The 139618-nt window shown below is 50.7% G+C and overlaps 4 protein-coding genes, 2 long non-coding RNA genes and 1 pseudogene across 10 annotated transcripts; 3 read left to right on the top strand and 4 right to left on the bottom strand.

Moving 5' to 3' along the window:
* Window positions 1-1251: 1251 nt before the first annotated feature.
* On the bottom strand, window positions 1252-7768 carry ARSI (arylsulfatase family member I). The gene is made up of 2 exons (XM_006204445.4): window positions 6898-7768; window positions 1252-3495 (listed from the first exon to the last, which is right to left on the bottom strand). The coding sequence occupies exons 1-2, from the start codon at window positions 7212-7214 to the stop codon at window positions 2094-2096; spliced, it is 1719 nt and encodes a 572-aa protein (XP_006204507.2). The 5' UTR covers window positions 7215-7768; the 3' UTR covers window positions 1252-2093.
* Window positions 7769-44834: 37066 nt separating this feature from the next.
* On the top strand, window positions 44835-47278 carry LOC140689365 (uncharacterized). The gene is made up of 3 exons (XR_012064306.1): window positions 44835-44930; window positions 45259-45543; window positions 45656-47278. It is a non-coding gene; the product is annotated as an uncharacterized lncRNA (long non-coding RNA).
* An 8168-nt stretch (window positions 47279-55446) lies between these two features.
* TCOF1 (treacle ribosome biogenesis factor 1) lies at window positions 55447-90743 on the top strand. 2 transcript variants are annotated; one of them, XM_072954786.1, is made up of 27 exons: window positions 55447-55641; window positions 58019-58074; window positions 60885-61027; window positions 63133-63206; window positions 63984-64170; window positions 64772-64845; window positions 66557-66787; window positions 68677-68889; window positions 69106-69327; window positions 69485-69691; window positions 69839-70018; window positions 70185-70439; window positions 70528-70722; window positions 72894-73031; window positions 73224-73409; window positions 73534-73737; window positions 76312-76422; window positions 80690-80873; window positions 82146-82267; window positions 83738-83851; window positions 84134-84380; window positions 84884-84966; window positions 85478-85667; window positions 87535-88074; window positions 88677-88774; window positions 89518-89561; window positions 90383-90743. In XM_072954786.1, exons 1-26 carry the CDS (start codon window positions 55534-55536, stop codon window positions 89542-89544), a joined length of 4389 nt encoding a protein of 1462 aa, XP_072810887.1. In that variant the 5' UTR covers window positions 55447-55533; the 3' UTR covers window positions 89545-89561; window positions 90383-90743. The 2 variants fall into 2 exon arrangements, with proteins under 2 accessions (XP_072810887.1, XP_072810895.1); XM_072954794.1 differs by lacking the exon at window positions 72894-73031.
* Window positions 90744-92064: 1321 nt separating this feature from the next.
* CD74 (CD74 molecule) lies at window positions 92065-100702 on the bottom strand. Of its 2 annotated transcripts, XM_006220537.4 has the most exons (9): window positions 100370-100620; window positions 96846-97018; window positions 96561-96634; window positions 95960-96022; window positions 95137-95232; window positions 94771-94858; window positions 93545-93736; window positions 92974-93036; window positions 92065-92700 (listed from the first exon to the last, which is right to left on the bottom strand). In XM_006220537.4, the coding sequence occupies exons 1-9, from the start codon at window positions 100444-100446 to the stop codon at window positions 92690-92692; spliced, it is 837 nt and encodes a 278-aa protein (XP_006220599.3). In that variant the 5' UTR covers window positions 100447-100620; the 3' UTR covers window positions 92065-92689. The 2 variants fall into 2 exon arrangements, with proteins under 2 accessions (XP_006220599.3, XP_072810915.1); XM_072954814.1 differs by lacking the exon at window positions 93545-93736 and having other exon boundaries at window positions 100370-100702.
* Window positions 92713-109069, top strand: LOC140691361 (uncharacterized). 2 transcript variants are annotated; one of them, XR_012066996.1, is made up of 5 exons: window positions 92713-93334; window positions 97845-97927; window positions 98467-98581; window positions 103725-103800; window positions 108769-109069. It is a non-coding gene; the product is annotated as an uncharacterized lncRNA (long non-coding RNA). The 2 variants fall into 2 exon arrangements; XR_012066995.1 differs by having other exon boundaries at window positions 103725-103828.
* A 5066-nt stretch (window positions 109070-114135) lies between these two features.
* On the bottom strand, window positions 114136-118235 carry RPS14 (ribosomal protein S14). Of its 2 annotated transcripts, none has more exons than XM_006204444.4 (5): window positions 118087-118235; window positions 117059-117209; window positions 116423-116584; window positions 115170-115246; window positions 114136-114253 (listed from the first exon to the last, which is right to left on the bottom strand). In XM_006204444.4, exons 2-5 carry the CDS (start codon window positions 117205-117207, stop codon window positions 114186-114188), a joined length of 456 nt encoding a protein of 151 aa, XP_006204506.1. In that variant the 5' UTR covers window positions 117208-117209; window positions 118087-118235; the 3' UTR covers window positions 114136-114185. The 2 variants fall into 2 exon arrangements, with proteins under 2 accessions (XP_006204506.1, XP_031527163.1); XM_031671303.2 differs by lacking the exon at window positions 118087-118235 and adding an exon at window positions 117884-118072.
* Window positions 118236-121206: 2971 nt separating this feature from the next.
* Window positions 121207-126940, bottom strand: LOC140690461 (sesquipedalian-1-like; annotated as a pseudogene).
* Window positions 126941-139618: the final 12678 nt, after the last annotated feature.

Below are 139618 nucleotides of genomic sequence, written 5' to 3'. Positions count from 1 at the left end.
ATGAAGCCTCCTTCTCAGGGCACCAGGAGCAGGCACCAGCCCCCAACCCTCAACCCCAGCTGCACTCTCCATGCTTGGGGCCAGGGTGGCCACAGGGGGTAGTTCTTGGTGCCCAGAGAAGAGCAGAAATAGGCCTCTATGGTCCTGCACTTGTGGCCTCAAAGGGTAGGGACCCAGGAAGAGAAGCAGGGCTGGAGCCGGAGGCTGGGCCACCTTGGGCAGGGTCAACTCCACTCAGCTGAGTGGAGGGAGAGACCTCCACTCAGCTGGGTAAACCTGGGGTGTCAGGGGCGCCCTGGCTCCACACCACTCTCTCTGGAAGGGCCCAGCCCGCGCAGCTAGGTCAAGCATCCAGCAGAGCTGGAATAGCCTGAACAATGGGCAGACCATGGATAACCCATCCCTGGGGTACTCCGGGCCTAGAACTTCTGCAGTTTCCCTCCAGAGCAGGCAGAAGTGCTGGGGGTGGCTGGATCTCGGAGGCCTCAGCTAGTCCTGGCCCCCGCCCCACCATGACCAAGGCATCGCCGTCTTGGAGACAGAGAAGGGTTCCAGTCGGGGGAGGCCATAAGAGGTCAAGAGATCAGGGCTGGGAGGAAGGGGCCCAGGACACTGATGGTCACCTCCACTGAGCAGCCCCAAGCCAGACCCTCACAACTGCACTCGGCACCTCTGCGGTGGGGATGCAGCTCTGTATCCGACTCTTGAGCCCCCCTCACAGTACGGCACCCACCCCGCCCGTCCTGCTCATCCACAAGCTGACGAGTCCTAACAGGCCTCCTTTGCCAGCGACAAAAATAACTATTTTCAAAATTCACAGCAGGGCTTTCGCCTACACACGCCGCACCGACTGGAAGCTGAAGGGAGCCATGCAGAACGCAGCGTGCGGAAGAAGGTCCTCGGTGCAGCCAGCGAGCCCGGAAACCCCGCACCCCTCCCCGCCATGGCCCAGCCCGTGTCCCCCAACACACACACCGAGGGCACCCGGAACACCTGGGAGAGCGCTCTGAGCTCATCCACTCTACACAGGAGGGCAGTGAGGCCCACAGAGGGCCGGAGACTTGCCGGAGGCCACACTGGATCTGCAGCAGGACTGGACCAGAACCCGTATCTTCTGCCTCCTGGCCAGGCCGCCCACCTCCTCGTCCATTCCCTGGGCCAGCGGTGCACTCACACCTGCCCCCAGGATGCACGTGCACACACCCACATGCTCACAGACAGCACTGCAGTCCTGGCTTCCGTGTTACTGCATTTTAATCACGTCCAGGGCCTCCTCCACAACCATTACCTTGGCCTCTACAGCCCTGTGAGGTAGGCAGAGCCAGGGCTAGCATCCCCATTTGCAGGTGGGGAAATCAAGGCCCAGAGAAAAAGGATTGGGCCCAAGGTCAGAGCAGAGCCCAGATGTACTGATTGGTGTAGCGCTCTTTTCACACCTGTTTCCACTACCCTCGATCCTGCAGCAGCTTTAACAGCCAGGCCCAGTCCTCTGGGGACTGGGGGCAGGAAGGAGAGCTCGCCACCACTGCCCCCACCACCACTCGGGCCCCAGGACTGGCCTAGGCCACGTGAAGATGCAGGAAGGTCGCCCCCAGGTCCCTGCACCTCCACCTTCATCACTCAGGGGATCCTTTTAGAGAGCAGCCAGATCACCATTCCTTGGCTGGGGTCCAGGCCTAGAGTTGCCTCTTTGTGGCTCCTCACCCAAGAGGTACCACAGAGGTCCAGGGCAAGGCCTTAAATGAGCTAGGGGGTGAACAAGGATGGTGGGAACTCCATCACGGCCCCAGGCACCAGGTCCACACCACAGAGCCATAAAATCATTAGAGCTTATTTTCCAGATGAGGAAATTGAGGCCTAGGGAGGTTGTGCAGGTCACCCAAGATCACAGAACAAGTCAATAGAGGCAGGACTGGGACCCAGCCATCCTGTCTGGTTTATTCTCCCCTACCCCCAAGCCAAACTCGCTACCCTTCAACTGAGGCGCTCTACGCCCTCCATTTCCTTGCAGACGCAGAAATGACCTAGGGCCCCCCCATGAAAAGGAGCAGGGCCAGGCTTGAGTGGGGAAGTATCTCACCTCCCCCACCCCATCAGATCCGGTGGGACATCAGTCTGGTGTTGAGTTTACGGAAAAAGGACCGCAGCTTGCAAATCTTGCATTTTTTCTTGCGGCGCCCCCGGGAGAAGCTTCGAGCCCTGCCTTCCTCCTCCTCTTCCTCTTCTTCCTCACTGGCCCAGGGCCCCCAAGCACCCCCATTAAAGTCAGGATGGGCCCGGGGATTCTCAGCCGGGTAGCGCACGGGGATGGCTGTGCGGTTATAGTCCACCAGGCGGGCCAGCAGGGCTCGGACCACATCTGGCCGCTGGCCAGCGAGGTCCTCCCGTTCGTAGGGGTCAGCACTGATGTTGAAGAGCCACACAGCCTGGCGAGCACTGGCCATCCGCTCCAGGTTCCACCAGCTGCCAGGGAAGGCAGCTAGCGTCTGCGGTGGGATCCAATCACCATAGCCGGGGTCTCCTGTCAACAGCTTCCACTCACCTACACGGATGGCGGCCTGCACAGCGGTGTTCCAGATGCCAAAGCCACCCTCCAGGGAGCCATGCCGGGCGTGGTTGTAGAGCGGGTCAATGTTGTGCAGGATCTCTGTGCGCGGCGAGGCCCGGCCCTCGCTGATGGCTGGCCACACGTCATAGCCATCCAGCCCATCGGCCGCCGAGGCGGTGCCACCTGCCAGACCCACCAGGGTTGGGTACCAGTCAGTGATGTGCACCAGCGCCCGGCTTGTCCGTCGCTTTCTCTTGAGAAGGGGGCTGTGGACGAAGCCCAAGCCCCGCACACCCCCTTCCCAGTACGTGCCCTTGCGTCCTCGCAGTGGCCAGTTGCTGCCCCCTGAGAAGGTCTGGCCACCATTGTCACTGGAGAAGATGATGACACTGTTGTTATAGAAACCGTAGCGCTTGAGGGCCCAGGTGATATTGCGCACGGCCTCGTCCATGCAGGTCACCATGGCCGCGTACTTGCGCCGGGCCACGTTGCCCATGGTGCGGTAGCGGTACAGGTACTCACGAGGGGACTGCAGGGGTGTGTGTACCGCCTGGAAGGCCACATAGAGGAAGAGGGGCCGCCGGGGACTTTGGCTGGCTAGGATGTGGCTGACGCGCTGGGCATAGAGCAGAGTGGAATACTGGCCGCTGAGCCCCCAGGCCACACTCTCGCCCTCGTGCAGGTCAAAGCCACACACCCCTGGGCCGTCGCAGTTGTCATAGGTGTAGTAGTCCACGTTGCCCGTGAGCGAGCCCAGGAAGGTGTCAAAGCCCCGGCGGGTGGGCAGGCACTCCTTCCGGTAGAAGCCCAGGTGCCACTTGCCCACCATGTGGGTCGAGTAACCCAGCTCCTGCAGCTTCTGGGGCAGTGTCACCTGGTCCAGGGGCAGGCAGTTGGGCTGCCGAGGGCGGATGATGGAGTGCTGAAGTCCTGTATGGATCTGGTATCTGGTGGGAAGAGGGAAGGACACAGAAGGCACCAGTGAGCTACAAACCACTGCTCTGGCCACCCAGCCCCCAACACTCACCCTGAGGTGGGCTCTCGCCCCAGGGCGCCCAGCAAGCAAAGCAACAGTATGTATTACCAAATGTGTTAAGCACTTCGAATGCATTATCTCACTGAATCCTCAAAATCTACTGAAGTAGGTATTATCCTCATCTTACAGATGTGGAGGCTGAAGCTCAGAATGGTTAAGTCACTCATACAAGATCACACTGCTAAGAAGTTGGGGAGGTAAGAGCTGAACCCAGGCTAATGATGACAACAAGAATAATAATAGCTGACACCACACACTCACTGTTCGCTCACCTGAGCCCCTTAAATGAATCATCTCACTAAATCCTCACCACAACCTAAAGGGTGCATTTCATTATTATTATTCTCATCTCTCAAATAAGGAAACTAAGGCTCAAAAAACTAAATCATTTGCCCAGTGATTCACACAATTAGTAACTGGAGTTGAGATTTGTATCCCCAGTAATCTGGCTCCAGATTTCAGAGTCCCTACACTCTAAGCCACTAACTTGCCATGGGGCCGAGAGCCAGTCCCACTCTCTCAGGAAAACTCCTATTCACTCTTCAAAGCCCAGCCCAAATGTTATCCTCACTATAAACTTTCTCATAACTCTCTCAAAGCATGAGTCACTTTTGCTTTTGGGTTCCCACAGCATTCAGTGCAAACCTTCATTGTCTAACTTGGCCGTAAGATTCTACTCAGTTGTATGTACATGCTCTTGGGCCCAATGATATGTACTCATCCTTGTATTCCCAGCACTCAGGTGATGTTTCAAGGACACTCAATTACTTATGAAATGGAAAAATGAAGAATGACATTCAAAGGATTTTAGAGCCAGAAGGGGCCCAAGTCATTTTCAAGTTTATGTACCTTGACTTAAAAAGAAACTAAGGTCCAGGGGAGGGGAAAGACCTTGCCCAAGCTCACTCAGTAGTCAGGAGCAGAGCCCAGACTCGAACATAAATCCAATCAGAGTCCAAGCACAGATCCTTTGCTGGCAAACTAGGCAGCCACTTCTCTTTCCACACAGAGGCCTCAGTTTGCTCATCTGTAGGAGTGAGTTGGTTGGAATGAGACACCTCTAAAAACCTTCCAGTTCTCAAGTTTTATGAGACCAGTTCCCATGTGCCTGCCCACAAAGTTTATGTGGCCCCTGGATCCCGGTCACTCACACAGGCTAACGCCCCGAGGCAGGAGCAAGTGGTTAGCAGAACCCTGCATTCCTCATTTATTCATTCATATCCCATTCCTTCTTCTGTGGTCAAGGCACTCATGTGATCTGCTTATGGTGCCCTGCCTTTACTCAAGTCTTACAAGTCCCAGACTAAATAAGAAGGCTGGAACCTCACACATGTCTTAGAATCCTACTCCTTTTTCTCATGCCCAGGCATCCAAGTTAAGTGGAGACGTAAATTCTTGACACCTCCAAGCCAGGACCTGGGGTGGGTTTTTCTGTTTTGCTTTTCTTATCTTCAAGCTGTTTGTTGTTAGTTATCACTAGCTACTACTGCCATTTTTAAATACTATATGTCACATATAGTATTTCATTTAATCTGCATTAAAAACCTACAGAGCCTATTAAACCCATTCTACAGATGATGAAACTGAGGCTCCCAAAAGTGCAGCAACGGGCCCAAGTTCAGACAGCTGGCAAGCAGTGGAGCTGATTTTTGAACCCAGGTCTGTGCAACTCATGCTCGGAATGTCTCAGTCACGCGGCCTCTGCAGACCACAGTCAAGCTAATGAACAATTAGATTTGATATAAGATGTACCCTAGGGCCCCAAGTTGTAATGAGCCTCTCTTCACAGGGGCTGGGCACCTTGGAATGCTGGTTTGTAAAGTGGGTGGGCCAGGTAAGAGTCACCGAAGCCTGTCTGCAAGTGAGTAACATGGGAAACTGGCTCTCTCCAGCTTCACCAAACACGACTGGATGCACTAACAAACACTAATGAGAGTAGTCAGCATCAGTCAGATGGAGCCAGCTGTAGGGCGCAGAGGGCAGACGCTGCCCAGCCACACTCAGCTAACTTTGCAGATTGGGGCGGGAGCTGGAATGCTGCCCTGCATGCTGCTCATTCCCCTGCCCAAACCAAAAGTCATCTCTGGGGAGAGAAATGCTAACTTGTGCATCGCTCTGGGGAATGCAGATTCCTCTTCCCTCTTCTGGAGATAGGTCAACGTTTCGTCTTTTCCACCTGCCCCCACCCCCAACACATACATTGATTCCTCTTCCTCTTTCCTGTTCTCTCTCTCTGTTCCTAGATCTAAATGCTGAGCGCCAGATTGAAGGAAGAAAAGGCACCTACTTGACTCCCAGCTACAGGGCTCCTCTAAGCACTGGCCTCTCAGCCTTCTCTCGTACAGACCTGAAGTTGGGCACAGGCCCAGAATTTGGCCCTCCCTGACTCCGTGCCTCAGTTTCTCCCATCCAGGAAACAGGGAAACTACACAGCCCTGGTTCCTGAGATCACACCAGTGGCTTTTGAGTGGAACTTGGTAGAAAGCATGCCTTGGACTCCATCCAAGAAGGATTAGCTTCAGCCTTGCCAAAGGATTTTCTCCTAAGTGGCCAGAGTTTGCCTTCCACACCCCCACCTCCTGTTTCCCTGCTCTTTTAATCCTGTAATCCTACCACCTTGCCTGGGACAACTCCTTACCAAGAAAGTAGCACGTCTCCTTGGGGCTCCCAGCCAACTTGGGAGGGTTTCACAGATGAAAAAACAGGCTTGGAGAAATGATGTAACTAGTCTAAGGCTACACAGGTCAAGACACCCTGTGTGTGTGTTTTTCTCGGCCACCTATCAATTCCTTGGTTTCTTCCCAATGTTGTCATCAAACAGTTGGGGGACCCTAATTCCTCCAGCGACATAGAAGCTTCCATTATTGACAGCCAAGTAGGTTATATGCAACTCGTTCAACCCTCATCACTCCTTTTCAAGATTAAAAACTGTTCTTCACTCCATTTTATGGATAAGAAAACTGAGGTTTAGAGAAGTGAAGTGATTTGCTCAGGGCCTCAGGGTATGTTAATAAAAGCAGCATTCAAGCTTCAGCGTCTCTTTCACATGTGTGGAGTGTGAATGTCCTAGAACATCAGAGGGAAAAGACCTCAAGCATGATCCAACCCATTCAGTGTACAGGTAGAGAAATCAAGGCCCAGAAGGGCAAAGGACTTACTAATGATCACACAGCCAACTGGAGACATAAGACAGAATTAGCCCTGAGCTCTGGTTTCCCAGGTCCCAACGGGGGACTGTCAGTACAGGGGAAACCTACAGCTGGGTTTATTTGGGGCTTGGACCACCAGCATCAGCAGCCCGGCCTGTGCCTACCTGCCGGTGAGAAGTTGGCTCCGCGAAGGCGTGCAGATGGGCTGAATATAATAGTTTTCCAATTTGACACCCTCGGCCGCCAGCCGGTCCAGCGTAGGGGTTTCGATATCTGAGCCATGGTAGCCCACGTCGTGGTAGCCCTGGTCGTCGGTGAGGATGAAAATGATGTGGGGAGGCTGGGATGGGGCGGCCGAGGGCTGCTCGCTGGCCTCCGCGGGTGCGTCGGCCACCAGGCTGGGCTTGGCCCAGTTCCAGGACAGGTAACCGAAGCTGAGCAGGCTGACCAGAGAGAAGCCGGTGAGGGCGTGCATCGCCATGCCGGCCCGTGCGTCCCGGCGCGCAGGGCTCCCAGGGCCTCCCCGCCTCGCGCGCCCTGGGCGCACGGCCCGCACGCCCGCCAGCCGGCCGGTCCCGACGCTTGGAGAGCGCTCAGCGTTCCCCGGGGGCGGCCCAGCGGCGGGTCCGGGGCTGGCTGGACGGCGAGGTCGGACCTGTGTGGCCGCAGAGGGGCGCTCCGGGGAGGTCAGGCCCGCGCCGAGCTTCCTCCCGCCGCCTGAGCGCCCGCCCGGAGCCGCCCTCGCTCCCTCTCCCCCAGTTCAGCCGGGCCAGCCTGAGACTCGGTGTGGAGGCTTCCAAAAAGTGCTCTCCACCATCCTCTGACTCCCCTCTTCCTTCTAGCCCTCGATTTCTCCCGCCTCCTAATTTCTCTCCCCTCTGCTTTCCCTTTCTCCTCCTCCCGACCCTCCAGACCCCGGGCCGGCCTCTCGCCCCGCCCGGAGTCCCGAGAACAGTCGGCTCCCCGTAGGGAGGTGGGCAGGACCCCAGCGGGGAAGGGGAGGGAGGCAAGGATTGGGCGGGTCTGTGGGGGACACCGCTGGAGAGAATGCGAAAAAGTTGTAACATCTGCCGGACCGAGCCCCAGGTGGAGGGGAGGGGCGTCCAGCGGCGGCTCCGCCCCCGGGCGGGAAGCCCAGGCCGGCTGGGCCCTCTGGCTCCAGCCTCCGCCCTGGCCAGACTCAGGAAAGGAGGGAGGGGGGCTCCCTGGAATTCGATGGAATAGCTCTGGAATGGCCCGGTCAGACATTCCTCGATCATGGAGTCTCAGCTTCTCTGAGTGCCAGTCCTGGAAGGAACATGCAAAAATTTCTATTCCAACCGGGTCATTCTACAGCTGGAGAAACTGAGGCCCTGAGATGGCAGGGAACACGTCTATATCACAGAGCAAGATAGTTCTTCCCTGGGCTGCACAATGGTTGTTTGAGTGGCAGCAGAGACAGCAATGGAGAATAGAGACAACTTTGGCAAGCACCAGGGGCTGGAAATCAGGAAACTAGGTTCTGGTCTTGCCAGCTTCCCTCTCTCCCCAACTCCTCCCCCTCCTCATTCTACAATTCACAGCTAGACTCTTAGACTGCCAGTGCTAGAATCCAGAGGGCAGGAGCTGTTGTATACATCTTGTTATGCACAGGGTCCAGAAGCTCAATCAGTGTATACTGCAGGTATGAATGGATGAATGGGCCTTGAGTGTCACCCAGGCCAACACCCACCCAAGGAAATCTCTGCAACAGGGAAGGCAAGCTTGGGGCACTCCTGGGCCAGGCAAGTATCATAAATGAGTAAAGAAGGGGACTGCTGTATTGCCAGAGGAAGGCATGGGCTGCATGGAGCAAAAGGCTGCAGCCTTGTGTCCAGCTAACCATTGTCATGCAAGAATCTGGACTGGTGTTTTCAGATCTTCTGATTTTCCAAGAACGCCCAAATCCAGATTATAATGAGAAACATTCCAATTGTTAAGAGCTAATAACTAATTTAAAGCAAATGTAAGCACTATACAGGCCAAATCAAATCTATCTGAGGACTATTTTAGGCCATTAGGTACCTGTTTGCAACTTCCACCCTGCATCGTTTTCCAGATTTTAACTAGGCTGTATTTTTTAATGGGAAAACTGAATTAAACAAAACCAATTAGGCTTTTTTTTTTTAACTACTGGGAGTTCAGTCTTTAATATACTGATCTCCAAAAGCAGGCGTTGCTAAAACAGTATTTCCCAATTTTATGTGACCAAGGACCCTCTTTTTCACAGAGCTTCTCCGAAAGCCGGTGTTTGGGGAACTTTGAAAAACAAAAACTGCCCAGGTGGGTCTTCTCTCTCAGCATCTTTCCCCTGCCAATATTCTGCCGTGATCCCTTCCCTTTTCTTTAAAACCACTGCGTGTGGGGAAAGAAACCAGACTTCCAAAATAGCAGCCCAAGTGAATCTGCATTTTGAAATGAGGGCTGCGTGGGGCTGACCACTCTTGTTTGCTCAGAGCCCCATATTTAGGATGACCAGATTTATCAGAAGGGAAAACTGAGCCTGTTGTTCTGGCAGAAGAAATGTTGAGGACAGACAGGAAAAATACAGCTTCCTGAGGGAACGCTGCTAAAATGGTGCTTCCGGAGGCTTCAGCCTGAGGCTGTCCAGGGGGTCAAAGTGAGACAGGTCACAGGAGGTCAGGTGGATTTGGGCTTTGTGTTCTTTGCATTGTCCCAGACTTGAGGCAGGAGGAACTGGAGATATAGAATGAGGAGGAAACGGCAAGGGGGAAAGGGTGGGGATTCAGCCTAGAAGAACTAGGTCCAAGGAGGCCAGCTCACAGGCTGCCGGCTGCCACAGGGACAACACCAGCAGAATTTCTGAACGCTCAAGGCTGTGGGTTCTGACATCAGACTACTTGAGTTTAAATCCTGCCACTTATTTGGGGTCAAGCCTTGGGCAAAGTATTTTGCCTCTCTCAGCCTCAATTTCTTCATCTGAAAATTGGGATGATAATATAAATGAGATATAATACAGTGCTCAGTAAATGCCCAGCCCATGGTAAGCACTCAGTGAATGTGAATGGTTACGATGATTGTTCTCTGGGCTTCTGAGAGAAAAGGCTTAGTCCTGTAGGTGAAAGTTACTGGGAAACAGATTTCAGGCCAATTTAAGGGATTGCTTTTGTAGGAGATCTGGCAGCTTGCTTAATAAAAGGATGGCAGTGATGGGTGAATCACCATGTGGAGAGGAGTGGGTGGACTCTTGTTCCCCAATATTCACATTTCTTTTAAGAGTCTTCAGTAATCACTGAAACCCACAGTGGCTTCAGAGGGCTCCATCTCCCCTCTAATGTTCTAGGGAAATAAACACTGACCCTCAGCTCTTCCTTCAATGCCATTACACAACTGGGCCAGGCTGCAACACTGAAGCCAGACATTTCCAAAGGCTCAGGGATGACAAGGGGGGAAATAAAACACAAAGAGTACTGTGAATCCAGGTCATGTCACTTTCAAGATGTGGCTCACTCATCTTCCCTTTGTGTTCTCTACTGTATGCCAGCTGCCCTCTTCCCTGGGACAATGTCCATCAGCTCTACCCCCATCCAGGTAGACACTCAAGAACTCCAAGACGTCTCAAGTTCAGGCCCAAGAAGTAAGGCTCAGAGAAACAGAAGTTCCCTCTCCAGCTAAACCAGCCTTTGCAGTTTGCATGTCAGGACCATCTGTTTACAAGATGACTGACAACCGGGAAGCCCCGTGCCCCTCATTCACGTAGGTGCACACTTACCTCGTAACCCCCAAAGGATAGCTGCATCGAAACCCTACAAGAAGCCTAACACCTGCACGCGAAATGCAGATCAGATGTGGCAGATCTCCATTGATGAAATCAGACTTCAAAAAGCACTGAGCTCCTCATTACTGGAACTGTGCAAGGAGGGGATAAAGTGCCCATCTGTCCAGGAGGTAATAGGAGAGATTCTTGAACTAGAGATTCTTTTAGCAAAACTCAAAGACTTTTTGAAAGTTCTTTCCAGCCTGAAAATATTATGAACCTAATTATTTAGCCCCAGAAAATTTTTTAGTACACGGAGCTATAAAAGTGAAAAATGGGTGAGTCTTTTTTTGTCACTTTGTCTTTCATTGCTATGCGTGGTATGTGTGTGTGTAGGTGTGTGTGTATTTGTGTAGAGGTGTGTGTGTGTGTGTAGGTGTGTATGTATGTTTAGCCATCTTTGAACTAAAATTATCTTCGTACAGATATTATTTCCTTCTGACTTAATTGACCTTGGCAAAAATCTTATGCACAGATTATGCATGCTGCCGTCCTCTGGAAGTCAGTTTGCCTAGGCTGGACCAAATCAAGGACCTGAAAGAAAACATAGACAGTCTCTGGACAGACAAAAATGTTACAGAGTTCAATCTTCTAACTTAGAGGAGAGCTCCTCAGGCCTTCCTCACTCCAAGTCTATTGACTCTTCCTCCATACACAATTCTTGCAAGGCTAATGACTTTACTTCCCAGCCCAAGAATGCTGGAAGCAGCTCGGAGGGAATACATAAGAAGGTGGCTTGAGGGACTTGCCTGTTTATAATAATACAGTTTCATAGTGAAAACATTAGGAAGAAACAAAAGAATAAGCATAAAAATCAGGCTGGTAAATTCCAAAAGCCCAGGAGTTTGGGGCCATTTGGTGCAGGAGCAAAGAGCCATATCCACCAGAATAGAACCAAGGACATCACCGTATTGCAGCCCAGCATAGAACTGACTGACGGAATGCCCTCCAGAGTTTAAATCCTGTTCAGTATCCTCTTTTTAAGAAAGCTGGGGAAGACGTCAATGATTTTTCCCATCCAAAATGATTACTATGACAAGTTCATGGTCTAAGCTCAGCTTCAGTTGTAGAACAGCCTAAAGTTGCAGACTCAGGAGGCGGTACCGTCTGCAGTGGTGCCGTGGTGATGAGGATGCTGCACTGCTATGATGCTGGAGCTCAGGCTCAGCACCCGTGGGGCACGCTCCCCGGTGGAAGGCCTGGCTCATCCACCTTCTGCCTCCTCTTTGCAGCCCAGCATTATGTTCCCTGCACTTCAAGCCCCATAGGTCTCTGTAGCTTGAAAGGGCGAGTGGTGCTCAGGAAAGCAGCACCCTGAGTGGGAGCATGGGAATACAGACCTCAGCAGGAGGGAGTTCCACAGGTGCCTTTGTTCACCTCGTCTAGCGATCACTGGTTCTCACTTTAAACCCCACGCTCTCAACCAAATTAAGACTAATTAAGTGCATCATTCATTACAGTCAATTAATGATCTATGGTAAGGCCAGGGGTGTTTAATAAAGCCACGGAGAATGTATAGCCTTATGGAGAATGTATCGCCAGGGCCCTAGCTAATGGTACATGAAAGAAGTCCAGGGAGAGACCAGCCTGCCCAGATGAGCTGGTCTCCCCAGTGGGCAGGCTGAGGGGCATCTGAGGCCTGGTTCCTGCTGGATTGTGTTGTATTTGGGCAAAATTGTTCTGGGAGGAAAAGTGCTTTCCTCCTTGATGCCGGGGCACCCCCTTTAGCATTTCCAGGGGAGACACACATCCCCCTGACCCTTGCTTCCGGGCCCTCTTGGTGGTCTCGCTGAGTGCCCCTTGTCTGTCAGGATCCTGTTATCACACATCTGAGCCTGGAGTGGCAAGAGCCTGGGCACCCGAAGCCCCTTGCCTTTAACCCTTCCCGGGGCCCCGGCCCTGGGCATTTCAATGGCTCCTTTCTCTGGCGCTCAATGAAACATTCTTTCGAGCAGATTATTGAAAGCAGAGCTCTGGGTACACAATGGGCGCTCTGTGCTCACAGCCGCTGCCCAATCTGTTTGCCCAGCCCGACTGCGGCCTCGCCTCTCCGCACACTCCCCACCCTCCACCTACCCGACCCCGGCCCCACCTCAAGGCCAGCTCAAAGGGAGGCCGTATGAAAGGACTTGTTCTCCGCCTTCTCAGAAGTTCCCGCCGTGGCCTCTGCCAGCCATGGGAGGCATTAGCTGTCCCAGGCCTGCCTCCGGCTCATTCATCCATCCATCTGGGGCTTTGCCCACTTTGATGTCCTGAGGCTTCTGTCCTCACCGGGCAGCTGAAATCTCTCTCTTTCTTACACACACACACACACACACACGTAGATACGGGTGCACACAAACATACACACACACATACACACACATATACACACACAGATGGGACTTTCAAAGAAAGAGGTGAAGTCTCAGAGAATCAGATGGAGAGTGGGGGCCACTGAGTCCCAGATAAATGGAAGGGCTCCTAAAAGTAAGGATGGCAGGCTGCCCACAAGCGCCGCTGTCCCCTGCCCCCTGCCCCCAACCCCGAGGCTCCAAGTTCCTTGCAGGTTCAGGGAAGGCAGGAGTGTCCCAGTTAAATGTGAGGCCCCCGGGCCAGATTCCCTGTGTTCCAGCCCAGCTCTGCCATTGGCTTAGTTATCTGTGCTAACCTCACAGTTCCCTAGTTTTCTTATCTGTAAAGTGCAAATAATAACAGCACCCACCTCATAGGACTGTTGTCAAGATTGTAATAGACAAGGCAAGTGAAACTCAGCACAGAGCCCGGTGCATAATAAGCTCTCGTGAACGGACAGCTTTTGTTACTGCTGTTACTATACTTAGAGTCTATTCCTACAAGTGTATGGCCTCAGGGGCAAATATCTACATTCCCCTAATCAAGTCATTCCTCTCCTCCAAAATTTTCAATGGCTACCACCTGCTTGCAGTAAAAAAGAAATCCAGTTCCTTGGTCTGGCACTTAGGGGTAGAACTTTGAATTCTTCCTTCATCATAGTCACTGGATACATAGAAGATAAATGGCTCCCACCACTGTATTACAGTTGTCATTGTCATAATTTGCTGTACTACTTGGAAAAACTGGCTTTTCACATAAATATATAAGGAGACCCTGCCTGGGGGGAAAAAGACTCTGAATCAATATCAAATTGAAATTTGAAAATAATAATATAATAGCTTACATGCATTGGACATCTACTATGTGCCTGGTACCATTCATAACTCTAGATCTGTTATCTCAAAATTCTCAGGTAGGCCTACGATGTAGGTCAAATTACTACCATCATCCACATCTTACAGATGGAGAAACTGAGAATCAAAGAAAGAGTAAGTAAGTGCCCAGGGTCACACATTGGGAAATGCTAGGATTTGAACCTAGGTCTAAAATCTAATGACTGCTGTGTTGAATACCACACCATTCTCCCTTCCATTAGAGACATCTGGCCTGCCAAGAGGATCTTTACTTCCACTTTCCCTTCTGCACTTGAGTGGTTAAATGTCAAGTCTCTCACTGTCCTGAAATGCCCTGGCAGACCCAGGGGCCCCGGGGGGCTCTGAATGGGCTGGAAATGTCACAGATACAGACTCTGGGAGGCTCCCTTGCACCAGCACCCTGGGTGGGGCTGCCTTTCGCACTGCTTTGCCCCTCAGGCCCCGAGTGAGAATGTAGCACCTTGAAAGCCTGCTCTTGGGCCTGTTCCCTGGCCTCAAATCCCTCTCTCTGAGGCCCCACTGCCGACTCCAGTAGCTTTGAGACGTCCCAAAGCCCTTCGAGGCAGAGGCTTCCCCTGGCTGTCTATCTTCTCAGACCCAGATGTCACCTGTCAGCTCTGCTTCCCTGTGAAACAAGAGTCAGCCTCTCAGGGCAGCAATCATGCTGGGCTTTTTCTTCTCAGGGACAGCCCAGCCCAGCCCCCGCTGCCTCCTGGCCTTGGCTAGACAGTTCCAAGGCAGGGATGCACACTAATGACAGGGATGAGGCCTGCCTCTGTTCCCATGGCAACTGCTGCGCTCTACTTAGTCAATCACTTTTTGAAGCTCCTGCTGGTGTGAAAGTTATTTTGCAAAGAAATGCTTAACTCTTATCCAGGAACTCTGCTCCGGGTCTTCAGGTCCTTCCAGGTCCCTTACAAAGTTGATTTTCTCTTTCCTCCCTTTACTGCAGTTCTTTCCTCTTTAAAGCTCCGCTCAAATCCCACCTCTTCGAAGAGACCTTTCCAGATCCCCTCACCCCTCCCCTCCCCATGTGGAGTCGCTCTCTTGCTCCCCACACTCCCCTGGGGCATGTTTATGGCTTTATTAGATCACAGTCTGCCTGTTTCACAGTTATTATGTGTCTCCTTCTGAGCCCCTGGTGAGTGATCAGCCCATAGTAGGTGCTAAACAAACATTTGTTTGAATTTATTTGAATTTCCCTTTCAGGGTTTTTAAAAATTACTATTATTAACAGTACAGACCATTACTAATAATCCCTTATGCTTGTAAAATTATTTACAGTTTATATATAGCTTCATGCTTGAGGGCATGGCTTTAAACCTCAGCTCCACCCTTGCTAGCTGTGTGACAGCATGCAAGCCTTGTAACTGCTCTCAACCTGCTTCTCATCAGTAAAATGGATTGTTGTAAATATTAAAATAAATGTGTAAATAGTTTACTTAGCACAGGGCCAGATATCTAGTGATGCCTCAATAAATGTTAGCTGTTATTAGAACTCGTGGTCTCATTTGAATCCCACAAAAGCTCTGGGATGTGGAGAGGGGCAGAGCTTTCATTAGTGTCACCATCAATAACACACGAAGAGACAGAGGCTCAGAGAGGGGAAGAGTTGCCCAGATGTTCAGACATCAGTCTAGTGCTGTGGGGCACATGCTGTCTGCTTTGGAGCCATTTCCCCGTTCCTGGGGACAGAACCCAGATTTTCCTTTGCAGAACTCCTCCTCCCCACTGGTGGGTCAACTCCAGGGACAGGCTGGGACAGTCAGAGCATCAGATATCTCCCGGCCACAGTGATTAGTTCAGGGAAGGACAAATGACCCAAGTCTGTCTAGTGAGACTCGATTCTGAGATTTTTGTTTGCATTTTTGAGAACAAGATTGTCTCTTTTCTGCTGGACTATCAGCCTGGGCCTGCCTGGGGCTAACCCTAACAGAGAGGAAAGCAGACAGCAGAGGCAGAGGCAGCTAGATCTGTGATAACATCATCTGAGCATGTGAATCCTGAACCTGGAACCCCCTGGACATCAGCGATGTAACCAACACAGTCTTTCTTGTGCTAGTTTGCGTTGGTGTCTATCACTTGCGACTGAATAAGTACCAACTACTGCTCCCCGACACAGAAGCCAAGTATCTATCCGGCTCATTCACTCGACAAATACTGAGCACCGTGTGCCGTCCACTCACCTGGACTGAGACAACAGGGGTAGACCAGACAAAGCACCAGGCCCCCTTGGAACTGGTAAGTCTATTGTCATCCCACTTCACATACGAAGACACTGAGGCTCAGAGAGAGGAATGCCCCAAAGTACCAGTCCTTCAGATAATACAGAATGCCAAGGTCCTGAGCAAGGCAGGAGCTGAGGCAGGCAGCTGGGACGGGTCAGCCACTGGCAGGAAGCGCTGAGTTAGGGATTCGTGAGTTTTTGCTCAGCCCAGGTCAAAGCAGGAAGGTTCTGGCCCAAGGGCTAAAGTTGGATGCAGAGGCTGAGGCTCTAATCCCCTGGGCTCAGAGCTCCAGGGAGGGGACAGTTTCCTGGGAGTAGCATGGCTCTGAGGTCTGATTTGGGGGATTTGACTCCCATGCTCTTGGCTTAATGGACAACCTCTTCTTTTGAGCTGGAACTCTGGTTTTTAAAAGCTGTCCAGCATCAAGATAATCCTGGGGGGATAAATCTAGGAGGAGGCTGCTTCTCCCAGGGGCTTTCACTATATTTCTCAAAGGGAAAGGCCCCATTTTCTAGCCTAAACTGAGGCTAGTTTTTCTGTTTCATCTGATGACTCACCCTTGGGAAAGCCCAGTCTCTCCAGGGCCGGGCCCCTCTGGGAGGCTGTGATGTCTAGAAGTTGGATTTGCACTCAGCTTGCTTTATCTGTCTCAGACTCATCCGTGTCTAGCACAGGGTCTGGCATATAGTAGATGAAAAAATTTTTCTCAAACGAATGTTTGTGGGGTTTTTTAAGATGGAGAGAGGCGCCCATCCTGAGGCAGACTGATGCTGAAACGAGTACATCTTAAGCCTCAGGATCCCTCGCTGGCACGGGCCCCTCCCTAACCCCTGGGAGGGGCCCTAGCAATGTGTTCGCATGGTCATGTGCTTCTGTGAAATTTGCACAAGTCATTTTAACTGCAGTGGGTTGAGATCACTGACTCTTCTCTGACCTCCTTCCTCGCTGTCATGTTTTCCTCATGTCGGATGGCTTTAGAATGGCTGTGGCATTTTGGGGTCTGGCTAAGGGGAAGATGAACTGGGGAAACATTTAGTTTGCGTATGGTGACTGTGTAAGTTCCATGTCTAGTTAAGTCAGCTGTCTTGTATAGAAATGGCTTACAGGACCCTCTTTCTGTCCACTGAGCCCACTCACTTGTACAACGGCCCGGGCTCTGAGCTTTCACACTGATGTGAGTGTGTCCCCCAGCATCTCGCAACAGAACTCCTTGTCTTGGAGAGGACAGACAGTTTGAAATCTGGGGAGCCAGAAACTAGGCTGTGGAAAATTTTTCCAGTTATCAGGCCTGTCCAATTGTAAGCAGAGGACTTGGTGCTCAGAGGTACTTAGACACAATGGAAGTTATTTCCTGCCAGGAATATTCCCTGTAACACAACTGATACAATTATATGCACACCACAACTTTTTTTTCCCCTTTTGATAAGTATCATTTTGGCAATGGATTGAACTGTGTCCCTCGGAAAAGATATGCTGAAGCCCTAACCTCCACTACCTCAGATTGCGATCTTTCTTTTTTTCTTTTTCTTTTTGAGGGGGGAGGTAGTTAAGTTTATCCTTTTTTTTTTTTTTTAGAGGAGGGACTGGGGATTGAACCCAGGACCTCGTGCATGCTAAGCATGTGTTCTACCACTTCAGCTATAGCCTCCCCCTCCTCAGAATGTGATCTTATTTGGGGAAAGCGTCTTTACAGAAGTTCTCAAGTTAAAATTACATCAATAGGGTAGGCCCAACCCCTGTGTGACGGATGTCCTTCTGAAAAAGGGAAGTTGGACACAGAGACACAAACACAGGGAAGACCCCATGTAAAGATGGAGGCAGCGATCAGGGTGATGCATCTACAAGCCAAGGGAAGCTGAAGATTACCAGCAAAGGACCAGAAGCCAGGAGAGAGGCCGGGACAGAGTCCCCCTCACAGCCCTCAGAAGGAACAGCCCTGCCAACACCTTGACCTTAGACTTCTAGCCTCCCGAAACAGGAGACGGGTAATACATTTCTGGTGTTTAAGCCACCCAGTTTGTGTCCTTTGTTATGGCAGCTCTGGTGAACAAATACACCTGTGAAATAGAATTTGCTAGAAGACCGGGGTCTGTAGGCCACAGACCTGGAACAGTACCATGGACAGTGAGCACACCCTTGTGTGAAGTCCCATGTGCTATGCATTCCAACTATCAGAATTTTTGTAAAAAGGCAACTAACCATGTAAGAGGAAAGAATGGATTACCTTTCTGTTTTCTCTGTAGGAAATGATTACAAAATCTGTTTCCTACCAAGAGTAAAGCTAAGATGGCACGGGTGGCCTCCCCTCATCCTCCAAATACTACACTACTCCGGCCATCCAGAACTTTCTCCCATTGTCCACAACTAGGACTCCTCTATTTCCACTCCTGGGACCTTCATCCTGGGCCCGGTGTGTGCTCCCCAGGTCCGGCTGAGAAAAACCACCAGCTGGGCTCTGTTCCCATGGGCCCAGACAGCAGATTTGAGGTTCTGGAGAATAAAGGGGTCAGAGCAGCCTGGACTCTATCTCCAAAGCCACTGTTCCTGTCCCTCTCCCCACCTAGAAAACAAAATCAGAGCTATTTCCTCTTAGAACCTGAAGGAACGGTGCCCTCATGTTTGGCCACAGACGTGCTGTCTCTGTTACCCTGTGAAAGGCCATCTAAACATTGGCGATTCTGCTAGGTTTTTCTTTCCACCTTTTCCTCCTCCTCCCCCCGCCCCCTGCCCCCCGCCTGGCCTCCAGCCTCCCTTCCGTTTTCTCTGCTCCACGGTGTCCTCAGGGGAACCCCTGCCCTCTTCTCCCTTGTAACCCACCTCCTGCCCGTACTTACCACCAGCCTCCTTGGCCGACTCTGTCATCAGAGGACCAGCCAGGGTCAAGATTTCCTTAGGGTCTGTCTGAGCTCTTGGCTAAGGACCCAGAGAGCAGTAGAGGGAACTTTTGGTTGAGTGGTTTGGCTTCAGGGTCCAGGTGGGACACAGTGGTTCCCCAGGTGGAGGGTCGTGTCCGGAGCACCCTCAAACACAACTTGAGACGTCAAGATTCTGAAGCCATCTCTGAGAAGAGGGTATCCATCAGGATGCTTGGGGGCACAGAAACCCAACCTGCGAGCTTAGGCAAGGAGGGGGAAGTTTTCCAACTTGTGTAACTATGAGGAAGGAGGTGGGATGGAGGGAAGCTTTGGGAATGACTTGCATTCTCTCCATCTTTTGCCTTTTCCCTTCCAAGAGTGTCATTTTCATTCTTCCAGACAAGTAGCCCCCAGGCTCACCAGGAAGAAACTCAGGAGTGCTCTTTGTTGGTCCAAGTTAAAAGGTCCTGGAGAACGTATACACTGAGGATGGAAGTGTAAAATGGGACAATCACTGTGAAAAACAGAAAGTTAAACCTAGAATTACCATATGACCCAGCAATTCCACTCCTAGCCATGTACCAAAAAAGATTGAAAACAGGGACCCAAATATATATACTTGTACGTGAATGTTCAGAGCAGCACTATTTACAACAGCCTAAAGGTGGAAGCAGCCCAAATGTCTTTCAAGGGATGAATGAATAAACAAATTGTAGAAAATGCATACAATGAAATAGTACTCAGCCATGGAAAGCATGGAAGGTACTGACAGATGCTACAATGTGGATGAACCTCGGAACTAATATACTAAGTGAAAGAAGCTGAACACAAAAGTTCACATATTATATAACTCCATCAAAGTGAAATAACTAGAATAGGTAAATCCACAGAGACAATGTAGACTGGTAGGTTGTCAGGGGAATTGGAAAGGGGTAACTGGAAGCAACTGCTTAACTGATATGAGGTTTCCTTTGGAGGTGATGAAAAGGTTTTAGAACTCAAGAGAAGTGATGGTTGCGACATTGAATTGAATTGTTCACTTCCTTTTAAAAGGTTAATTGTAGGTTAGGTGAATTTCACCACAATAAAATGTCAAAGTCCCAAAGAAGAGCTCTGACTGGCCTAGCTTGGGTCAGGTGCCAACCCTAGGCAATCAACAGGGACTCAGGGGTAGATCTGCAAAGAGATGGCAGCTCCCACTGGAGACACATAGTTATAGTCGGAGGAAGTTACATATCCTGGAGAGATGGGAGACAGGGTGCTCATCTGAGAAGATGAAACTTTAGTTTAATAAATAACAGAACCATTAAACATCAGAGCTCAAAGAGAACTGGAAAGAAGTTCTAATGTCCTTCTGTTTATAAAAGCAACATGCTTATTGCATACAACTTAGAAAACCTTGAAAATACTTAGAAAAATAATATCAGCATAACTTTCGTGACTCACATTATCATGAGACCTTTCTTCTGCGCATTTCTAATTACAGACACACGTATGGATAAAAATGCCTTTAATACATTTTATTCTGTCTCTTGCTTTTTTCACTTAATCTATTTTGGACTTTTTTTAATGTCATCAAATGTAGATTCATGCCATCATTTTAATATCTGTGAGAGAAGCAATTTTGAGTGGAAGGCTCTGAAAGACTCCTTTGATGAAGTGGCATTTGAACAGACCCTTAAAGGATCAAGAGGCAGAGACGGCAGCCAGGGCTTTCTTAGCAGAGGAAACACTGTGGACGAAAGTCAAGTCAGTGACCATTCACTCTGCCTGCTAGAAGCCAGCCTTTGATGGATGAGGGAGCCAGAGGGGGAGGTAATTTGACCAAGGTCATACAATGAGTTAGTGTTAAGTGGGGCAACTTGAACCTGAGATTCCCAATTCCCAGTTTGGGACTTTGGTTTCTTCACACGGCGCTCGAGGCCCTGCATCACCTGGTTCTCATCCTGTTTCCTTATCTTAATCAAAAATGACAGCTGGTCATGGGTCACACTCTGTCTCTTCTTCATGCCCAGACAGGGAAATCGAGGCCCATTGAGGGAAGGGCTGTCTGAGGCCCCTGAGCAGGAGGGTAACAGTGGCTCACGTAGAGACAGCCCTCATGGCATGTTAGGTCCCGAGCTGGGGCTTAGCCTGCATTCCACTTAGAGCCCCCTCCCCCTCTCCCCAGGGCTGTGCCTGTGCCACGCCTGAGTCACAGCGGGCCGGCCAGCCTGCTGTGAGTCAGCAGCATTCTTCAGGGCTGAGAGCACCGCAGTACAGCCACAAGGCCCTCGCCTGCACCTCTATGAGCCTGGCGCATCCTCCAGCTAGGCTGGACGTCCGAGAGTCAGCCAGATGAGTGGCCTCAGGTCATGGCCTAACAGCCTGGGAGCTGAACTGTGGGGGCCTTGGGGATTCGGATGACTCAGAGAAACCTCAGCTACCTCTGGGCTGCCCGGAACCTGGATGCTGACCCCATGTGCTCTTCGTGAAGGAGCCTGGGGTGGCAGGCCCTGGCGACTGTCTAGGATAGGGGAGGAGGTGGGGGGCAGTGAGAAGGTTCTCCGACAACCCCTCCACCCTTCTTTGGGCAAGTCATGCCCCATATCTGGGTGCAGGGCGGGAATATTAAGAGCACAGAATTTACCATGAGACAAACCTGGTTTGCAGCTGGAGCCTGCTGCTTATGCATGTGGGAACTTGGCAAGTTACTTAACTTTTCTCTGAAAATGGGAAAATAGTACCCACCTCAGAGGGCTACGGCAGGACTAAATGAGATAATGTATACACTGCACTCAGCACAGTGAGTGCAGGGCAGAGAGAAAGCACTTAACAACTGAGTGCTTCTTATTAAGAGAACAGTAAATATTGTCCAGTCTCTCTTCTGGCATTCTTCTTTTATTCATTCACCCATTCACTCATTCATTTGCTCACCCAGTATTTATTGAGTACTTACCAGGTGGGGACAGAGCTGAGAACAGGCTTTCTAGAGACTAGAGTTCATCTAGTTGCTGATGTTCATTGGCTGAGCAGAGAAAGCACAGATATTGATAGCTGCAACCTCCACGATAGTGGAACTTATATCCTGGTGGGGGAAAGTGACATCGTATTAGGTAAACGAATAATAAGCAAGAAAATGACAGATATGGTTGAGGGTGTTCAGGGGAGGCCACTTAGATGGTGTGGCCAGAGGCGGCCTCTCTAATGGGGTGATGCTTACAATGAGATGCGAGGGTTGAACCGTCAGAGGCCAACCGGGAGGAGCGCTTCAGTCAGGGCAAGGGCAAGCTCCAGCGTCCAGGGAAGGTCTGCTGCAGAAGGAAGGACAAGGAGGCTCCCAGAGTGGCAGGACTCTTCAGGCTGTGTTAAAACATGTTCATGTCTTTCTCAGTGCAATTCCATGCCTCTGTGGGCTGGGGTTCCAGGACAAGACCCCTGAACATCTGAATCAGAACTCAGCTGGGAAGAGCTTGACCATTTTCCCAAGGGGGCAGCCTGTGTCCTGTCCAGGCTGCTGTGACCCTCAGCCCTCCCAGCATTAGCAGGGCCCTTGGAGGCGAGCCGCTCCCTGGAGCAGGGAGACCACAGCAAAGCCACCCAGCGCCGGCTGCTTCTGGCGGGGGGCCTGCGCCCTCCGGCTGCATTCCTGGAGCAAATCTGCCCAACTAGCCAGACCTGAGGAATGCAGGATCACCCCCTACCCCAGACACAAGGAGCCTTTTCTCACCTAGGCCCCTGGAGTGAGGCTTTCTGGGGGCTGAATTTCACTGACTTCTGCTGTTTACGGTTAAGGCCTTTGCTGAGCAGAGAAAACACAGCTGTCAGCCAGAGACCCAGTACAACACCTGCAGGGAGGGACCAGGACCGGGGATGGTCGGGGGACTGCCAGGCTCACTGGGGTCCTCTCCCTGCCTACAGAGTTCATTCACACTGGCATTCAAGGACCTGCATCTACAGTGACTCTCCTAAGCAAATATGACAGCCTGCTGTAGTAACCTGAACCCACTTCAGAGACAGGGAAACTGAGGCCACCAGCTAGATCATAATAATTGCTGATGTTGCAGACTTATTCTGGGTCAGCATTGCGGTAAGAGATTGACCAGCTTTTCACAAGAATCCTGTAATGTGGTTGCTCATGTTACTGCCATTTTACAGATGGGGAAACTGAGGCTTAGAGAGATTCAATTACATGCCCGATGTCCAGGAACTATTAAATGGAAGAATCTGGATCTGAACCTAGGCCTTCTGAGTCTAAAGCTCACTCTGGCTTTTTCTTTTTTTTTTTTTCTGGTCTTGTTTTATTTACTTAAATTAATTTTGCTCTCAAAGGAAACTCCTCATTACAACTATTAATGAAAAACCCATACTGGGCAAAGGTAAAAATAAATGCAATGAAAACCAATTAACGTTAGTAAATTCTAACTAAATACTGTTGCTGTTCAAAGGCCTGAACTTGAGAGGGGCTCTCAACTGGTGAAAAAGAGAGATTAACACACCTCGAAAAACTGTCTATGACACACGAGTGCCGAATGGAGGCTTTCTCCTTGAAGGAATCCGAAACGAAAATGAGAGTGGAAAGGAAATCAGGTTTTCACCATGCGCTTCCCAGTCGTTAAAAATGTAGCGCGACTGTGTGGTCCTCATTAGTGCGGTTCACCAAACATCTCTGGTTCTCTGCACCCCGCCCCCCAACCCCAGGCACAAGGAAGGATGGCACCTCCTGGGCCTTTCGTGGTTGGGTGGGGTCACGTGACCAGCTCTGGTCCCGAACTGTACATTATTTTAGGCTGGAGCATTTAATTGCTTGTTTGAGGACCTCCAACATTCTCTTTTCTAGAAAGTGGATGCCTCATAGTCTGGCTCCCAGAGTGAGGCCAGTGCCATGGAGGATGAACCCCTCATGGAGCCACAGTGAATATATAACATGGGCAAGAAATCAGCCCTGATGTCATAAGCCATTAAAGCTTTCAGGTTGTTTATTTGACACAGCACAACCTGACTATTCTGACTAATGCAGCATGTCATCCAGAATCGCACTGAAGTTGAAGCCCTCTCTGCAGAGCCCACGGTCTTAAACGCTGTGTCACACTGAGGCCAAGTCTTTGTCTTTCTCACCGAATGCTCTTACCTTTATCAGATCCGCTTCCCTGAGTTCACTACCTTGGAGAACAAACTATTTCCCCTAAGTGCCCTTGACACTCCCTTTCCCGGAGCTTTGCTTGTGCATTTGGTTCTAGCAGGAATGAGACACACCCCCATCTCTGCACCAGCCCAGCGTGGTGGTCAAGAGGCAGAGCGCCTGTGTCTGGATGCAGGCGCTGCCTGTTGCTAGCTGTGTGATCCTAGACATGTCACTTCACCTCCCTGGGAAACAGTGTCCTCATCTATAACGTGGAGATGGCAGTACGGCTCTGCTACTCACAGAGCTGTTGTGAGGAGTCAGTGTGTTAATATGGGTAAAGCCCATGGAACCCTGTCTGCTGCTTAGTAAGACATTTGTAAGCATTAAACTAAACTGCGATCCCTGCTCATTGGAATCCTGTCTTGGCCTTGCTTCTGGCTGGGGCGTGGGAGGCCTGGGACCCTCGCCCCTTACTCCTTAGAATCCCTTGGGATACTAGGTGGAAAGATTGGATACCAAATCTATTAGTTTGCCAGAGGTGCCGAAATAAAGTGCCACAAGCTGAGGTAGCTTAAAACAACAGAAATTTGTCCTCTCACAGTTCTGGAGGCTACCATGTTCCCTTTGAGATTCTGGGTAGAATCCTTGCTCGCCTCTCCCAACTTCTGGTGGTGGCCATCAATCCTGAGTCGTCCTTCACTTGCAGAAACATCTCTCCAGTCTCTGGCCCTGTCATGTCACATGGCATTCTCTTCCTGTTTGTCTCTTCTCTTTCTATAAGGTCACCAGTCCTATTGGATTGGCCCTCCCTCCCAGTCCAGTATGACCTCATTTTAACTTGATTTCATCTGCAAGACTCTATTTCCAAATCAGGTCACAATCGGGTACTGGGGTTAGGACATCAACATATCTTTTGGAGGGACAAAATTTAACCCAAAACACCAGGAGTCGGGAGACATGGCCCCTTGACCTCTGGCTTCCCCATGGAGGCCATAGAAATTAGGACAGAGGAGGTGAGTGGGGAGCTCTGGCCTGGTCACCAGGACACCTGGACACGGCCTTCAGCTCTCAGGGTGACCCTGGGTGCTCCCCTTTCTGGCCTCATTCTTCTCCATGGTAAGAAGAGGAAAAGCATCCCCCACTGCCACCCCCAACCAGGTTCTTGTGAGACCCAAACAAGGTGGGGCTTTGCCACCTGAAACCCTGAGCACAGATCCAAAGACTTGCTCTGAGCCCTTGACCTCTCTCTCATCCTCTCACTTGAGCTGGGAAGTTACTGCAATGGCAGTTTCCCTACTGATCCTGCTGATTAAACATGCCCGAGGCTGAACGCTCAGCCCACCACCCTCTCCATCCCTTCCCTTGTGAACTCATCCTTTCTCCTGGCTTCCTTAGTTCGGTTCCTTGGCTCTCCAAGTCTTCATTTCCTTCTCTGTAAAGTAGGAAGATTGGCTGCCACCCCATATGCTTGTTGGGAGGATTAAATTTAGAGGCAGTGCAGTTAAGTCAGCACAGTGCCTGACACATGGTACATTTGAATAAATATTCATTAATATTGATTCGATCATCACCACAGGGAAATAGCACGTACAACATATGGACAGACAGTGCGTTGGAGCCATTGCATCTCCCCTTAGCTCTGGGCCTTCATTCATGCCTTCATCCAGCAGCCTTTGATTCAGCCCCCTACTCAGTGCCTTGCCAGGCTTCAAAGAGGACGGATCTGGTTGGTTTATAAATCGCACTGGCTAGGCTTGCTGTGTGGCTTGGGGAACGGTGTCCTTTCTCTGATCCTCCGTCTTCTTGTCTGCACAATGAGACCATGAGGCTGGGCAATCTCTGGGAGTTCCACCAGCTTTCCTGTTGTGTGATTCTAGCCTGGGGTGATCCTTTAGGGCACTTCTGGCCCCGACCAGGAGGAGCTGAGGGCACAGTGGCAGGAGCTCAAAGGCCAGGGCTCCTGGCTCTGCTTCCTGCTCTGCCACTGACATGCTTGGACAATTCCTTCCCCTCTTTGGGATCTTTCCTCCTTTATCACAGAAGAGGCTGGCTGGGATGAAAGGCCAGTCTCCTGTCCTCCAGTTGAACAACCAGCCACCCTTTGAAACATGTCAAGTTTACCCTCACCACCCGCCCTTAACCCCTGCTGTGCCCTCCGCCAGGAGCACCGTTCCTCCATGTGCGCGGTACACTGCTTCACTTCATTCAGGTCTTTGAAATTCAGCAAAGCCTTCCCGTCCCACCCTACCTGAAACCACATGGGTATACACAGCCCTGATACTGTTTTTCCTTAAAACATTTCTCATTGCCTGACATCACACTGTACACTTATTTGTAGCTTATTGCATCCCAGGCTCCCCAACTAGCACATAAGCCCTGTAATGATGGGGACCTTCTCCATCCTATTCAACACAGCATCTCAGGATCAGGCACATAGTAGGTGCTTGATATATTGTGGAAGGAAGCAAAGGAGGGAGAGAAGAAGGAAGGAAGGAAGGAAGGAAGGAAGGAAGGAAGGAAGGAAGGAAGGAAGGAAGGAAAGAAGGAAGGGAGTGTTCCCTACATCCATGAATTTAGCCAAGATCACCTACGAAGCCTTTTCTTTCTCACCATCGCGGTTGCTAAGCAATGTCTTTTTAGCTTGTATTTATCAATCAACCAATATTTGCTGCCCACTGGCCCTAACCCAGGCATGGAGCTGAGCCTAGGGGATATGGAAGTAAACTTGGAGCTCCAGGCTGTCTCCTCTCAGATCTTACAGCCTCTGAGGAAGAGCCAAATAATAAACCAGGCTTGTGGTCAGTGCAGTCACGGAGAACAGGGCACCATGTGACAAATAGGACTGAGAGCAGGCTGGGAGGCAGGGAGGAGTTAGAGGAAAGCTTCTCAGAGTAAGTGACAGGGGACCTGAGTGGTCACTCACAGGAAGGGGAGGGAGGTTGGGTGACCAGGTGCCTGGTGGGGACCGTGGCAGTCAGTCCAGGGACAGTGCTGAGCCATCCTGGCCTGAGCCTCCTCTACCTGTTTCCCTGGGAACCCTTTCTCCCTAGCTGCCTGGTTAGACCTTCCCACCCTCAGCCAAGCAAGGCCCTCTGTCTACTCTGCACATGAGGTGGCAGGTCCTTTCTCTCTGAGCTGTCCTTGTCTTCTGGTGGACTGGCGGCTGCCTAACCCCCCACCATGGAGCATGCCCGCCCTCCCTCCCACTGTGGCACACACACTGGGATAGGGCTCTGGACACCCCTCACCCCCAATCTCTACTGTGCTGCAGCTTCCAGACTGGGCTCCTGTCTCTCCAGCCTCACTTCCAGCGCATCGCCGCTCTGATTCCTTCTACTTTTTCTCCCTACCCATCTTTTCCCTTCCCCTGAGGCTTGGGTGCAACCCTGTGTTTCCTCCTAGAGTCAGGCCCTGGTCAGCCACGGGTGATGTTGGAAGATGGGCAGGGAGGCCCTTTGCAGGCAGACTCTACTGAGGAGGGAGAAGACGATGACGAAGATGAAGAAGAAGTAGACAGAGAGGAATGAGGAGGAGGAAGAGAAGGAGCAGGGCTCCCCTGAACCACGCCCTTTACAAGCCTCATCTCATTGCATCCACACAAGGACTCTCTTGTTAGTCCCATTTTACAGATGAAGGCCTACAACACTTGCCTTGCCTTAGTAGGTGTTCGAGCAGGGGCTCTAAGCCAGGGCGCCAGCACCAAAGCCCTCTGCGCCATCTCCCCCTCCACCCACTTTGGAAAAGCAGAGCATGCAGAGCCCACCAGCTCCACACCCCTATAGCGGTGCTTGCCTGGGCCACCGAGTGAGCCAACAGTCTGCTCCTGCTCCAGGGAATTCAGCAGTTTCCCCTGATGAGGGAGTGGGATAGGGTTGGGAAACGATCAGAATTATAGATCTTTTCAAGTTTGGGCAAAACCTTGGGGAAAAGAATTAGGTAGCCATCCTGCCCTCTAGACAACTTCATAAATAATAATTATTACAACAAATTACCACTTATCTAGTGCTTACTGTGTGCCAGGTACTGCTCTAGGCCATTACGCATGCATCAACTGGCTTGAGCTTCACAAAAACAATTGCCCCCACTTTACCGATGAGGAGACTGAGGCAAGGAAAAGTTATATCCACACAGCTGCTAAGTGACTGTGCTGTAATTGAAGCCAGTGGGCTGCAAAGTCAAGCTCTTAAGCTCAACTGATAAAGCATTTCGAAGGCACCAACATAGCTCTTGTACAGAGACCCAGGCTCACCCCGCCCCATGTTGGAACACACAAGGGCAAAGGGAACGGTCATCACAGCCCACATACACCCCCCAGCCCTTGTCCTCAACCTCCTGAACTTTTGTCCTCCAGACCAGAGGCCATTTTCTCAGTGATGGGACTGGATGCCTCTTGGAAAGAAAATACAATTTTCTTTTCCATTCAACAAGCCCGTGTTTCTCTCCCCTACCTCCAACCCCAAGTATTTACTTCGGCAAGGAAATGGCCTTTGAAGTCGTCACTTCTTGAAAGCTGAGAGAGAGAGGGAGGCACTACAAACATTTACAAGCATGTCCACATTTTGGTTGGAACATGGAATTTTTTAAAGGATTAATAACAGTTTTTGGAATCCACAGACCCTGCTGCACTTTCAAGGTGAAAAAAATAACCTCTTGGCTATCACAGCTTTCAGGGTCTGGGGGAATAGCCTGCTGGGCCAGAGAGCAGTGCCAAGGGGCTCCTTAAGGCAGAACTAGGCAGAGTCTGACGAGGAACAGCTCCAAATCTGGTCCAAACGGAAGACTTCATAGCTCTGTAGCAAAGTGAAAGTGCGAACATTGCAGTTTTTCCTAAAGCTTCATTCGCTCAGCTTAAAAAATGGTCTTTTGTTCAGGAGTTATACCCTTCCTGCTTTATTTGATATCCAAATTTCTTTCTTTAAGGTAATCATCACTATATTAAACAATAGTCTTTAAAAAAAATGTATTTAGCAAAAGAAAGTAGTTGGCAATCCAATCTCAGTCTCCCAGTTTTTGATTTAAAAAAAAGCTTTGAAATGTGTGTGGTCTATGAAATCCTAGATCTGAGTGTACAGTTGAGGAGGAAGAAGCATCTGGACACAAGATATCACAGTCCAAAGTAGAAACAGTGGTAAGACGTCGGCCAAAGTGCCGAAGAGGTTCAGGGGAGGTCTCTCCACGTAGATCCTGGGGAAGGCCTCTTAGGGAAGGGGGCACTGGTCCAGGCCAGGAAGGGCAGGGACCACTGCACACCCAGGGCCAAGGGACTGCTCCAGGGTGGGGTGTGGGAGGGAGCAAAGCGGAGGAGGAATACACAGCACAGCCTTGAGTGGATACCTGCCTGCCCACAGGCTCCCCCCAGTAGCTGGTCTCATGTGCTTCCCAAGTCAACCCTGCAAAAAAAGTCTTCTTCAATTATCCCCATCTGACCTCCCAGGAAATGAAAGCCCAACAAAGTTAAAGCCATGTGCAAGGTGGCCCAAGAGTCTAAGCTCTTTCCTTTCTATGTCGCCGCTTTCCATTTAATGGTGAAGTTAATTTCAACAGAGAAAGCAGATCTACAACATACCAAACTGTTCATCCGTAGCTATTTGGGAAGATGAGACCAGAGGTGAATTTTTTTCTACTTTTCTGTATAACTCATTGCTGGGGGTGGGGCAGCTAATTAAGTTCTTATTTATTTATTTAATGGAGATACTGGGGATTGAACCCAGAACCTTGTGCATGCTAAGCACTCACTCTACCACTGAGCTACACCCTTCCCCCCACCGTATAACATTTTAAATTTAAATGTGAAATTCTTTAAAATAGAAAAGAGGCGGGTGCATGGATTCATTGTTTTAGTGGTTTTTACCTGTAGGACAAGAAGATTTATGGAGTTTCCTGGCCATTCTCCAAGCTTCCCTTCTAGGGCCACTTGCTTTCTCTTTGTCTGTCATTCCCTCTGGCTCTAGACTCTAGCCCACCCCCTTTCAGGGCCCCAGCCTGGCCCTAACCTATGGCTAACCGTCAGGACCAGACTGTGTTGTGATAAACCAGAGCATGTGGACCAGTGGCAAGACCATGGGCCTGGGAGAGAAAGTAGGTCTACTCCCTGCTCTGCCATGAACGCACTGTGTGGCCTTGGGCAAGACCCTCTCCCTCTCTGGGCCTGATGGTACAGTAGGGCCCTTTCATACAGCATGGTCTACAGTTGAATTACTGTAATGGCCAAGGAGGCAACCCCACCCATCATATCCCTTCTTGGGCTTCCTCCTTATCCACAAAGAGCAGAGAGGGAGTGAGGCAGGGCAGCCTGGGGAGAGAGGCCTGTGGTACAGTGGAAAGAACGCTGGGCTTGACTTCTGGCATTCTAAGTTGAGTCTCTAGATAGGCAATATGTGCCCCTCTTGGGACCTCTGTCCCTTCTACTCCAAACTCTGTGGCTTCCAGCTGCCCTGAGAATAAATCCTAAATTCCTTGTCGTGATCCTACACGATCCATCTCACTGGTCTCCTGTCCTCACATCCCTGCCTCTTGCTCATGTCCTTCCTGCCACACTAGCCCCCTGCCTTCCCTCCAAGCTCCTGTACCCTCAGGGCCTTTGCACTGGCTGTTCCCTCTGCCTGGAACTCTCTTCTTTAGATCTTTACATGGCTGCCTCCTTCTTGAATCTGGAGCCCCAGCTGAAATATCACTTCTCAGAGAGGTTTCCCCAACTGCCCACGAGCTTGTGTCAGCATCTCACAGCCTCGTCACCATTTGAACATGTCCTGTTTGTTTGTTCTCTTTATTGTCTGTGTGCACGCCCACCCCGCCTTGTCTTTGCCTCCCTGAAACAATCAGCATCATGCCAGCTGGGACCTTCTGTCTTCTCCCTACTGTGACCTCAGTGCTTAGACAGTCAATAAATATTTGACGAACAGGTGGATGAATGTCTAGAATCGGTCTCAATTTGCCTATCAACACAACGAGAGGGGAGGTATAACTCGGGCGCTCAGGGCACAGATAGCTTTCCAAATGAAATACAGTTTAGGGAACCTCTCACCAAGGGCACAGACACACATTTTGCATACAGTTTGGGGAGGGGGGTCCAGCCCCTTTGTAACCTACCCTAGTCTCCCTGGTCTTGCTGAGGTTTTCTGATTTGGGAACAGAAAACACGAAGATCAAATGCATGTTCCTTTGGTTGCAAAAGGTGCTCAGGATTTGGCATTCCCCTTTTGTGGAGTTTACATTTCCTCCTTTGGAGGCAAAAGTGCCCCTTGATGCCACCTCTCACTCCTGCCTCTACCTCCCAGTGATATGGGCTCATTACTCTTGCTCGTTGGTTGGCCTCCCCGTTCCCTCTGGCCCTCTCCCCTTCTCTTCCTGCTGCTAGGATCTTAAGACAGCAGACTCAGTGCCCCCCTCCACCCGGAGAAATGGTCTCCCTAACACCAACATGGTCTCCCATCTATAAAACCTTTCAACTTCATAAACTCGTAACTGCAGAAATCTGTCCAAACATTCTGGGGCGGTTGTAACTATTGGTGTTGGCTTGCAGACCTGAGCTGAGCTGCCAGGCCTTTAATGAGGAAATACTTAACAGTCCCAGCCCAGAGTAACGGCCAGGGAGGGCGGGGATCCCGCCGATGGGTGCCAAGGAGCCTGAGCTGGCCTCCACGGCACAGTGGACAAGACAGACTGCGGAGCGTTTTCTCAGCAGAGTGAAATTGACTTAATCCTGTTACCTTTTACGGGTGTGGCTGGAAGAGGCCGAGATGGGTCAGAGACAGCGAGACAGCTGTCAAGAGCGAGAGCTTGGCCGGAGCTGAACTTTTGTGTTGAGACCCATATAGCCAGACAGATGAAAAAGGCGCTTTCTCCCTCCCAGGCTGGGGCATGCTATCTTTTCCATGATTAATGTAGGGAGAATGGCTTAGATGCTTCCGAGGGCCGGCGGCGAGGAGAAGTGGTCCTTTTTTTCCTCCTCCTCAGGCGCCTGTCTGGAGGACGGTGGGCCGGGAAGGGTCAGTCATGTCGGTGGGAGCTGCTGCTGGGCCACCTGGAACTTGCACAGGAATCCACATCACTGAACACCTAGGGCCCCTGGCACCGGGGAGGTGGGCTGCGGGCCACCTCAGGAAAAGGGGGTTGCTGCGGCCCCAGCCAGGCAGCTACAGAGAAGCAACTACCCTTGGCATTTCCCCTCCCAAAAGCCACATGAAACAGTTCTTGGGGGAGAGGGAAAGAGAACACACTTCAGAAGTGGGTGTGAAAATTTGGGCCTGGCAGAAGAGGTGCCCCTATGAGAAGGGGGCAACTCTGTGGCCCTGGATCTCCAGGATAATTAATCTGAAGGAGTTCCCTTAGGACTGGTCATCAGCAGAAAGGGCTCATTGCCTGTGCGGTTGGAGGAAACTGCTACTCCCGTGACCCCTGGCAGAGGCGTCCTCTCCCTACAGTGTAAAGAAGGCCTGGGACCTGGATGGGGCCACACTTTGTGCCTGTGGCCTGGTGGGCAGTTCTAAAAGCTGGGTACCCAGAGGCATTAAGTTGGAACAGCACACCCGACCTCCCTGCATGGTGCAGTCTGTCACCGGATCTTAGAGCCCCAACTCTCAGGGCAGTTGGCCCCAGGCCAAGGAGAGCCCAGGAATTTCAGGTACATGGAGCAAGGAAGGTCAGTCACTCTTGCAGAAGCGGGGCATAGGGGTCTCTCCCAGCACAGTGATGGATGTCTTTCCCTTCATCCCATCAATAGGTCTCAGGACTTTGCCTTGCCTACGGTCCTGGTCTCCAGTGAGACCTTCCAAGATGCCTTTGGGATGGACCCCTGCTCTCTTTACAGATGAGACCCTGGGAATTACGCCCACAGCTCTGGGGGTTAGCAAAAGTGTTGGTTGGTTTCCTGACTATCAGACAGAAGAAGAAATTGAGCCCCCAGAAAAAAGCTGAGTTAGAATCATAAAATAGGTTTTCCCTCAGAGGCCATCTGGTAGCACACTGGTCTTGCAGGCGGGAACTCAGCTCAGAGAAGGGAGAGGACTAAATGTGCCCCCCGACCCCCCACTGCACTGCATGAGTCCCTACACCCAGGACCCCTGAACACGGCCTCCCCTTTTCTTCTCCCAGCCCTGGAGGAGCTTGAGCAGGTGTCCCCCCAGCTCCCAGCAGAGACGGAGCAACCTCAAGAAATTTATCATAAGCTGAGGGGGACGAGAAGGTGCCACATGCAGGGGCAGGAGTCAAGAAACCTGATTTCAGTCTGGGTTCTCTGCAGAAAGCCCTGTGACTTTGGGGGATCCTTTTATAAATCTCCCTAATGTTTGAAGAACACATTATGTTTTACAAAGCTCTTTTACATGTGTTATTTCATTCTATCCTTAATCTCTTGGGGCCTCAGTTTCCCCACATCAACATCAGGAAATTGAACCAACAGATGGCTTCAAGACTTTTCTCCCCCGCATGCTAAGATTTTGTGACAGACTGTGTTTTATAATATCTCATATATTATATTGTTCGTCTTAGGATTTATGGTGCTAAGATTCTGTGTTCTGGGATTCTAGAATCCTGGACTTCTAAAATTCAACGGTCTTTGATTCTGAGAATGCATGACATTTTTGTTCCACGATTGCATATGTCAGTATTTCCCAAATTTCGGTGGGACCTGTACCACCTTTACCGAGTAGGTTATGTCTGCATACCACCTGTATTATTATTCATTTAGTATTTTTCTTTAAATAGACTCTTTTTAACTTAAACAAATACTTTTAAAATGGAAACTTTATATCACTACTGCAAATGGAAAACCAGTCTCACCTGCCATAAATAGGAGCTAAAAGTAAAAATAAATACCATAAAAACAATGTTATTAAATTCTAACTAGATACTGTTGCTTGCCAAAGGCTCCGAGCCCAAGGCCTGCTTTAAAAACATTTTTTTTCAGTGTATATATATACACACACACACACCGCACGCACACTAGCAAGGCTTAGAGAGGTATTAAAGACATGTTAGCATCAAATTAAAATGGTATAATGAGAAGGCCTGAAAATATAATTGAACTTTTCAGCTCTTTCTCATTAAGGGATTCCGTGGACAGCACCATCTCTAGACACCATCTACATTCATCACAAGAATGTGTCCCTTCGCTGTGTAAATCACCCTGCTCTGCTATGTGAGTGCAGGCACCTGGAGCTCTCACCTCCCAGACCACACACATGTTGTCCAGAGATAATTGCCCACACTTTTCCAGTTGATTTCTTCTCTTCCGAGCTTTGTGCCAGGTCCTTTTTGCATTATTGCAAAACCAGGCCCTCAACTTTAGGCCTGGGGTTTCCTCTGCTCATCTCCCTCTGGCTAAGAAGAGGGAAACTGGAAACCCTTGAAGCCAACAACCTGGTGACTGCCGGAGATGTCAGTGGCCCCAGAGCCGCTGCCAGAACTTGGCCAGGCAGAAGCGGACTTGCTTCAGGGCAGGTCTGATGACAGCGGGACCTGTGGGTGATGTCTTTGCCTGCGAGGCAGAGAGGGCAGCCACAGACCCCATGGGGCTGCATCCCCAGAGTCAGGGAGGGTGGGGGGCTGCGGGAACTGCATGGCATGGCCCAGCCCATACCTCGAGGTTCAAGGCTGTGCTCCCCCTCTTTGGGGCTGGCTGTAGAGCAAGGAGCATCAGGCCAGGCCCTGACCTCTGGGCAGGAGGACCCAAGTCCTAACCCCACCCACCGCTGGCCCACTGTGGGACCATGAGCAAGTCTCCTTCTCTGTGGAGCCACTTCCTTGATGTAAAATTGGATGGATACAGTGGCTCTGACTATCATGTCTGACTGCTTGCTAACTCATGACTCTCACGTTTGCATCTCAAATAAATGGATGCTGCTATTGTTGTTGTAACAATAATTATTATTTGATCCTCACGATTCTTTGGGGAATGGTGGGATGGGCAGCAAGTTTCTTCTTGACAAGGTCAATATATATAAATGTTTTGGTACAAAGAGGTACTTCATAAACTTGATAACAATTCTGTTTCCCTCCTGCCAGGTCCCCTGGCGCCTGAGGCCAGCGTTGGGCTCAGCTTCTGCAGCTGGCCGCATGACAACTTCTCCGTGATAGTGACCTTGCCCTCACATCCAAGGCAGCCTCTCTCTGTCTGACTCCAGAGCAACATGTGAAAAGCCAGGGCTGCCTTCTTCCCTGTTCCCTTCATCCCATGTGTGTTCCCACCTCTTGGCCTCTGCCCTTGCTCCCACCTTCCCCCGGAATGCCTTCCTCTCTGCCCCTGGTTTATCCAGCCCTGAGAACTACCCTCCAAGACCCAGGTGTTGATCCTGGCTGGACCCCTGGTTCTGATTACTTTAGGTAAGTCCCATGGCTGCTCTGGGCCTCAGTTTCCCCATATGAAATAAAACATTGAACTGCATGCCCTCCAAGTTCCTTCCAGTCCTGGCGTTGGGAACGGCAAGAGCAGTAGTGCCCACCCCAAGGAGGAAGTGATCCTGGCTGCTTGCACTCCCTTGGCTCAACAAAGATCTATCAGACTTGCAGTCAGGAGAGCGGAGACAATCGGTTCTTTGGTCTCTAAAGGTTTATAGCCATCACGTCGGAGGGCAACCAAAGGACAGAGGCCATGCCTGTATCTCCTGATCCTCACATCCTCAGCCCAGCACAGGGCTCAACACATTAAAGTGGCTCAATAAATAATAATCAAATGAATGCATGTATGCTTGGAAAGTGGTAATGATAAGTGTTATTATTAGAGGGGGGTGGGTCTAGCTCAGTGGTAGAGCACATGCTTAGCATGCACGAGGTCCTAGGTTCAGTCTCCAGTACCTCCATTTGAAAAAAATAATAAAATAAAATAAAAAAAGAAACCTAATTACCTCCCCAACTAAAAAATGTAAAAATAAATTTAAAAAAAGGATTATTGTTAGAAACTGAGGTTGGGATTCAAATGAAATCAAGTTAGGGCTCCTTAACCTTAAGCTCCTAAGAGAGAAGCCCCCTTGTCCTTTCGGTCTTTTCCTCCAGGCTCAAACTGCTGCATCAGCCCCGTCTAGGGGTATGTGTGTGAGAGAGAGAGACAGAGGGAGAGAACCAGACCCTATCAACCTATTTTAACTAACTAGAGAAAACTTCAGATCTACAGGCATCCTTCCCCTGCCCAATATTCATTCATTTATTTCACAAACATTTCTTGAGAACATCTACACAAGCCTCAGTGGGGGATAGGCATAGAATTCAGGGAATCAGAACACTTGTTTCCTAGCCCCAGCTCTGACAGACACTCTGTATGACCTTGGGCAAGTCACTTCTCTTCTTAGTAGCCTTAGTGTCCTCATCTGTGAAATGGGGGAATTGAACTCGCTAGTATCTAAGAATTAGTCCTTTCTTATTATCTATGACCAAAGTCTCAACTTGTGAGCTACAGATTCCTGGGGGCGAGGAGGCAGAGGTTTTTTTTAAGAGGTCCAGGAGGCTGTTGTTACATCAAGGACTGTCTGAAAACAATGAAATTGCAACTCCTTTCATGTGTGTTGGTATGAGGAGGTTAATGCACTTCAGAGAAGGGCCTCATACTTTAAAAGGAAGAACCTCTGATGTGAGTGGCACTGGTTCTAGTCCTGACTCATGTGGAGCTTACAGTTTCTCGAATAAGGTAGAATCCAAGTCACTTGAATACAAAATGAAAGACAGATGTGGGTCCTGAAAGTTAGAGGCAAGAAAGACCAGTGATCTTTTAGAGGTCACAGATCCCACTAAGAATCTGAGAAAATTACTGACTCTTCCCCATAAAAATGCTCACAGGCACCAAATTTCACATACAATGTCTTGGTGATCATAGGTTTCCTAGTTCATTTCACAGAACTCAGGTTAAGAATTCTTAATTTCGATAAACCCATAAGCAGAAGTCAGGTGAGCCTGGAGAAAATCCCTACGTTGACTTGTCGAACATGAGCAGCACAAAAGGAATTAGGAGAGACAAAAGACCCAAGGGGGTCAGTGCCCTGGGGACCTGGGAGGCCTCGTCCAGAGAGAGAAGTGGGGGAGGGGGAAACTTGGGTGAAATAAACCATGAGCCATCTTCTCTGTTCCTTTGGTTAGACGGAACAATTCTTTAAGCTGTTTCGAAAGCCTAAACTCATCATCTTCAGAACGTAAACAGGCAGAGTTTCTTAAATCATTGGGGAATTGCTCATGAGCATAACTATTGGATTAAATTGTCTGTTCATAATAAACAGAAGCCAGGCTGAGAATCTACCACCTCTGCGATCAGATGCAGAGGAGCAGGGGATCGAGAGCCGCTGTCCAGATGAGACCCCCTCCAATGGTCCTGTTCAGAGGCAAGACCACGAGCTAGAAAACTCTGCCCCCATTTTCATGGACGTGAACCTCAAGGTGCTAGAGACTTTGTACAAGATTTAAAAGGTGAAAATATGCTTTTTATCCTTCAGTGGTAATAATTTTAAAAGTCACGGCCAAAGCTGCCAGCACGACAATTACACCCAGCAGTCTCATGGCAAAGGACAAAGGACTCAATGGCCAAGTGCAGTTTGATTGAGGCTGCTTGGCAGCCAAAAGTTTAGACCCCCTGAGTGGCCGTGGGAGTGGGCAGATTGGCTGGGGAGGAGGGAAGAAGTGTGTGCCACTGAAAACGGGCTCATCATGCTTGTCACAATGCGGCTTCTGAATCAATAGATCTGGGGTGCAGCTGAGAGCCTGCATTTCCAGTCAGCTCCCAGATGATGCCCATGATGCTGGTTCTCAGGCCACGCTTTGCTAGTGAGTTCTGGGATAACAGGGGTGACTGCAGAGCAAGGCTAAGCCCGTGAACTTTGGAGTCAGACAGCCCTGTGTACAAATCCTGACTTCCCCATCCCACTAGCTGAATAACCTTAGTTATGCAGTCTGTTAGAGATTCGGCTCCTCATCTGTAAAATACAGGTTATAGGCAGGATTATTTGTTCATTCAACAAATATATATTTAGCATCGGCTCTGTGTCAGGCTTGCGCTTGGCCCTGGGACGCGGTGGTGAGCCCAAACAGGCCCAGTTCCTCCTCTTGTGGACTTGACAGAGTTGGAGATGATGGATGTGGAGTATTCAGCACCGTGCCTGGTACATGGTAAGGGCTCGGCAAATTAGATCTATTTTTATGAAGAGGAGGAGTATTGTCAATTTCACACACCCAGAGGAGAGAACTCTTCTGTTAAATGCTGACTGAATGAAAAGATTTGAGATTCATTCTGCAATCTGGGGAACACAGAAGTCAAGAGTACATGGTCTATCTCCTTGAGGACTTCCTGGTTTAGTGGGAAGATGAGTATCTAGCCTGAGTGGCCCCTCTAAGCTTCCCTGACGGCTCAAGTAGTGGTGGGTTCATCTGCTCACACACTTGTCCTGAACCACCAGCCTCCGTTCCCTCCTCCAAGCTGGCTCTGGTTCTCTCTTGATTGTCCCACCCCCAGCTTTAGTCTTCTTACTCTACCTCCATTTATCCGCTCTTTCCTCACCCCTTTGACTTAAAAATGCTATTCCTCCCTCAGTAAGAATCCTGAGCTCCCTCCTGCTACACTGGCCAAATGGCCTTAGACCTCCCACTCAGGGCTGGGCAGCCCTCCATGGGCCTCCCTATCAACTTAGACACCAATGTTGTGGGGTTCTGGGGAAAACAATTACAAAAATTCAGAATGCTCTGGAAATCTGCATACCATCCTCAGGTGAAGGCCCAGTGGGCCCAGATAGACCTAATCAAGAGGTTGGGTTCGTGGTGTTGATGAAGGAATGACAGCCTGCATCCAGGTGGGCTTGGCTTCCAGGAAGCCTGGGTCTGGGTGCCACCTCCTCCCCTCCGCAGCGCCCCGTGCTCTCTTGGCACAGGCTTCGCTGCACTAGGGTTCTGAGTCAAAGCCAGTGAGAAGGAAGGGGGGGACAACTTCAAGGAACAGCCAATGAAAAGAGACCCCGAGGAAGCCTAACCTTTAAACAAACTACAAATAAATGGCAGAGGCTTATTAAGAAACTATCATGTTTAGCACTGGGCCCTGGGGACATGGCTGAGTCCCTGTCCTCACAGAGCTTACAGCCTAGCAAAGAAAGCCACTGAGTTGGCAGGGCATTTCAACACAATGCAGAGAGCGCCATCATGAGGGACAGATGGAACTGGTGAGGGACCAGCAGAGGCTCCCTGGGAAGCAGTACTCTGGAGGGGACCTCAATGAGAAGGAAGGTGAGGCAGGGGAAGGTGAAGGCAAGATCTTCCCACGATGAGTAAACAGCATTCCTGAAGGCTGATCTCACAGGCTGGTCCTCAGGGTCCAAGTGAGGAAGAATGAGAAAGGGGTGTGGTGAGGAATGGGGCCAAGCACAGGCCATTCTAAGGAACCTGGTCCCTCTCCTGAGGGCAGTGGGGGTCACCAGATGGTTCTAGGCGATTCAGCACTACAGGCATTGGCCGCCTTCTAAGGGTGGGGAAACCGAGGCACTGAGGGGTGGAGCCGGCAACTGGCCTGAGGTCGCAACACCAGAAAGTAGGGGGTCAAGATTCAATCCCAGCCATCCAAGGCCAGAACCTACACAGTCAAACATGTTATTAAGTACATACACAGATACAAATTCACACACGTTAAAATTAAAATATATATATATATATACTGCACCCAGAGCGCAGGGCTCAGCCAGAGGCCGTGCAGGCAAACCCTATTTAAACCCATTTAACAAGGCGCCTCTTAATGATCTCATTAGCCCGGACAGGGCCCTGAGGAAACTTGAGGCGAGGCCCTGCTTTAAATGAGGCTTCTTTGAAGTGGCCACCACCTGAAGCAGCCACCTGAGAGGGCGGGAACAAAGCCAGCCTGTGAGCCCCGCGCCCACTCCCCGGCTCCGGCAGGCACCACGGGGCTGCTCAGGCGGCAGGACTGGGCCTCGCTGTGGCCCAGGGCGCCCGGCGGGTTTCCATTAGCTCGCTCCCAGCCGGCCTCTCCACAGGCCGGTTCAGAGGGGCGATCTGGCCAGCCACAGATGAGGTCGTGCGTCATGATGGCGGCAGCCAGAAGAAGCCTGTCGCCTTCCCCAGGCCTCACTCTCTCAGGTCTGGACTTCCAGGCTGCTCTGAGCCTTGGTCTGGCTCATGACCTGAGATGCCCGGTGCACAGGCCCTCCCCTTATTAACCCACCCCAGGCTTAACCTCCGCCTCCTCTATCCTCCATTTTCTTCTGTCAGTTCCCTTGTTTCTCAACTGACCCGACCCCCACCCCCAATTGCCTTCAGTCACCCAACTCTAAATCTCTCCATGACCCCCTCCAAGGTGGGTGCCTGATCCTCCCTAAGAGCAGCTGCGGAGACCCCAACCAGACATTTCCCCCGCACCAGCCACCCACATGGATGTCTGCTTCTCTGGCCAGCTCTGGGTCCTCGGGCTCCCTCTCCCTCAGGCTGGGTCTGGCAGGAAGCGGGAGGGTCAGCATCCCAGTGGAGCCTGCCACACACGTTCCAAGCAGCCCCAGCCAAGCCTTAGGGTGACTGACCTGAGAAATAAGCACCTGGCCAATTGTCCCAACACGGGGTGCAAAATCCAGACAGGCAGAAGGAGCCGATTCACCTTTCGAGAATTGCATGCCCAGGCCCTCCCAGCAGGCTGCGGCTGAGGCCCCTGCCTATTAATAGTCAAGCAGCTGTTTGCCTCCCTGAATGAGGCTTTTTATTGCAAGCTACATTGACAAAACAGATCTCGATCCTTCCTGCTCGGAATATTTAGGGGTGGAGGGGCCGCAGGGAGATGTTCCTTCCTTCCAGGGAAGTTGAGAAGGTCAGCGCTGGAAGTAACCTTAGCAGTGACCCCCCTCAACGTTGGAGAGGCCAAAGCCAAGCTCATTACCACCGCCACCCTGTCCTCTCCCTCTCTCCCCCTCCCATGTTCCCAGCTCCTGCCAAGAGCCCACTGTTGCCTCAGTGATTCCTCAAATTCTCTCCCCTCCTTTGTCCCAGTCCCAATCTAGAAGCCTCAAAGTCAAGGCATTGGGTGATACTATCCTCTGCTGACGTCCAGGCCTCTCATCTCCCATGCCCCCACCCTTCCGTCCACTGTGTATGTGAGTTTGCATGCTCTGTCTTAGCTCCCGGCCTTTGCACGTGCTATTCTCTCTGCCTGGGGTCCCTTTTCCTGCCCTCTTCCCATGTTTAGTGGTCCCTTAAGTCTTGGCTTTAAAGAGACCACTTCAGGAAGCCTTGTCTCTCCATACCCACCTCAGTGTCCTGTTGTGCGCTGCTGAATCTTCCTCCTCACCGAATGTTCAGGGGTTGAGGGTAGAGTGGGGTGATTCCCCCCACCGTGTATTTCTCTACCAGCCAGCGGGACACTCTATGACACTGAGGTGAGTCAAGCAAAGTGCATATTGATTCTTCCTTCCCCTTCCCCAGGCGCCCCAACCACCCCAGTGCTGAACAGATGAGGAATATGAGGTCAGAAGGAACAGAGGAAAGAGCCATGAACCTAAGAGTTGGGCTCTGTTGTGTGGCTGCATCTCTGTGTCTTAGCCTGAGCAGCTAAGCCCGTGGCCACCTGCCGGCCCTGCTGCCTCCCCCACAGGCCTCCCAGGAAAGGACTCGGCCCCAGGGGGCCCGCCATCTTTCTATTAGAGCAGCCTGGGCATGAGTTTGGGTTCCCAAAACCTCTCAGGGTGCCTAAGGCATGTTTGTGCCATAAGTTAAAGGAATTTGTTCCTTCTTTGCCGGATGGGGGTAGAAAGTGCTTGGGGCGGGCGCAGGAAGGAAGGAAGGAGACATTCATTCAGGCCTTGGAGCTGATGCTCTCTGCTTCCAGGAGGCTGGCTGGCTGCTCCTGCGCCCCTGGGCTTCAAAGCCTCCTTAAATTGTCTTCAAAGAGGGAAGACATATCCCTGCCTGGTGCAGGATTTTTCAGTCCCCAAAGCACATTTACTTCCATGATCTCATTTGATCTCTTAGTTGCCCAATCTGTGAGCAGAATAAGGCTCTCCTCATCTTGACTGATGCTCAAGTTGAGTCTCAGAAAAAGCAAATGCCTTGCCTACAACCACAGAGTAGGGGTGTGACTATGCTGAGGCTGGAACTCAGGTCTCCTGGCTTCCTGCCCCATGCTCTTACGTGACTGTTGATGACCTGACTGTTTATTATGGCAGGTAGCAGAAAGTTCTCTGCAGTATCAGACGCCCAGGTCCTTTATGCAAATGGCTCTAGGCCCATAAACATATGAAAAAATGTTTAACCTCATTAGGATTCAGAGACATACAAATTAAGACCTTTACATCATTTTACATCCACTAGATCGGCAAAAAACAAGGAACGTGACAATATCAAGTGTTGCCAAGGATGCTTTCTACTAGAGGAAATGTCTGTGCAGGTAAGTGATTCGGAAAACGATCTGGCATTATGTTTTATAAAGTTGATCGTTTACTTTGCCTACAACTAAGCAATTCCACTCCTGGCCATATATACTCCCAGGCACATATATGCCAGTGCTTACCGATTTGACCGATTTGTTAAAATTTTGAAATAATTCCATGTTGGTGTCAGTAACCAACTAATACCAGTTGGTCAATAGTTACTACTCCCAGTCTCCCCCTAACCCCTTCACCATGAGATGCCCTGTGCTCTAGCCACCCCAACTCCTCCTCTGGGGAACCCCCAAACTCTGCATGATCAAGCAACTATAAGGTTAACACCTGGCCACTCAGAACACCTCTAGAACCAGTTTCCAGCTCCAGAGCACTCATCCTGGTTGCTCAGCACCCCTATTTTTTCAGTTGTTTATTATTATGTACACCCTAGAGAAACTCGTTTCCACATTCACCAAGAGAAATGCACAGAGTTTATTCATAGCATCAATGTTCTTAGTAGAAATAACAACCACAACAACCACAATAACAAATCGACTATAAATAACCTGACATGCACGGACAGGAGATGCCCATCCAAGCTGCTTCCTCCTGCCGGGGTCAGTGAAGCTACTCGGGGCTGAGGGCAAATGGAGGAGGTGGGCCCATATTTAGGAAGGCCCCGGGCCCCATCAGATGGTCAAGCTGGACAGCAGATACTAAGCACCCAGTCTGGGCCTTCGGGATATATCTTATTTACCAGCTAAGAAGTCAGTTACTAGTCTTCATTTCATTTTACAGGGAAGGCAACTGACCTGTAGAGGAGTGAAAAGGCTTGCCCAGGGTCACACATGGTGGAGCTGAGGTTTGCACTCTCATCTGTCTGATTCCAAAGCCCAGACTCTTCTTCACCACTATGGGCTCATCACCACAGACTGGAGGTTCCTGGGGTGGAGGACTTTTTCCACTCAGGATCTCCAGCATCCAGCCCAGAGCCTGACATAAGGAAGATGCATGGCACAGAGATCTGATACAACCAATCATCAATCAATCAGCCCATCAACCTGCTGTGTCCAACCTCAGCCTCTGGACCGGACCTCACTCCCTGCTTCCCTCCTGCCTGGTCCCTGAAATCCAGGCGAGAAGCCATTTCTCCACCGAGCTCTCTTACTTTCTGACCTCCTAATTTTGAGTGACGATTTGTGAGGGAGACACATCTCCCCTGAGAGGCCCCTCCAAGTCTTTAAACACAAAGAACGTGATGCCACTCATTCCTTCAGTCTCAAAACATTGATTGAGCACCTACTGTATGCCAGGCCTTGAGTCTGGGAGAAACAGCACTGACCAGACACGGTCCCTGCTTTCTGGAGCTCACCTTGGGTGACCCAGACCCTGAAACCACACCCCCAGAGCAGCAGGTGCTGAACTGAAGCCCATGCGCCTGGCCCAGTGGCCCTCCACCCTGGCAAAGTAGAAAATCAAAGTGTTGGCACTGCAGTGCTTGGGTGGTGTTCTGTCTCTACTGGCCTCCTGTTGGACCTTTTGCCTGAGGAAGAATTTGGTTTTGCTCCAGGAAGAGAGCTATAGCTGTGGGGAATTCAACGTGCTCATATATTTGTCTGGTTTCCTTAATTCAATCTCTTTAACAAATAAAAATAAAGATAGTAGATTTGCCCAAATAGTGGCAGGCCCCACCTTAGAAGTTATTATGACACTTTCCAGAATTAGAATCACACCATTACTGCTAATGGCCTAGGTGCCCGGGCACTGGGGAAGGTGCCAGGCGGGTTTGGGAGCCTGAGTTCCCAGCTCAGCTCAGCAGATAACTACTGTTGGAAAAGTCATTTCACCTCCTCTGGCCTCGTCTCCCTCCTTCGTAAAATGAGAGGGCTGAACATGCTTGTAAAGACTGAACTTTCACATTCACTGTCTCATTTTGCCTTCATAATACCCTGCGAGGAAGGCATTCTGATCCCTATTTTATTGATGGGCAAATTAAAGCAGAAGAGACAGAAGAGTCCAGGTGACCCAGCCAATCAGAGGCAGAGACAGGGCCTGCATCCAGGCTCCTGACCCTTGCCTGGCATCCTCTTATCTTCACCAGGGTTTTTGGTACCAGAGTAATGTACAGATGACTTTAAAAAATTCTCTCACACACACAAAAAAATCTCACCAATCCTAAGAATATATCCAGGGATCTTAACTGCAGGGGTCCGCAGACACAAAACAGAAGAACCTGCTGGGTTTGATCTATGTGACAATCTTGGTTTATTCAGAAGCTGTGGAATCATTGATTATCCCAGTCCCTATGTGATCATAAATACAAACACCAACAAGGGTATAGTCATGTGGCCACACAATGTTATCAGGCAGACAACCTGATGAGCCAAAAATATAATTAATTGTTTTAGATATCATTGAACATGAAAAAATTAAAGTCTTAAAGAACTTGTGGGCCTCCCCCCCAACCCATCTGAGATTCTGTCGGGCTGCCTCCACATCGCTGAAAAGCCCCTCCCAGTTCTAACATTCTTTGAGTTTCCCTGGTAACCATCTGCTGGTGGAAATGACAATTAAGCTGTTCAGCTGCCTGGTTCACTTAGTTCCTCCATTATGGCTCTGTGCCAGGGTCAAGAAGGCCTGCGTTCACCCACCTGCAGCGACATGCAAAGGAAGAGTGACCCTCCCAAGGTCAGGGATGGGTCTCAAAATGCAGAGCACAGAAGGCCTAAACCTGGACGAACAGCATTCATTCATCCACCACCCCATTCACTAATCCATCACTCTTCAAACGTATACTCCTGCCTGTTAAAGTCCAGGCCCTAAACGTGGGAGAGAGAAGATCGGGAAGGAAAAAAAATAAGGTTTACCACAGTGTGTAGAATGTGCCACTATCAACGTCATGTACAGACATATATGTATATACTCTCTGGGAACATTGCTGCCTCCTGGGACGCTGGGGGAGGGGTGGGGAGCTGGGAGACTTACCTTTCTCTGCATTCTTTCTGTACCTTTACAGTTTTGCACCATGTGTTTGTATCACCTACTCCAGAAATGAGTTTTGATGTAAACAGTGCTGCTGACTGCCATCCCAGTGTGCTGGGGATTTGAGCAAGCTGACCCCTCCACGGTGGTGATGGTGTCAGTGGCGGTAACTTGGGGTCAGGAAGTGGAGTGAATAAAGAGGCATCTTCTGGCCCTGTTGACCATGGCTCTTGGCCTCATCCGAGAGGCTGCTGACCCGAGAGTGCTCTGCTCGCCCACCTCCCAACAGGGTGCTGTGTCCGGGAGGAATTACTTGGAGGTAACAGGAATGCCCTCCCTGCTGTGACCTCAAGAGACTTGTTTGTGTGGGCTGTCATGTGGTCACATGTGAGTGAAAGTGACTGGGCACATGTGCCCCTTTCTTTCCCCAGACAAATATTTCCCTTGGAGCCATCAGATGCTCTCCCAAGCTTGTTGCCACGGGTGAATGGACAGCTTTCAGCAGCTGTGGTGTGTGTCCTCCCGCCACTCGTGCGAGAACAGGATGCCACTCCACACACATCCCTGCCTCCGGAGTCATCAAACACGGCCTTAGGACCTGGGGATGGTAGACCTGGGTTCCCCCATCCCAGTTCCTCCAGAGACCCAGCTCCACTCCGAGAGATAGTAAAATGTGAAGAGGTTTGTGGATCCTTTTGGCCAGACAAGGTTGGGGCAGCCACACCGAATGGGTCTCAGGGGACAGCTTCCCCAGAGACTTTTCTCAGTGAGTCCTCCCTCGCCTTGGGGCCTCCGGACTTTCTGCCACTGCCCGCTGCCTCCCAGCCCCCCTAGAGAACGCGAGACTGTCCTTATCCCTATTTCACAAGTGAGGAGCCCAGAAGTAAACTAACTCCCTCCCAAGATCACCTCGCCTGTAAATCTGTCAGTCTGAATGCAGCCCAGGCTGGTCCAGCTGGAGGACCCACTCTCCTCTCCCTCCACAGCAAGGCCCCCCGAGGAGGGCGCTACTCCCACAAAATGGTCTCAGCTTCTGCAGCCCTCGGAAGCTCAGACCGCAGAGGAAGAGATCAGCACTGCTGGTTATATTAAAATGTCAAACCCAGGGTGAGGGGTATAGCACAGTGGTAGAGCAAGCACTTTGCATGCGTGAGGTCCTGGGTTCAATCCCCAGTGACTCCATTAAGGAGCATAGAGGGGACATCAAACCGTTGTGCATCAAAAGACTCCATGAATAAAGTGAAAAGATAAGCCACCGACTGGCATAAGATTATAGCCTCAGACCCAGGATTAGAGCTGCCACAAATCAATAAGAACGTCGCAAACAACCCAGGGAAACATGGGCCAGGATGCAAAGGCAGTTCACAGGAGAGGAAATCCAAAAGGCCCATTAAATGATAAAAAAAGTTTCAGCTCCACTAATCAGAGGCATACAAATTAAAAATACGAATGAGAGGCATTTGGCCCCTCTCAGAGTGGCATAAATTCCGAAGTCTGACAATTGTCAGCCTGAGTCTGGCTGTGAAGCAACAGAAACTGGCCAGGCCTTCAGATGCAAGGATGTCCATGGCAGCGTGGTCTGTATGGTGGGAACCTGGAAATAACTCCAGTGCCCATCAACAAGAGAATGGATTAATGATTGTGATCCATATAATGAAATGGATTGGAAGAGTGACAGTGTATTCTGCAGAGCTCTGCATGTCAACGTGGATACATTTCAGATAAAAATGTTGAACGGAAACAAGTTGCAGAAGGCGATGTACAATATTGTATCGTTTATGAAAACTTTAAAAATCTGCAAAGCAACACTTTATACGTTCTATGAATATACACATACATAGCATAAATATGAAAATCTGTGCAGGAAGGATTCACACCAACCTCAGGGAATGGGGTGGTGACTCTCTAGGTAGGAGGGAGTGAAATGGGCTGAGAAGCTCCTATTTATTTGTGATGTCTTGTTTCATAATCTGGGTCCTGGGAATAAGGGAGCTGTATGTATTTGTCCCTATATTTTTCATGTTAAATATTTTATAATAAAGCAGAGAGCTGGATAGTGGCTCTAGGGTCAATTGTCTCCCAGGTCAGTGATCACTGTTCAAAAATTTGATCTGAAATTTCCTCCTAGTCATTGCTCCTAGTTCTGTTCTTTTAGGAGCCCATGTGAAAACCCAACAATTGGTGGCATACATCCGAGTTGGCTCCTGCCCTCAGCAGGCTAATTGTGCAGGCTGCCAACTGCAGAGAGGAGCCCACATCTCTCAGCCACCCGCTCCGTTGCCATCCCTCCCCACCCTTCATCACCCTTCCCGGCCCTCTCAGCAGATGGCTGCACACACAGCATGTTCTTTTCTGTGGAAAGTCCTTGAGAAGCCTGGAGGCAAAGAAGTCTCAAAGAAACCGCACCACGTTTGTCAGCGGATTTCTCTTTGCTAACTGTGGACTAGACTCAACAAGGGATGCTCAGTGGAAAGAACTGAGTTGGGAGTGAGGACATATGTTGTTGATTTGCTGGGTGACTCTGGGTAAGTGACACAACCTCTCTGAGCCTCAATGTCTCTCCAGGTGCACGGAGGGAGATGGGTGGTCAAACGTGGTAGTTCCAAACCTAGAAGCATAAGCATTGACTAGGGAGCTTTGAAAGACACAGATGTAGGGGCCTGTAATTGGAACTGCCTGAGGTGAGCCCTGGAATTGTCTTTCTAGTGAATCACCAGTTCATTCCAATACCTGGGCTAGTCTGGCAATCATTCGATGGTCATTCCAGGTTGGACATTCATGTCTGTGAGAAAACTGTCCACACTGCCTTATTTTCTGTCTCCGCCCCCAGCGCCTTTCTGCATCCTTGTTAATCATCACCCTGAATAGTTTATGCCAAGCCGGGTGCTGGGTGAGAATGAGGGAGCAGATGAGCTTCCAGAATGCAGCCCCTCTCAGCCTCCCACTCCTTGGTAACTGCAGGGAAGCTGAGAAAGAAGGCGGGGAGAGGGGCAAGCACTCATACCCTCCACGGGTAAAGGAGGGGCTGAGGGTAGGGGGCACGGCCCATCTGCTGAATTCCTGTCCCTCCACCCCAAGAACCGTCAGCCCAGCTCCTAGAGGCAGCTCTTCCCTTTCCTTCCTACCTGACCCCCAGTGAGGGCAGGAGTCACTGCAAATCACAGAATCCTAGAACGTCAGAGGCAGACCAGTGTTTTCCCAATTGCAGCCATTCACCGCGGTCTTACCACCTGTACTATTATTTAATTGATACTTTCTTTTACATTGACTCACTGTTTTTTTACTCGAATGCCTACTTTAGCCCCACTCTAAGCAATCATATCTGTGAAATAACAGGTTTGATGTGCTAGTTATTTTTTGTCCAATACACTTCAAAATAAATACGTAATGATTTCCATTTTTAAATGTCCATCTCTTTATCTCCTGAAGTCACTTTGTACATTACCATACTTTTCAGAAACACTGAACTGGTCCATCCCTCTTGTTTTACAGGGATAGAGACTGAGGTGCAGGGAGAGGTGGGGTTTGCCAAAGGTCACACCACTGGGGGTGGTCCTCGTATTCTCACAGGCATCCACACTGGAGAGAAAGGGGTGCACACCACAGGGCCCACCGTGGGTTCCCGGCGCCCTGGTGACCTTGACCTTTAGGGATACCTTCCTTTGGTTGTGCACTGCCCCCTCCTGGCCAGTCCTTCTGCAATGTAGGGAAAGAAAGGACCTCCTTGCAGATGACAAGGTGGAGATGAGAAGCTGGGGTAGTCAGGGAAGGCATCATTGAGGAGGCGGCATTTGCACTTGGCTTTGAAGGGTGAATAGACTGGAATGGTCTTGAATGCCTATTAGGAAGCTGTGATTTGATCCCGTGGTCAGTGGTTCATCTGGGGGAGGTTTGGAAAGCAGAGGAGGGGTGCAAGGCCAAATGCAGTGTGAAGAACAGACAGGGGAGAGGAGAGTGGAGGCAGAGGCCACCTGGAGGGAAGAGCAGATGTGGCAGTGATCCAGGCGAAGAGGGACAGGGCCCACTTTGCTTCTACCCCACTGGGGACCTCAGGAAGTCAGTTCCTACATCTGTTTCCTTATGGGCAAGAGGCGAGAACTGGGCTCCATGCCCTGCAAGGACCGTTTCAGCTCTGAAAAATGAAACCAGATAAAGAAGAAATGATGCTGATGAGACTGTGGATTGCTTCAACCCCTGTGGCATTTAGTCTGGCTTTAGCTATTAACATAAACCCATGCCTCTTATCCAGCCCACTTTTGATTTCAGTCCCAAATTAAAATTCAGAATTCAAAAATTAAAGCTCTGGTCTGTATGGCTGTACTTACTAGGTTTAGAGTGGCCCTGTTGTAGTAGTGAAGCAACTAGAAGGAACAAGCCTATCTCACATCTGCCACCTCTGTCTGTCAGTCATCCCACCGGGAACTGGCTGAGAGCATCCAGCTGCTGGAGCCTGTCTGAATCCTGCCGCCCACTGGCTGTGCGGCCTCTCTGGACCTCAGTTTCCTCATCTATAAACAGGGCTGATAACCAGCTACATGTTTCCTAGGATGCGTAGTGCTGGCTCATGGTACCCACTGCACAAATGTGAGCTGTCACTATTACTCAAAAGGCCGTGGCAGATCCACCTGTCTGGAGAAATGGCTCTGCTGTGTTATTAAATGAAAAAAGCAAATTACAGATTTGTGTCTTTAGTACGATCCCCTTTTGTAAAAAAAAAAAAAAAAGAAGAAGGAAGAGAGAATGGAAAAGAGCACTGAAACCCTATGAAGCATGTCTGTGTCAGCACAGAGGAAGGACGGGCAGGGATCTGACGTCAGGCCACTAAGATTGTTTGGGGAAGGGAGGGGCTGAGTGTGGGGAAGTGTGCTGGGAATGGATGAGAGAGGGAAAGAGTAACTTGGTCTTTATATATCTATGAATTGTTTGACTTGTTACTTTAGTAACTTTTAAATCTTGTATAACCTTTAAAATCTCCAGTGAGGTTGAAAAAAAGGAAAGAGAGAAATTGTCATCCCAGGAGAGGGAAGGAGGCCATAGGAAATCTGCTGGCGCATGTGACTTGGCACAGAGAGAACCCTTTGTCACAGTGGATGAAGGGGCTGTCTTTAGATTCTGATGGCAAAAGCAGCCTTCCCAGGTGAGCTTTTCTCTTGAGAGTGTCTGTCTTGGAAGGTTCTTGTCCAACCTCTCCAACCAAAAGAAATGTTGAAGATCAGAGAGGGCAAGAGACTGGCCCAAGGTCACACAGCACAGTCAGGCCAAAAATGTAGTTTCCTGACTCCTGGCCCAATAACCTCTCCCTGTATGGTGCTGCCTCCCACCTCTGGGCAGAAGCCACTCCTGCTGGGAAGAGAAGGGTATACAGCCCTACCTGCTTAGTTTCCTTCCCCTCTACTGACAGTCTTTCCTTCACTCATTTCCTGAGAGCCCTGCTGGAGAATTCAGGACAATTAAGGCATACTGCTTACCCAAGAGGCACTCACAGTTGAGTGGTCTGGAAGCTTCTGGCTTCTACCACTAACAAAGACATCTTTTTTCTAACTGGTGGAAAAATGCTCTCAGGCCAATTTTTTTTTTTAATGCACTGTTTTGTTTGTTGCTGTCTTAATTGTTGCCATGTTATATTTGATCAGTTTAATGTTTTGATTTTGTGCTTGGGCCCCAAGGCAATTCAGTGAAGGGGATGATTTGGAAAATCAAGGAAATAAAGAAATTGTCCACAGAAGAGGCAGCCTCCCAGGAGCCAAGGATAAAACCTAAGTGCCTAAAATGAGTTTTATTAGGAACAAAACAAAAACAAACAACCTGTTGCCAGACAAAAGGTATTAAACCATCCTGGTTTGTCTTTGTTTTTCTTTTTTAAATTTAATACCAGATACCAGTTCTCTATTTCTTCCAAGGTCAGAGAGAGATGGAAGACCCAGTTCCTTCTCTACTGCCTCCTAGAAGTCTTCTACATTTCCGTGTCCAGGCCTGGATTCACGGTGTACGCCCTGCCTGTTCTGCCCTCCCCTCTTCTACAGGAGATGGGCTATAAGCTCCCATCATTGGCCAGTACTTATTGACTAGGACTGGGGATAACACAGCCAACAGGAGGACCCCTAGTCTGCCTTCAGGGAATTTACTAAGGCAGGCATTCTCAGCTGGGGCTAAGGGGATGAAAACTGGTTCTTGGAGGGATGAAAAAAACCTTCCATCTTCCCAATGATTTGCACGCTCATCGCCCTGTTCACTGCCTCAGTGAGTGGCCCATCCAGCCACCCAGTCAGTAACCAGGGCATAACCATCAATTCGAGTTACTAGTCCTCTCTGAGCTCAGGTTCTTGGTTATTGACCTTGTGGCTGCCCAGTCCACAAAGGCTTTCACTCTCCCTGAAAATTGACCCCATCTGTCTTCAATTCCCTCTCTGCCCAGCCTAGATCCAGGGCCCCAAAATTGGGCATCTCTTTTCCCAAAACTTTAGATCCCTGTGCCCTTTCCCCCTAACCATCTGGCAAAGCCCTGGGCCTGGGTAAACCCCACTAAGTACTTTCCCCTGCTTGCATGTGGGCAGGTGAGCCATGGTGGGGGAAATCACTCAGCTGACAGGACACACGGCATTTAGTGACCACAACCAGCTGGGTTGTCAACACTGTCAGGCAGTTGGGGATTTCGTGGGCAAGTTTGCTCCTCAAGTCTCTGAATGCAAACTCTCCTCCTTCCCTCAAACTCCTCACCACCTCTTCCTCGCTCTCAGCAGAAGACCTCACCTCCCACTTTGCAGAAAAAAATAGCAGCTCAAGATGAAATCTCCCTTAACATCCCACTACAAACCTACATCTACATCTGCACCCGTCCTCTCTTTGTTCCTTCTTTCGGTTCGAGAGAAGTCATCCCTCCTCCTTTACCAGACCAACCCCTCCACCTACGTGCCTGATCCCATCGCCTCGCACACGCTCGTGATCATCGCCCACTGATTATCTCCCCTATTTCCCACACCCTTCATTAATCTCTCCCTTTAACCTGCCATCAGCCTGAAAACAAACTCAGGTCTCTTCCACCTTTTAATGTGCCTCCCCCCAACACACACACTGACCACATCACAGCATCTCTCTCCTCCCCTTCACACAAATTCTCAAAAGACCCACTGCCTCCTTCACCCCTTGCTTTCAGACCACTGCTATCTGACCCTCTCCATCACTCTGCAGAAAACAGCACTCCTTTTTTTAAAGTGAGATTTCTTTCCTTTTTTAGTTTTATTAGGTAGAATTATTACAGTTTGACTGCACATATACATTATATTGCATTTAAATACATATATACAATATACTGCACATTTTTTTTTTAGTTTACATATATGTACTGATCATTGCAGAACAACGCTCCCTAAAGCCACCAACAGTCCCCATGCCTGTCATGAACCAAAGCTGGTGGTTCCATCCTCATCCTTCTCAACTCTCAGAGCATTCCCCGTTGACTCCTCTCACCCTCCTGATACTCTTGGCTTCCTTCCTTTCATTTCCTTCCCTACGCGCACTCTCCTGGGTTTTCTCCCACCTCTCGGTCCCTCCTTCTCAGCCTCTGCAGGTATATCCTCATTTTCACAGCCCTAACCTGTGGGTGTGCCTCTGAGCTCCATCCTGGGGTGCCTTCTCTTCTCTTTCCAACTTCATCTCTCTGAGCAATCCAGCCCTCATTCTCGTGATTATCTCTCTACTGACAACTTCCCATCCTCATGTGAGTCCAAACCCAGGCTTCCACGTGCCTACTCAACATCTACACGCAGTGTCCCGAAGGCCTTTCGAGCTCACCATGTCTAAAGTGGAACTTGCACTTTTCACTCCCCCCTCCTCCTCTTTGCACTCATCCGCCCCCCCACCCCATCCCAGTTGTCTCCAGTTTCCCCTGTCTCAGTGAAAACCACTGCCTGCCTGTTTGCCCAGAAACCTCAGAGTCCAACCTGACACTCCCTCTCCATTACCCTCCATTCCTACACATCTCTATGATGATTTTATTTCCTGATGATTGGAATCTTCCACCGCTGTACAGCTGCACTGCCACTGGCCCTGCCCCCATGATGTTCTCCCCAGATGCCTGCTTGCACCCCTGACCTTAAGTTGTCTTGCATCTACTCATACACACTTCACTTTTCACTAGGCATTCACACAGGTCACATTAAAATGCAAATGTCATCCTGTCCTTCTTAGGCCTACACTGTCAGTGGCTTCCCATCACTCTGAAGATGAAGAGAAAGATCCTTAATGTGGAATCTGTCTCTGCTCACCTTCTACACTCCCTTATTCTCTGCTCTCCCTCGTGGGTTCTGCTACAAAGGCCTTTTCTTGCCTCTTCTCTCAGCTATACCTTCTGCCTCAGGCCCTTTGCACAGGTTCTTTTGTCTGCCTAGGATTCCCCCCATACCCCATCCTCTCTTGCACATCATTCAGATTTCCTCACAAATATCACTTCCTCAGGGAATCCTTCCCTAACCCCTCAGAAGAGATCAATCCCTCCTTCCTGTCAAATGCTTTCACAGTAACGGCTAACATACACACGAGCGCAGCGCTATCCTTTGGAACTCTTCTATGCACTTCTGCTTAGACCTGATTTCCTCCTCGCAACAATCCTATGAGCTAGAATTTATAACTATCTCTATTTTACAGGTGAAGAAACTGAGGCACAGAGAAGTTATGTAATGCACCAAGGTCACCTGGTTAATGAGAGGCAAAGCTGGAATTTGAACCCAACTAGTATGACTCCAGCATAGTTTTAAACACTCTACTATTCCATAAGAAAACACTATCCCTTTTCCTTTCTGCACTTACTGTTTGTAACAATATATTTGTATGACCATTTGTTTAGTTTGTGTCTCCCAGATTAGACTATAAACTCTGTTGGGCTAGAGACAGTTTTATCCCCAATAGTAGGTGCTCAATAAATGTTTGCTATATAGCTGAATGTACATTAGTCCCCTCCCTCTTGCTCACTCACCACCTTCCAACAATCACCTGGTCCTGTCCCTGTTTCTTCCTGGAGCAGCAGTTCCTAAGTCTAGAAGGTTCAGGTATGTGTCCTAAAATTGGATGGAAAATGTTATGGGTCTGGACACCTTCAAAATTTTCTACAGCAAAGGCTAGGTGGTTCATGTTGTCTTCAGTTTCTCAATGGGTCCATAAAGTTAAGAACTGGTGATTCAAATATTCCCCAGCCTTGCTCACCCTCTCCCTGCCAACCTCCCCTCCACAACTACAACACCCTCACGTCTAGCTTTGTTCTCCACAAATCCATCCTCCATGCTTGGGTCATAGCAGTCTTTTAAAAACACATACCCAGGTCACCCTCCTGCATAAAACCAGTCAGAGTCTATATTGCCCTTGGAACAGAGTGCAAACTCTGCTGAGGGGAGAGGGTGCTATAGGCCCTGTTAACTTCTCCATTCTTTTGTGCCTCACTCGTTCCCTCTTCCCCTCAACTCTACAGCCCAGCAGTACAGACTCGGTTTTACGTTTGTGTTTCCCAGCCTGTACCAGTGTGGTTTCTCCTGTCTGTACTCATGCAGTGACCTCTGCCTGGGATGCCAGTCCTCTCATCTGCACCTAGAAATTCCTACTCCATCTTTAAGCATCAGCTTAGATGTCTCTTTGGGGTTAGGGGCCCCTCCTTCCTGCTTCCATAGGCTAAGCCTGTCCCGGACAACGCACAGAAGGCACTGAACCATAGTTTTTTGGTTGCCGACTGTCTCTCTCCTGCCCTGTGAGCTTTGAGAGCAGTTCCCAGGTCTTATTCAACTTTTTATCCCCCAGTTCTAGACAAGCGCTAGCCCAAAGTACGGTGCTCAATAAGGATTTGTTCAGTGAATGAATGATGACAAATAGTTCATGGGTTCTAAAAAAATCTGTGAAATGAATAAATGAGTGGGTAACTGGAAGTTCGGGCCTAGAGAGAGATGCAGATTAGGAAATTCAGAGATGAGTAAAACGCGATTGCAGCTGTCAGACATCTAAGCGGAAGACAAATCCCTTGAAGGAGTCAGTCTGAAGGATTTAAGGAGTCATTCAACTCACGGCCGGCCCAGGGAGCGGGTTCGAGTTTGGCCACGCCCTCCCTCGCCAATGGGAGGTCTCGTTGTCCTCCGTGTCTCCGCCCCTTTCACGCACCGGGGCGGGGCCGACCACGCCTGGAGGTAAGACTACACGTCCCGGCATGCCGCGCGGCCAGAGCGGAGGAGGAGCCGGAAGTGGGGCGCGCGAGGTCTAAGGGCAAGGGGTAAATGGCGGGCGGGGACTGAGGGGGGCGTGCAGGTAAACCAACCGGCCAGAGGTCGCGGGCATGGCTGAGGCCAGGAAGCGGCGGGAGCTGCTTCCCCTGATCTACCAGCATCTGCTGCAGGCGGGCTATGTGCGCGCAGCGCGGGAAGTGAAGGAGCAGAGCGGGCAGGTAAGCGTGCGCGGGCCGTGTGTAAGGGCCGCGTGCGAGATCTGAAGAGAGGCGGCCTGCGCCCCCTTCCCTGGCGGCCTGGCGGGCGCCCAGAATCGTATCCCGCAGTGCGCCGGGACGCGGCCAGGGGTGCCGAAGGAGCCTCAGCCTCTGCCCCCAACCCCTGCTGCTCCCAGTTCCTCTGGGCCTCAGTTTCCCCATCTGTTCAGTGGGCGAGTCGGACGTGAGATCCCAGGCGCAGGGCTTCATAATTCCCGCGCCCCTACCTCCACCCACTTCCTGGGAGCGGCGGTTTAAAGTTTCGAAAGTCTTGAGCCACGTGGCTCGGCGCGGCCTCTTAGGATGAGAAGGTTGCTGCGAGTCTGAAGGGTGGATTGTGACCAGCCCTGGAGGGGCGAAAGAGCGCCATTCTGAGAAGGGGCTTGTGACGCCTTAACTGAGATGGAGCTCAGGCCTTAGCAAGTCTTCAGTACTGAGTCGGACAGCTTTGAGATTCGAACTTGTGGTGCAGTCATTTACCTCATCCATTCTCTCAGCAACTGTTAGTCTGGCGTTCAGGGTCCTGGTGATGGAATGGTAAGCGAGGGTCCCCAGCCCTCTTAGAGTATACAGTCTAAATCTGGTAGGGGAGATAGACATAAATTGAAGAATCACAAAAGTGACTGTACAGTTAACACTCCATTAAGTGCCAAGAATGAGAGACACACAGATGGCAGATTACCCTTGTCAGGGATAACCAGGACTGCTTTCCTGAGGGAGTGGATGTTGCTTTGAGATCTGAGAAAAGGGAGGTGCAAATGCCCTGTGGTGGGAGGGAAATTGTTGCCTTTGTACTTTTCTCTGGAAAGTTTTTTGTGGCTTAAGTGTGGAGTACAAATGTGATAGAGGTCTCTGAGGAGAGAGGCAGGGAGCTGGCTGGACCTTACTGTGGGCACTTTGGTCTTCACCTGAAGAGCAGTGGTCAGCCACTGGAAGGTTTTTAGCTGGTATGGTGGCTATTGACCTAAGTAGGCAGTATCCCTTTAGCTGTGGTGTATGCTCTGGCTTGCTCTCAGGACCTCCTGGAGAGACTAAAGGGTGATAGGCCCTAATACATTATCTGTGCCTTTCCCAATCCTCTTTGGACCTTAGTTGCCCTTCTTACTCCAGTTATATCACTTAATAGCTACAAGGGGCGAGAGGCAGTACGCATCTTCTTTGGAGCATTTGCCTAGGCATACGAGCCTCTTATAAAGCATACATTACGGCAGAAGCAGAGAGATGGCTGAGTTTTTAAAAAGTTAATGATACAGTGTCAGGTGATAGTAGGTGCTAGCTGTAAAAATAAGGCAGGCAGGGAAAATAAGGAATGTCAGGGTTAAATTATAAATGGGGTGATCAGGAAGCCCCACTGAGAAGGTGACTTTTGGGCAGAGACCTGGAGGAAGTGAAGGAGTGAGCTGTTGGCAGGAAAGAGCATTCCAGACAGAAAGAATGGCAAGCCCTGATGGGGGTGGGGTGGCCTGATGTTTTTGAGGGGCACTGAGAAGGCCAGTATGCCTGGGGCCCAAGTAGAGTGAAACTGACACTTGAAGTCTCAGTGTTGCTGGCTCATAATCTGGGCACTGACTAGATTGTCTCATGTTAGGTGGGTACTGCTGTTGTCCTCATGTTATCAAAAAGGAACCTGAAGTTTGAAGGAGTGAAGAGATTGGCTCATCCAGTTAACAGAGGCACTCTGCCTGACTCCAAGTGCACCCTCCGCCACTCTGCCCAGATCCCTAACACTGCCCTCGCCCCACATTACTCATTCAGCCTCCTTGGGGCACTTGGCACCCCGGGTTCTTGACATTTGCAGAAAGAGTAGGCTTCTGATCTTGGCTTCAGAGGCCTCTACTTCTACTAAAGGATTGGTACCATTTGGTTCCAGTCTCTTCCCAGTAGATGCCACCTGGATTGCCTCAGGTGTCTGGACTGTGGTTCTTACTGTCCTGGGGAGATTGACCAGACTGGCCTTGGGAAGCCTTTTGAAAGGTCAGGGGTGGAAAAAGCCCTGTCGTGTGGCCCCAAAACCTGGAAAGTGCCCAGAAGCCTGGGGGCTGGATAAATGCTAGCCTGGAACATTCCTATTCTCTCTGGAACATCCAACCTCTCTAAAGATGCCTCTTACCAATGTTTTAGTGTAAAAGGTTTTAGCTGGAAATACTCGCCCTGCTTGTCTCTGGAAGGTTTGGGTGGTACTGGCAGGGCCATGCAGACATATTTCCCAGAGCATGAAGACCACCTTCTCACCCACCTGGGCTGGTCATGAGGTCATAAGAGTGGGGCCCAGGGGGAGTAAGGAGGACCCTTACTGTGCTCGGGGGCTAATTGTTGCTTTCTCTTTACTTCTCTGCAGAAAAGTTTCATGGCTCAGCCTGTAACCCTTCTGGACATCTATACACACTGGCAACAGTAAGTCTCACCTGGTTGAAATTGTGGTGTACGGACATCCCAAGCTACCAGCTTGGAATCAACTAGGACGCACTCTGGGCTAAGATCTGTCCTCACAGCCCACTGTAGGTACTGCTACCACCTCCAGGAAGCCAGATCACAGATACGGGTGTCTGGTAGTGGGAGAGGACACTGAGAGCTGTGATCAGTGTCTCTTAAGGACAGAAGCTTCTCTGCAGCTTATTATTCATTAAATCAATAAGCATTTGTTGAGTACCTACTGAGTGCCAGGCTCTGTTCTAAGCACAGAGACATTGTCATGATTGAGACGGACATGGTTCCTTCTTTCCTGGAGCTGACAGTGGAGTCAGGGAGGTAAGCATGTCTCAAAGAGTGAAACACATGAGTGTAAAATTACCACGGTTGTGAGGAGTATGAAAGAGGTGCCTGGTGCCCAAAACACATAAACAGATGAGCTTAGCTTCATCTGGGGGATTAGGGGAGGCTTTCTTGAGGTGACCTTTGATTTGAGAGCTGCAGGGAGTAGGGGAGTGAACTAGGCAATAGGTGTGGAGAGGCCGGTGGAGTGTACCTCGCAGGGGGAACTGTTGGTGCTGAGGCCTGTAGCCTCAGGCGTGGTACAGACGAGGCTGGACAGTTGGCAGAGAGCACCTGGTGCAAGACTTGATCATCTACAGGGAGAGGCTATGTCTTTGCCCCAAGAGCAGTGGAAGCCACCAAAGGGTGAAGCGGACAGTGGTGCTGCACTGTGTAGCATCACGTGAGGCAAGAGCTGACAGGGCTTGAGACAGGGATAACAGAGGAGTAGACAGTGGATTCCAGGAATGCTAGAGGATGAGACCAGGGTCTGCGGGTGGTTTGGAGAGGCAGTCTAGTGACTCCCAGTGTCTGGCTTGTACACCTGAAAGGAAGGAACCTGATTTGAAAGGAAAGATTTCAAGGACATGTTGGATATAAAATGCCTGTGAAACTCGTAAAACAAGGAAAGGGGAGTGATCCAAGGGCATATCAACAGAGGAATGGTTTGAGAATGAAGGAGGGGATAATTGTTCTCTCTATGAACTGACCTGACCACAGCCAGCTAGGGGAGTGAAGGACCTGCAGTCATGCCCCATGAGGAGGTACAGTGAATCCTGAATTGTCTGGGATAGAAAAGAAATGGCAAAGGGGCAAGTGAGGGACCACGGTCTGCACATCTTTGAGGACAAAGGGAGTGGGATGTTCTCTGAGAGACTGAAGTGGGACCCATGTGTATTCATCTTTAGGAAGGCAGGTTTCAGCTTCTGAGTATAAGCAGTTGGTCATGAGAGCACTCCAAAATGAGGAGACAACAGTGGAGTGGTGAGTTCCCTGTCATCAGAGGTGTGTAAACAAAGGCAGGCAATGGTGTGAAAGGGATCCCAGTTTCCAGTGGAGAGCTGAGGTCTGAGAGCCCTGTCAGCCGTCAGGTCTTAGCTCTCCTCTGCTGCTGAGGCGAGCACAGGGCACACCCCTACTTCCTCCGTCTCGCCCAGGTGTCTGGATGTTTGCACAGCACTTCCTTCGCGAGAGAACTGCTTCAGTGAGCCCGCACCACACACCCCTCCTTGCCCCTGGCCCCTTCTGTGGGTGAGGGGTACTGAATGGGACAAGGACCATACACCCACCAGAGCCAGCCTAGCCTCGTCATTTCTGACCTAGTAGTTCAAACCCAGCAACCAGCTGTAGGACCTTGGACAAACTTGGCCTCCCCAAGTCTGTCTTCATCTGTAAAATGAGGATAATAATAGTACCGAAAGTGCTAAACCTGACTGTTGGAGAAATTTCCCCCCCTGGTATATTGAGCACCTACTGTGAGCTAGGTCTGTTCTTGATATAACAGGGAACAAACCAGAGAAAAATCCCTGCCTTTGTGAAGCTTACATTCTGTTGGGAGGAGAGAGGCGGAAAGAACTCATATACATAATAAATGAAACCTGTGTTTGCAGAAGATTCCCAACAGGTTGCCTTCCTGGGAAGAGGGGACTGAGCAGCGCATCCCAGACTGGGGCAGGCCAGCTCCTGGCCCAGCGGGAGAACAAGGGGCAGACAGTGACTCCCTCAGGGTGGGAAGCTGGGGTCAGAGAAGATGATACATGAAAGTTCTGGTGACCCAGCCACCTGGGTGCTTATCCTGCCCAGAGCCCCAGACTTACTTTCACCCTGGGAGGTCATTTAGCCTTGAGACTCCTGCTGTGCACTTGAGGTGCTGTAGTGAGTGGAGAGGTTCCTGCCAGCCCTCCCCTCCTGGGGCCTGGCTGTGTAGTGGGGGCGTTGAGCAGGAAGTAGGTAAAATACCAGAAAGGAGAAAAACGCTCTGAAGAAAGTGAAACAGGATGGCAGGGCAGAGATGTCTTGGAGGGGTGTGGTGATCAGGGAGGGCCTCTTGGAGGAGGCAGTAATGGAGTTGAGGCCTGAAGACAAGAGGAACCTGGGCAGACTCTTCCAGAAAGGGCACTGCAGATGCCACAAGTTCTAGGAGGAGGAGGAGCCCGATGGTTGTGTCAGGTGTCTGCAGTGCCAACCTTAACTGCTCAGTGATGGTTGGCTGCTGGTGTTATGTGTTTTCCATCTTTCCTGATTATTTTGAAGACAGACAATTGTAAAGGCACGAGAAATGAGTGAAAATACAGAACACAAAATTGTATCTACACTGTCTTTCATCGCTGTTTAAACTCTTTTATGCGTGTTCCCTTTTGGGTTGGGGAGGATGTGGGAAAGTCTTTCTTTTCAACTCTCCTGGGATTGTCCTTGTCACACGGTTGGGATAGCCAGTCACCCTTGTCTTGCAGAACCTCAGAGATTGGCCAGAAACGGAAGGCAGAGGAAGATGCAGCGCTGCAGGCCAAGAAGACCCGTGTGTCAGACCCCATTAGCAGCTCGGAGAGCTCAGAAGAGGAGGAGGAGGAGGCAGAAGCCAAAACTGCCAAAGCCAGTAAGATTCCTGCATGCTGGGGGTCCCCCATCATTGGTGCTGGTGAGCTCAGCCCAGGGCCCTGCCCCTTCTGGGAACAGGCTGTCAGATCACTGGATTGTTCCAGGGGAGAATCCACCTCCAGCCTCCTTCAGCAAGCCCAGGGAGGACCAGGCCCTTTCAGAGGGAAGGTTGGAAGTACCCCACATATCTCTTTCGTCTACTTTAGTCTTGACTTGAGCTCTTCTGGGCCAATCACTGTGTCCCAGGTGCTGGGAATCCAGTGGTGAACAAAAAAGTAGATGGGCCTTTACAGTCTAATTTGGGGTACAGTGTCAGCCCCTCCAGGGGGGCTAAGGAGCTGACTTTTTACAAGCCCCTAGGTGATTCTGAGAAAGATGGGGGAAAAGCCCACATTTTCAGAAAAGCTGCTAGAGATTTCAGAGAGGGCAGCTGGCAGCATCTCTTCTGTGTGCCTGTGGGCTGCTTCCAGAGCTGCTACCCATCTCCCTGTTATTGTCACAGTGTACAGGTTAGCGCTGGGAGGCTGTCCTGCACATGCTGGCAGGAGTGACCCAGTGAGGCCCCTTCTCCCCACATATCAGGGCAGTTTGTGCCTTAACCAACAGTAATCATACCGCCACAGGGGAATTATCATTTCTTCTCTGCATTATTGGTTTTTATTTACGTGGGAGGTAATTTTTTTATTTTTAAAGATATTTTCAGATTGTAAAAGAAATATAGGCTTCATTATGGAATATTCGTTACAGAATACATAAAAATTACTTTCTAAAAAGGCAGGGAAAAATTACCCATATCTTTGGCACATACAATTTGGCAAATTATTCTTCCATTTATTTATCCTGCATGTTTTTTCAAATATTTGAGATCATACTAAATATGTATTTTAGACCTTGCTTAGTCTTTTAAAATTATAACACAGAACAAGTTCACTGTGAACAGTACAAAAGCATACAGAAGAAAGATGGGGGGGTTTCCTCTTCCTCTTGCCTGCTCCCCTCACTCCTTAAACGTACCTCCCAGTGGGTAGCCTTAAAACTTTCTCCTTTGTTGATAAAATAAAATAATTCAATTAAATTTAAAAACAGAGAAAAAAGACTTTCTCCTTTGAATCTGCAGTCATACAGATAGACATCATACGTGCATACATCTACACTTACAAACTGTTCAAAAAATTGTAAAATTTCATACTGACTGCCTACTCAATGAGTTTTTAAAGCTATGATAATGGAATTATAATTATACTTTTTAATAGTCCTCATTGAGAGAAACATTCTGAAATATTTGGGCAACACCATAAGATGTCTGATGTTTTCTTCAGAACAGTGCTCAGTGGGGAAGGGTGAATGAGAAGACAGTTGAAATAAGGCCACAAGTTGATAATGATTGGGGCTGGGTGGTTTAATACACTTTCTCTCTGCTTACGAATGGGCTTAAATTTTTCCATAATTAAAAATAGAGAGAGATGGACTTAAATGTCAGGGAAACAATTAGATCATGTCATTCATCTCAGCAACATCTTTATTTCACAGCATACCTTAGAAATCTTTTCCTAATCTGAGATCTAAGGAGATCATAACCTGGTGTAAAAAAAAGCACCGAGAATCTGGAAATCTCAACATCTAACTGGGTCCTGGTCTCGTGGTTCAGCTATCTCTCCACGGAGAAACCGTTTAAATTCTGAGCAGCTTTCTCTGTGAAGCTGGGGCTGCCTGGCCTGCCCCTGTCTTGTGGAGTGAGGTTCAGGGCTCCAGAGTGGCAGGTTGCCTATGGGGATGGCACCCCTGGAGGTGTGCAGTGCCTCCCTGGTTGTATGCGGCAGGCTTGAGCCAGGCCCTTTTCCTCTGGGGGCCTCAGCGTCTCATGCCACCAGGGACTTGGGACTCCGTGGGGGATGCAGACACGTGGCTTTCTTGACTCCACTCTTCTCTCTTGCTCCTGGGGCACGTGGCTGATGCACCACTGAGCTCTTCCCAGTCCGGGCTCAGCCTCAGGTCTTGTGCCAGCCGTGCCAATTGAATTATTAGGTGAGCTGAAGCCTGTTTGCTGCCCTTTCATGAGAAAAGGCTCATCTGGCTCAACCAGCTGGTGTTTGTGTCTTGCAGCCCCGAGACTAGCATCTACCAACTCCTCAGTCACAGGGGCGCTTTTACCTTCAAGCATGAAAGAAAAAGCCAAGGTGAGTGTGACCACCTTCCAAGTTGTCGCCCAAGGGAGTTGAAGTGCCCTGTAGGGCACAGTCCTCTGTGTCAGAGAAGGATAGGGTTGTGGGTAATTGCTCAGCCTGGGTTCGGATCTCAGTGATCACACTCAGCTGTGTGATTGTGTTAAGTCCCTTCACCTCCCTGGGCCTCTGTTGTTTTTGTTTTTTTCTGTAAGGTGGAGTTGGTGCCTACCGCTGTGGACCACTGGCCACATTACACACCTAGAATAGACAGTTTCTTTCCTCTTCCATCCCTGCCTTCACCTGTTCACTCAGCGAACTGTTACCAGTACAGTTAAGTTCCAGGCACTGTGCGAGGCATGGAGACACCAAACTGAATAAAACACCTGTGGTTCTCAAAACTTGAAAAGCACTTTCTAGACTGGAAACTACTTAGAAAGTAGAATATCATTTTCTGGTCATCCATAAAGGAGTGTTACAGACATGTAAAGTATTATGTCCTTGAAGTTGCCTAGAACATTAGCAAAGATACATAGAAACAATTATGAAGTCATGCAGATGTCCACAACAAACTTCTGCTGTGTCCCAAGAACTGTATTTCGGTTTTCTCCATACCTCTGTGAAGGGAGGTACCATTTTTAGCCCCGCTTTGAAGATGAAGAAGCAGAGACGTACGGAGGTGATGTGCCCAAACTCACATGGCTAGAAGTGGTGGAGTTGGGGTCAGATTGATCTGTGCTGGTAGTTCGCCGGGACATACCCACGTGTGTCTGTCACTCCTGTTCTCTGTAGGCAAACACCAAGAAAGCCAGCAAGCCAGTGAACTCCACGGCACACCCTGCCTCCGGGAAGGCAGTGGCCCGTCTCCTCGCTGGGAAGTCACCCAAGAAGGCAGCAGGGCCCTTGGGAAATACCATCCTGGTCTCAGAAACTGAGGAGGAGGGCGGCGTCTCAGCCCTCCGAACCACTGCCAAGCCTGGTGAGGAGCCCCCGCCTCTAGGACCAGGCCCCCCAAGTGCGGGCTGGGGAGGCAGGCCTGGGCACTGCTTTATCGGGCCCTAGGACATTCTGGAATTCAGGGGCTTATCTCTATGACAGTGAGGGCCCCCCCACTTCTGGCCATTTTCCCCTTGCCTGGGTGACAGAGTCAGCTGCCCCGACACAGCAGGCTTTGCTGAGGGTGTGTCAGCAGCCAGGGCGGTGCTGGAGCGTTTTCTGGTTTATTGCTCTCAGGTGGGTACGGGCCCACCTCAGAGGCTTAGAAGCCAAACCAAGAGGCCTGAGTTTGCCTCCGTTTCTCATGTAAAATAGGCCCAGCCTGCTTCATGTGATGATGGAAGGAGATTTTCTCAGCTGTGAGGTCCTGGCGCATGTGTGATAAGGCCTGTTATAGCCCTTACCCGGGGCTCGGGCCGAACGGGAACAGAGGGAAAGCGTGGTGCGCGCAGCTGTGGGCCTTCCGGAGAGCGCGGGGGAGGAGGAGCGTGTGCCTGGCTCTAAGTACTTGGTGTGGAGGGTGCCTCGGAGGCTCAGGCGGGTCTGGAAAGGGTGCCTCAGTCCCCTTCCTGTATATCCCTCAGGAATGGCATCAGCGAGCCAGGCCGACAGCTCCAGCGAGGAGTCCTCCAGCTCTAGTGACGAGACGGACATGGAGGTAATTGCCACCCATTCTCAAGAGCTGCCCTCTGCAGACCTCTAACCCTCCCGCGGGCCTGGCTGGGGCCTCACATTTCAGCAGCGACAGATCAATTCAGCCACTGTTTCAGGGTGCCCAGGAGCTGGAAAGGCTGAGGCCTGTGGAGGTGGGGAGCCAGGTGCTGTTCACTGCATCTGGGCAGGAGAGGATCTGGGGTTGTTGGGCCGGGGAGACACCATCCTGCCTACAAGGTTGGGGAAGGCTTCCTGGGGAAGGTAGCACAGGACCAGGGTTTTGAGGCACAGGGAGCTTCACTGGGGAAGGACGTGGAGGGGAGGGTTTTTGAGCAGGAAGAGCTGCAAGAGCAAAGGCCCCGGGGCAGGAGCACAGCTTTGGGAAGAGAAGCAGGGTGATTGGGGTGAGGCTGCTGGAGGTTACGGGCCTGCTGCTGTATGCCAAGCCTCAGCACTTGGCCAGAGATGGCCAGGTCTTTTCATCTGTGGCCTTTGTTTCTATTCTGAATTGTGACCAGGGAAAAGTCCCCAGAGGTCATTCTATACTGTGTACCTTTCAAGTGCCAGGCCTTGGGGAAACAGAGGTAGACAGGATGGGCAGGGGTCCTGCTGCCTTGGGGAAGTGGAGGGTCCCTCAGAAATGTAACTACAGTGGCGATGGTTACTGTAAAGGGAAAACTTAGCAGGAGGGGTGATAACGGGAATGTGGGATAGCACAGGCAGAGGTGGAGACAAAGCGAGTTTGGTGCTTTTAAGGAATGTTGATCTGCAATTTCGTGAATGAGGGGGAAAGTGATATGAGAGATAGGCAAGGGACCAGATCCATGCCTGACCAGAAGGACCACTGAGAGGAGTCTGGGTTTTATTCTAGGGGCTGTGAGAAGCTGTTGCAAGGTTTCAGGCACAGGAGTAAGATGGCCTGATTTATATTTCAAAAAAATCAGCAGTTGTGGCCTGGATTGGAGGGTGGTGCTAAATAAAAGTAGTGAGGTGGTTGAGGGGGCTGTTGGAATAATGGTGGCAATGATGGCTGGCACTGGGGCACCCAGCAGAAACCAGCAGGATTCAGGGAAGGATTGACTTGGCACCCAGGGCACTTCCTACCTCGCCTTCCCGCCTGAACCAGTCACCTGTGAAGGTGGAAACCTTGCTCCTCTCTCCCCTGGGCCTACCTATGGGATGCTCCCCATGTTCCATCCCTACCTTTGGGCCCTAGATACAGCCAGCAACAAAGACACTCTGGGAAACCTGCAGCCAAACATACAGCCTCAGTGGGCTGGAGTCCAGAGAGGGAAGGCACGTGCCCAGGGACTCAACACAGGACTGAAGTTCAAACCCTGGCCTCTGGGCCATCAGGAAGGCCACCATGATGAGATACTGTATTTGAAGGGGCAGACAAGTACCGGCCGTCCTTGTTGAGAGAGGCTGCCCCTCTGCTGGGCCCTATGTGCCAGGTGCCAGAGGAGCATAGTGGTTGAGACTTCTGTCCCCAGAGCCTCACAGATATGGGTTATAGTCGGTTATTGGTATTGGTTTTGAGTGATTTGACCTTTTTGAGTCTTTTATCCATTTCTGGAAAATGGGTGTAAAGATAATACCTGTCTTAGGGAGTTGAGAACCAAATGACGTTAGGAAAGGGCTTCATAGACTATGAAGCATCTTGCACCCCTCAGGGGTGAAGACTGTTGTCCCCTAATTCCATCCTCTTGTTCCAGATGAAACCTGCAGTGAAGCTGCCACAGGTCAGAGCCCCACCAGCCCCAGTCAAGGAGTCTCCAAGGAGAAGGGCGGCCCCAACCCCTGGGAAGGCAGGGGATGTGACACCCCAAGTCAGAGGAGATACCCTGACCTCAGCTGGCAAGGCTAAGAAGCCAGAAGAGGTCTCAGAGAGCAGCGAGGAAGAGTCGGAGAGTGAGGAGGGAGCTCCTGCAGGGACCCCCAGCCAGGTGAGGCCTGCCCCTCAGGGTTCCTTGGTCCCCTGGCAGCCTGGGGCTCTCCCCCACCCTGAAGCTGGTGACGTAGCTGTGTAATGAGCATGTACCCTACCAGAGGAGATTGGCCTTGGAGTTTGGGGAGAGAGAGGTGGGCTTGTGGAAGCTAAAGGGCATGGACAACTGATTTTGCTTCAGCTGCCTCTGGAAATTGCCGTTTCTGCCCCAGCAGGGGCCTGGAATGGCTGCTTCCCAAAGGGTGGGTCCTGCACCCCACTTATAACCACTCTCCTTCACCTCAGTTTCCCTGTCTAGTCAGTGGGCTGCTCTCATCCCGGCTAATCCTGCCATGGAGGGACCAGACAAGTTTTAATTACCTGGTCCTCTGGCTTCTCAAACCAAGTCATGACTTGTTAGCGAACAGGTATCCGGTTACCTTCCGTCTCCTGGGACCCCCTTTCCCCATGTAAGTGACCAGAGCTACAGGCCCCTAAAAAGGCTCTGGGCACATCCCTAGGGAAAGCCAAAGAGGCTGGGAATCAGAGAACGAGAGGGGTCAGACAGGTGGTAAAGGCCCCTGGGAACACTGATTCCGCCCAGGTGAGGTCTATGAGGAGAGGTCCCACACCCAGGCTGGGGGCAGGGTGATGAGACATGCAAGAAGCAAGCACATAAATAAGATTCACTTTGCTAAGTGTTAGTAAATGTTATAGAAGAAAGTAAGGTGGGGAAGGAGGAAGGGGTGGCCATTTGAAATAGGGCACTTAGGGAAGGCCTTCTAGAGGAGACATTTGAGTAAATAAAGTCTTAAATACTTGAAGGAAGGGGCCTTGTCCCTTGTGGACATTTGGAGAAAGACCGTTACAAGCTGGAGGTGCAGCAGGTCCCAAGGCCCTGAGGTGCGGGTGGGAATTGTGACAGATCAGAGGATACAGATCCTGTCTACAGGGGCCACTGCTCCTCAGCTCAGAGCACTTTTACAGTGTCCAAGGGTACCCAGTGCTGCGTGGCATCCATTTTTTCCAGAGGGAGCCCAAAAGTGAACTGTGTAAAATCTACTTTCTCCATGTTGGTTCAAAAATTTGAAAAAGTGCAAGCTGAACAAAGGCTTGTCTGTAGCAGCCTAAACCCTCTGCTTGAGAAAGTGTCTAGAAAGGAAGTGATCAGAGCTGCTGATTTTTTGGAGTGATCAGCCCAGGGCCAAGCAGCTGCAATTTTTCCAAGGAAGACAGGGCCTGTGGCCACCCAGCCAAAGCCCTGAGGCCAGGAGCAGGGCCTGAGACCAATAAGCATCAGTAGGTTAGTGAGAGGGAGGCTGAGGTTCTCAGGGCCTTGCCCCCTGAGGCTAGGACAGGCTCCCCAGGGGTCCTCCTACTGTCCATGTGCAGAAAGCCCAGGGAGGGCTTGCCCTGTCCCCTTTCTGTTTTTGGACTGTGTGTCCCTTTGCCACATCCAAGCTCCCCTGATTCCTCCCTCTGGGCCTTTGCATTCTCCCTCCTCTAAGTCCAGTCACATATACACTGGGGGTTGGCACTGAGGGTATAGCAGTAGGTCCATCAGACATGGTGCCTGTGCTCACAGAGCCCTCTAGCTGATGGCAAAGCCCAGCCGGGGACAGTCCACAATACCCTGTGTATCGGGGTAGCCATGCGGACAGTGCAGGGCCATCAGGGAGAACTGCTGTAAGTAACTGTGCCTGTCTGGGACCCAGAAGACAAGGTGGTGGTGGGTGAAGGCCCCAAGAGGTGTGAAGCTGGTTGGCTACACTGGCTGGAGCTCCAGTCAAGTGGGGGAGAGAAGCAGGGGGTTCTTGTGAGCTCCACTAAGGCCTCGGGCTTTATCCTGAAGGCATCCCCAGAGGGTTTTCAGAAGAGGGGAACAAACTGCCCTTTCTCTTTTACTAGGTGAAGGCCTCGGAGAAAACTGTCCAGGTCCGAGCTGCCTCAGGTCCTGCCAAGGGGACCGCTGGGAAAGGGGCCACCCCAGCACCCCCTGGGAAGGCAGGGCCTGCAGCCACCCAGGCCAAGGCAGGGAGGCCTGAGGAGGACTCGGAGAGCAGCAGCGAGGAGGACTTAGACAGCGAGGAGGAGCTGCCAGCTGCCAAGACCCCACTTCGGGTGAGGCCTGGGGAGGCGGAGCCCCGCAGCCAGCGCCCCGTCCCAGGCGGCCTTCTGAGGGCTTGTTCTCCCACTCCGCTCGCGCCCCAGGCATGCGCAGAGCCCTGCCTCTTCTCACCTTGTGGCGCCTCTGGTGTCCTTGACCCTGTCTGCTCCCTTGTGTCTCCTCATACCCACCTTCTGGGCTCCCCGCCAATTCTCTTTCTCTCACTCCAGGTAAAACCCTCAGGGAAGATCCCCCAGGTCAAAGCTGCCTCAGCAGCACCTGCCAAGGCGTCTCCTAGGAAAAGGGCACCTGTAGCACCCCCGGGCAAAGCAGGCCCTGCGGCCCCCCAGGCCAGGAAGCAGGAGGAGGACTCGGAGAGCAGCAGCAGCGAGGAATCAGACAGCGAGGGCGAGGCGCCCACAGCTGTGCCCCAGACCACACGCCTGGCTCAGGTGAGGCTGGAGAATACCCTGCGTGGCCCTGTGCCCGGTCCTCTGCCTCTGCACTCAGGGCCCTGTGCCCTCCACTTACCCGTCTCCCCTCCTGCCTTACCTCACACACTTTCCCCTGTAAGCCCCCTATCCTGACTCTATCCTTTGTCACTCCCAGGCAAAGGCCTTGGGGAAAAACTCCCAGGTCAAAGCTGCCTCAGCTCTGGGCTTGGGGCCCTCAGCAAAGGGCGCTGTCCCGGGGCCCCCTGGGAATGTGGGGTCTGCGGCCGCCCAGGCCACGAAGCGGGAGGAGGACTCGGAGAGCAGCAGTGAGGAGGAGTCGGACAGCGACGGGCAGGTACCGACAGCCGCGGCCTCGGCCCAGGTGAGGCCCCTGCCTGCGAGGCTCTTCTCTCCCCCTCAGTGCCCTTCCTGTCCCCTCGTTGTGCCTGTTGGCCCTCTCGGTCTCTAGTGTCTCTGCACACAGCCACGCTTTGGGCTCTCTCCCCTGATCACGTGTGTCTCACTGCAGGCAAAGTCTTTGGGGAAAGTTCCCCAGGTCAGACCTGCCTCGGGTCCTGCCAAGGGGCCCTCTCAGAAGGCTGGGCCTGCAACCACCCAGGTCAAGACCAAAAGGTCCAAGGAAGACTCGGAGACCAGCGAGGAGTCAGACAGTGAGGATGAGACACCCGCAGCTGTGACTTCAGCCCAGGTAGGGCCTCGGGAGGGGCAGCTCCACAGCCTGACCCTGAGCTGCTCTCGCCGGTCAGCTCCACGGGGAGCTGTGGGGAAGGGCGGCAGTGGGGCTCCACTCCAGAGCAGATGAGGGCTCTGCATCCAAGATCCTTCTCCAGCTTCTGTCTTCTGTGCCCCTTCAGGCAAAACTGGCTGGGAGAACTCCTCAGACCAAGGCCTCCCCACGAAAGGGGACTCCCGTTACACCTGCATCTGCCAAGGTCCCCCCAGTGCAAGCAGGCACACCAGCCCCCTGGAAAGCAGGAACGGCGTCTTCACTAGCCTGCACGTCATCCCCAGCCATGGCCAGGGGCGCCCAGAGGCCAGAGGAGGACTCTTCGAGCAGCGAAGAGTCAGATAGCGAGGAGGAGACAGCTCCTGCCACAGCAGTGGGACAGGTGAGGCCAAGTTTGCTTGGCTGGGTCAGGACCGGTCCCCACCCAGTCCTTTGGCTCCCGTGACACACCTCTCTTTGTGTCATTCCAGGCGAAGTCTGTAGGAAAAAGTGTCCCAGGGAAAGCTGCCTCAGCGTCCACCAAGGGGCCCTCAGGGCAAGGGACTGCCCCAGTGCTCCTAGGGAAGGCAGGGCCTGTCATGGCCCAGGTCAAAGCTGAGGTACAGGAGGACTCAGAGAGCAGTGAGGAGTCAGACAACGAGAAGGCAGCCTCAACTGCCACACAGGTGAGGCCTGGGAGGAGCCAACCCACGCCAGTGCCTGGGACAGGCTGGAGATGGGCTCACACGGGCTGCTCTTTCCCAGGGTGTGCAGAAGCCTCCGGGGCAACCTCTGCTCAGCCTCATTCCACACTTTCCGTTCTGTCTCCTCTGCCCATCAGAGCTCCAGGGTCTCCTTCATGCCCTTTTGACCTCCCACTGAGATTTCTTACACTTTCTTACGCAAGCTCTGTTGAGTATCTCATCTGCCACGTGCCATCCTGTCTGGAGCTCCTTTGGCCATGGCCCTCAGAGTTCCCACCTAGACGGGGGGGCGTGGACCTGTACACAGGTTATTTCAGTGTGGTGTGATAGGGTTGAGATAAAGGGTGTGTACCTGGGCTAGCAGAGCCTGACAGGTGATGGCATCTAGGGGTTTTTCAGGAGAGAAGACCTTTAGGAGGAAGTGGCATCCAAATTGTGGGCTGAAAGAGTTGACCAGGTGACATAGTGTTCCAAGTAGAGAAACTGGCCTATGCAAAGGCCAGGGGGTGAGAGAGTGTCTGGCCTTTTGGTTTTCCTCAAGCAGAGCATGTATCTGGCGGGATCACTAGGGGAGACCATGTGGTAAGGGTGAGTGGCTGAGAGGTTTAGAGCCAGGCTGCCTGGGTTGAAGTTCTAGCTCCATGTCCCAGCAAGTGATGTAATCCAACAGGTCGCCTATTTGCTCTTCTGTAAATTGGAAATCAAATTGCACAGGGTTGAGGATTTAATGAGATCTCGCCTACCACACCCAGCAAGGGTCCTGTGCACACACAGCAGGCTCTCATCCCTGTCCCTGAGGGAGCAGAATCAAGTTGTCTTCCAGCCTGGGAGAGCTGGGAGAAGTGAAGATAGCTCACTCCCTGTACTCACCCACCCACCGTTTATTATTTTTAATTGTCGCTCTTTTTTTCACTAACCACTCAAATTAGTCATTTCTTATTTCCCTGTATCAGAGCACACACATTTCTATGGGGGGTTTTTTGTTTGTTTTTTTGTTTCTTGTTGGTTGGTTTGTTTTGTCCTGCTCTCACTGTTACCTTGTGGGACCAAGGTCCTGTGAGTCCTTTACTGAGCTTTTAAACTATACTTGGCCTTCCCAGAGTCTTCAGCTCAGCAGGCTCCTATCCTGTTTTTCCAAGCTGCAGACATTCTAAACCAGTGCCTTAAAAGTTTCAGTGATGGATTGGGGAATAATAGCTCAGTGAGCCTAGCATGCATGAAGTCCTGGGTTCTGTCCCCAGACCTCCATTTAAAAAAAGAAGATGAAGTATTTTAGAAAGTTTCGTTGTGCCGATCACTTAAATATCTGTCTTCCCATCTGAGCCTGCCAGCTGTACTGTGAGACAGGTGTTCAATTGCTTTGGTTTCTGGAGGAGAAAATTGGAGTTTAGAGGAGTTGTTTAGTGACTTGCTCCGGCCCCACCAACTCCTGCCTCCAAAGCCTTTGCCTTTCCCACTTCCTTCCACTACATCTTGGCCAAAACTTTTCCAGCCACAGACATGGTCGTAATTTGGGGCCTTATTCTCTCAGGGTGAAAAATAGGGCAGCCAGTCCCTCTCTAGCAGCCTAACCTTATAGCCTGATGCTCTGTCAGAAGATGACGCCTTTCCTAAGTTCAAGAGGTCTGAAAGACCTCTGATAAAACAGGCGGGACTGATAGGAGGAGTCTTGTTGGCCACCTTTTTTCCCTTGCCTTTCCTTGAAGGATGAGGATCATAACTGCCTTTCATGTGGATTAAATGGCCTCACCCTCAAAATGCTGTGCACGCTCACTGGTTCCACTGTGCTCAGCATTGCTGAGGTCAGAAATGAGTCGGAATCAATCAGACTTTCGTTCTTGGGATAGATCTTGTTTGAGCATAGTGTATATGCATTTTTATTTGTTGCTGGATTTGGTTTGCAAATCATTTATGAAGGACTTTTGTGTCTATGTTCATAAAGAATGCAGGTCTGTAGTTAGTTCTTGGGATGTCTTCGCCTGGCTTTGGTATTGGGATAATACTGCCTCATAAAATGAGTTGTTGAATAGTTCACACAACTATTAATGGAGGAGCCAGAATCCAGATTCAGGCATTTGACTCCAGGATCAGTGTTCTTGGCTAATCACTTTTGCATCTCACCTCCTTTCAATAATTCCCTTTTCTCCTTCCAGGTGAAGACTTCAGTGAAAAGCCCTCAGACCAAAGCTAACTTGGCTGCCAGCCGAGTAGCTTCAGCCAAAGGGGCAGTGTCAGCTTTGGGGAAAGGGGTCACTGCAGCTGCTCAGGCCAAGCTGGGGTCCCCAGCCAAGGCAAGTGGGACCAGAGCCACAGGTGGTGCCAGGGTGGGATGGAGAGGAGGACCAAGCAGTGGCCCCAGTCTGGACAAGGGTCCTGCACAGGTGGGAGTAACCTCCCACAATCATGCCATGGGTGGGGCTTCACGTAAAGAGAAGCATGCTGTCTACTTTCTTTCCCAATGCTGTTCCCTCCTCACAATTCAGGTAAAGCCTCCATTGAGGACCCGCCAGAGCAGTGTCGTCTCGGGGAAGGGCCAGGTGTCTGTGACAGCTGTGGGGAAGGCAGTGGCCGCAGCAGCCGAGGACCAGCAGGGACCTGTCAGGGGCCCAGAGGAGGACTCAGAGAGCAGTGAGGAGGAGTCGGACAGTGAAGGGGAGGCACCCACCCAGGTGAGGCCCGGAGGATGGCAAGCATCCCTGTGCTTCCCCTCTGTGCCAGGAGCCACCCACAGCGTAGCTGTATGTGCCCCATCCATCTCCTGTCACCCTTCCCTGCTTCTTTCTTTCACTCCAGGCAAAGCCCTCAGTGAAACTCCCCCAGCTCAGAGCTGCCTCAGCCCCCACCAAAGGTTCCCCCAAAAAAGGGGCTGCCACAGCACCCCCTGGGAAGGCAGGACCCCCAGCCGCCCAGGCCAGGAAGCAGGAGGAGGACTCGGAGAGCAGCAGCGAGGAGTCAGACAGCGATGAGGAGGCGCCAGCAGCTGTGCCACCAGCCCAGGTGAGGCCTCGTGGGGAAGCAACTGCAAGGCCAGGCCTCCCAGCCACCTCCACCTACTCCTCCGTCAGAACGTGGGTTCAGGGCCAGATGAGGAAGGAAGACCAGATTAAGGTTCTGGCTCCAGGATCCTTTTCCGCGGCTGCTGTCTTCTGTGTCTCCTTAGGTGAAACCTGTTGTAAAATACCCCCAATCCAAGGCCTCCCTGATGGAGGGCGTCCTGGGCGCTCCCATATCTACCAGGGCTTCCACAGCAGGAGTGGCACACCAGCCCCTTGGAAGGCTAGGCCAGCAACTCCCGCCAAGCCTCCAAAGATGTCAGAGAGCTATGAGGAGGCTTGGACTGCGATGCAGGTACCATGAGGCCCTGGGGAGCTGGAGGAAGTCACATCCCCCACCTGGGCCTGGGGCCTCCTGTAGGCATGTGTGTCTCCCAGGAGAGTTCTAGCTTAATGTGAAGGGTGGGGAGAGGGAAGAATAAGGAAGTGACTTTTAGCTGGATGAGTCTCCCTCTGTCTGCTTGCAGAAAGCAGCAGGAGAGGCTATGTCCTTCAGAAGTTCAGGGCAGCAAACTCCAGGACTCACAGGGTTCAGACATGTGATGGACACAGCTGATGCAGGCTTAGTGCAGGTGATAAATGGCAACTGACGTGGAGGCTTGATAATCAGGAGAGACAGTAGGGAGTGGTGGCCACTAGGACAAACCGGAGAGCCCTTGCCCCATCAAGAAAGATGGTACCTGTTAGCTCTAGTTGTGACCCGGTGGAAATGTACCCGTCATGTGGCCAGATCTTGTATTTCTTAAGGGAAGTGAAAGGGAAATTCTCCAGCCCAATAATACAGTTGCCTCCTCACAATTCAAGTAAATGTAGATTTCCGTTTCCTCATGAGTGAAACAAGCACTAGAAGTCTGGTAGGTGCTCATAGTATTAACCTCTCTGCCTTCAGTGCATTAGGCCAACTACTGAACACACTGTCTTGTTGGTAGAGATAAAGGGATGAAAGATGTTGGCCCTGCCCTCAAGGAGCTTATAGTCTGTAGGGCAAGATGAGGTGCCTGGATTATTGGAGGATGTTCTGGTTGTACTCTTTCTGATGGAGCTGGGGGAACAGGTGTCTGCAAAGCCAGAAGAGGAGGTGATTGGGCTGAGCTTGGAGGAGGGCCTGGGGTTCACTAGACAGAAAGGTAGAAACAAGCCTAAATTGGGGAGGGGAATGTGTGCAAAGGGGAGGGGTTGAGAAGTCAGGTGGGTTCGGCAGAGTCCAGCTGTCCCGCAGGCAGCAGTCACTACTAGTTGCTTGTTACCAGTAACATTTCTGGGGGCCTAGATGCCAGAGTAAGACACAAGGGCCCTAACTATGTTTCAAACTGTGCAGCTTTTTGTTTGTTTAAGTTTTAAGTGGGTTATTGTCTTGGTCAGGATGTTCTAATCTACAAGTGAAAACCTAATTCATAAGAGTTTAGGGAGTAAGGAAACTGGGTATCTCCTAGAGTATGAAGTTTCAGGGTAAGGCTGCTGTAAAGGTGGTTCCTTCAGCTCAGCCTTATTAGTTACTCAGATTTCTTCCATCTCTATGCTTTACCTGCCTCATTGTCACAGCAGGGCTGCAGCGTCTCCTAAAGAGCTAGGAAATCCCCCAGTTGACTTCCCCTCTTCCTTGTCTCCTTGACCAGGTCTAAGTCACATGCTCCCTCCCTTCCCCACCTCCCAAAAAAACACTCACCGATGAGGGGCCTGTAGTTCCCATGACTGGCTAGGAGAAGGGGCCACCCTCTCCAAAGCCCGTGGTGGGGGCCACCAGAACCGAGTCAGGGTTCTGTTAGCAAGGAAGACACGGGGGCATGGCTGTTGCAGTATGTATTGTATTTGACCCATTCAAAATTGGGAAATACACACATAAATCAGGATCCTCTAGCTTCTTGAGAAATTGGAGGCTCCGGCAACATAGGTTCCTGATTTTCTGGCTGGGCTGAGTAGTGCAAGGTGGGGCCTTCACATTGTAGGGAAGCACAGAGCTGCCCTTTGCCCCTGAGCTGGTCACAACCAGTGCCTGCTAATTAGCCACTGCTTTCCGAGTCTTCCTTTGGCCCCCAACTGCCGTTCACACCCACCCAGCCCCCCTCATTTATGCCTGGCCCGATAGGGGATGACACCGTCAGCTCCTGCTTTTAGCCGGGGGTGCTTGTGACAGCCGGATGTGAGCTGTGCTGAGGCTACTAGCTCACCCCTGCAATCTTGTCCCAGGCTGCTGTCACCTCTCATTCAGATGCCTGGCCAACAGCACGCCAGCCCTCAGGTTTTGGTGGTGTCTGACTCAAACAGCCCTTTCTTGTTCAAAATCAGCTCTGGAGGGAGGATGGGCAGAGTGGAGGCCTGTGTTGCCAGTGGCTGTGGGGCATGCCGGCCAGCAAGCTGTATCCCCATGTACTTGTGGGGGTAACGTTCACACTACCTTCCCCAGAGGGCCAGCGTGTGTGAGGTTCTCTGCTCACTGATCGTGTTCTCCCCACCCCTGGCCCCTCACTTGTGCTCCCCTTCACTAATGAATGCTTCCACCATGTGCTTGTCCCCTCAGAAGGAGGGTAACTCCAAAACCGCCAGTAGCAAGACCCTGGCCCCAGCACCCCAAGAGAAGAAGGCAAAAGAGTCCTCAGCCAGCAGTGACGAGGAGCTGCCGGACAGCCAGGTAGGCTGGGCCTTCTCTCTGAGGACACCGCAGGCTCCGAGCTGGGCGGGTGGGCCTCTGGGGGCGAGGGCAGTTCTGTCCCACTTAAACAGCACTTCACAGTTTCCTGAGCTCTTTCCTCTGTTTTGACACATCATCTTCATGGTAACCCGGGAGGCAGGCGGCCGAGCGTTGTTGAATATCCAGGCTTCAGAGGCAGACAGTGTAGGGTCAGAGCTGGCTCCCCCACCCACCAGCACCACGGCCTGGATTTGTACTGGGCCGTAACCATTCAGAGGCCAGGACATTTCAGCTGAAAATGGTCCTGCCTCCTGCCTCTGTGCTGGCGCAGGTACACAGTGTGCTGCCCTGTAGGGAGCCTGGTGCTGCAGGAGGGCACGTGATGGTGCGGCAGGAATCAAGGCTAAACAACTTGAAATGATTTCCCCAAGTTGTTATGCCCTATAAGAAGCCGAGGAAGGGGTAGACACCGGGCCCCTGGCTTCCTGCATACCCTTGCTTCCTGTTTGGGACCAGGAGTCTTCTCTGCAGGGCCTGTCAGTCCCGCAGGCTTGGTCCGAGACCTGGCTCATGCACCTGCAGCCCAACTTCCCACACTGCCACACTGGCCGTCCTCCCTGACTCTGCCCCTGAGGATGTGACCAAGCCCACCTCGTCTCCTCAACTCTAGAAGTCCACATCCACTGGGCAGACGTCCAAGCTTCTGTGACCCCCAAGCCTTCCAGCAGACGGCACTGCCGTTTGTCCCCCTCTAGCCCCAAGATCCTAGAAGCATCTGCCAGGCCCCTCAGAGATGCTGGAGTCTGCAACCCTCAGACCAGTGGGGTCTCCCTAACCATCTCCCCTTAGATATCATGCCACTTGCTAATCAGTCCATCAGTGGAGTCAGAGAGTGTTGGCACACCCCTTGTGTTGGGGTGCTCACGGCCTTTCTCTCCTTAATAACATAAATTATGAAAATAATGGACAACGACATCTAACATTATTCGTTACTTCCTGAGTGCCAAGGACTGTGCTAAGCCCCATACTTACGTTATTCTGTTTAATCCCCGCAACAGCCCAATGAGGGTAGGTGCCACTTCTATTCCCATTTTTGAGGAGGAAGGAATGAGGCCCAGAGAAGTTGGGTGAACTGCCCCAGCAGTACATGGCTATAACCAGGGGACAGACCTAGCGTTTGGACCCAGGCTGTCCGCACTCTGACCTGCTCCCCGGCACTGCCCTCTCCAGGGCAGGAAGAAAGCAGGGCTTGGGCACTGCCCTCCGGCTCTCTGTGGAGCCTTTCGGAGGCTGCCTCCTCTGAGCAGGATCGAAACAGCTGGGAGGGAGGGGGCCGCTTCGCCCCTCTCTGCGGGGGTGGACTAACACAATTAAAATGAACATCATGCTTAAACTGAACCATTTAATTGGTACGTTAGTCCTGAAGATCCTGGAGTCCCTGTGAAAAACGAAGGAAAAAAAGTTGGCACTTTGTGCATTCCCCAGGAGGATTCAGGGAAGATGGCATAGCCTGGGGAAGCTGCAGCCTCCTCCCAGCTGGGGGGTTTTTAGCTCCTTATTCCCCAGCTCACTAATTATGATTATTACCATTCTTATGTGTTTATCAAGCACTTCTCTATTGATAAGTTTGCCTGTTTTTTTTTATTATTAGCCCATCAGTGGGGAAAGGGATTGATGGCCAGGGTGAGCAGAGCCCCGGGCTGGGAGGCAGAGGAGGTAAGGGGTGGTCTGTGGCTCAGTCCTGTTGTGCTGGCATTAACCCCGGGCCAGGGTCTGTGCTGGGGCCTGGGATAAGTATCAAGTTAAAAAGACATAGGCCCCGTTTCAGAGTTTCAAGTTGAGTCAGAGAGAACAAGGAGACCTGTAGGAGACTAAATCAGGGCATTAAATCAGAGGCCTAGCATGCTTGGTCCTGGAAGGAATGAACTCCTGTCTGGTGCCTGGAGGACTAACTTCCAGTCCTGACTCTCACACCAGTTTGCTTGTCACCCTGGGTGGGGCCACTTGCCCTTTCTGAGCCTCAGCCTTCTCACCCCCTGGGGTGGGACTCCCTGGGGGTTGGTGAGCCGTGGAGGCTCTGGGCCTCATTCCCAAGAGTGGGATTCCTCAGCTCCCCGGAGTGGGGCTGGCTCAGGCAGTTCTGGGAGAGGCTTAGGAGAAGTGCTGCCCTCCAGAGCTCATGTGCCTTTGTGGCTGTGTCCCTTGTCCCCAGGGTCAGCAGCCTGGGCTAGTCTGTCCCCTACTGCCAATCTGCCTCATGCTGGACAAGGACACTGTTGGGATATACTCAGCTGTGACTTCTAGAAGCCCCCATGGCTTTGCTTCTGCAGGCATCGGACCCTGCAGTAGGAAGGGTGTCCCTGTGTCCCCTCTGGGCCCTCACTGCACAGTGCCTACAGTGTGGTCCAGCCAGATGTTCGGGCTGCTTCAGCTTCAGTCTTTTCTGACCCAGCCCCAAAATAAGGCCCCTGTCACCTGTGTCTCCTGTGCTTTACGGTTTCCAAAACACACCAGAGGCCTTCCAGTGAGTGAGCCCAGGCTGGGATTGCTAATAGCCCTTTCAGCAGGTAGGAGACTGAGGCCCACGAAGCTCAGAGCTGGACCACACATTGAGGTCATGGCAGAGGAGGGATCAGAAGTGCATCCCCCACAACCCTGGGCAGGGCAGCCCACCTTTGAACTCTGCCGTCATGCACTCCTCTCCCATCCAGGGCCCAGGACTCAGCTGCAGTCCCCCCCTGCCCCGCCCCCAGAGCCAGGCCCCCTGCCCTGCCCCCAGCCCCGAGGCCGGGCAGGCAGCGTGGGCAGGTGCAACAGGGAGGAGGCTTTTGCTGCAGAGCTGCTTTTAACATTCCAGACGCTATTGTTTGCCTCAGTGGGTTCGTTGCCTCTCTTGGTCCCCGACAATCTGTTCCTCTGTCTTCTCACATATATATAGATCCCCCCTCCCTCAACTGTAAGCCTTCTCCCACTTTCCATCCTTCTCTCTTTCATCACGTGGGAAGGAAGGCTCTGGAAGTGGCAGATCAGAGCAGCTGCGGGGGAGGCTGTTTGGCAGGGGTAGGAAGGGCCCAAGCCTGGCACAGCTTCCCCTCTTCAGGCGGGCACCTTTCTGCTTTCCCTTTCACTGACCTCTCCTGCAGCACCGTGGGCGGGTGCAGAGTCCAGCTCAGGAGGTGGGCAGGGTGGCATGGAAGAGACCTGGGTTCCAGGCTGTAGCTTCAGGCAGCTGCCTTCTGAGGGCAGAACTCAGACCAGACCTGAACTTGGGGGAATGGAAAGTAGGCTCCCTGCGCTGTCCAAGTGCCCTTCTGTGCAGTGGGCAGATTTGCTGGAGCTGTGGTCCCCAACATGTGCAGAATACCAGTAGGCTATTGTACTTCTTCCCTTTCTTTTAATGCCTTACTGGAAAATGTAAAGCGTACCCAAGGGTAGAAGAGTGTACAGAGCTCCTGTGTACCGTCCGCAACCCCAGCAGTTCTCCAACAGTGCTGAACTTGTGAACAGGCTGCTTTTATCCAAGCCTCCACTCAGTTCCCCGACACCCCTGGATTCTTCTTTTTTTAAAGCACAACCGCAGTCACTAAAATGTTTGACCTGCCCAGTCATCACCCCCATTTCCCGTTTGTCTCATGAACGCTATTTTCCATATCTGGAGTGTTCAGATAAGGGCCACACACTGTGCTGAGTCTCTTCGGTCTTAAATCTGTTGGCTTTCTGCATGCAGTTACTGAGATGATGTCGTTGGGTTGCTGAATCCTGGGCTGCTCCTCAGGAGGAGGCATCAGAATCTTGGGGGTCGGGGCAACTAGATTATGAACAACTCCCCGGGCAGATGATGTATTACAAGTAGGCAGCGAGGGGTACGCTGCTCAGAGCACCCGACTCAGCAAGTGTCTGTCTCTGAGGTCAGCCAGAGAAAGGAAGCTGAGTTGGATGTTCTGGCCCTGGCTCTGTTTCAGTTAGGCTGTGTGACCTTGGGCAACTCTCCTCCTCTCTCTGGGCTTGTGGTCTTCCTATTTGTATGGAGCTAATACTGCTGACCTCAGGGGTTTATGTGAGGGTCAGATGGGCTCCTGTGAGCTGTGAGGTGCTGTGCTGGGTCTCAGCGGGTGCGTGGGCTGGGAGTGAGCTGGGAGTGACTATGACTGGCTGCCCCCAGCTCTCTGGACCCCTTGCCTTGTGAAACCCTCCCCTCCCCACCTTCCCCTTCCCCTGGCCAAGCCTTTAATCACTGGGGGGTTGTGTTTTGTTTTTGTTTTTCAAGGTGATTAAAACCCCTCTGATTTTTGTCGACCCTAATCGTAGTCCAGCTGGCCCAGCTGCTACCCCCGCCCAAGCCCAGGCTGCGAGCGCCCCGAGGAAGGCCCGGGCCTCGGAGAGCACAGCCAGGAGCTCCTCTGAGAGCGAGGATGAGGATGTGATCCCCGCCACGCAATGCTTGACTCCTGGTGAGCACGGGCCAGCTATGCAGGGCTGACTCCCCTGCTGCAGCTGCCAGGCAGGCACACAGACACACATGCGCACCCACTACCCACCACCCTCCACCCATCACCCGTCCATTAAGGCCCAGAAGGACTGAGTCACACAGTAGGTTGTTGGTTGGGAGGGGCCTAGGGCAAGGCTTGGGCCATGCATTGGTTCATCCCAGTGAGGGGCTGTTTCAGGAGAAATAGTTGCTAGGGCTTCTTTGTGCTGATTCCAAAGATTAGAACCCAGACCAGAGGCTAGAAGCTGCAGGGCCAGGTTTTTATATAGTCTGTGGAGAGGGCTGCAAGGTGGCAGCGAACCTCCCATTCCTGGTGGCAAATAAAGGGGGTTAGGGAATCCCCGAACAGAGACATTGTAGGGAAGGATTTCTGGACACGGGATCAGATCTGGAGTTTCTTTGACTTTGGACAACCTGTGATTCTACCAGTGTTAGCAAAAAAAAAAAGTAATAATAGTGATTATTAATTACTATTAGTATTATTAGAACACTTTTAAGTGAGGATATTAATACCTGAGCTAGGTGGGCTAATTAAGAAACTCAAATAAGCACAAAAGAAAAAAAATCATTTATAATCCCATTGTCCAGAGCAGTCATTGTTAACATTTACAGCTATTAACTTTACAAAAACCTAAGATATACCGTGTGTTTTTAGTGAGACCACACTGTATATATGTTCAGTAATCTCTACCTGAGAGATTCTGACATTGCGTATTTACAGCGTGGTTCCTGCTGGCTACAAAGTGGTCACTTGGGTGGGGATCCCACAGTCTGTCTAGCCAGTACCGTGTTGGAGGAAGCCGAGGGTTTTGTTTGTGGTTTGGGGCTGTTAAAAACAGTGCCACAGCGAACATGGCGTAACTGATCCTCTGCACGTGACTGCGGTGATTCTCAAGAGAGACTGTTGTGAGTGCACGGAAAGTCCAGTTTGGCACCGGTGCTCTGCCCGTTGCTCAGGAACTGCCTGGCCAGCCAAGGGGACTGAAGTGAGGAGGAGGGGCCAAGGAGGAAGCCTAGGGTGTTAGCAGCCGGGTCATCTCCCTGAGCCTTGTAATGTGGAGACAGTAGCAGCTCCTACCTGGCAGGCTCGGGGAGGGGATTAAAGTGGCTTCTACTGCTAGGCCCTGGGCACAGCACCAGGATCCCAGGAAGGGCTGATAAATTGGGTATTGCTTGCCCTGGGGAGGCCACGGGCTTCTGTCAGCTGACGTGCCCCCATCCCACTTCATCTCAGCCGTTAGAACCAACGTGGTGACGGTGCCCACAGCCCAGCCGAGGACATCCCCCAGAGCCAGCAGCAATGAGGAGTCCACTCCAGTGTCCGAAGGCAAGAAGCAGGAGGCGCCAGCCACTCAGGTACCTGGCGGGTGAGGCGGGGTTGGGGGGCGGCCTGCTCTGCCCTCGCTTCCCCATAAGGCCACTGGGTGTCACCTTGGTTTCTCTCACCCGCCCCCTTGAAGCCAGAGCCCGGGCAGAGCCAGTGCTGCTCCGTGAGTCCCACAGCAGCTTTTCTGACATCAGGCTTTTGATTCGTTTCTTCCCTCCTGGTTTTGAAATGCAACAAAAGTTGGCCTTTGCTGGCACTCATCATAGTGACCCTTAGCGTTCTTCCCAGGCTTCAGCACTTCCCGTGCACTTTTATTTGGTCCTTGCTGGGACCTGGAAACCAGGCAGGGGAGAGTTAACGGCTCATTTTCACATGATGAAACTAAGTGCCGCCCCCTCGGCAAGAGAGTCAGGATGGCTCCAGGATTAGGCAGGGTCGGAACCCAGAGCTCCTGGCTCCTATTCCATTGTTCTTGGGGCCGTCGTGGCAGTTGGTTGCCTGACCCATTGCATACCGTCCCTTTTTTCTGAGAAGGAAGGAGAGAGCTGGGGGAGGCCACAGTAGGACTTGGGCACCCCCATTCAGAGGGGTTCCTCACGACTGGGAGCATGGATGCTAAGTGGGTGGCTGGGTCGTGGTCACTGCACCCAACGTGCTGCATCGGTTTGGCTGTTCAGCCAGTAGATGGTGCTGAGTGTCTGTCCATGCCGGGCTCTGGGGATACAGCAGGAGGACAGGAGGGTCCCTGCCCTCATGGAGTTCCCAAGACAGGAGGCAGCCCTTAAACAAGGAGTCCAGAAAATAAAGTAGTCACCAGCTGGTGGGTGCTTTGAAGGAAACAGGATAAACTGGAGAGCAGTGGGATGACCTGCTTTAGGAAGGACGGGCCAGAGTGGCCTCCTCAAGGAGGCAACACTAAGGCCAGAGAAGCAGCTGGCCTGGGTGAGCTGGGGAGCACTCCAGGCAGGGAGATCCGGTGCAGGGGCCTCTGGGGAATTGCTTGGGGTGCGACAGTTAAAACAAGGTGGGGCAGAGGGGCCAGGCCTCCCAGCCCATGATGAGGGCAGTAGGGGGCCTGGGGTCTCAGCGGGGAGTCAGGCCTACTTCTTGTTCAGTTCTCTCTCCGTGGCTGCTGGTGGGTATGGGAAGCAGGAGCTGCAGGAGGGAGGCCGTCGAGGAGGCTGTTGTGGCCACGAGGCCAGAGGCTCAGATAGAGTGGTGGAGCATCCAGCAGGGCCTGAGCCACTGCCCTCCCCTGGGCTGGGAGCTGTCTTCGGATCCTCTGAGAACGATGATTAGCCCATAACCCAAAGCCTGGCCCCATTTTCTGTCCAAATGGTTGCATTGCCCCTTTGCCCCTCAGTCCTGTTCCAGTCCCAAGGCTCTTCTTGCAGATAGAGGTCCCCTCCCACCCCAGCCAAACAGGATCTTACGGGCGTGTGGCCTAGCTGGCATCCTGAGAATCCGAAAGTCTCAGGGCTGCCTTTGGCTGTCCACAGGTGACAAAGACGAACCCAGCTCACCTCCCGCTGACCCAGGCTGCCCTGAAGGTCCTTGCCCAGAAAGCCACTGAGGCCAAGTCTCCTCCTGCCAAGACCCCGTCTTCAAGTGGGGTGAGCTGGGGAACCAAGGGGTCCAGGGCCCACCCTGAAGGGGATGGTGATCAGAGACCACAGAGGGTAGAAGGCTGGGCCCAGGCAGGGGCCTGAGTCCCAGCACCAGCACTTAGCTGCCCAGTAACCTTAGCACACATACTTGCCTCCCTCAGCCTCTACTGCCCACCTTAAGAGAGTTGTGGGGGTGTTAAATGAGGCCTGTGTGCTAAGCAGCCCACAGGGTGCCCAGATCTTACTTCCCCTAATTTCTCCTTCCACTCTCTCCTTTCACCAAATTAGACTGACAGTGCTTTGGGAACACTCCCTGTGACGAGTCCCCAGAACACCCCTGCGCAGGCCAAAGTGACTGACAAGCTCAGAAAGCCTGAGGTTTCTACAGCCAAGCGGGCCACGGCCACTCCCTCGGGACGCCCCAAAGCCAAGGCCTCTGGGACCTCAGACGACAGTGACGACAGCAGCGGCAGCTCTTCAGGGAGCGAGGAAGACGCTGAGGGGCTCCAGACGGCCCCGTCAGCCCACAGGCCAGGTGAGGGTCCTGGGAGGGGAAGGCTGGAAGCCAGGGTGGAGCCCCAGCCTCAGGCCTCTGCTCTCTGCCTCCACTTATTCTGGGACTTTGGCCCAGGCATCCCACACGGGGCCTCAGTTACCCCGCCTGCCCAGCTGCATGAGGAAGTTGGTCCAAATGATGTCAGAGACCTCTGATTCTTCTATTTGGCCACTCTTGGCTTTTTGGTATCAGGCTCCCATAACTGACCACCCAAAAACCCCAGGGCCATGCCCTCCCCCACCACAGGATAGTCAGGAAGTATAAGTAGGGCCTCAGGAATGGAAGAGTCTGGCGCTCAGATGTCTTCCCTAGAATGCTGTGAATAGCAGCTGACCTTGGAAGAGCAGAGGGAGCCTTGGGCAGGAGAGTGATGCACAGACAGAGGGGCCAGGCCATCCCAGGGCCCTCATGAAGGGCTCTGTACCACCCGGCTGGCAAGGGGTACCTGGACTCCCAGCGGGACACCTGTGCTTCTCTGGTAGGTGCAGCCGCCTCCAAGAGGGAGACCTTGGTGGAAGAGACCACAGCAGAGTCCAGTGATGATGAGGTGGTGGAACCTTCCCAGGTAACTGCAAGGGAAGGGGCTGGCAACCAAGGGGTCTTGGGGCAGGAGCACCAGACTAGGCTCCTGCCCACCTAAGCAGCGTTAGGCCGAAGCCATCCCCTGGGGTGGGGGTCTGGACCCTTCCCAGGGGCCCTCCTCCCCTGAGGTCCCATTTCAGCATAAAGTCATGAGTAGTGGACTCTGGAGTCTATAGAAAGGGCTTGCCTTGATTTTGATGATTCCCAGATAAAAACATTCTTGAACAGATGGAATTTCTTTTAAGGTTATCATCTATACATGGCAAGTGCTACTGCTTTTTCATTCACATTAGTACTAAGAAATTTCCTTTTAAATGTGCCTGTATAAAATATGTATTAATTAAAATAGTGCAGGAGGTACACATGGAAGGTTTATGTGCCCATCACCCGCAGGACCGGCCATCTCAGGGGTCCCTGGGCTGCTATCCTCAGCGGGCCATGCACTGGGCTGGGTGGGGCAGGGCCCCCGCCTCTTTCACACTGGGCTTCTTCAGTCTCTCCTCTCAGGTTATGTGACCCCCAGGCTGACTCCAGCCAGTTCCCAGGCTTCAAAGGCTTCAAAGGCCACTTCCAAACCAGATCCCAACCCCTCCATTTCTTCTACTTCGATCACCAAAGATGCCTTGGACGGCAAGCAGGAAGTGGAGCAGCCCCAAGCAGCAGGCACCATGTCCCCTAAAACAGGTGAGTCAAGGGCTGCAACGAGGACACATCAGGACATGGAGTGACAAGGCAGTCCCTCCCTCAGGAGCAGTCCCACCAGCAGGATCCTGTCTGCCAGCAGGGCCTCCCCAAGTGAGGCCTGGTACCCCTATGTCAGGCCTGGAGGTGCTCATGAAACTGCGGGGGGCCCACCCCAGGTGTCTGGCTCCTGTGGAATGCTGGTGCACCTGGCAGGGTGACGGACTCCTGCCTTAGGGGACATGCACCTTGACTTAAAGCTTAGACCTTGGTTCTCTGTAGCTGTCCCTGTTGACTTTTCTTCCTAACAAGTGGGCTCATGATGAGGGGTGTAGGGACTTCAGGATAGCTCAGATGGAGGGCGGGGCCACATTTGGAGAGGTCTCCAGCACATGAGGAAGACCCTGGGCGAGGGACTGACTGGCTCCGAAGCCTCAAAGAAGCCCCTGGCCGCTCTGGGCCTCGGTGTCTTAACCGTATGGGGCGGGGGCGGGGGGTGGTGCATCCAGGCAGTTTTCTATGTGTGGTTATCATCTGTACATGGAAACAAAATAGCCACGTGGTATTTCGGGGGCAGTCTGGAGTGCTCAGGTCACCCAGCCTGGGGCATCAGTCACCTCTGACTCTGCCAGCGTTAAAGGACAGGTGTCTCACAGGGCACACCTGGGACAGCTCTAGGGGTTCCCCAGCCTTGGTATTCTAGGGTGTTTGTAGACAGGAAGCAGAGAAGTGGGCTGCAGGGAAAGAGTTTTCCCAGGTACAGTGTCCTCCTCAGCCTCTTTCTCTACCATCCTTGCCAAGCCTTGTGTAGCCTTCTCTACTCCTGTCCTTGCCAGAAGCCCCACAGGACTGAATTGGGCCTCCATCTGTCCTGGGACCCCCTCTGCCTACCTCCCCTGGCCCACCAGAGCTCTGGGGCATGCACTGCTGCAGGCCCACCGCAGGGCCAGCCCTGGCTCCTGATGTTGAACAGGACCAAGCCACCCAGCACCTCCCAGAGCCCAGTGTGTAGTTGCTTTTGTGCCCTTGAGGCCCCAGATGGAGAGGAGATCTGCCAGTCATCTGGAAGTCAGGGGCGGCGTCGGGACATATGTGGATGTCCTGCACCCTCCAGCCCATGAGCTCTCAGCCTCAGCCTGCCTGGTGCCGGGTCGGCAGAGGAGTCATTGCTCACTTTCTTCCCTTTGTGAGAGGCGGGTGCGACAGGGAGACATTTTAGAGGGGGCTGTGGAAGGGTTTTTTCACACGTGTAGTCAGCACACAATTATCAAAGGAGAGCAGAGGCGTGGAAAATTCTAAACAAAGGCTGTACCAGAAGTCACTCTGGCAGGCAGTGAACCTGCTTAGTCAGCCACCATGTGCGAATATGCCGCACCCAGCACCCCCAGGCCAAGCCGCCTGGACCCCTGACCATGAACGGCTGTAGGCTCACTGTGTGCAGACGGGCACAAGTTAAACGGCTGCATGACCTTCACCTTTATTATGAACCTATGGTTTAGAATAAGGGGAGATCACTGTTCATCCCTCCTTTTACAAACAGGGAAATGGAGTTTGGTTGTCAGACCTAAAACCCACCTTCCTCCTGTCTGACCTTAGATTTCATTGATAGATTTCAGGCCCTTTCATTAACATTCTGGAGTTATTTTCCATCCCCAACCCAAATTTGAGTTTTTGGTATGAGGAGCAAGAAAAGAGCTCTCAGTTAAAAGCTGGTGAAGAGGTGTGGGCGCGACCCAGTGGGGCCCCCCTTTCCCCGTCTGTACCGTGTCCAAGGAGGTCAGTTCTGTGCTGGACCCCCTTGGCTTTCACACCACGAGAGGTGTGTGACCTGATTCTCCCAGATCTGTGACCCCAGGTCCTCTCTCTGTAGGCAGAAGAGAGGCTAGCACCACACCTCAGAAGCCCCAGAAGGGACCTGGGAGCCCTCAGGCCTCCACTCTGGCTCTGCAGAGCGACATCACCCGGCGCCTCCTGAGCGAGCCCTGGCCCCTGAGCGACACGCAGGTGCAGGCCTCGGTGGTGAAGGTCCTGACGGAGCTGCTGGAGCAGGAGAGGAAGAAGGCTGTGGATGCTGCCAAGGAGGGCGGCCAGAAGGGCCGGCTAGGCCACAAGCGGAAGCTGTCAGAAGACCAGACGACCGCCAAGGCCTCCAAGAGCAAGAAGAAGAAGCTGCTGGCGGCCGGGGAAGGCAGGGAGCGTGCTCCCTCCCCAGAAAAGGCCCCCAGGACTCCCAAGGGGAAATCCAAGAGGGACGGAGTGAGTGGTAACATCAAGGAGAAGAAAGAGAAGGAGTCTCCCGGCTCCCAAGGGGCCAAGGAGAAGCCGAAAGGGGGGCCAGGGACGGCGAAGGGTGAGGGTGGAGACGAAGGCAACCCGAAGAGCAAGAAGGAGAAGAAGAAATCCGACAAGAGTAAGTGGCCAGCCGAGCACACTGCCCCGGCTGTGGGGGGGGCTGCGGTCACCACGCGGGCAGGCGTGCGGGCGGCCCTCAGCCAGCGCAGGGGGTGCTGCGTGTGGTCGTCAGGGTCATGGGGGCAGGACTGGCAAAGCCAGAACCCAGCCCTGGACCTCCAGGGCCACTACGGCCAGGGAGGTGATCATGCTCCAGGGCGTGTTCCGCTCTTGGAGCTCCCCCCCGCCCCGCCCCCGCACCCGCCCCCGCACACTCACAGCCGCCACAGCCACGCACACCTGCAGCTCAGGCTCCCCGGGGTCCCGGCTCCTCGCCAACAGCCGCCCCTCCCTCACCTCGCTGTGCGACAGGGCCTTGTCTAACTCTCACACCAGCCATCTACAGTAGGTGACATTTCATTCCCATTTTACAGGTAGAAAGTGTCTTTTTAAAATAAATGTGTGGAAGTTTTAAAAAGTGAGTTAAAGAAAAACGGTTGTAGTCCAGGTGGTCAATCCATGGACAGGGCCCCCGGAGACCTGCCCTGTCTGTCTCTCCACGTTGACCCCAGCACTTAAGATTAACATCTGTTGTTTAGCAAGTTTCCTTTCTTCCCTTAGGAAAAAAAGACAAGGAAAAAAAGGATAAGAAGAAGAAAGCTAAAAAGGCCTCAACCAAAGACCCTGCCTCACCATTCCAGAAGAAAAAGAAGAAAAAGGTAGAGTGAATTCCTGAGGGGTCTCCGGCCAGAAAAGGGACCCAAACCCAGTCCCCAGGGTGCGTGTGATCAGCCCCAGCCTGTGCACTGCAGGGTAGGGGATGGGCGAGCCAGATTTGGTCCCTCTGCCCTTTCCATTCTCGGGGTCCAGTTGGGGGCTTGTGTGTTGTGAGACACTGGGGAAGAGCTGAGGGTGGTGAGGCCACCCTGAGGAGGCACGAAGTCTGTGTGTGTGTAGGAGCCATGAGCCATGGAAGTGGCCCCGTCTCGTCTGTGAAGTAGAAGGATATTCTTATGGTGGGTGAAGAAAGGGGAGCCCCTCCAGGGGGCAGGGAGGCCAGGTAGGCCGTTGCAGGTTTCCAGGTGAGAGGAAACATCCCCTGGGGTGTGTGTGCCCCAGTTGGCAGGGTATCCCCACCGCAGAAACACCCATCTGCTTCTTGCATGTCAAGGCCTGATCACCTGAAGAGGGCGCCCTCAGCACCTTCCACACGAATGCAGTTCTCACTGTGGCCAGCAGGGCCCCTGCTCTGGTCATAAAAGCTGCTGCTGAGAGTTCTGCGCTCCTTCCTCCAGGGTAGATGGGGCACCATCCCTGCCCTGGGGGGTCCCTGTATCCCCGGTATCTGTTCTAGGGGAGCCACGAATCCTCAGGAGGAACTATCAGGTCCCCTGCTTGTGGGGGCGGTGAGGGTGGGGAGATGCTTCAGGTACGAGAGCCCATCACGCCTCTCTCCTCACAGAAGAAGACGGCAGAGCAGACGGTCTGAAGGACACCAGGCGGCAGGTACGCTTCCTGAGTCTGGAATCCCTGCTGATCATTCACTACCCGGGGAGGGCAGGAGGGCAACTGCAGCTTTTGCCGTGGTCCCAGGGAGCTAGACAGGGCTTCGTGGGTGGGCCCTGAAGGGAAGGGGGTGTGGAGAAAGAGGTTCCATTCCTCAAGGTCAGTGGGTCATGCCAGGAACCAGAGCTGCAGACCCAGAAGGATCCAGAACAGTCCTAGCAATGACTGACCCTGAGCATACCATGGGAGGTGGGCACTGAGGTGGTGCCTCTTGTGCGTGCGGATAAAGCTTGAGGGCAGGGACGGCTCAGTCACTCCCTCACCTCTGTCAGTTCCTTTTCCTTATGATTTTGTTATTCGAGGGCATTTCTTCATGGGAAGAAAGATGGTTTGCTCAAAACAAGCCATTCTAATGGCTCTGTGCCTCCCAGGTGATGGTAAAGGGGTTGAGTGCTCTGCCAGGCTGAGCAGGCCCCCGCAGCCACCCAGCCGCCTATAAATGCGGGTAATACAGGTCTGGGCTGGTGGTGAGGATTCACTGAAGTTAAATTCTATCTAAAGCACTCAGCCCATTGCCTGGGACATGGTCAGCACTAACAAGGATCCACTGTGGTTAGTTAATGTGCCTTCCCTGCATCGGAGATGCCAGATTTTGATTTTATTTTGTTCTCCTAGATGGAGAAAACAGTCGGGAAATCTTACATTTGAGCATGTTTCCTTTGCCCAGATTTCTTAGCCAAGTAGTGATCAGTTCCATGCCTCTGCCCTTTGCCCACCGTGGGTTGGAATTGAAATTTTTTTAACTTCCCCTCCCTCCCCAGAAGATGGCCTGCTGTGGTGTCCATGCTGGCCAAGCCAGTGAGCTGTGCAGAGCTCCCGTGACCTCCACTCAGTGACCCCAGGCTGATTTCTGTTCCGACACAGGATGCTACGTATGGACATGTACAGTATATATATATTTTTTTAAGTGACCTGCCCCTCCCTTCTCAGACCCAACATGCCCAGGGGCCTCGGGACTTCCCACCTCTGCCCTGCAGACCCGACGAGGTTCAGCCTGCAATTCCTCCCACACCCCTGGTCTCCAGCTCATGCTGAGGCTTTGTCCTCCTTTTGTTAGTCTTTTCCTCATTTTGTTTGTGGGTTTTTTGGTAAGAACTCAAAAAATAAAAGACTTGAAGGAAAGGTGCAAGTTCCCAGTGCATCCAGGGCAAATGTTTTGCATTTATTCTTGGGAGAGTCTGACACTTGGAAGTGAACAGACCATCGCTCAGGATTTATTCTTGACTGCGTATCAGGGCTCTGGGATACTGTGGTGAGTGAGACACAGGTTGCCAGAGGAGACTAGAAGTGCCCTGGTGTGCATTGGGGTGGAGGAGGCTGCCTGAAGGAGGTGGTATCTAAGCTAAGGGGGAGCTCAGGCATGGTCGTGGTTGGTTTCCAGATGCTGGGGTAGGACAGGCAGGTACCCAGAAGCAAGAGAGAGAAGGAGGGCCTTCCAAGTCACCTTTTGAAGTTAGGATGAGCTGCTAGCGGGCAGGCTCTCTCGAGGTAACTAGTGAAGAATAGCTGGCAGGCACAGTAGGAGCAGAAAGGTCAGTTAGAAATGAGTTGTCCTCATGTGTAGGCAACAAAGGTTCTGCAGCGATGAAGGCAAGTGGAGGAACTCAAAAGATGTGGCAGGGTGTTGTCCACAGGGCATAGTGACGGTGGGCGGTGCGGAGGCCCACTTCTCTGGGCCCAGAGCAGTGCGGAGCGCCTGAGGTCGTGGAGACATCTCTCCGAGACTTTTAGCCTCCCCCTAGAGATAGTGGGAGGTTATGCAGAAACAGCACTGGGCTGTGGATGTCTGGAGAGCCAGGGTGGCATCTGGCTGCATCCTTGGGGCCCTTGGGCAAAGCCCATCTCGGGTAGCCTCTCTCCCCATAAATGTGTTGGTCTAGAGCAGAGGCAGCAGAGCAGTGTCTTTAAACTTAGAGATGGAGGGGTTTCACCGAACTTCCTGATTTGGAGCTCCTCTTGAAAAGTCCAGAAGTCTGACAACAGGGGCCTCTGCTCCTCCTGGCAACAACCGGCTGGGGCTCTGCAGCCACCCCTTAAGTAGGACAGAGGCCCCCAGTTCCACAGCCCCCACTCCCTGGTGGTCCCGACATGGGGGCCCCGTGTTGTCGCCATCTGTCATCACACTTGTACCATTCTTAGTATAGAAATGAAAATGGGGACGTGAGAAAATGGAAGTTGGACCCACAGAGGCTTGTGCTTAAAGAGCTATGGGCAGGAGCCTGTTTCTTTTTGGAAGTAAAGGATGTTCCTGTGTGTTACACGTGGAAGCCAAGTGTGTCTGTGTCCAATGACTGCAGCACCCCAGCCTGGCCTGGTCCCACGGGCATGTGTTTGGGCTCCCTGGACTGCATCCTCCCACCTAGACCACAGGGTTCACGGTCTCCAATTAACCCCCTTGGGGTAACCGAACCAGACCTAACAGAACAGCCGAGAGCTGCAAGCGTTCTACTTACTACCTTTATTTTCACAGCTGTGGCCCTGAGGGCTGATGACAAGCTTGGCTGCGCAGCAGGAACTAGGGGTTGGCAGAAAGTGAGGAGGGGCTGTGGGTGGGGAGGTGGTTCTTCCTGGGGGGTGGTGGGGAGAGGGGAAGGGTGGCTCATCCTCCTCTTAAACAGGCTGGAAAGCCGAGGCCGGGGCGGGGAGGATGGCAGGAGTGTCCGTTCTGGGGCTTGGGATACTGTTGTCTCTTCTCCCTGCACCTGCCCACCTCGTCCACGGGCCTGGATCCTGGAGCTTCATGTTAGAGGCTACTGTGATGTCAGAAATGGGTGTCAGCCTAGTTCATGCTCCACCTCCCTAGGCCTTCTGTCCCTGCTAGTGTGGGGGGCTTTGGGCAGCAGGGCCCTGCCGCATCATTAGTCTAGGCTGTTCTGATATGATTTGTTGTGTCCAAGGATGATGGAGAACCAGGTGCCAGAGTCCCCTGGAATGAGGCGCAGAGTGGGAGACAGTGTGGGGAGGGGTGGGTAAGGGAAGGAGAGAGCGGCTAGGGTTGTGGAGCAGGGGAGCAGGGAAGCCGTGGCCATGCAGGGCTGGCTGGGTGCTGGCGTCTGCGTCTGCTGTTCTCACAGGATGACTACAGAGAAAGAAGCAGCAGGTTAGGGTCGGAGTCACCTGAGGTCCCTGTCCCTTCCCGCATCCTGCAGCCGCAGAGCAGTCGAGGACTCTTCACCCTCCACTGCCCCCTGCTTTGGTACAAGTATTGACCACCATAGCCCCTAAAACCCCCAACCCTGGGCCTCATCTGCAAAATGGACGTTGGAGAATGGCCTGGAGTCATCCACCATGAGAGAGGTGGTCCCTCTGGGGATAACCTGCTGGGGACCGGATTCCCTACAGGGGCCCTTACCTTGGCCCAGATCTGGCTTGGTCACGCCCAGCCCAGAGGACAGATCCTCCATTTCCAGTGGGTCTGCAAAGGAGCAGAAAGGCTACTTGTTAGCTAGAGTCCAGCCCACAGCACCCATTGGTGAGGGGCCTGGGAGGGGCTAATTCTTCCCAGCCTCGCCACAGGCCTGGCACCTGGTAGAGCCATTGCGGATGGAAGGATGCTTGTTGGATAACAGCAAGTGCCAATGAAGTATGGCCGGGCAATCGAGTAAGCCAGGCCAAGGAAGGGGTGATGAAATCAGATGGTTGGATCTGGAGGACTCCTGGATGCATGCGTGGATGGGTAAAAGTCACAAAAGGAATGACTGAAGGATCAATGAGTAAGTAGGTTAAGTGTGGACATAAGGAGAAAAATAATAGATGCACAAACAGATGAGAAATGCACAAGTGGGTGGATGCATGGCTGAGTGGCTGTTCCCCAGGAGTTGCCTGCCGCCTTGAGTATCCTGGCCCCGTGCGTGCCAGGAGGGACCTCCTGCCCCTCAGCCTTCCTGGTCCTTCCTGCTCCTGGCGCAGTGGCCACTGCTTACCACTGCAGTTATGGTGCCCGCGGCTCCTGGTGTGGGGGACCTCGGTGCCGTTGGGGAAGACGCACCAGCAGTAGCCGATGCTCCCATAGCACTGGAGCGGCATATAGTTGCCGTTCTCGTCGCACTTGGGCCTGAACGTGCCCGGGTGGATGGCGGGGATGCGGCTGACCTCTTCCTGGCACTTGGTCAGTACTGAAGCGACAGGCACGATGAACATAGTGAGTCAGTGGGCTCTGGGCCAGAGTCTCAGCCGAACCAGAGATCCACATGCCACTGCTGTTAGTCTAATGCCTCCTGCCCAAGTGGCTGTACTTCTACCCATTGCACGGATGGGGAAACGGGCCTGGACCGGTAAGGTCCTGGATCAAAGAGGCTATGTGGTTAATTCATCCCAGAACATGATTTCTTCTGACATTCAATGCCTGTTGGGGTTCAGAATTGCACCTAAGATTCTGATTTCTAGAGAAAAGCAGTGGACACCTTGGTAAGTCTGAGCTTCCATTACTGGGGGCATATCTAAGTAGAAGTGGGGGTTACCATGTGAGGGAGGTGTTGTAGAGGGGATTCAGACATTAGCTGGGAGTTGGTCAAGAGAGCATCTACGGTGCCCTCTCTGAATTTACGATGGAGACACTGAGGCCCAGAGTGGAGTGGGCCATTGATCTTCCACTTCTGAAACAGCCCAGAGAGAAGAGACTTGCTCAAAGTTGCACAGCAAATTAGCACCAGGATAAGAACACAGCCCCTTTAAGGCTTTAGGGCTGAAAGTCCTGGTGTTGCCCATGATATGGAAGAACCCCAAGGCTCTCTGGTCTGGTACCTGCTGGCTGTATGGCCTCAGAGAGGAGCCCTCTAAAAGGTGGGAATCATGGGCCCAGCCCCCTCCCGGGAACCCACAGGGGTGCAGTGCTGGATGGGGAAGGTCATTGCCATGACTCTTGGGATGTTTTGGGTGGGTTTTGCTTCAGGTCCCCTTGCACAGTACCATCCTCCACAAGGGAGGTTACCTTCTGAAGGGAGGACTCTGTACAGACAGAATGGAGGATGGGGGCTGGGGGCAGCCACGCCCAGAAAAACAGGCAGGAGAGACGAGTAAGCGCAGAGGGAGGCTGGGAGAGTCCTGTGCTTGGATTGGGGAGTGCTCAAAGCCCTACCCTTTGCAGCTCCAGGGGAGCTTGAGGGAGCGCCCAGAAACCCTGCCTCCCCAAAGCCCCCATTCCATGTACCTTTTGTTGGAACTTCAAAGGGCTGCTCCTCCTGTGAGTTCTTGCTCATTTCAAACAAGAGCCAATAATGCATCCAGTTCTCAAAGAGCTAATGGGGATAGAGGCAGAGGGTCAGGCTCAACTGCCCTTTCCAACACCACCTGACTTTGCCCCTGAGGACAGAAGCATGGAGGGCCAGCTTAATGACCCACATGGCTTGGTTGAGGTGGTTTCTAAACTCCAAGCACACTTTCATGTTTGTGGCTTTCGAGGTGCTGGTAAGCTGTCTCCAACTTGCGGAATGGCTTCCCTGGTCACCCCGCCTCTTCCCAGGCCTGCTCTAGACATCAGGAAAAAGAGGGGACCAGTACACGGAAGCCTGCTGACCTTCCAGTTCATGCCGTCCATGGTGCTCTTAAGGTGTTTCAGGTTCTCTGGGAGGCTCCCCTTCAGCTGCGGGTACACCTTCAGGGGGTCAGCCTTCTGCAGGGTAGCAAGGCAAGAAGGGAGGTTAAAAAGAATTTCCTGGTCTTCCATTCCGAGAGGTGGACCCAAGCTGTGCTAAGCTTGCAGCCTACACCTCAGCATATTGGAGCTGGTGAGGGTGGCAGGTAGTGGTACAGGTAATCTGGCTGCACGGCTCCAAGACCCCAGCGCTGGGAGTCATGAGAACCAGTTCCAGGCCCAATTCTACCAATAACCCCTGGTTGTCTACACCTAAGCTCCCTAGTCTTCAGGCATGTAGATGAGATCTTTCAGGTCTCATCTCTTCCAGGAGGACTTCCTTCCAACCCCCAGCTAGCTCAGGTCCTCGGCCTGTCTTCACAAAGGCCCCTGCACATCCCTCATCACTTGGTCACTTGTCTGTCTCCCGTGCTAGCCTAGGATCTCCACAGGATTGGGAGCTGGATCTGACTGCTCCCTGTTGTAGTCCCTGAGCCTTGCATGGTGTCTGGCACAGGGTAGATAGGCAGTAAAAATTTTGGAAGGAAAAAATGAGCTTTGCACCTTGGTTTCTCCACCACAAACACTCAAAAACGCGGGTAGTAGCGGGGCTGAACTTCATGTAACGTTTAAGGGCCACACTTGGCATTCCTTCGCTAATCTGGTGAGCCCGTATTAAATGTCTGCTGTGAGCCTGGCGTGGTGTAGACCTTGGAGTGCAGCCTCAGCAGGGGCCTGGGGCTTGGGGGTGCATCACCTCACTCACCAGGAGCAGGTGCATCACGTGGTCCTGTGTCATGTTGCCATACTTGGTGGCATTCTGCATGAGCTGTGGAGGGAAAAAATGGAGAGTGTTAGGTTACCAGCACTGGCCCATGGAGAGAGGGGTCCTGGAGCAGAGCTGGCAGCTGGGATCTGGGTGAGAGTCTCGAGTTCCAGATGTTCAACAGGCCCATCTCTGACACTTCCAAGTGTGAGAGCTCGAGCAAGTCACTACCTTCCTGCCTCAATGTCCTATTGGTCAAATCTGCATAAGCTTTCCTGCCCATGGCTTTGTGGACAGAAACATTATCCATATATTTTATCAAGGGCTTTGAGAATAGGAGGGACTGTGAGATGCTCTGGGAAAGAAGAAGCACTTCGTAAATTGTGGCAGGCTGGGCCCTCCCAGGGATGGCCCCAAGAGGCTCTTCCCCTGCCCCTGGAATTCCTCTTCCTAAGGTAGGCCCAGTCCTCCCCTAGCAGTCAGAGACCCCCCTCCCCAGCTGGGCTTTCCCTGGGCCGGCAGTCCTCCCCTATTCCTTGGTATCTGCCCGCCATCCAAGCTGGATAACTCCTCCCCTCTACCGCCCTTTGGTTATCCTTACCTGTGGGCCTTGCATGGGCAGAGCCTGCATCAGCATGGGGGTGGCCATCCGCATCTGGCTCAAAGGCTTGGCAGCTATAGGGGCAGGAGATACAGCATGAGTGTGGCCCCAGTGCCTGGGGAAGAGGGTATTCAGATCTGGGGACCAAGATCTCAGACCCAAATGAGGGCCTGGAATTCCAGACCAGAAGGAGAGGACAGTGGGCCCAGGTGGGTGCAGGAATGGGGGTCTCTGAGGTAAGGGATGTGAGGGTGGGGGATGTCAGGACAGACAGGGGACACGCACGTTTGGGAAGCTTCATGCGCAGGTTCTCCAGCTGCAGGTTCTGTGAGGTGACAGTCAACTTGTCCAGCCGGCCCTGCTGCTGGTACAGGAAGTAGGCAGTGGTGGCCTGCCCAGCCAGGAGAAGAGCCATCAGGACAGAAAAGCCTGTGTACAGGGCTCCGCGGCTGCACTTGCTGTTAGGGGATGGGAGGAGATAGGTCAGAGGAGAGTCCAGGGGGGTGGCTGCCTCAAGGACTAGGTGGGAGTCGGGGAATGCATGCCCCATTTCCAGCCCCTGCCCTCATCTACTCCTAACAAACACACAAGTGCCTATGAACATGCAGCTTGGAGACATTCTCCCAGCCCCGTACGTCCCACCATTCCTGCTCCTACAGCTCTCCCAGGTAGAAATCCTGGAGCCGCCCCTGGGCCTAGGCTGCCTAGAGAAGAGCCAGGGACAAGTGCCCTGTCCGTTTGGGGCCTCAGTCCCTCCTGTGCATTGAGGGGTTGAGATGGAAGGTCTCCCCAGGTTCCCTCTGCCAGGGTGTCTCCTGAGGATCAGGGCTGCTCTCTAGGGGAAGGGGGTTTTCACCCATGCTGCCCACCCAACCCCTGCAGTGAAATCAGGAAAAGAAAGCAACTAGGACCTGGATGGCGGAGCCTGCAGCACACCTGAAAAAGAGAAGTGAGGCCTTGCCATTTTAGGAGTGGGCTCGGGGCCTCTGACAATGCCAGGCTGGAGCAGGGCCAGGCACCATCCTCTCTGGGAGCACATCCTCTGTCCCAGACTCTCCCTGTGCCTCTGATCAAGCCTCGTGCCATTCTCTGGGCCTGTTACATGGGTACCTCTCACCTCAGCAATAATAGAATTTGGTGGTCTTTGCAGTAAGATCTGAATGTGACCACAGAAGTGTTCTGAATGGTAACGTCCACTCACGAGGAATATCCACCCAGGAGGGGTATCACCAGGAGCAGGGTGTCTGAGCCTGTATGACCTGGAGAATTTCTCTTGCTCTCTAGACTGGCTGTCTGCACAAGGAGGGGTGGCCCGACCTCAGGGAGCCTTGCAGCTGTTGGCCTCCAATACGGTTTTGAGGGCACAGGTACATGTTACAGTATGGGGGATGTAAGGATCCTGTCCCAGGGCCCTGAGAGTTCCTGACCTGTTCTTCCCACCTACCCCAGGGGTAGAACTGTTGGGACCCCACTGGAAATTGAGGAAGAGACTGTACCCTGCTTACTCCAGCAACCAGCAAAGAGTTTAGGGAACACTGGGGAGAACTTTCTGCCTAGTAACTCATGACACCACAGACATGGCTCATTCTCATTGGCTCTCTGCTTGCAAGCCCTCTGTGATTTATGGGTCAAGGCTCAGACCACGGGATAATTATTCTGAAAAAAGAAAGCAGAAGCCCCGTGTGGGGAAAAAGAGGAGACCAGACAGGGGGGAAAAACAAATCCTATTTCTTGGCCGTCCCAAGGAACAGGGGTGGCCTGGCCTCTAAAGGTGGTGAGATGTCCACCCAGGCCTGGGTCTTGCCTGGGCTCAAGCTCTACATTCTCTCCCCTTCTGCAACCTCACACCCACTCCAGTCCCAGCTCTGCCTCCCACCATCCCTTCTCTGAACCCATTTCTCATAAGGCCTGAGGATCTAAAGTCATACTAAAGATGAGACCACTGGAATCCTGATTCTGCCACTCCCTTAGCCTGGGGACCAGAAGCAAGTCACTTAACCTCTCTGAGTGAGAAACTTGAGGTAAGAACATCTACTCAAAAGGTTGTTATGTAAAATAAGATCACAGGGTAAAACTCTTGGCTCCATACCTAGCACACAGTTAGCACTATAAGTAACCCTGAGCTCTAGTCTCAAGAGAGTTAATAGTTAACTTTAGCATCTGGTTTCCTTCCTCTTTATGCATCTTGATTGCCTGTCCCTGGTTCTGGATGAGTGCCAACTCTTTGTCACCCCTCTCTTCACTTCCTCCTTTCAGCTGCCTCCTACTTGCGTAACAATTGGCCAAAATCAGGAGCCAACCAGAACTAGCAGGAATCATGACACGAATGTTGCCAGGCAGAAGTGTTCATGAAAGGGTCCGAAAACAGGCCCCGCCAGTTTTAGAAGCAGTAATTGAACTAAGAGAAAAACTAGGCAAGGATTTGACTAGGGGGCACCCTTTCTGTTCACTAAGCCCATGCTGGGTCTGCAACTCACTGGGTGGGCTGAGCTCAGAGGGGACCACCTCTCCTCCCTGCAAACAGTGCCTCTAGAAGAGTCTCAGGTGGTAGAATGAACTCAAACTTTGAAATCAGGCTGGTCCTGGGTTCAGATTCTGACTCCAGTATTTAGTTGTGATAACTTAGGTAAATCACTAATTATATGAGTCTCAATTTTCTCTTATATAAAAATGGGGATATTAAAGGGCCTGACTCTTAGGGTTACTGTGAGTATTAGGATTGAGTTTAGCATTTAGTTATGTGTCTGGCACATAACTAACCACAGTAATTACTAACAGTGACTAAGGACTGGTGACGGGTATACAGCAAATAAGAACTATTATAACTACTATCATCGTTTTTATTATTACTATTATTACTGAGAACCAGAGAGAAACAGTGATTTATACAAGTCACATGTGACAGTAGCAAAACCTAGATGAGAATCCAGACCTCACAAGAGAGCCCTCCTAGCCATGGGATTCCCAGGATTTTCACAGACCAGGCTCTAATGGTCTCTACCTAGTGACCTGTCCTCCAGAATGCGGTTCCTCATAACATCTCTGAGTGTCTCTCCCAAACCCCTTTCTGCCTGTCAACAGCTGACATCATACCTGTTAAGTCCCTGTAATTTACAAATTATTTTGGAGATTGGGGGGATCGGGGACATTGGGGTAGCTACAGTCTAACCAGCCCCCCCTTTTCCCCAGGGAACCGCATGGAGGAGGCCATACTGGGACTGGGGAAAGGTCCTCAGGATGGCTTGCTGGTCCTTTGCTTCAAGGAAGAGGGGCACAAATGTAGCCAGAGCCCCCCTTGCCCTTTCTCGACCCCGACTCCAACATCTCTCAATCGCTCCTGTGATAACAGACATTTCCATCTACTTTACAAGGCACCTGCAATTATAATCCCCTTGATACAAGCATGTATACCCATCCATGGTAGTTAGGAGGAAACTCCTGTGATGAGCTGCTTCTACCATTCTCTTTTAGAAACTCTGCTGCTCCACCTAGAATCCATAATATTTTCAAAATCTTGTCCAAAATTTCTAACCTAGGGTTCATGGCCCAGCCTCAGGGGCCCTGTGAACACCTGGATATTGTGTGAAACTCAAAGGAAAGAGTCCAGAGCGCTCTCCTGATTTTCAGAAGGGAAGCACACGATGCAAAGAAAGTTAAAATCCCTGCCCTAGAGGCGCCCCCTCATTTCACAAGAGGTAGAACCAAAGCCCAGGGTAGGCGAGAGACTTGCTCAAAATTGCCCAGTTAGTGTTGGAGTCAGAGTCCAAATCTGCACCTCCTTCCACAGCACCTCTCCTGTTCACACGTACCTCTCTGGGGCTGCAGGGCGCTGGCCCAGTATGGGCAGCTGCTCGTGGTTAGAGATGAGGTCGCGCTGGTCTTCCATGGTTCTGGCTTCTGGTCTTCCCCACGCCTCCTGCTGCTGCTGCTGCTGCTGCTGCCTGTGTGTCTGGGACCCTGAGTCGCTGGCTCACTTCTTGAAGTTGAGGCTGAGGAGGATTCTGATTTGTCCACAGGAGGCCACTCCGCCCACCTGGTAGAAGTGGAAGTGAAAGCCACAAAGCTGGAAATACCCCCAACTCGGGCAAAGCTGCCTTTATGGGGCAGGATAGGGAGGGGGAACTCCCCAGGCAGGTGGAAAGGCCAGCATGCTTCCATTGGCTGCCCAGGGCCCTCATCACTTGTTTCTGGGCAGACCTTTGGGTTCATAAGGCTCTTTGGATGTTCCAAGAAACAGGCAAACGTTCAATCCCTAGACAGGAAATCACTTTGAAGCAAAAAATGCTGAAAATGCTTTGTTTGTCTCTCCTCTCACCCATAGATGAGTGGGCACAGAAAGGGGCTGCTCCTTTTTTTTATTATTATTTTTATTGAAGTATAGTTGGTTTACAATGTTGTGTCAATTGCTGGTGTACAGCACAATTCTTCAGTTATATAGAACATACGTATCACTTCTTTGTGAACTTAGACAAATTCCTCTCCTCTCTGGCCTCAGTTATGTCATCTAAAAAATGGGGGAGGAAAATTGCATTCAGTGTTCCCTCTCCTCTCTTCTAACTCAAGCATTTTTTGAACCTAAGTCCATGCTTCTAAGGCTCTGGTACTATTATTTGCCACCACTTACCAAGCCCTCCCTTGTACCAGGCATTGTACTAATCATTTTACATGCTTTGTTTCATTTCATCTTTACAGTGACCCTTTGAGGACTGTTTTATTATCTCCATTTACAGACAGGGACACTGAGGCTTTGAGAGGTTGTGTGCTTGCCCAGGATCACATGTTGCAGGAATTGGGCTCTTGATGTTAACCTCTCTACCTTTCTGCCTCCTGATGCTCAAATTGTGTCGCTCACATTCATGAGAGTGGGGGTCTCTATGGGGAGGGAAGGAGGAGGGACTGGGAAAGGGTACCCAGGGGCGATTTAACTGTGTTGGCATGTTTCACTTCTCACTATCTGTGGCTTATAGACCATACTTGTTTTTATTAGTCTTTATGTCTTTTGTGTGTTTTAAAATTGTCATTGATAATTGTGTTTTAAGTTTAAGTACTCTGTGGCTCTAAGATTCAATGAGTCTTAGATTTCAGAAGTCAAGGGAGATAGTATATGTGTTCTGTGGGGAAGGAGAAGAGCTTTCATGCAGCTAGACCTGAATTCCAAGTCCCAAGTCAGAAACATCCCAGGTCTAAGACCTGAGCCTGTTTCTCAGCATTTCTAAACTGGTTTTTCCCTTTGTAAAGTAAGGACAGTTGTACTAAACTTGCATAGTTGTTATGTTAAATAAGCATTTGGCACAGATCCTGGTACCACAGGAGATGCTCAAGAAATGAAACTGTTATTATTCAAATATTTACTAGTAAGATATTTTCTGAATAATCAAGACAAATGAAGTCATACAGCCGCACAAACTTGGGCTGAAATGTTCATAGCACTGTTGTCTGTGATAGCCGAAAACTTGAAACAATTTAAATGTCCATCAACAGGTGAGTGGATAAACAAAAATGGAATACTACTCAGCAACAGAAAGGAGTGAACCCACAACCTGGATGAATCTCAAATAATTATGCTGTATAAAAGAAGCCAGAATTCAGGGGGAGAGTATAGTTCAGTGGTGGTGTATGCTTAGCATGCACAAAATCCTGGGTTCAATCCCTAGAACCTCCATTAAAGAATTATAAATAGATAAATAAACCTAATTACCTTCCCCCCACACACACACACACACAAAGAAGAAGCCAGAACAAAAGAGTATATATTGTACAATTTCATTTAGATAAAATTCTGGGAAATGCAAACTAACTTGCAGTGACAGAAGGCAAGTGAGAGCTGCCTGAGGATTGAGGGAGTGTGGTACAAGATGGGACAAGAGAAAGGGACGACAGAGGGGCACAAAGAAACTTTGGATGTTATAGTTATGCTCGTTATCTTGATGTGGGGCTGTTTTCATGACAGATGTGTGTGTCAAAGCTTACAAAATTGTACAATTTAAATACGTAAAGTTTATTATATGTCAGTTATACCTCAATAGGACTGTTTAAAAAATGGGACTTTTAAAAAAGATTTCTTAAAACATAAGCAACAAAGAAAAATAGGTAAGTTATGCTTCAAAGGACACTATCAAGAGAGTGAAAAGTCAGCCCACAAAATAGGAGAAAATATTTACAAATTACATATCTGATAAGGGTCTAATTCCAGAATACATAAAGAGCTATTATAACTCAACAATAAAAAGACAACCCAGTCTCGGGGGTAGGATATAGCTCAGTGGTAGAGTGTGTGTTTAGTATGCATGAGGTCCTGGGTTCAATCCCCAGTACCTCCATTAAGTGAATAAACAAACAAATAAATAAATAAAACTAATTCCTCCCTCCCCCCAAAAAAGACAACCCAGTCTCAAATGGGAAAAGGATCTGAGTAGACCTTTTTCAAAGAAGATATACAGATGGTCAATAAGCACATGAAAAGATGCTCCACATTATTAGTCATTAGGGAAATGCAAATCCAGGCCACAATGAGGTATCACTTCACACCCACTATGATGGCTATAATCAAAAAGATAATAACAAGTGGTGATAAGGATGTGGAGTAATTGGAACTCTTACATATTGCTAGTGGGAAGTAAAATGGTACAGTTACTTTGGAAAACAATTTGGTAATTTCTCAAAAAGTTAAATACAGAGTTACATATGACCTAATAACTCCACTCCTGGATATCGACTCAAGAGAAATGAAAACATATACCCATACAAGAACTTGTACACAGATGCACACAGCACCATCATCCATCATAGCCCCAAAGTGAAAGCAACTCAAATACACATCAAATAATGAGTGAGTAAACAAAATATGGTATATCCATACAATGGAATATTATTATTAAATAAGTATTATTTATTTAATTCAAAAAAGGATTAATATTACAATAAAACTAATTTTTTGAAAAAGGAATTAAGTACTGGTTCATGCCACAAAATGGATGAACTTTGAAAACATTATGCTAAGTGAAATAAGCCGGACACAAAAGGCCGCATATTCACATAAATTCCATTTACGTGAAATGTTGAGGCTAGGCAAACCATAGAAACAGAATGTAGATTAGCAGTTGCCAGGGGCTGGGGGGAATGGGGACAGGGAATGATTGTAACGGGTGTGGGGTTTCCTTTCAGGATGATGAAAATATTCTGGAATTAGACAGTGATGAAGATTGCACAACTCTGCGGATACATGGAAAACTACTGAACTGTATGATTTTAAAAGCTTGAATATTATAGTATGTGAATTTATAGCTCAACTTAAAAAAAGATTACTTGTTAATGATGGCTAGAACACATATACCTTTGCTTCCTCTTTCACTGGGCTTCTGTCACTAAAATAACAAATTGTCTTTTTCTTTTTTTTAAAGTGTAAATATAAAATTTACAAAGAAAACAGAATACAAAGCAGCAGGATTTTGGAAGCTGGAAGGCAGGTGGATTAGAGGTAGTCCCTAACAGACCCCAGAAAGCTTAATCCTAAACCTGCAGCTAGAAAAGCTGAGGAGCCACCTACTTATACTGAACAGGCTCAGGCATTGGGGTAGGAGGCCCCTGGGTGGGAGTACAGGTGGGGCTAAAGAGAGGATTGGTTGGAAATTTGTTTAAGAAGCAGTTGGATATCCATGTCCTCTCCCTTCCTAAGATTTGAAGTCTATCCCTAGGCCCAGGGCAGGGGATGGGCCCAGTTTGGAAGCTATGAGTCCCAGCCCTCTCCCCCACCCACTTCCCAGAATGCTAGAAGCCAGGCCTTCTCTCTCCAGGCAATAAATTAAAGGATCCTTCTCCAGAGAGCATGACCATCCCACAAGGAATGATGTAAAGATTCTCATCAATGAAACAACACAGCCAGATAACCCTACAGGGAAGCCCTCAGTGAATAAGCCCTACTTACTGGTCACAGGTTCCACATGATTTTTTAGACAATCAAGGCTCATGGGACATCTGAAGAAAACCTCTAATATAAAAGAGAGTAAACAAAACAAATAACCAAACTCCAAAAAAGCACCATGGGGGAAACAAACAGTCATTAATAAACAGCCTTAGGGAGATAAAGGATGATATTGTACCCATGAAACAAGAATAGAAAGCTATAAAGATAGAAGTACTATTAGAACAAAAACCCCACATCTCTTAAAGATTAAAACTACAAAGGCAGATATTAAATAATAAGTAGATAAAAGATAATTTTTTTTAATCTCCTAGAAGGTAAACCAAAAGATAAAAAGAAAAAAATAGAAAAAGTAAGAGAATTAAAGACCAGTCCAGGAGGTCCAAAAGCCAAATATCAGAGTTCTAGAAATAGGGAAGAGAGAAAATACAGGGGAAGATGTCAGTGAAATAATCCAGTTCTATTTCCAGAAATTGAAGACATAAATTTCCAAACTGAAAAGGCCCAGTGAATACCAAGGACAAGGTACGAGAATAATTTCATGCCAAGGCATATCAAATGAAGTTTCAGAAAAATAAAGACAGAGAAGATTCCACAGAAAGGAAAAAACAGGACAGATAGAAAGTCCCAGGAACCAGAATGACTTTGGACTTCTTAGCAGCAACCTTTGAAACCAGAAGATATTGGGTCAATGCCTTCAAATTTCTATGGGAAAATGATTTATACCCTAAAATGTTTACTGAGCCAAATTATCAAATAGGTATGAGGGCATCATTAAGATATTTTCAGACATTCAGTATCTCAAAAATTTTTCCTTCCTCAGAAAGCTTCAAGGAACACCAAAACAAAAGTGTTCACTAAAAATAAAGAAAGACTTGGGTCATGGGATACTAAACTTTAACTCACGAGAGAGAACGGGGATCCCTGGGATGACAGTACGGTGAAGTCCTGGGAGTTAAGTATAGCAGATCCACACTGGATCAGGCCCAAAGGCTCTGAAAGACATTTCCTCAACAAGACAAAACTGATAGATATCTGACATGTCTGAACACACTGAGAGGCAATTTAGATCATTTTTAGACAGTATGAGGTTGAATTCTGATAAATTCATAGAAAATTAAGCAAATGAGAAACCAAGACAACTATTAACTCTTGGGAAAACAAAGGAGATGACTAGTCATCATACTATATACTATGCAGCTCAGCTATGAATGGCATTTACATTGTCTTAATATGGTAAAGTGTGAATACCGATCTAACTAAAAATAGAGGCATTGGAGAGGATGCGAGGACAGGAGGAGTCACCTAGGGAGACAGAGGAAGAAAGAGGGCTAAATCTTTGTCTTCCACAGTGAAAAGCCAACCAGATGTTTAAAACTGAAGAATCAAACAGTAACAGTACCAGAAGTCATTCAGAGATACGGAGGTAAATACCAAAAGAATCAGCGAAAAGTGTTATAAAGTGGCATGAAAAGGAAGGTGAAGAACTGTTGGTTTTCACAGCCAGCCTTTTAGAAGGATTTGGTTCTCTAGATACGTGAATTTATAACTTTGATACAAATTAAAATTACATTTAAATAAAAACAAATGCATCAAAGTCAGTTGATTCTAAGCTGATTGTGATAACAAAATGGCAGTCTAAAGCCTTTTCCTTGTGAAGAAGCTTTAGGCCAAAGCTGAAGATGACCTAAAAGGTCATCCGGTCCTCACCCACAGGAGGCTGAAGATAATTCCAGCTAGGAGGATGGGTTGGAAGACAGCTCCCTCCTTCTCTTCTAATAGACTAAGAGGTCTCACTTGTCACAGAGGTCAGGACTCAGGCCTGACTAGATATGGACAGAAGGGTGAGACCAGGATGCTGCTAAGTTTTCCTGCTTGGATGACGGAGAAGATGATGTCATTCACAGAAACAAGAAGTCCTTGGCACATTTGAGGAACAGAAAGAAGTACAGTGCGTCTGAGCCTAGTGAGTGAGGGGGAGAGTGGTTTCAGATGCTGCTGCAGGGACAGGCCAGAACAGGATGGTGCAGGCTTGATGCAGCTTAGGTATTATTCCAAGGACAGTGGGAAGCTGGTGGAAGGTGTCAGGCAGGGAGGGGCTGGGGCTGGTTTATGTTTTAAAATGATGTGTGGCATAGAGATTTACAGGGGGCAGGAGTGGGAACCTGGAGATCAGTTAGAAGCAAAGTAGTTTAGGTGAGAGACGGTGGTGACTTCAGGTGGTGGTGAAGACAGGGAGAAGTGGATGGGTTCAACAGCTGTTTTGAAGGTAGAAACGTCAGGACTTGCTGTGGGAGTGAGGTGAGAGATGGTGCCAGGTTTAGAGCTATACAATGGATGGTGGCATTCACTGAGATGGGGAATTTGGGAGAACGCATTCCAGGACAGGTAGACCCCAGAGTTTTGATCCCGGCTGTATGCTGTGTGACACCTACACCTACATGTAGACATCAAGTAGATGGTTGAAGATACCAGACTGAAACTTAAAAAAAGAGTGAACATATACATTTGTAAATTGTTAACCTGCAGACAATATTTTAAACCATGGAACCAGAACTCAGCTCTGGGGACCCTCAATCTATAGAGATGCAATGCGGAGCAATGCTGAGCAGTACAGAGTAGTCAGGGAGCAGAAGGAAAATGGGGAGAGGGTGTGATCACAGATCCCAATAACGGAATGAAGGAGCGTCAGTTGTGTCAAATACTAATGAGAGGACAAGGAAGACAACCACTGAGAAATGCCCGCTGGACCTGGCCACGTGGAGGTCATGAGAGATCTTGACAAAAGCAAGACTGAGAATTGGGTTCTGAGGTGACCAGGAGGGAAGAAGTGAAGCCAGCATGGAAGGGAGAGCAGAGAGGTGGGGGCAGCCCCTGGAGGATGCAGGTCATGGTGTTCCAGTATGTTTGTCCAGGTGGGAAATACTCAGGAGGGAGGGACTGATAATGCTGAGGAGGAGGGGTTCTGGACAGCGAGTCCCTGGTGCTTCCACAGGGCTGCTCCTCTACAGCTGAGGGGCTCTGCTGCCCAGCCTCCTCTCCAGGCAGGAGTGGTTCTAGACTGCCTCTCCTCTAAGGCAGCCAAACCTGCTCCCTGCCACTTCTTTTCCTGCTCCCCAGCTCTCCGACTTCCCTACTCAGCCTGGCAGCTTATTTCCCAAATGCTGCCACCAACAGCCCTGTCTATCCAAAGTATTTGAGCAAAAAGTAAGACTTCCTGAATTATATCAAGGCCTTGGCTCCTGACTTTTTCGATTTGGTGGAGCTCTGTCTCAGCTCTTTGATTGAGTGTAAATTATTTCAAGTGTTTTCTCATTGTATTGTCACAATGGCCCCGTGAGTCTCAGGGAGATTAAAAGAGATGTACAAATACTAGCTAAGTGCCAACAAGTGGCAAACCCAGGATTTGAACCCAGGTCCTAGCTATCTGCAGAGGCCATTCTCTTAATTACCATGCCTTACTGCCCCCAACAGACCCCTCACTCACTGTGACCAGTCTTAGTGAAGGCCATGCCTCCTGTAGCCCCTATTTCCAAGGGGATGGATTCCTTCCCAATCTTTGCTTCATGTGGCAATTACTACCTCCATTACTCTCCAGACCAGCTTAGTATCAGTTCACTAGTTCTGTCCTACTCAGGAATGATCCTTTTTGAGCATTTCCTCACATCCCTGGGCATCTGCTTAGATGCCTCCAGAGACAGAGCTCACTACCTCCATGAGCAACTGTTCTAGGCAGTAGAATAGTGTGGCAATCCAGAGTGTGGACTTCAGTTGGTTGAATCTCAACTCTGCTTCCTACTAGCATCCTATGCCTCAGTTTCCTCAGCTGTAAAATGGTATTAATAGTAGTATCTACTTCCTAGTATCATTATCAGGACTAAATAAGATCCTGCCTTAAGTTGCTTGGTAAGTGCTTGATTAAGATTTAGCTACTGACACTATCATCACTGTAATTTTTCTGGAGGTAGAGCTACAACTTGCTCTCTATAACCTCCACCCTTTGGGCCTAGCCCTGCCCCAGGGAATTCCACCCTCTTTTGCACTCCTTGCAGGTCATTCCTTTTGTTCTGCATTTCTCAATTTGCATTTTTCCCTGATGCCAGATTTCCTTTTTTTTGCAAGCTCAGTTTGTTCATAACACTAACATGATTTTCCTAAGATCATGACTTCCCCCTGGTTGTTTGCCAGGCACCTCAGTGTTGCCAAACATGTAGCTCGGGGGTGGGACAACGGTAGCTTCGATGCCTCTCGCCTCCTGCCCTCACAGGCCTGCTTGTTTGTTTCCAGGCTTTTGCATTTCCTGGATTTGGATTCTCTGTCAGTGGGCCTCACTGAATGCATATCCTAAGCATCTACCATCCGGGAAGGATTATGTCAAGATGAAGAGCCCAGACTCTAGAGCCAGACAGAGCCAAGCTGAAACCCAGACTCTTCTGCTTACTTGCTATGTGATCTGGTCCAAGAAGCCTCCCTGAATCTCAGTTTCTTTATCTGTAAAATTAGACTAATAACAATCTTGCCTATTTCATAAGGTGCTACCAGGACTGACTAAGATAATGTGTATAAAACTAGTGCCTACCTCAATAAATGTTTGCCATTAATATTCTAGTGCCATGCTGTCTAACAAGGCAGCCACTGGCCACATGTGGCACCTGAAGCCTTAAAATGTGGCTAGGCTGATTTGAGATGTGCTGTAACTGTAAAATACACATTAGATTTCAAAAACTTAGTACAAAAAGAAAAATTTTCCCCCCAGTGAGGGAAAGAGAAATGGTGTATTTGGTTTGGGGGCATGTGATTTTTCAGTCACCGCACCCGTCTCCTAGAATGTACTTGAGCTGTCAGGGCTCCCGAGACATTACAGAAATCCAATCTCCTATCTGTGAAGATGGGGTAACTGAGGCCCGTAAGAAATGGGCTATATCTAGGGTCACAGAAGTTAATGGTGGCAGAACCCAGACCCCCCACCCCCAGCTTGTGGCTTCCTGTCAGTATGTTGCCACCTGATGGCCACCTATGTATGACTGCTACGAGCTCCAGAGCCAGGGGACTCCCTTCAGGAGCAGCACTCTGCTGCCATCTACTTCCTAAGCCTCAGCAGAGACGCAGACAGGGAGGGTCTTCCTCTTTCTACTCAACCCGATTGCGATGAGCCCCAGCCTGCCAGGGGGAAGGCAGCATAGTGACTGAGGAGGGCACGAAGTGTGGCTGGTTACAGACAAGTGCAGGTTTGAATCTCTGCTCTGCCCCTTTCTAGTTCTGTGCCCCTGGACAAGTCACTTAACTTCTCTGGCCCTCAGTTTCCCCATATGTAACATGTGGATAATAACAGCACTTATTTTAAAGCAACGGAACGAGGTAATGCCTGCAATTTTAGTCAACAATTATTTACAGCAACACGACTTAACACACTGTTCCTGGTGTCAGGACACAGCAGTGACCTAAACAGACAAGTCCAGTGGTTCTCCAAGTGTGGTCTCCAGGCTACCAGCACCAGCCCTACATGGGAACTGGTTAGAAATACAAATCTGCAGGCAGGCCTCCATCCCACATCTCCTGAATCTGATGCACGCTGAAGGCTGACAACTGTTGGACTTGGAGACACAGACCTATACATCAGGTGGGGTTAAGTGCTATGAATGTGGCAGGTACACAGCTTGAGAATGATGGCCAGAGGTGGGGCAGGGGGCAGAAACATTAATTGATCTGTGATCAAGGAAGGACTATCTGATAAGGTCAGACAGACCTTCCAGCAGAGATCTGAAAGCAAGTATCTAGAGAAAAGGGAATGTCCCCTTAAGATATTTACCGTATAAAATAAGTCCTAGGGCTATAGTATACAGCATGGTGTCTATACTTAGGAACTGTAATCTTTATTCTAATCAACCAAACATCCAGCTAAAAATTGAGACTGCTATTTACAACAGAAGATGAAGCACGTTGGGGAACAACTGTCTCTGTCACACTAAGCTTCTAATGTAACTAGTCTTTGGGGGTCTGGCTTACACTTGTATGCCCCCAATCATGGGGCGATCACTCTCTCAGAAGCAGTTTTATTCCCTTAGCAGCTCTCTTAGAAAACTCTTCTTTACCTAAGGCTTAGATCTCTCTCTCTACAACTCCTACCCACTGGCACCTTAGGACTACGTGCAACAAGACTGCCTGCTCCCTCTTTCAAGATAGAACTCTACCTACTTGAAGTCCCTTACACATCTTCTCTTTAGACAATCTAAGGTCAACAACGCTCCCCTGAGGCCATGTTTTGGGAAAGGTTTTCCAGATCCTGTATTAAGAGGCTGAGGATGCCCGCGGAAGTATTCTCCTGGGCGGAGAGCCATGACACCATCACCTAGGTCAATGAAGCTAACTGGAAGCAGAAACAACAGGCAAGATCTCAAATGTAGATGGTTTTCTCCCAAGGCTTGCTTTTGTTTCTACAAAGAGCCTAGGGAACATTCCTACCTGGGACATTAGGCCTGATATCTGAACAATATGAAGGTCAAGTTTAGTTCCCTAACCTTGGGGCTGAGAAGCCTAAGCTTAACCTCCTGGCACTGATTCTGTATTTGCCCTGAGGGCCACTCCGGCTTTCTCTGCCTGTAACTCTGCTCCCTAATTCCATTTCATCTTGATTTCCTTTTTCTCATTTCTTTAACGACCCCTGCGGATTTTCTTTACTTCCTTGGATCCCAGGAATACATGTTTGTTTTAATGTATCCAGGAGCTAGAAAAGCCCTTCAACTATTTAATTGACCAAACGACAGAAGATAGAAGCCCATTCATCTTTTCTCTTAATGATTCATCAAACACATCTTTATTGAGCCCCTACTTGTGCAGACTGGGCTGGGTGCTGGGCTGGCAGACACTGAACAAGACATTCTGTCTCTCCCAAAGATTAGTGAGGAAACAGGCTATTAGAATAGAGGGAGACCAGTGGTACCACGGGGAGAATAGGGGTGCTGTGGGAATTGGGTGGAGAAGCACTTTGAGGGGCATCCAGGAAGATAACTTTGAGAGAGTGCTAAAAAACAGATTCCAACAGGTGAGCGGAAAGTGGTGAGGGAATAGGGGAGAGGAGATACTGAAGGAGCCAAGCTGGGATGGGGAAGCATGGGCAAAAGACTGAAGGCACCAAGAACTGGAAAAGTGAAAGGAACTAGGTTTGGCTTGGGCAGTGAGAGGGTGAAGGTTATGGAAGAGTCAGATAAAACACTGGAGAATCAAGATTAGATTTTAGACTGAAGAGGGGTGGGGGTAAATGAGCAGAGGAGTGACATAATCCAATTAATTTTAGGTCACACAGCTGCAGTATGGCTTAGGGATAAGCAGGGGCCAGAAAAATAGGGAGACTTGTTAGGAGAGAGGCTGCTTCAGGAACTCAGGTCAGAGAAAGGAGCCAGGAGAGGCAGGGACCATCTCTAGGGCACTGGTTGAGGATGCACTTACAGCTTGGCTCGCCTGCCAAGGTTGGGCTTCCATGGTCTGCAGTCTCAGGCGGGCAACAGTTCATCTAGTTCTGCCCTGTCCACCTCAGTGGCCAATAGGTTGCTACACTCCAACCTAAACTGCACAAATTAGCTCTCCTTGCAACTTGCAAACAAAACCTTTAACTGTTTTCAAAGACCTGGCTGATTGCAAACCTGGTTACCAGGAAACAGCAGGACAAGTTGCAAAGTCCCATCACAGGAAATAAAAAGAATGCTCTAGCAAGCGCCAGGATTTTTCTACCAGGATTCCAGCCAGTTGTCATTCATGCTGCTTGGCAGAACTGTACAGGCATAATAATAGCAGCAGCTTCTTCAGTGCCAGGCACTATGCTCAACGCTTTAATCTTATTTAATTCTTGTGATATCCTATGAGGCTGCCATTATTACAGCAATTTTCACCAAATGGCTGAGGTTAACTTGCCTAAGGTTAGAGTCCAAACTCTAGTTAGGTACCACATCCTTAAAAAATAGACAGCAGGAAAGCACCCTCATTTTCACCCCAGTAAGTTTATTTTGGAATACTTTGAGATTTACCAAAAAGTTACAAAGGGAGGGCATTTCTGTATACCACCCATCCCATTTTCTCTAATATTAATATCTTACATTTGTCAAAACTAAGCAACACATGTACATTACTAATTGGATTCCAGATTCAGATGTTATGTTTTTGCACTAATGCCCTTTCTGGTCCAGGATGCATTGCACTGTTATCACATCCCTCCTTCAGCTCCTCTGGTCTTAGGTCCTTGCTTTTCATATCGTCTAAATTCAAATGCTGATATGCTGTAGAATATCCTCTAATTGGATGGGTTTTCAGAAATATCAGAGGTTCTTCTCATCTTATGTCAGAGAACTGTCAACATGACCTATCACAAGCGACAGGAACCTTATGGCTAGGGAAGCATATGACAGTTCTCTCCAGAGCCAAGTTAGCATTTTCCCTCTTCCTTATTCTTTTCATATTCTATTTCATTCTTTGGAAAAGTGAGTAAGGTTAGCCCTTACTCAAGGGGAGGGAAAATTAAGTTCCACTTTTTGGAAGGGGGAAGAGTCTACTTACACTATTTAGAACCTTTTATAAGGATGATTTGTGTCTTGTTCATTTATTAAAATCACTTAGATCAGCACAGATTCATTTTATACGTCAGATGGTAATCACATTTTTAAGATGAAGCAAGAGATTGATAAGAGGACTTGTCTATCATCACAGGGTAGTTGGTAGGAGCCATGGTTAGACTCACCTCTCCAGGACTCTTCCAAGTGGGAAGAGTTGTTAAGTATACGGTCTGTGTATCCAGGAAGTGGAATGTCATTCAGTAATAAAAAGGAATGAGGTGCTGAAACATGCTATGCGAAGAACCATGAAGCATTAAGCTTGCCTCTCAGCACAGCAGTCACCATCACAGGGCCTTGGCTAATTCTTCGCAGAACACTCAGTACCATCTGGTGCCACTGGGTCCTCGGAGCTGGATGCAAGCTTCCGGAAAGCAAAAACTTTTCTTTTCCATCACAGATGAAAATAGGGCTCGGTATGTGTTTGTGGGGTGACTGAATCTTTATGTACTTTATGTACTCATGTGGAACAACCTCCAAGATCTGCCAAGTGAGAAAAAGCAAGATGCAATAGAGTGCGCTCCCAATTTTGCACAGAAGGTATGGGGGGCGAGTATACACCCACACGTGTTTATATACGGCTCATGTCTGGAAGGCTCTTCTGCTCAGGCTACACTTGGCTCAACAGTTTCCACTCCACTCTGGCTCTTTAAGAATTGGTCCATTTTTGGAACCAACACCTCTTCTTTCAAAACAAGGTCTCCAAGGCCTTGGTCTGCTTTAGATGACTGAGGTAACTTAATGCTACCACTAGCAGTGTAGGAAAGATCCAACTGCAGCATCAGTTTCTCACCCCTCCTTAGGCTCCTCCTAGGAGATCAGTTCACAGAACATACAGCAGACACTGAATGAGGAGTACCTCTTGTGTTCCTGTTTGACAGGTTACATACATTCTCTGAAGCAACGTAATCTATTAAATGACTGCTGGTTTATCAATGCACCCATGACCTCAAGTCAGTCCCACACCCTGGCTAAATGTAGACAGGAGGAAGGAATCAAATGTCCCCAAGGGATGGCCCCTACACAAAGGAGAGAAGACTGGAGTCAAAAGAGCTTACATGAAGGCAATTTATTAACAGAAAACCATAATTTGAGAAGTCCTGTTCACAGACGGCGACCGCGGCGACCCCCCTTCCTGCGGGTGCTGTCAGAGGGAATGGGGGTGACGTCCTCTGTGGGGAGGAAGAGAAAACATCATTGCTTGGAGCTGGATGCAAAAGGGGTCCAGGCTTCCCAAGGTCTATCAGATCAGCAGTGGATCCTGCTGCTTTGCAAGGAGTCCTCGGGATATAACAGATGGATGTGGAGCTGCCCCACCTGCTGCTTCCTCAAAATTTCTGATATGGTTTGAACTCATTTTCCTGAAGGGGAAACTGAGGCTGAGAGGGTAGGCAACTTGAATAGAATGTCAGAGGCGGGTGACAAATCCAGGTTTCTGACACCTAGGCCACTAATTTTGATGGAAAAAAATTCTCCCAGCGTAACTGAAGAACCTCTCTTTTTTAATAGGTAAAGGTTAAAAATGTTCTGAAATGAAAACCTGTTGAGAGGGCTGGAGCACTGGACTGAGGAATCAGCATACAGTGCCACCAAAACAAAGCAAGGGCTGTAAGCAGCCAGATCTCAGCAAGAGGGTTTGATGCTACACAAACACAGGGAACTGCTGGGATTCTCAACCACGGGGGCTGTTGCCCCCTCCACAGATTTTTGTCTGTCACAGTGACTGGCCTCCCTACTGATACTTAGTAGTCAAGGACCACACAGGAGACAGCCCCCACAAAATGCCAACAGTATCCCCCCTTGAGAACACCAGAAAAGGACATCTCCTGTTAGTTCCACCAGCCACCACTGGGCAGAGGTTCAGAAATGAGAAGGTGCTGTCCCAATGCAGGAAGACATTCACATCAAGGTGACATGGGTGTTCAGGAAGTTTGTCATACAGCACCTCTTGCAGCCCCCACTAACAAACCTAACTGCCAACAGTCACCAGACCAGGCCTTGTATCCTCTGCGGAGACCACATGCTTTCTGGTCTGACCAGTGAGTGTTTCAAACCAAATCCAAGCATGAGCCAAAGAGGGAAACTCACCAATACGCCCAATCTTCATTCCTGAGCGGGCGAGGGCTCTAAGGGCTGACTGGGCCCCTGGTCCAGGGGTCTTGGTCCTAGGAAACAAATATCTAAATTATTAAAATCCTTTGGCCAAGTCATAGGGTATTCTAAGATTCCACAACCCTCTAGTTCAGAGGTCTGCAAATTTTCTGCAAAGGGCCAGGCAGTAAATATTCCAGGCTTAATGGGTCACTTACAGTTTTCCCTCATGGGTCAGAGCCTGTACCCTGTTGCTGACAGCCTGTTTGCCTCTTCTAGTCACCTGCTGTGATTCTTTGATGAACTGCCCATTTTCATCCTCCCAAGACCAAGACACTATCATCTCTCCACTGGACCACTTTAACAACTTCCTATGTGGTCTGTTTCCAACACAGCAGTCATCTTAAACCCTAATCTCATCAGCTCATTACTATTAAAAAGTTTTTATTCCCTTCACCACCCACCAAAGACCAAATCCTTACCAGGTTCTTCAAGACCCAGCAAGCCCTCACCCGCATCTCTCCCTGACCACACTCCAAGCCATTCTTTCCCACAGATGTGCCAAGCTCATTCCCACCCCAAGACCTTTTCCTTCCAGTTGTCTCTGCCTGGAATACTCTCCCTTGTCCTTTCTTCTCAGGACCAACTCCTGATACAACATTGAGGTCTCAGTTTAAACTTTATCACCAACCTGTCACCTCACTTTTGCTTCCCAACACTTGCCACAAACAGAAACCACCCACTCCCCTGTTCTATATTGTTTAGTCTGACTCTCCACCAGCCTAAGAGCCACACAGGAGGATGGAAACTATATCTTCCTTCCCCCATCACTCTCTTCTAGTACCTGGAGCACAGTGCCTAGTGAGTACTCAAGTAACACAGTAAGCTGAGGCGGGGGAGGGAGCAAGGAAGGGTGCAGGAACCAATCACAGGCAGACATCATTTTACTGAGCTTCACAAACTGTATTTTCTTTAACAAAATTAAGGTTTCTGGCAACACGCCATTGTCAGATGACAGAACTTTTTAAAGTATTTTTAAACTAAGGTATGTACATAGAGCTTTCCTTTTTTAAGACATAAAGTTATTGCACACTCAAAAGGCTACAGAAGAGTGTAAAACATAACATTTATATGCACTGAGAAACCAAAAAAATTCATGTAACCCACTTTACTGAGATATCTGCCAAGCCTCAAATTCAGGTACTCTGGTGCCCAAACCCAGTGATCTCACCACCCAGTCCCAGCCTTACCTATTGCCTCCTGTGGCCCGGAGTTTGATGTGGAGGGCAGTGATGCCCAGCTCTTTGCACCTCTGCGCTACATCCTGGGCGGCCAACATGGCAGCATATGGAGAGGACTCATCTCGGTCAGCCTTCACCTTCATCCCACCTGTTACACGGCAGATGGTTTCCCTGAGGACAAAAGCACAGGGTCCTTTCTTACCCAATGACAATTCAGAGTATGTACCACATCCTAATGGGTAAGGAGCACCACAGCTCAGGTATGGTAGAGGATGAAGGACAATTTGAACATGCATCTTCGTCTGACAAGACTACCATGGGCTCTGCCCTGATGGAGTTCAAAGAATTAAACTCTGTACCAACCCTTCATTTAATTCTTCCCATTACACCAGGAAACAGGCACTACTAACCCTCATTTTACGTATGAGGAAACCAAAACTTGGGCACCAAATGTATTTCCTTTCCTCTTGAAACTTCAGTGCCTAGAAACTTAACAGCATCTGTGGACTAAACCACCAAGCACATTTCCTCAACTGAATATCCTTTTAAATTCTTTCAAGAGATCCCCTTAAATTGACACTCAGTTTCAGGATCGTTTCTAACCCGAGCTTTTGCTAGTTGGTTTCTGCCCACCCAGGTACTCACTTGCCAGAAAGATCGGTGACATGGACAAAAGTGTCATTGAAGGATGCAAAGATGTGGCACACACCAAATACATTTTCTCCTTCAGCCACCTGAGGGCCGAGGCTGATGACCTGTTCTTCCTTCTTTTCTTTCCCCTTGCGAGGTGCCATTTCTTAAGGGAAGGAAAAAGAATCCCAATGTTAAGGACAAGAACCCCTTTTTCCAAGTATTACAAGAAAACCGCAAGCTTTTCTTCTCTGGGAGAACTTACTCTGGGAAAGGTGCGCGGGACACAACTGAGCATTCGCTCTCCTGCCCCCAGCCTCCCAAAGCCATGTACACTTCAGCAACCAGGATTCCTAGGTGTCTCTTAGTGGAAGTTAAGCCTCCTCAGTACCTCCCTGGCAAGACTTCTGAGTGCCCCCCATCGCTGCCTTCAGGGGGAAAAGGTTCACAGCAGGTACTGAACATTGACGTGCAGCCCCTACCCTAATTTCTAGCTTCCAGAGGCCTTCCTTGAGCGCCCAGAATTTGCAACGTGCCCGACTTAGCACTCAGATTTAAGCAGCACCCAACAAACGGCAGTTTTCCTTGCATTTCCTTCCTGAATCCACATTACATCCCTGTGGGACCCATGCGACAGTTATTCCTATTTCCCAGATTCGAGAACAAACTATAGAAATCAGGAGCCCAAACTGCAACCGCACCGGAAGAAGCTGGCGGAGTAGAGGTGGGAGCCCACATCAGACTAAGACCCCCGCTCTTTCCCAACCACGCTGTGCTGCCGCTTGAATTCGGCTGTGGTCGTAGCGAGGCCTATGCCTTTGAGGTTAGACCCGAACTCACCCCAACTTTATACGCCTTTCCCTGAAGCAAGACCGCCGGCTACCCAGACAGGGCGCGAACTAGAGTCTCGGTCGGCCGGCCGTGCTCCTCTCGCCTGGTACCTGACTTGGCTTCCGCAGAAAGACCCCAGCTCCGCGACCACTGCCCCGCTAAGCCCCCGTGCCGCAGGATGCCACTCGATTGTCCTCGCCCGGATCTCCTACCTGATGGTCTTCTCCAGACTCCACCACCGGAAAGAGAGAGTGGAAGAGGGCGGGGTCACGGGTCACGTCCTGCCCCCGGAAGTGTACGTGTAAGGTCACGGGGTGAGGCCGGCTCCCGGAAGTCACCGCCTTTAGTGTTTGGAAGGAGATTAGACACCCTGGAGAAGACGGTTTACTTAAAGGAACGCCTAAGGGGCTTGGTGTTGCGGCCAGCGGGTCTGCCTCTAAGAAGGCATTAAGGAGCCACAGCCGGTGGGTGAGGCAAGCCTGTGTTCTAAGATGGCGCGGCCGCGGCTAGAAGAACTTCCGTCCCCCTGACCCTGGGCCTGCTCAGCCTGGAGGCGACAGCGCATCTCGTGGCGCGGAGGTGAACAACAACAACAAAACTGCGGTGCTGTAGACTTTCATCTATTGTGTATTCGGCAAAATAAGAATAAGTTATTCAATACTACCATTATATGCTAGCCTGGACTAAGCGATTTGTATGCATTTCCTCATTTAACTCTCACCAAATTATCATATAGATGCTGTTTTGACTTTTTAAAGAAAGGGATTTTTAACTGAGATTGCACATCTGTGCACAATTTGCAATTCTGACTTAAAAGCCTATGTTTAATAGCTAGTTCCGTATATCCCTCTAATAACAATATTTAAGGACCTTGACGGACTGGGAGACTGTATAGATGGAGAAGAGCCAAGAAATAGACTATGTATTGTGTGTGTGTGTGTGTGTGTGTGTGTATGTGCATATATATATACATATACACCTATACACATAAAGCCCACATAATGAACTATATACTTACCACATACATATATAATTTTTTTAATAAAATGAGCAATTATGCAAAATAGCCTATAACCCTTTGTGCACTGTGATTGATGCCACTGAACAACTGCAGCTCGATTTAGGGAGGATTTCTTTTTAAATGTAGTGCTCCCTTTCCCCTTTACAAAAAGTAATTACTTACAGAAAACCCATAAAAGAGAAACAGGCAGAAAGGAGAACAAAAAATAAAAAAGAAATGACAGTCTTACCCACCACTATTAACTCCTTGGTGTATGTTCTTTCCAAACATCATATACATTTAGAAGAGCCACTTCCTTTTTTTTTTTTTCAAAGAAAATAACCTTACAATATTTTTCCTTGATGGTTTAAAAAAATCCATGCTTATTATGAACAATCCTCACAATACGGAACGGTATGTAGCAAAAAGTAAAAATCATCTCTAAATTCTTTCTCCTATAGATACCACTATTATCAAATTGGAGCATTATTCCAGAAATGACTTTCTATACTTATATCTGTACCTATATTTTTAGTATATAATATTCAATCTTATGTAAATGAAATTGTATTCTATATGCTATTTGGTAACTTTATTTTTCCACACAATGTTGTGGACATCCTCCCATAACAACTAATAGAACTCTACAACATTTTAAAACATATTTAAAATTTCATTTATTATTTTGAATATTAAAGCATTCACACAAATAAAAAATTAGTTATCAAAAAGTAGGTAAAAACAAAACACCCTACTCCTCTCACCTCTGTCCCCAGCAACACAATCCTCTTCCTTGCAAGCAACCTGGAATGCCTATATTGCACTATTTTTTTGTTACTACATGATATTTCTCTGTATAGTGGTATCATTGTTTAACCAGTTCTCTGTTGTTGAACATGTAGGGTATTTCTGGAATTTTCAAATATAAAGAGGACACTTTTCAAATTATCAAGAGCATACTTTTTTTTTACTTGATCAACTTTTATTTTATTTTAGCGTTTATATCCCTCTCCCAGGCTGCCTGTTCTCTCTCCCCTGCCCAACTCCAGAGGCAGCCTGACCCCATGTTGTGCTTTGGCTGGGGAAGCGGGGTAGAATTGTACCTTTAGGGCTTGTAAACCTACATCAGAACTGGGGCCAACACTTCACACCACCAGCTGGGTCTGGCCAGGATATGGCACTGGGCACTAACCCTAACACCCCTGAGACCCAGAGCCTATGGACAAGAGCTGCCATCCTCACCCCCCACCACTCAGGACTTGGTGAAGAGAGGGATGGGAAGTGTACCAAGACCCCCAGAGGCACCTGCAGGAGAGCAGGGCTTGCCAGGGAGAAGGCAAAGAGCCAGGTGAGATTCTTGAAGTGACTTTGTCTCCATCTAAGGCTCTATGTCCTCTCATTGTGGGTAGTGCCAACTATCCCCCTCCTCCACTGGCCAAGCCTGGAACCAGGGCACCCTAGCCCTTCCCACTAGCCAACAAGAAACAAAAGCAGTGAAAACACCAAGACTTATTGCTAGGGAAAAAAACCCCTAAGTATTAAAATTAAATTAAAACTGAAGCCCCAGTCAACTGAGCCAGTAGTGAGCTGATGATTGCAGACACACAGACAGCCCCCCATTTTTTCCCAAGTCTGGGGGTCTCCAAAGACAGCAGGAAGGGGCCAAGGGCCCAGTCTGTTACCAAGAGGAAACCTCTGGGGAAATAAAGATTGGGGTGGAAGTGCCCTCAGGGGGTCCCCATTTAGGGGCACCGAGGACTGTAAACATGACCAACTTGAGGGCCAGGAGTGCCCCAGCCCCCTGAGATTCTCCCTGGATGAAGAATGGCCACCGCGGTTGAGTGAAAACAGTGAAGTAGCAGTTGTCTAGAAGCAAAGTGAGACCTGGTCTCCCAGTGGGAACATTGTGGGTAAGAGGAGGACTGAGTTTGTGAGCTCAGAGAAGGGCTGCGATAGGAAGAAAGAGGGTTCTGGAAACCAAACATGGCTTCGCAGCTGCTTTTTTGCCCTTATCAGATTGGCACCTGGGCCCTTTCTGGGCTGTGAGTCAGCATATGGCCTCTCCTCCATGGGGGAACCTGCTGGAAAGTCAGCTCAGGCCACAGCTGCCCAGCCCAGGACTGGACAAGGTCAAGTGAGCTGAGAGGCCCTTCCCCAGGCCAGGGGTCGAAAAGCTGGCTCCAGGAGAAGACAGAAGGATGTGTGGTTAAGGAGTGTTGGGAGAGCGTGAGAGCTGCCAAGAGAACACAGAAATGGCCCAAGGCCAGAGGGCCACCACTGTCCCAGGAGCACACCTCAAGGCCTGGCTGAGGCACCGGGGTAAAGTCCTGCGTCAGCCCCGCTCCAGAAGCCCTGGGGACCAGGCGATCTCACCGTACTGGTCACGCATGAAGACCCACGCCTGTGCCACCTCCTGCACCTGCTGCCTCTGGAGGCAGGCAGGGGCCCAAGCAAGACAGCTCCCCTGGAGGGCCAAGCATAATGAGATCAGGCCCAGCTGTGGTGTGGCGGAGCCCAGACTCCTCTGCCCACATGAGGACCAGTCTGGAGTCGCCCCAGTTGAGGCCTATCGCCAGTAACAGGCTTATGCTGGTCGATAGGGGCCAGGCGACCAAGGCATGCCCAGGGCTGGGTTTGGGGCTACGCTTCCCTGGAAACCAGCCCTCTGGCTGCTTGAGGCTCATCCAGAGCCTGGATTCTCTTGAGAATCAGGCACGATGGCCCCCTCAAGCCTGGGGTTTCTCCGAGTTACAGAGGTCCTAAAAGAGCTTGAGTCCCTGAAAGCAGGCCCAGCAGGGGCCTCAGGGCTGACCCTAAGCAAGATTTCCCTCACGACCAGGTCCCCTAGTGTCCCAGGGGTGCGCCTGTCAGCAGGGTCTGGGGCTGAGGTGACGCGAGATCCAGGACCCCTGGTGACTTCAGGTCTGGCCTTGACCGATTTCCCTCAGGAGGGGCCTGCCTCCTGAGCCACTGGCTCCACAGCGCCCTGACCTCCTGTCCGTACCACTCGTGCCGCTAGGCGAAGGAGGCCGAGTTCTGAGGCCCGTTGGGTGCAGAGGCACTGCGGCGGGGCGGCCGCGGCCCCGGCCCGGGCCGGGGGTGGCGCCCTTCGGGGCGGCGGGGCGGGGCTGAGCGCAGCGCGCACAGCCGCCAGCTGCTGCTGCAGGTTTCGCCCCGCCGGCCGCAGGCCAGGGCGTCGAAGCTGGCCCGCCACAGCGCCTTCAGCCCAGCCCTCCATGGCTGCCTGGCTCTCGGCTGCCGGCACGTAGGTGCGGGCCCGGGCCCCGGCGAAGCGCACGGCGAAGGCGAACTCCTCGGCCGCCCCCACCGTGTGCACGGTGCAGCCCTCCAGGATGGTGACGCCCACGGGCTCGCGGCCGACCGCGTCCTCCAGGCAGAAGAGCATGTCACCGCAGCACGGACCAGCAGCGACGGTAGGCCGCGAGCCCGCCGCGCGTCTTGCCCGGGAGGCGCGCGTGGTCGGCTGGGCCGTCGCGGGCGGCGTGGAAGGCCTGGCTGCGCTCCTTCAGCTTCCTGGCTGAAGGACGCCGCTCTGGGGCCTGCGGGGGCCGGGGACCTCTCAGGCCGCTGCTCACCTCCCGCCCTCTGCCCAGTTCCGCCTTGGGCTGCTCTTCTCTCGGTTCGAATGTCAGCTCTGTAGTGTCCAGGCTGTGTGACCCCGAGCAAGCTTTAAGCGTCTCTGGGCCCCTGTTTCCACAGCTGGGTCATTTTTGCCTGCTCTAGCAGGGCAGGGGTTCTCTGTCTGAATTCCAGTGCCTGGCATGTATATAGCTGGTGCTCAAATACCTAGAGGCGCGGCCTAGGGCGACGGGCGGCCGCAGGACAGGAGGTGCCCAGCCGGTGGGGGGCAGTGGGGGACCCGATCAGTGGCAGTGGCGGCAGCAGGGCTTTGTCTCTGGGCGACCAAGCCAGTGCAATGGCAGGAGAGGGCGGATTCCTTGGAAGGTGGCGGCGGTAGTCGGACCTATCAAGAACACACTTACACTGTTCTTTCCTCCAGGGTTAATTGCCAGATATCAAAAGGAATATGTATTTTAAGTTTTGATATTTGTTGCTAAACTGCCTCCCAGGAAGGTGGTAATTTCTACTTTTGCTGAACTGAGTAAATAAATATATTCCTTGCTGTATTGTATTTTCCCCATGATTAGTAAGGTCAGACAACTCTTTATGGATTTTTTTTTGGAGCATTTGCATCTCTTCTGAGAATGGTCTATTTATATTCTTTGAAAGAGGAACTTTTTCGTTCCTGAGTAGTGAGTTCCCCAGTAGAGGAGGTATGTTAGCAGAGACTGGAGTATTGTGGAGTGATTTCCTGCTTTGGATAAGAGCTGTATTAAACAGACCTCTAAACCTCAGTGAGGGAGTGCTTGGTGAAGGGAGCACTGCTTGATCTTATGCCTGAAGGCAGTCCAGACAATCACCCCAGGAAACATTTTCCATAGGGAAGTCCCAGAAACCATCTAGTCTTCATCCCCAAAACCATACAAGTCACTGCTTTCAAATTCCACTGTGATTTTTTTAAATCAACATGTTTATTATTTCGACAAAGAGTTATTAGTTGTGGGTCCTTGGGCAAAAATTGTAAGCTCTGTGGGCTTTAGTTTTCTTATCTGTTAAATGGGATAATAACAATATTTTAAAGAATCGTATATTGAAACATATCTGTATTGGGCACTTAGTGCCAAGCTCTTACAATAATGATGTCATTTAAGCTAAGACTTGAAAACAGAGTAGGAATTAGCTATACCAAAGCAGGTATAGTGGTCTGGGCAGGGAGTACGTACATGCAAAGGTCCTGGGGTCGGAAGGTACTTGGAGAGTTCAAGGAATTAAAAACACATGGCCAATACAGCTGGGGTGTTGCGTGTGAGGGAAGAGAGAAGGGAGATCAGGCTGGAGAAATGGTGGGAGCTGCTTTCTGCTCTTAACTCCCTGCTGCCTCGTCTGTTTCTCCCATCCCACCCCACCCCACGCATTGTCAATACTGTGAACACAGGGAATATGTCTACCATCACCTCTCACAGTTGATTCAATCATTCAGTAAGTACTTACTGATCGCCTAGTATGTATCTGGCACTTTTCTAGATACTTGGGATACATCAATGACCGAACCAGATAAAGACCCCTAGTATCTTGGAGTTTACCTTCTGGCAAGAAGGGCAGGAACAATATCTAAGAAAATTTTCTATTATGTTAGAAGGTGATCAGTACTATGAAAGATAAACAAGTCCAGCAAGATAAAGGATATAAAGGGTCTGAGGGAAGGGGTGGGGCAGGTGCAGAATTAAATAGAGAGGATAAGAGAGCCTTGCTGAGGAGAGATTTGAGCAGGTGTGAAGGAGGAGATTGAGCAAGCCATGCCAGTATCTAAGGGAAGATTATTACTGGCAGTGGGAACAGCATGTGCAAAGGCCCAAAGGTGGAAGCACCATGGCCATATTCTAGGAAGGGCAAGGAGGCCAGTGTGACTGGAGTGGAATGAGTGAGGGGAGACAGGTGGGCGACAAGATGTAATGATGAGAACTCATGGGTGCTGGGGGCAGATTATATAGGCTTTTAGGTCAGTGTCGGGACTTCGGCTTTTACTCCAAGTGGAGCCACTGGAGGATTTTGGGCAGAGGAGTGACAGACTCTGACTTACGGTTTAATAAGATCACTGTAGATGGTCTGTGGAGAATAGTCTCTCAGTGGGGGTGGGCGTGAGAGGTGAAGGTGGAAACAGGGGTCACCGTTAAGAGGCAAAAGATATTGGTAGCTGAGACCAAGGTGGCATTAGTTGGGGATAGAAAGAAGTGCTCAAAATTTGGTCACATTTTGAAAGTAGATCCAACAGGATTTCCTGGTAGATTAGACATGAGACATGAGAGAAAGGGCTGTCAAAGATGATCCTAGCATTTCAGGCTGGAGCACCTGGAAGGACAGAGCTGCCATCTGCGGGGGGATGGGGAGGCTAATGGTGCAACAGATTTTGGGGGAAAATTAGGTGTTAGTCTCAGGCCTGAGTTTGAGATGTTTCTTCTATATCTAAGTGGAGATGTGATATCTTGGGGGAGATAGGTGAGTCTGGAATTGAGCAGAGGATCTGGGCTGGAGGGGTCAGTTTGGGAGTCTTCAGCATCTAGATGGTATTTAAAATAACGAGGCTGCTTGTGACCACTGAGGGGCTGAGTGTCGCTGGAGCAGAGATCCGAGGACTGAGCTTCAAAGCATGGGGATAAGGGCAGGAGAGAGCCACGGAAAAAGACGCAGAGAACAGTAAGACAGGAGGGAAACCAAGAGAGGAGGCATCCAGGAAGCCAGGGGAGGAAAGGGAATCAAGGAGAAGGGAGCAGGCAGCTGTGTCCATGCGCTGAGAGGTCACGTAAGGTGAGGGCTGAGAATGATCACTGATGGAGCAACTTGGAGGCCGCTGGGGACCTTGACAAGGGCAGTTCCATTGTGTGTGTGTGATGGGGGTGAGTGGGATGTGCAAAGGCTTGAATGGGATAGATTAAAGGAAGAAAGAAAGAGAGCTATAGACCTCGTTTGAATTTTGCTGTGCAAGTGTGCAAAAGGGCAAAGAATAAGGACATAGGATCAAGTAGTTCATTTCTTTCTTCTGTTTTAAGCTTGCATCAGAACCAGATATTTGTACACCAATGGGAGTGGTCTAGTAGAGAGCGAAAACTTGATAATGGAGCCATGACCTTGAGTAGAAAGAGGTGACCACCTCGAGTGCACAGATGGAGGGACCAGCTTTAGAGAGGAGCGTGGTTAGTACATTGGTGCAGAAGGGGAGAAGGAAGACACTGGAGGGTAAGTGCCCATGGGAGTGGGAGCTTGAGAATGTTCTCAGCAGGGAGGTAGGAAGCGATCAGCTGTGTGGCTGGGGTGAAGGGATATTGAGGATTGGAGGCAGGAAAAGGTTTGAAATAGTCACTGAAGTCTAGGGGAATAGAGGGTGATGCCTGGGCAGCATCCACTCGAGGTTTTCTCCAGCCATGTTCAGCTGCATGGATGCAGGAATGGAGTAGGTGGAGAGTTGGATTTAACCAGGGTTATGGTTTTGCCCAGAGAAGACAACTTGAGAGGGATGCAGGGGATTTGAGGGTGAAAGCATAGGAATGATTATCACCACTGAGCATGGCAATGAAGCTAGGATAAGTGGGGTAGTGAAAGCGTCAAGCGGGTGACGGTCAGCATAAAGGTGGCGAAGCAACGGGTTTGAGGTCCCAGTGGAGCAAGGCATGGTTGAAGTCAAGGTGTATGCTGATACTTTGAGCTGGTGGTCAGGGATTTGAGGGTGTTAGACTAAGAGTGGTGTGGGGAGGCATTTCAGACCATGGGAGTGACTAGCTGAGATGACCTGGGGGACAAGATCATTAGGAGCAGGTCAGGGGACCAGAGGGCAGGGTGATGGCGGCATCGACTATGTGAATATTGAAATAACCAAGAACTGCAATTGAGAGTGACATTGAGTCCAGGGTCAAGCCCTCAAAGATGAGAGGGTGCGACCTGGGGGCTGGTAGAAGTCTGCACCAAGGTGGGGTCATGGGTGCTGCAGTGTGGAGACAAAATTCAAAAGGAGCATCCTTTAGCAGGGAGGGAATGAAATTGGCCTGAAACAGACAAATGAGGAGCAGGGAGGACAACATGCCTGGTATTTCTCCCTCTCCCTCCCTCTTTTGTTCTCATGTCCAGGGGCTGTGGAAGAGGAAGGAGAAGCCCCTGGGATGCTTGCAGGGGAATGCAGTCTCCTCAGGCGAGAGCAGGTTTCCCCAGACATGAGGGGCTCATTGAGAGAAAAGACTGGGATAGAGGAGATTCCGCTGCAGGTGTTCTGAAATTCCCGAGGGCAGCAGCGAAAGTCCTTTAGGTGTTGAGCAGGAGTCTGACAGAGGACTGAGGAGGGGCTGCCAGGACCCACAGAGACCAGAGTGCTGGAGAAGCGAGGCCCTGGGTGTAGGGTGGCAGGGGAGAGGCAGCGTGACATCAGTGACAACACTGTCATTGCTCTGTGAATAATGGTAGCGACACAGCCCTTACTTTGAATGCTTACCCGACATGCCAGACCCTGTCCCAAGCGAGTTACATATATCATCTCATTGAATCCTCCCCGTAACCTTACTAGGAGGCAGAAATTTTTATCCCCTACATTTTACAACTAAGGAAACAAGTAGTCAACAGCCATCAGGGATGGTGCCACAATCTGAGCCCAGACAGTGACTCCAGAGTCCCAATACTTTTAATCTCGAATCCAGGCATTTTCTAAATATCTGTTGAATGGATGAAAGAAAAACAGGGAATTGGCCTTTAGAACCCCAACCCTTTTCCTGGACCCTCAAGCCCAGCCTGGAAGGCCCTGTACTTCCCATTCTTAGCAACAATTCATACTTCAATTTTCCCATGGGCTTTATGCCCTCCTCCCTTTGGAGGGAAGTTGTACAAAAGAGAATAAGGGGAGGGTGGGGAGAAGAAGTTGTGGTCCAGAGAGGGTGAGTCAGTTCACCAGAGAAACACAACCAGGAAACTGCAGCCTAGTGGGTGCTGGGGCTTGGAGATGGGGCCCAGCCAAAAGTCTCACCCTGCATCCTTTCTGGAAACCCTCAGTTTCGTCCTCCACAGGCTGGGACCTACCTGCTTCTGATTTGTTACAGAATCACCTGCAGTCTGAGCATATGGCCCCTGGACCCTCTCAGCACTTAGCATGCATTACAGGGATTGCTGTCAATGCCTTTGTCTAATGGGGAGCAGGAGCCAGAAATATGGAGTGTGTGAAGTGGGCTTAGCAACAGGGGGTTAAGGGGCCTGTGGGGCAACGGAGGGCAGCTCTAGCTTGGTCAGGGTCCTCTGGGCAGGTGCCATTTAGTGAGAGATGCAGAGTGGGAGTAGGGGTCAGTCAGGTCGGGGGAAGATGGTGGGGAGGATTCTCAGGCTGAGATAACAGCTTGTGGGAAGGTCTTGAGCCAAAGGAAAACTTAGATTACTCAGGATCTCTTGTGGGGATCTTCTGTGTGATTGGAGGGGAAGGAAGGGAGGGAGGGCAGCTCAAAGACTGGGGGTGGGCCCCTGGGGGCTCAGGGTTAGGACTTTATGCCGTTGGGGAGAGGCTGAGGGCCTTGATGGGCAGCCCCTCTGTTTGCTCCCAGGCCCAGCTGTGTGGAGTGGGGGCAGTCTGAGTGGGGACGGTCAGGGCAGGGCCCCAGGGAGCTGCCTTACCCACCCTGAGAGGAGAGGAGGGTTGGAATGCCGGCTCTCGCCCGACTGTCCGCTAGATGGCGTCTGATCTCCACGCTCCACAGGGAAGGCCAGGCCTTGGCTGGGGCTGGTACACTGCGGTGCTGAGGGCCGCAGAGTTAGCAAGAGGCTCTGTAGTTTCTGAGCCCAGAAGTGGGTTGAGGAGTGTAAGTGTGAGGGTGTGTGTGTGTAAATCTGCACTTCAGTCAGGCCATCCACCTTGGACGTGGTTGAGAAGTGGCCTTGGTGTACATTCTCCCTTACTATCTCATCACACCCCCGGGAGCTCAGATTACTGTCCTCATTTTCCAGACTGGGAAACTGGGGTGGGAGAAGGTTAGGGACATTTCCAAGGTCATTCTGCTGATTCAGAGTGGAGTAAGTGGACAGAGATCGCCACCAAGCCTTCTAGAGCAGATTCGGGCCCCTGAGCACTTTGCCACACGGCAGCATCTGCTTGTGAAGGACCGACCTGCTCTGAGTCACCCCAGAGAGAAGAATAGCACCCAATGGATTGGTGGTACCAGGATACAGGTCCCGGGCATTTATCCGTTTAGCACGTTTGTTGAGCGCCCACGGTGTGCCTGGCACTGTCCTAGGCACTGGTGAGCAATAAAGCAGTAGTAGCATAGACGTGAAGGCACAGTCCAGTTGGGGAGACAGCCAGACATTATACCCACAAACCGGCCAACGACTGTATCGTTACGGATTGTGAGCGGTGCTGAGAAGGAAACAGGCAGGTTGGAGGAGATCGCAGAGTGGGCTTGCTCTCAGAGGGAACAGGGACAGGACTGTGAGGAAGAGACCAGAGGGGGAGGAGGTGCAGCCATGAGGAGGGCAGGAGGAATGGCACTGGGGCAGAGGGGACAGCTAGTGGAAAAGCTGCCGAGGGGGAGAGGAGCTGAGGGACTGCACGGAGGTGGGGACAGGCGAGGAGAAGGGAAAGGGGTGAGATCATGCAGGAGGCCAGGGGCCTGGGGTGCCCTGGCAAGGAGTGTATTTTACAGTCTACATACCGAGAGAAGGCTGAAGAGCTTTAAGCAGGGTGCACCATGCTGTGATTTGTGTATTTCAAGGTCCACGCTGGCCTTTTTTTGAGAATCAGGTGAAGATCGTTGTGCAGGTCAGAGATGATGGTGGCTTGGAGCATGGTGGCAGCTGTGAATGTGGAGGACAATAGCCAGATCTGAGAGGTACTTTGGAAGTAGAATCGATAGGATTTTCAGATGGATTGGTTGCAGGGGTGAGGATGATTCCAGGTTCCAGGCTTGAGCAATGAGTGGGCAGTGGGGCCATTTCCTAAGATGGGAGAGCCTGGGAAGGTCATGACTGGGATAGAAGATGGGAACCAAGCTCAGGCCCTGGTACCTTTAATTTTTAAAAATTGAAGTACAATTGATTTATGATGTGTTAGCTTCTGATTCAGTTATGCATTTACATATACGCACATATATTCTTTTTCATTATAGATTATTACAAGATTTGAATCTAGTTCCCTGTGCTCTACAGTAGGACCTTCCTGTTTACCTATTCTGTATATAGTGGTTTGTATCTGCTCATCCTAATTTATCCTTCCCCCAGCGTTTCCCCTTTGGTAACCATAGTGGTTTTCTGTGTCTGTGAGTCTGTTTCTGTTTTGTAAATAAGTTCATCTGTGTCCCTTTTTTTTAGATTCCACATATAAGTGGCATCGTATGTTATTTGTCTTTCTTGGTCTGACTTACTTCACTTTATATGATAATCTCTGGGTCCATCTATGTTGCTGCAGGTGGCAGTATTTCATTCTTTTCTGGCTGAGTAGTATTCCATTGTGTATATTTACTACATCTTCTTTATCCAGTCAACTGTCGATGGACATTTAGATTGCCTCCTTGTCTTGGCTGTTGTAAGTAGTGCTGCTATGAACATTGGGAGTGCATGTACCTTTCTGAATTGGGGTTTTCTCTGGATCTATGCCCAGAGTGGGATTGCTGGATCATACGGTAAATCTATTTTTAGTTTTTTAAGGAATTTCCATACTGTTTCTCACAGTGGCTGCACCAAATTATATTCCCACTAACAGTGTAGGTGGATTCCTTTTTCCCCACACCCTCTCCAGCATTTATTTTATTTTATTTTATTTTATTTTATTTTTTAATTGAAGTATAGTCAGTTTACAATGCTGTGTCAATTTCTGGTGTGCAGCATAATAGTTTAGTCATACATATACATGCATATATTCATTTTCATATTCTTTTCCATTATAGTTTACTGTAAGATATTGAATATAGTTCCCCATGCTATACAGTATAAACTTGTTTGTTTATCTATTTTATATATAGTAGTTAGTATCTGCAGATCCCAAACTCTCAGTTTATCCCTTTCTACCCCTTTCCACCTTGGTAACCATAAGTTTGCCCTCCATGTCTGTGAGTCTGTTTCTGCTCTGTAAACAAGTTCACCTGTCTTTTTGTTAAAGTCTACATATGAGAGGTATCATATGGTATTTTTCTTTCTCTTTCTGGCTTACTTCACTTTGTATGACAAACTCCAAGTCCCTCTATGTTGCTGCAAATGGCATTATTTTATTCTTTGTTATGGCTGAATAGTATTCCATTGTATAAATATACCACAACTTCCTTATCCAGTCATCTGTTGATGGACATTTAGGTTGCTTCCATGACTTGGCTATTGTAAATAGTGCTTCTATGAGCATTGTGGTGCATGTGTCTTTTTGAATTAGAGTTCCTTCTGGATATATGCTCAGGAGTGGGATTGCTGGATCATATGGTAAGTCTATTTTTAGTTTTTTGAGGAATCTCCATACTGTTTTCTGTAACGGCTGCACCAAACTACCTTCCCACCAGCAGTGTAGGAGGGTTCCCTTTTCTCCACAGCCTCTCCCGTATTTATTGTTTGTGGACTTCTCAACGATGGCCATTCTGCCTGGTGTGAGGTAATACCTCATTGTGGTTTTGATTTGCATTTCCCTGATAATTAGCGATCTCGAGCATCTTTTCATGTGCCTATTGGTCAAGCCCTGTTATTTTTGAAGCCACTCATGTGACATCCTAGTAGAGAGATGGGACAGGCAGTTGTGGCGCTTTGGAAAGGTCAGGGCTGCTGAGGTAATTTCAGGAGCCTTTCAATAGTACTTATGTCAAGGGATTGGATAAGCTCACACAGCTCGCCATCCAGGCAGCTCAATAACGAGATAGTGAGGGTCCCATCACTGCAGGTGTGCGGGAATCCTGGCTGACGTCAGTCATGACTGCTGGAGAGGGGAGGTCCCTTTGAAGGAAGTGGAACAAAATGGGCCCTGAGGATATGAGAGACCAGGACTCTGGTGGCCCTGTGTGAAGAAGCTGGTCAAGCTGACTCTGCCTCTTTGTCTGCCGAGATCTTCCTTCCCGATGGCACTTCCCCCACTGCCATCTGGCAGGGCTCAGAGATACAGACCCTGGGGAGGGGTTGGAGGAGGCAGCCTCTGGGATGGGGCTGTAATTTCAGCTGGGGGCAGGGGTCCTGGGTTTCAGTGCCACCTGGTGTGAGGTTCCTTTCTGGCCCCTCCCCCATGAGTCTCTCTGCTGACGGCCCCACCCCCCTCAACTGCTGCTACCGAGCCTCCCTCGAAGGAGGGCCAGGCCCAGGTTGCAGCTAGCTACATGTGGCGTTCCCACCTGGAAAGACATTGAGTCAGGTGGCCCAGCCTCCCGGGGGAGGAAGGGGAGGGGGTAATTGGAAGGGGCTGCCAAGTTTAATTAGTGGTTGTGAAGCCCTGGAACCTGCATCTGAGAGGCCCCCAGACTTTCATCTTCAGAACTTCCCCACCAGCCTGGATGAAAGGGCCGGGGAGGGGCCAGGTATTAATAGTAATTATTAGTTTCGCTAATAAAGAGGAGAAACGGGATGATCAGCAAGCCTGGCTTGTTCTTCCCTCTTTGTCTACCTTTTCTCTCCTTCTTCTGGCTCTGTTTCCTTTCTCTTTCCTCTTTTCCTTCTTCGCCCCCTCTCCTCCCTCCCTCCATCTTTTTCTCTTTCTCTCCAGGCCTTACCTCTTCCATCTGTCCTTGTTTCAAGGCCTCAGGATCCGCCTGCCCCTCTGGGTCTCATTAGCTCTCTGTGTTGGGATGTCTGGGGCACAAGGACATTCAGAGAGCATCTCTGTGCTTGTCTGGGGTGCAGAGGGAGGGTGGGAGGCAGTGTAGCAGGGAGAGGGGGGTAGGTGGGTGTCTGTGTCCATTCATTCATTCATTCATTCACTGTTTTACCAGTAGTTACTGAACATCTATTGTGTGCAAAGCTCTGGATTGGGCCTCTGTATAGGGGTGAACAAAACAGTGCTGTTCAGGACAGACATGACCCTGCCCTGGGGGGCAGCATTCTACTGGGGAAGATGGATAATAAACAGTAAACTGCCAAGTACACATGAGGTCACAGATTGATGCCCACTAGGAAGGGACAACTGGCAGATATGAGGAAGAGCTAAGTGGGTGGCCACTTGAGACTGGGGGATGAGGGAGGCTTTCCCAAGGAGGTGGCATTTGGGCTGAGAGCTGAATAATGAGGAGTTCCGAGAGAATGACTGAAAGAGGGGCTCACAGTGGGGAGAACAGCCTTTGCAAAAGCCCTGAGGTGGAGAAGATTGTGGACCATGTGAGGGTGTGAAAGGAGGATAAGGTGGCATGAGGGGAGACGGAGAGGGAGAGGCCAAGGTGAGCCAGGGCAGGAGGGCACACGGGCAGGCCCCCTGTGCGCCCCATCCGGGCCCTGCAGCTGGTTGGCTGCTCTGCTGTCACTGTCCTGGGATTCTTAATTTTTGAATAAGGAAGGTTCTGCATTTCCATTTCGCACTGGGCCCCATCAGTTATGTAGCTGTCCCTGCTTGGGGAGGTCAGCAAAAGGAGCAAATGTCTGTGCATAGAAATACAAAGGCCGGTAGGCTGGTGTTTCGTAAATGAATGAAGGGAAAAAGGAATCTGTGTGCATGTGCGCACTCATCTGTGAGGCTGTCACAGGGCCACGTAGGCCTAGACCGGGTGCGCTGTCCACACACAGCTGTGGCCCCAGCACACCCCAGAGTCCCACAGTGCCTGCGACGTTTCCCAGGGCCCAGTGCTGGAGAGGCTCCCGGGGGCTGTGCGCACCAGGCCAGAAGCAGCACCATAAACAGGGGATGGGGAGGCCAGGCCCGGCCCAGGCCCCATTTTGGGAAGTAAGGTGACTCTTCTACCCCAGGTGGAGGCAGCCCTGTCCTGACTGTAAGACCTGAGACCTGGGGCCAGACAGACTTAGGTTCAAATTGCCTCCACACTCTGACTAGTGGATGCAAATAGCTGGGCTTGGGGCAGCTGATCTGCTTTTCTGAGCCTGTTTGCTCATCTGTAAAATGGGGATCACTACTTCTTAGAACTTCTGAGAGGATTAAATGAGGCACACAGAGGAAAGCTCTTGGCAGAGTCAGAACTAGGGAAATATTTGCAATAATAATAATAATAGTTATTATAATCACGTAAGTCACTCTCTGGAGACTTGGGTAAACATTTGCTTCTGTCCCTAAATGTCTGCACAGTCATGACCATGTCTCTCAATCCTCCTGGGCCTCAGTTTCCTCTTGTGTTAAATTGGGGTGATAGCAGGGTAACACCTCTAACCAGGTGGTCAGGATGTGGATCGCTGTGGAGCTTCCTTGAAAACTGATGTGCCTAGGTGAGTTGTAAGCACGTTCCTGACCCTCACCTCCCCCATCATGGGGCAGGTTTTCTCCAGTTCTGCACCCCTACTCGCACCCCCAGAGAGAAAACCACCCTTTAGTTCTTAGCAGCACATAGAACCAGCCCCTGCCTTCCCAGCCCTGAGTTGTTGCCCTCCCACTGGGAAGTCTGCCTGGGAGTGAACCTCAAGGTCAAGGTCTGAGGCTGGGCAAGGAAGAGGAAGGTCCACAAGCCGGGGCAGGGAGGGGAGGATGAGCTGAGGGAAACAAAGGAGCTGGAGCCTGGGTCCCCAGTGGCCTTGCTTCCTGCCTCCCTCTGGGCAGGAAGCAGCCAGAAAGCTGTGAGAATTAGTCTCTGACAAAGGGCCCGGGTGGCAGTCTCGGAGTGGGTAGAGCCTACACTTCATCTCCCATGTACATCCCCAAAGGCTGATTTGCAGGATCCTCCAAAACTCATGGGAAGCCCTGAGCAGGACCAGCCTGGGAAGGGGAGCCCCCTCACCAACAGGAGTACTGGCCAGAGGAGCCAGGAAAGGGGAGAGCTCAAGGGTCCTCGGCCATGCGCAAGTGCAGACCATGGGCTCTGCGGGCAGGAAGGCTGGGTCCTCATCTAGGTGCTGTGGCTGAATAGCAATGTGACCTCAGGGCTACCTAGCCTCTGTGTGCCTCAGTTTCCTCATCTGGAAGATGGGGATAATAGCCACACGTTCTCAGAGTGTTGCTGGGAGAACTAAGAGCTCTAAGGTTCTTAGCAAGGCCTGATACATAGTGAGTGCTTTAGAAAGCTTAGTTATTATTACAGGCTTTTAAAAGTGAGGCTACCCGGTGAGCTGTGACGGAGTCTGTCAAATCTCCTGATGGACTGGTTCAAAGCATTCCCTGATATGTTCCTGTATTCTTGGCTGGCAACAATCACTCATTCACTTGTCTATTCAAAAAATATTTAGGGAGCATTTTTATGGCAGCAAAGTGTGGCAGATGAGGGGCCCCCAGAACTCATTGGTTCTTGGAAGGGCATTCAGGGGAGAGCTAACTGTGGGCTTAGTTTGTGTGCACTCAGATCCCCACCATCCTGGAGATGACGGTTAGCCAGTTAACAGGGGAGGGAGCGCAGGTGAAGTCACGGACGCAGGATCACACAGCTCCTAAAGTAGCAGTCCTGGAACTCAACCTGGGCCCCCCTCACTCCAAAGCTGATGCCTTTCCAAATCTAGATTCCAGGCCCACCACCCTGTGGCACCTCCAACCCCCTCCTCCACACCTGCACTCTGGCAGAGCCAGGTCTCTAGAGGCCGCAGGGCTGGCTGTTTTCGGTGACCCTCTGTAGCAGGATTTTTCTCATTTCCTCCCTGGTTCTCCTGACCATGCAGAACAACCTTGGGGCTTTCCCCAGAGGGGAAACCCAGCCTGGAAGCAGCCCAGCCTGGGACACGTGGCTGCGGGTGACTGCTGGTGTTTGTCTCCTTAGCTGCAGAGCGTCTGGGTGCCTGGAAGTGCAGCAAGGTGGGGGAGCTCCCTGGATGGGTGCTGAGCCAGTGATTCCCCAGAGGACTAGACTGGCCTCCCTCTGGCTCTGTAGACTAAGACAGATCATAGCCCCACTTTGGGCCTCAGTTTCCCCGGTGTAAAGTGGAAGGGTAACAGAGGTCCAGGACCAGGCTTTCTGTGTGGCCTTTGTGCTGGAAGTTTATGTACTGATGGCAAGTTCTCCCTCCCACCTTTCTTCTTGGGCTCTTATGAGGATAACAGGGACTGCGGCTACAAAATGACTTTTTTTTAAGTTTTTTTTTTTTAATGGAGGTACTGAAGAATGAACCCAGGACATGGTGCATGCTAAGCTTGTACTCTACCACTGAGCTATACCCACTTCCCTCAAGGACTTTGAAATGGAGAACAAAAATGAATGACTGGATGAAGAAGCTGATCACTGTCGACTGAGACCCTCTCCACCCAGCTCCAGCTTCTGCCTCCCCCAAACTTCTGCCTGTGCCCCAAGTTCCCATCCTCCAGACCTTCTGAAGGGCCCGTGGGCCTGGAGCAGGAGGAGCCTGGGTAAGAGTCTGGTTAGAACCAGGATGTCTCTGGGCTTGGCATAGGCATCTCAAAGCCAAGAAGTCACCCACTTGGATACAACCCCTTGTATCCAGCAGCCTCCTGGACACCCTGCCATGCCAAATTTGTGCCTTGACTTTCCCCACAGGCAGAGATGGGACAGTGAGTTTGAAAATAGGAAGAGGAGACCTGTGGCTAACCAAGAGACATCCTTCTGGCAGAGCACAACACTCGCCTTATGCCTGGCTGGATTGGGAAATCCCTTCTGCTTCTGGGCCTCAGTTTCCCCATCTGCATTGTTCAAGGCATACATTACAGGACTAAGAGAGAGCCTTCTGAGGTTCAGTGTTGGGTTTCTGACTTCTGCCCTCCTCAGACCTCCAGGCCCTAGCTTAGAGCAGATGGAGACCAGTTCCACCCTCAGGGGCTTCCATCTGGGGTCTGAACCACACTCCCCAGCTCCATCTGCTGCAGCAGCTCCCACATGCTCTCTGAAGTGGACAGAAACCAAGGGTGGGAGGCAAGGGCACGCCCCCTCCCCAGGAGGACTCAAAGGCTGGAGTCTCACTTCCAGGCTTCTGCGCTTGGATGGAGCAATGGGCTGGAGGGATGGCGGGTGAGGCAGCTCCACCACATGGAGAGGCAGCACCCTGGGCTCACGGGTGTGCCGACCCCCTCTTCCACCTGCTGGGCTAGATGGTGGGGGCAGCTGAGGGGAGGGCTCCTGGCTCCCCCTCCCCCCACCCCACCCAGGGGCTCTGCAGGGGCCTGGATTTCTTTCCACACAAAAGACCTGTGGGGAGAAGCCTTATCCACAGGCAGAGTTGGGGCAACATTCTAATCTGGTGGAATCACAGTTGGAGCATTACAGAACCTTAGTACACTGCAGAATTCTAGAATCTCAGATGCACAGCATCCCAGAATTTTAGAAAAGTGAGTCATAGATTTTAGGTTTCTGAACTGTGCTGTCCAACACTGTAGCCACTGGCCACGTGTGGTTATTGAGCCCTTGAAATGTGATGAGTCTGAATTGAGAGGAGCTGTGTGTGTAAAATACACAGCTGATTTCGAAGACTTTGTACAGAAAAAAGAATTTTAAACATCTCATTAATAATTTATTTATATTAAATACATGTCAAAATGATAACATTTTGGGTATACTGGGTTAAATACAATGTATTGCTAAAATACATTGTTGTTTCTTTTTACTTTTTAAATGTGGCTACTAGAAAATTTGAAATTTCATGTGCATTGTTTCAGAATTTTAAAGAGACAGAATGTTAGAGTGAGATTTCCAGATCTTTATATCTTTAGTTGACTGTGAGTCTTAGACACTAACTCTCAGAGCTGAGAAGAACCTAAGAATCCTAGTCCTTCTCCCCGCAATGCAGGGATCCTCTAGCCCTTCCTGACCAGCACTGACCAGCCTCCGCCCACCCCTCCCCTTCCCCCCGTGCAGAACGCACTGCCACCGAGGCTGCTGGGCTTTGGGGATGATTAGAGTCCCTGGGTGTCGGGGTCAGGGGAGAAATCTTCCTGCAGCTACTTCCATCCTCATGGTTGGTACCCAGAGCACCTTCTGGGGCTTCCCAGGACAGGTCTGCATACTTCTCCCCATGACAGATGTGCAGTCTGGATCCTGTCCTGCCGTCCCCTCCTGGTTGCAGGGCCTACCTTGATACCTGTTCCTACAGGGGAGCTTCAGGAACCCTCCCAGCAGGGACCCTCAGCTCCAGATGAACTTCTCTGCTTCCCCGTCCCTCAGCAGAACTGTTGCTGGGACCCCAGTGATGGAGTGAGGGTCCCCCAGCCTCTCCAAATTTGTGTTCTGTTTGCCTATCTGGGTAACTGGCCTGTACCTTATGGGCTCTAGGCCTTGCCCTGCTCTCAGCTCCGGGAAGATATGTGATGGGTGACTACAGGTGCTAGGATGTGGGGCGACACAGGAATCAGGAGGTTGATTTAGGGTGCCTCATATCTGCCTGGAAAATGCTTCTTTCAGTTTTAAGAGACTGTGGGGAGGAAGAAGGAAGAGGCTTTCCCACTAACAGAGTCAAGTGTCCCAAGGCAGTAAGTCCTAAATAGCAATGACTCACTCAGGGAGCCTCAGCAATTCAGAAGAGGAAGATCAGAGGTCACTCGGGGAAGGTGTCCTGGAGGAGGTCAGACTAGAGCTGGAATTGAAGGGAAGGGGGTGCTGGTTAGAGTCACAAAGAAGTGGAGGTGAGGATATTCTGGTCAGAAGGGATGCTGTGCACACATGGCCTGTACCCAGGCCTGGAGGGTCCCAGGCTTCCTGGAGTAGAGGGATCAGAGGGTGGTAGGGCCTGGAGGGTGGGTCAGCTGGCTGAGGGCAGCCTGGGAGTTAGCCTCCAGGGAGGGATGTGTATGTACAATAGAGGGGAACCCCAATGAGCTGTAGGGAAGTGTTGGGTAAAGTAGCAGTAACAACTACAGCTATGCCAGGCACGGTGCTAAGTGGCTTCTTAATATTTCATTTAATCTCCTCAATAACCCTATGATGTAACTACTATTATCCCCATTCTACAAGTAAACAGTTGAAGCCAAATTAAGTGACAGTAAGTGAGGGCTGACCTTGGATTTCGACACAGGATAGTCCAACTGCAAAGCTCTTAAGCACGGATGGAGGGCGGTATTGGGGGAAGGGAGGTGGGTGGGGTGAGTGGTTTGTGCAGCGTATGAGTGAATGAGTGTGACCATGTTGTTTGTGAATGCGGGGTGGGGGTTATTCTTGCAATTTCCCTCCTGCTTCCCTCCCCCAACCCCAGCTCCATCTCAGGACAGACTCAGCCCAGACGGCTCTGTGTGAAGAGTGGGCCTTGGAATGAAAAGAATTTCCATGCCTGTTGGAGCAAATAACCCTAGACAAGAGTCTGACCACCATGCCAGTTTCAGAGCCAACTTTCCACCGGGGTCAGCACTCCCCTCTTACCCCCTACATGCTGGCCTGTCTCCAAGGGCCCAGGAATGGTGTCTAGACTTGACCTTGGGAGTTCTTGCCTTGATGGTGCCACCTCCTTCTCAGCTTCTGATGCGCACGAAGCTGGGCAATGGGGAAAGGTTCACGGGCAGGGGCCTTTGCAGGTTTGCTATGTCACTGGAGATGGGGCAGGCCCCTGATCCTCTCTGGGCCTCAGTTTCTCCATTTCGGCAAGGAGGCAGATTGTATTAGTTCAGGAATCATAAACTAAGACAACAAGGTAGCCCTGGAGGAGCATGCAAACAATCAAGGTGGGCCCGGTTTGTGTGTGTGTGTGTGTGTGTGTGTGTGTGTGTGTGTAAGGAGTGTGGGGACCCAGGAAGACTGGACAGCAACTTCCAGACCGGGTGACCAAGCCCATCCTGTCTGCTTCACTTGGTGGGGGCACTGGGATTCTGAGCCTCAGTTTCTTTAACTAGGAAGTGGGAGTTGTGACGCCCACCCAATACCCATGGGAGTGGTGAGAATAAACTGGAATAATTGATGGAAATCTTGAGAAGTCCCCTCCCCTCTTTGATGAATGTAATGTTTTGTTCCAAGTGACGTTAAAAGTATTTAGCTCCAAGTTCATACAACTCAATATGGAAAAAACAAACAACCCAATTAAAAAATGAGCAGAAGACCTAAATAGACATCTCTCCAGCGAAGACATATGGGTGGCCAACGGACACATGAAAAGATGCTCAACATTGCCAGTTATTAGAGAAATCAAATCAAAACCACGATGAAGTATCACCTCACTCCAGTCAGAATGGCCATCAT

Source organism: Vicugna pacos, chromosome 3 (genome assembly GCF_048564905.1).
Source record: "Vicugna pacos chromosome 3, VicPac4, whole genome shotgun sequence".
Lineage (NCBI taxonomy): Eukaryota > Metazoa > Chordata > Mammalia > Artiodactyla > Camelidae > Vicugna > Vicugna pacos.
The sequence above is the reverse complement of the archived record's forward strand: the minus strand, read 5'-3'. Positions and strand labels throughout refer to the sequence as shown.

Coding starts and splice junctions, on each gene's coding strand:
- ARSI (XM_006204445.4), bottom strand. CDS start 7,214: ATGGCGATGCACGCCCTCACCGGCTTCTCTCTGGTCAGCCTGCTCAGC. Junction 3,496..6,897: donor AGCCAACTTCTCACCGGCAG/GTAGGCACAGGC, acceptor TCTTCCCACCAG/ATACCAGATCCATACAGGAC.
- TCOF1 (XM_072954786.1), top strand. CDS start 55,534: ATGGCTGAGGCCAGGAAGCGGCGGGAGCTGCTTCCCCTGATCTACCAG. Junction 69,692..69,838: donor CAGCCGCGGCCTCGGCCCAG/GTGAGGCCCCTG, acceptor GTCTCACTGCAG/GCAAAGTCTTTGGGGAAAGT. Junction 88,775..89,517: donor AGAAGAAAAAGAAGAAAAAG/GTAGAGTGAATT, acceptor CTCTCCTCACAG/AAGAAGACGGCAGAGCAGAC.
- CD74 (XM_006220537.4), bottom strand. CDS start 100,446: ATGGAAGACCAGCGCGACCTCATCTCTAACCACGAGCAGCTGCCCATA. Junction 97,019..100,369: donor CGCCCTGCAGCCCCAGAGAG/GTACGTGTGAAC, acceptor ATCCCCTAACAG/CAAGTGCAGCCGCGGAGCCC. Junction 95,233..95,959: donor ACGTGATGCACCTGCTCCTG/GTGAGTGAGGTG, acceptor GCTACCCTGCAG/AAGGCTGACCCCCTGAAGGT.
- RPS14 (XM_006204444.4), bottom strand. CDS start 117,207: ATGGCACCTCGCAAGGGGAAAGAAAAGAAGGAAGAACAGGTCATCAGC. Junction 116,585..117,058: donor GTCACCGATCTTTCTGGCAA/GTGAGTACCTGG, acceptor TTTTGTCCTCAG/GGAAACCATCTGCCGTGTAA. Junction 114,254..115,169: donor AATGAAGATTGGGCGTATTG/GTGAGTTTCCCT, acceptor TCCTCCCCACAG/AGGACGTCACCCCCATTCCC.